Raw genomic sequence first — 110,793 nt, 5'->3', positions numbered from 1 at the left:
AATAAAACCAAAAAAAAAAAAGAAAAAGTTTAGTGCTCACTTCAGTTCACTTAGCTAGACTTTCAACAAACATCTGTTAAGTATTCCTTTGGGGCCGGATAGTACATTGGATTCCAACGTGACAAATAATATCCCTACCCTTACAGACTTAGATGAAGGAAGAAACCAAAACCTAAATTCCCAGGAATAGGTTGTTGACATGGACAAGGCTAACTGGTCTTTCCAAACCCCAGAAAGGCACCATGGTACCTAGGTACTTTGGAAGGCAGTTGATCAATGAATTGAAAATGAAGGGTTGTCGGGGGGATGCGTCTGGCTGGCTCAGTCGATAGAACATGTGACTCTTGATCTTGGGGGTCATGAGTTCGAGCCCCACATTATATGTAGAGCTTACTTTAAAAAATAATAAAAAATTTTTAAAAAGCAAGGGGTTTGGCTCAAAGTCTACATAAGAAGCCCCAAACAATGCAACTAGGTGATTAATCCTTGTTCCACCCTATAAGACTGGAGAGATTGAACCAGAGGGATTTCCAGTTCAGGAACACAAGTTGATAAACTGAAAATGAGGAACAAGTTGAAGTCTATAGATTTAAGGATGAGAACATAAAGCCCCTTCCCCTGTCCCTTTCCCAAAATACTGGCAGTCAGGCTTGTACCTTCAGGCAAGAGATTAAAATATCCTTTGTGGGAGCACAACTCCAGAATAAAGTCCTACAGATATATTTGGAGGGTCCACCAACAAAAAAATTCTCCCCCGACAACCCTGTTAATTAAAGCCAAGTCAGCAACTCCTACAGCATAAGCCTCCACCCCTTCCCCAAGAAACTACACACATCCATCCTCCCACCAACACATTGTATATATAGACAATTACATCTCATTTTAACAGCTAATGATCAGCAGACATTTGAGGAAAGATTCCAATGTGAATAAAAAAGAGAACAAACAGGAAAAAAAATTGAGGAAACAATTTGGGAAATAACTTCAGAAAAAAATAAATCTTCAGACCAGAGCAGATGATCTTACTTACTTCTATGAAACATGAGCAAAATGCTATCTTTTTTTAAAAAAAGATTTTATTTTATTTACTTTTATTTAAAGTAGGTTCCACACCCAGCGTGGAGCCCAGTGCGGGGCTTGAACTCACAACCATGAGATCAAGGCCTGAGCTGAGATCAAGAATTGGATGCTTAACCACTGAGCCACCCAGGCACCCCTCAAAATACTATCTTTAAAATGGACTGTTCAACGGCGGGAAGCCTGCTTCTCCCTCTCCCACTCTCTCTGCTTGTGTTCTCTCTGTCAAATAAATAAATAAAATCTTAAAAAAAAATAAAATAAAATAAAATAAAATAAAATGGACTGTTCAGGAAATAAGAACAGGTCTTGGAAATTAAAAATATGATAGTTCAAATTAATCACTCAATAGAAGTTCTAGAAGATAAGAAAAAGCTCTTGACAAATAGAAAAGGACAAAAGATGGACAATAGAAGAGAAATATGAAAATTAGAGCAATACAGGAAGTCTAACATACAGCTAGTGACTAGGATTCAAGGAATTAAAAAGCAGTGGAAGGAAAAATAGTGAAAAATACATACATATATATGTAGAAGTTTCCCAGACTGGATAACATGAATCAAAATGAAAATGCCATGAATATCTTACACAGTAAGGGAAAAATAAAAGCCCAGGGGCGTCTGATTGACTCAGTTGGTAGAGCAGGCGACTCTTGATCTCAAGGTTGTGAGTTCAAGTCCCATGTTGGGCATGGAGCCTACTGGGGGGGAACAAAAGGGCCAAACCAAAGCACATCATTATGGAATTTCTTAACACTAAGGATAAAGAGAAGATTCTAAAAACAATAGCATCAGCCTTCTCAACATCACTGAAAGCTAAAAAGCAAAAGGGAAATACCTCCAATTTTGCCTAGAATTTTATCCCCAGCCAAAAGACGAATCTGACAGGCAATTTTAAAACAATTTTGTCCTAGCTGTTCCTTTTCTGGAAGCTATTAAAAGCACATGCTCCAGCAACACGTCAGAGAAGAGAGAAAGGCAGGAATTGGAAAAGATACGAAACCAAGAAAAACAGCCTCCAACAGAAGAAAGAGTCAAAGAGAGGCATCCACTTTACAATATCTGGGTAGTCTCCCAGGAACTAGCTCCTCCAACACCTGTTTTATGTGTGGACAACACCGACTTTAGCAAGTTCTTTGTACCAAAATCTGTCCCCATTCTAATGGAGTTCCTATAAGATGAGAATGTTTTCCCTTGCATATAGCAATACTAAATATCTTTGAATATCAGTTCTCCCAATTGTCCTGTTCTGAGGTTACTCAGCTGTGCTTCCATATGGTGGGTCTCCATCTTATGATCAGTTTCCCGAGAATATACCATGTATCAATGTTATGTGGACTACTCAGAAAGGGCCAGAATATTGCAAGTGGAGTCTTGTTTTAGAAACTATATGTCTTTTTTTTTTCTTTTTAACAGCTTTGTTATTGTGCAATGTACTTAAACTACACATTTTTAAGTATACAATTTTATAAGTTTTGATATGTGTGTAGTCCCATGAAACATCACCACTATCATGATAATGAGAATATTTATCATTTTCAAGAGTCTGCTCTTGCCTCTTTGTAATCTCTCCTTCCCACCTTCCCCTCTCTCTATTCCTGTCCCATACCCAGGGAATATTGGTGCCATAATAATTACATAAGCTGATGACTTAAAACAACAGAAGTTTATTCTCTCACAGTTCTGGGGGCCAGAAGTCTGAAATCGAGGTGTCAGCATGGTCATGCTCTCTAGAGGCTCTAGGGGATAATAATCCATTCTTTGCTTCTTCCAGCTTCTGGTATCTTTTGGCATTCTTTGATTTGTGGCCAGTTACTCCAATCTCTGCCTCTGTGGTCACATTTTGTCCTCTTCTCAGGGTCTGCCTCTCTTCTGTCTCAAATCTTCCTCTGCCTTCCTCTTACGAGGACACTTGGCTTAAATTTAAATCCCACCTGGATAATCCAGAATGATCTCCTCATCTCAAGATCCTTAATTATATCCGCAAAGACCCTTTTTCCAAGCAAATAACATCCATGTCTTCTGGGAATTGGGATGTGGACGTATCTTTTGGAGGCCACCATCATTCAATCCACTCCACCACTAATCTGCTTTATGTCATTTGTTTGCATTCTCTAGAATAAAGGGAATCAAACAGTATGGTCCGTTTTGACTTATTTCATTTAGCATAATTATTTTGCTTCTTATTCATGTGGTTTCATGTATGAGTAGTTCATTCCTTTCTATTGCTGGATAGTCATTCATTGTTTGGATTATACCACCATTTGTTTATTCACTTACCAGTTGATAGACATTTGGGTCGTTTTCAGTTTGGGGCTAGTACACATACAGCTGCTGTGAAATGCTTGTACAAGTCTTTGTATGGACATATGCTTTCATTTACCTTGGGTAAATATGTAGGAATGGAATGGTAAACATATGTTTTTAACTTTTTAAGAAATTGCAAGTGGGTTTTTCAAAATGGTTGTACCACTTGACACTCCCACCAGCAATGCCTGTGAGTTCCAGGTGTGTCCCGTCCCTGGCAACACTTGATATGGGCAGTCTTTCTGATTTTTGCTATTCTAATAGGTGTATCATGGTAGTTCCTTATGGTGTTAATTTGTACAAGCCTAATGGTTAGTGATGCAGAATATCTTTTCATGTGCTTATATGCCACCTGTATACCTTCTTTGGTGACATGTTTGTTCAGATCTTTTGCCCATATTTTCATTAGGTTGTTTTCTTATTGAGGTTTGAGATTTCTTTATATATTCTGGATACAAGCCTTTTACATTTGGTTTGTAATTTCTCCTGTCTGTGGCTTCATTCTTTGTTTTTTTTTTTTTTTTTAAGATTTATTTATTTATTTGAGAGAACGAGAATGAGAGAGAGAGAGAGCACATGAGAGGGGGGAGGGTCAGAGGGAGAAGCAGACTCCCTGCCGAGCAGGGAGCCCGATGCGGGACTCGATCCAGGGACTCCAGGATCATGACCTGAGCCGAAGGCAGTCGCTTAACCAACTGAGCCACCCAGGCGCCCCTGTGGCTTCATTCTTTGAACAGTGTCTTTCAAATAGCAGATGTTCTTAATTTTGATAAAGTCCAGTTTATCAATTTTTTTTTTTATGGATCATGGTTTTGGTGTCATCTCTAAGATCTGTCTAACACAAGGTCGCAAATATTTTCTCCTATATTTTCTCAGAAATTTCATAGTTTAAGCACCTACATTTAGGCATATAGTCCATTTTGAGTTAGTTTTTTATTGAATATGTGCAAAATATGTCTCAAAAATTTTTTGGTTTTGTTTTTCTACAGTGGATAGCCAGTTCTTTCCAGCACCATTTATTTAAAAGACTATCCTTTACACTAAAGAGATACATGCACCCCTATGTTCACTGTAGCATTATTTACAATAGCGAAAATATGGAAGAAACCTAAATGTCCATCTCTAGTTGAATGTATAAAGGTTAGACAGAAAAAGACAAATATCATATGATTTCACTTATATCTCAGAAACAAAACAAATGAACAAATGAAACAGAAACAGACTCATAGACACGGGAAACAAACTGATGGTTGCCAGAAGGAGAAAAGGTTGGGAGGTGGGTGAAGTAGGTGAAGGGGATTAAGAGATATAAACTTCCAGTTATCAAATAAATAAGTCATGGGGATGAAATGCACAGCATAGGGAATATAGTCAGTAATATTATAATACCTTTGTATGCAGACAGATGGTAACTAGACTTATTGTGGGGATAATTTCATAATGTATAAAAATAATGAATCAGTAAATTAAAAGATTTATAAAACACAACTTATTTGCAAAATTATTAAAGTAATGACAATACAAAGCTTAATTAAATAACTTCAATAACAAAAAAAATAATAAATCAGGGGATGCCTGGGTGGCTCAGTCACTTAAGCATCTGCCTTCAGCTCAGGTCATGATCCCAGGGTCCTGAGATCAAGTCCCACATCGGGCTCCCTGCTCAGTAGGGAGCCTATTTCTCCCTCTGCTTGCCACTCCCCCTGCTTGTTCTCTCTCTCTCTCTCTCTGACAAATAAATAAATAAAAATTAAAATAATGAATCAGTATGATGAACACCTGAAACTAATAGGATATTGTATATCAATTATACTTCAATAAAAAATAAAAATAAAAAACTAGCCTTTGTCTATTGAATTGCCTCTACACCTTTGTCTAAAATCAACTGATCATAAATGTATGGGTCAAGTATGGACCCTATTTTGTTATATCAAATTGGTTTGTCTCTCTTTATATCAACACTGCATTGTCTTGATTACTGTAACTTCATAATCTTAGAATCAGATAGTGTAACTCTTCCAACTTTGTTCTTTTTCAAAGTTGTTTTGGCTATTCTAGTTTGCTTTTCCATATAAATCTTAGGATAAGCTTGTCAATTTCTTTTTTTTTTTTTTTTTTAAAGATTTTATTTATTTATTTGATAGACACAGCGAGAGAGGGAACACAAGCAGGGGGAGTGGGACAGGGAGAAGCAGGCTTCCCGCGGAGCAGGAAGCCCGATGTGGGGCTCGATCCCAGAACCCCAGGATCATGACCTGAGCTGAAGGCAGACGCTTAACAACTGAGCCACCCAGGCGCCCCTAAGCTTGTCAATTTCTACAAAAAAAAGCCTGCTGGGATTTTGTTGCAATTTAATTGAATCCATAGGTCAATTGGGGAGAATGATGTCTTACCAATATTGTGTCTTCTGAACCATGAACACAGCTCTGCTTATTTCAGTCTTCTTTAATTTCTCTTAGCAATATCTTGTGGTTTTTATTATACAGGTTTACATATCTTATATCAGAGTTATCTCTAAGTGTTTCATATTTTTTATTTTATAAATGACATTTTAAAACATTTTCAGTTTTTAATTGTTTGTTGCTAATATATACAAGAAGTACAATTTATTTTTGTATACTGAGCTTGTATCCTACAGCCTAGCTTAACTCATTACCCCTAGTTTTTCTGTAGATTCCTTATGATTTTCTACATAGAAGTTCTTAACATCTTTGAATAAAGACAGTTTTATTCTTCTTTTCTAATCTGAATGCCTTATTTATTTTTTTTGCTTTATTGCATTGGTTAGAACCTCCAGTACAAAATGAAGTAGAAGTGGAAAGAGCAGACATCTTGCCTTGTTTCTGATCTTAGGGCAAAGCAGTCTTTAATAAGTATGATGTTAGCTGTAGATTTTTTGTAGAAACTCTATCAATTTGAGGAAGGTCCTTTCAATTCCTACTTTGCTGAGAGTTTTTAATCAGGTTGGATGGTTATCGTTGCCTAAGTTTGCATCTGAATTTGGAAGCCATTTGGTCAATTGTTTATTAAATGTATAATCAATTAAAAACCTCATGGTCTTAATCCTCCTTATGGCTAAATCACAAAGCATTATTGAAGAGTAGGCTTAGTAGAATTTGAAGCCTAAAGACCCCTTCTTAATTTTTGGTTCTGCTATTTACTGTTTGTGAGACAATAGTCAAGTCATCTGACCTAGCTCTAAGACTCAGTTTCCTTATATTTAAATTAGTAATAACAAGGTAATGTTAACAACCATGCAGGATTGGCACTTGCCTGAACCTGAGAGAGCATCTTCTTAAATTGTGTGCCCTAAGTACTTTGCTTGCCTTATCCTAGTTCTGGCCCTACATTATGATGTTCAATTCACTGTGTTCCTGGAAGTCACAGTATTCTCCAGTACTGTCATTCTGAACCAAGTTCTCACTCTGAGAGACCTGGATTTTTCTGAAATGACATAGTGGAAAAAATTCTACATATATAATTTCAAATTCCTTGAACCTGAATTGACATTTCAACTCTTTTAATAGCTGTGGAAAAGAAAACAAACAAACAGTATTTTGAATTAAAAAAAATAGCTATGGGATCTTGGGCAAATTATTTAACTTTTCTGAACCTTACTTTCACAAACTGTAAAATGAATAATAATACCTATTTTACTTACCTTATATAAGGTGTTTTGAAGCTCAGCATGATGATGGATGGATAAACGCTTTAACTGCAAATCATCTCTCAAATATATAAAGTATTAGCATGCCAACTGTGAGAGCAGATCACTGGTAAAAGCTTGATGAATTCCTGCAAAGCCCAGACATGCAGAAGAAATGACACAGAAATGTTCCAAGTCTCCAAATTTATTGAGCCCTTTCCTTCCTTTGGTGCATAATGAATCACTGGTGAATCACTCAGTCAATCACAAACATATTCAAAGGACTAAAGTAGAGGACTGGTTGGCTCTGCCTTAGGCCAAAAATTGCATCTCAGAGTGAGCAACTTTCACTTAATTTTCAAAGGAATTTCATTTCATTCAAATTCTCTTTGATCAAAGTTTAATTTATCAACAATAAAGTATATGTACCTTCAGTGTACAATTCAGTGAGTTTTGACAATCATATATACCCATGTAATACCCACATCAAATCAAGATATAGAACTTTTCCCTTAACTCAGAAAGTTCCCTCAGGCCCCTCTGTAGTTAAATCTTCCACCATCCCAGAGGTAACTGTTCTCATTTCTATCATAGAATGTTAGTTTTGCTTATCTTGGACTTCATACAATGGAATCATACAGAATGTACTCTTTGAAAAACTTTATTTTTGTTATATTAAGATTCTAGTTAAACAGGGCTCAGAGCTAGGGTATTCATGTTCCCTTGGCTATTTAAAAGCAGAGGTAACTTGAGATTTTTATTTCCATTCACAGTTGTTATAACAGTTACTCTCTCTCTTTTTTTTTTTTTTTTTTTTTTTAAGATTCACTTATTTATTTTAGAGAGAGCACTGGAGAGCTGGGGTAGGGACAAAGGAAGAGGAGAGAAGCAGACTCCCTACTGAGCACGGAGCCTGAGGGCTTGATCTCACAGCCCTGAGATGACCTGAGCCCTGAGCCAAAATCAAGAGTGGAACATTTAACCAACTGAGCCACCCAGGTACCTCACAGTTACTTTCCGATTGTCCTGGTTTTTGGAATTACTCTGAAGTACAATAAAAGAGTGAGTACTTAAGCAGGGAGTCAGGAATCTTGGGTTTCAATCTTTGCTTCATTACTTTAGGCAAGCTCTTAGCTGTGAGGTCTGACCCATAAGAATTTTTAACATTTTATCTTTTTTTTTTTTTTATTTGAGAGAGAATGAGAGACAGAGCATGAGAGGGAGGAGGGTCAGAGGGAGAAGCAGACTCCCTGCCGAGCAGGGAGCCCGATGTGGGACTCGATCCCGGGACTCCAGGAGCATGACCTGAGCCGAAGGCAGTCGCTTAACCAACTGAGCCACCCAGGCGCCCCAACATTTTATCATTTTATTTTATTTTAAGATTTTATTTATTTATTTGACAGAGACAGAGATAGCGAGAGCAGGAACACAAGCAGGGGGAGTGGGAAAGGGAGAAGCAGGCTTCCTGCTGAGCCGGGAGCCCGATGTGGCACTCGATCCCAGGATCCTGGGATCATGACCCGAGCCGAAGGCAGACGCTTAACGACTGAGCCACCCAGGCGCCCACATTTTATCATTTTAATCAAGTTTACTGTTAAAAATAAGCATATTTCTCTTAAACATTTGAAACTAAATTTTCTGTTTAGGTGAGCTTTGGGGAAAGTTATACTTATTCCCTTTAGACCCATTCTGCTGAGCTCAAGACATTTAGATAGCCTACGTTGTATGTAGCTTATTCCAAATTGGGATGATACGGTGCAGCCCAGATATTAGGCTGAAACACTTCTAAAAACAAGTAATTACAATTCTGGAAAAATCCTATCATGGCTGATTCAAGGTAGGAAAGCAAGGGACTGGAGATGAGAAGCTGAAGGCTGACTTATTTTTTACTGTATACCTGTTTGTGCTGCTTAATTTCTGTACTAAGTACATGTATTAATTTTTCAATCTTTGGGGGGGGGAGGGTCAAAAGGAGAGGGAGAGAGAGAATCTTAAGCAGGCTCTGCACCAGCACCCGAAGTAGGGCTCCATCTCACGAACCTGAGATCATGACCTGAGCCCAAATCAAGAGTCAGACACTCAGCTGACTGAACCACTCAGGCGCCCATAATTTTTCAAAAATTTTATTTATTTTTATTATTTTTTAAAGATTTTATTTGTCAGAGAGAGAGGGAGAAAGCGTACAAGCACAGGGAGTGGCAGGCAGAGAGAGAAGCAGGCTCCCTGCTGAGCAGAGAGCCGGATGTGGGACTTGATCCCATGACCCTGGGATCATGACCTGAGCCGAAGGCAGACACTTAACCGACTGAGCCACCCAGGTGTCCCAAAATTTTTAAATAAAATTAAGAAGTGGAGGTGAATTGAAGTGTACAGCTGAATATGAATTCCGAGGCCAAAAGGAGAGATGTGTCCTATATAATTCAGTTATTATAACTGATAACCAGCGAGCCTGGACCATGCCTGATGGCTGAGCTTAAATGGATCATTTCCTGCCATTCCTTTTCTGCCCCTACCCACCTCTCCACCATTTTCCAGTATGACTCACCCTCGTACATGATAATGTCATGTTTGCCCAAAATATATCTGTTTCATGCCTTAGTGCTTCTCTCCACAGTGCTTCTGTGGCCTTTAACCCCCCACGCATTCCACCTCTTGACCCAGGTAAATTCTTCCCTCTTCCTTCTCTCACCACCATCCCTGTTTGGATGAGGGCTCCTCCTCTGTGTTTCTATGCTTATTACATAGTATCGTAATTGCTTTTTTCTTTCAAATCGCTAGTTTTTTTCATTGTAAAAGTAACTGATGCTCATTGTAACATTTCAAATGATAGGGATGTGTATATCTAAAAAGAACTTTCCTCCCGCTGACCCCCATTCCACTTGGAAGGGTACCAAAGGGTGACTTTCCATACTTTAGTAAAAATTATTGAAGCAGTACTTGAATTTATTTCCCTTTGTAAGATTCAAATCACAGGAGTTTATAAAGGAGCGCTCCCCTTGGATTTTTGCCTTCACTTTCCTTACCCAAATCATTAATGGTGTGCTGGGTAGCCTTCCAGTCCCTCTTTCTATCCATTTCATATAATTGCACATGCGTATGTGTGGCAGATACTAAAACACCAAAACTCAAAGTGCTCTCACTACTAGATCTTCCCTTCCTTTTCCTCTGTGCCCTGCTTTAAGGGGGGTTCTTTGTTGTTCAGAGCAAGGTTATGAGCAGAGATGTCGATTAAAGAAGATGAGAGAAGCAAAAGATTTCTCTGCATAAGAAAGATCTTGGAGCCATCCTGAGAAGGAAAGAAAAGATCTGGAGGTGGGGAGTAAAGGGGGAAACCTGAGAGCAGGGAGTTTTGAGGGAAGGGGGCAAGGGGAAACAAAGGGGAGCAGTTGCTTCAAGGAGTAGGACACTGGGGAGATGTAGGTATGTAAAGAGAATTTTTAGCAAGTTTTAATATAATTTAACATAATTCCTCATTTACTAGACTTTCGGTAAGAGTCACTGTTAGGTTTTAAGGCTTTGGGGAGTCATATGTGTGTTTCTCATGAAAGTATCTATAGGTCCACACCGGATCTGGGGGTGGAGTGAATCTCCCCTGAAGCACCTGGGCTGCACAGAGGAAGTTTGTGTAAAATCAAGGAACAAATTCAGGACACTGTAAGGAAGGGACGGAGAAGTAGGAATGAAAGCTGGTCCCTCCCGAGTAATATCTAACTCCCATCATCTCAGCCTTAACAAAGTGTGCCGGTTGACAGAGCTTGCCCACATGTACAGAGCTTTTTCAAAATCCTAAATTTAAGTGGTGCCTGGGAGGCTCAGTCAGTTGAGTGTCTGACTCTTGATTTTGGCTCAGGTCACGGTCTCAGGGTTGTAAAATCGAGCCCCACGTCAGGCGATGCACTCAGTGCAGAGTCTGCTTGAGATTCTCTCTCCCTCTGCTTCTCTCCCAGCTCACCCACACACACACTCTCTCTCTCTCAAAATAAATAAATAAAAATATTAAGGAAAAAAAAACCCACCAAAATTCTAGATTTAAATTACTGAAATATTAATGAATAACTAAGGATCATCAGACAGTTTCAGAAGGCTCCAAAGAGAAAGCAACAAACTTAAAAACAATGACCTAGGAGGAAACAGGAATAACAAACAGGGGAAAAAAGCAAAGAGGTAAAAGGTTCTGGCTGGTTACCTTGGAGATTCAAAACGATATTGCGTACATAAAACGTGAACAGGTATCTATGGGTATCTATGAAAAAGAAACCATCAGAGAATAAGAACTTTTGCTCAAGCCAGAGGCCTGCAAATCTCTGAGACTCCTTCTTTCTTACCTCTAGTGTCCAATGTGACAAGTCCTACCAACTCTGCCTGAGGAATGGCCCTCATCAGTTCTTGTCCAAACTACTGTTCTATCCTCTACAGTACAATCCTAGTAATCTGTAAAAATCTCTCCCCTCCTTAAAAACCTCTGGTGGATGGGGCGCCTGGGTGGCTCAGATGGTTGGGCATCTGCCTTCGGCTCGGTTCATGATCTCAGGGTTCTGGGATCGAGCCCCACATCGGGCTCCCTGCTCAGCAGGGAGTCTGCTTCTCCCTCTCCCTCTGCCTCTCCCCCTGCTTGTGCTCTCTCTCTCTCAAATGAATGAATAAAATCTTAAAACAAAAAAACAAAAAAAAACCTCTGGTGGCTCCTGATTTCCCATGGGATAAAATCCAGACTCCATAGTCAGGTTCACAAAACTCATTATATCCAGTCTCCCCATCTAGACTTACCACCCCATCCTCTTCTCCCAGAAGCCTGCGTTTCTCCACACTGAACTCCTCCCAGTTCTCTGAACAAGACTTGCCCTTTCCAGCCCCTAGAGCCGTAGTAGAAAGCTCTTCTGGCTTCCCTGCCAGGCAATCTCCTGCCCAGCAGTCAACACCCAGCCCAGTTTTCCCTGTAATCCCAAACAGGATTCTGCACCCACCCTCGGGGCCCTCATTAGCACTCTCCTTGAGCCTCTGTTCAGGGACTGGGTAGGTGCTCCATGCCATCACTCAGGATGATCGAATATGGCAGCAGGCTGCTTGGCCATGTCCCCAGCCACCTCACCCCTACTCAAGTGGAAAAGAAAAATTCCTCCTTCCACATTTCCTCCAGAAGGAAATGCCTTCTTTGATGAGCTCCGCTAGCCTTCAGAAGAAGCTGAGTCAGGTACTCTGGGCCTCTTATTAAAAAACAGGCACCCCTTGGACGCCTGGGGGTCTCAGTCAGTTAAGCGCCTGCCTTCAGCTCAGGTCATGATCCCAGGGTCCTGGGATCGAGCCCCGCATCGGGCTCCCTGCTCAGTGGGGAGCCTGCTTCTCCTCCTCCTCTGCCTGCCACTCTGCCTGCTTGTGTTCTCTCTTTCTCTCTTAAAGAAAGAAGTAATATCTAATAATAGATATTACTAATAATCTAGTAATATTTAATAAATATTACTAGATTAAATAGTAAATAAATAAATAAAATCTTAAAAAAAAAAAAAAAAACAGGCCCCAAATGGAGTCACTTGTCCTAAGCCCGTATCAGCAAACCAAGACTTTGTACCTAACCTAATTGCAGTTTAGTCTCTCCCAGGAATGTGACCTTTAACCAGTCAAACTGGAATTTTCCGGTCAGCAGTAGTAGGTAATCTGCCTGAAAGACCCCACCTTTCCCCGAAAGGGAGGTGACCGGGCCTGAAATAATACACCTGTCTTCCTCTTTCTGCCTCTAGAAGCTTTCCATTTTGTGTAGCTCTTTGGAGCTCCTTTCTGTTTGCTAGATGGGATGCTGCCCGATTCATGAATCATTGAATAAAGCCAATTTGATCTTTAGATTTACTCAGCTGAGTTTTGTTTTTAACACCCTCAGTCCAAGTTTGGGGCAAGAGCTCTGTCCTGACCACTGCTCTGCTACTAACCAGTTGTTGGTAGTAACTGTGGGCAAGTTAACTAACTTCGCTGGGCTTCACTGTCCTTATCAGGAAAATGAGGGCATTGGACGAGAGGACCTCTGAGGTAATACCTCACTTGTGATCTCCAGTTTTGGGTTATTTACAAAGGGAAAATCCCAAGAGTGGAAAAAAGCCCTCCATTCCCCTCCCCATTCACCTCAGGGCCGGTGGCTGAAGTTGGTGGTTTCTGGAGTTAATCAGCTGACTCAGACCTTTGCGGCTTCCGCACTTTCCCTACCTAACCAAGGGGAGGGGCGAGGAGGGGGAGGTGGCTCAGAGCCGCCTGCTCTGACCCATCAGCTAGGAGTGGCTGCAGAAAGGGACACGGTGACTGCCTGCGGCTGGCCTCTCCCAAGGGCTGCCTCCTCTCTCTGGAGGAATTGATTGGCACACAGGGACCAAGCTGGGTCCTCACGGTACCGAGCCCACCGAGGAGGGGGGAGGAGAGAAGGGCCCATGCTGGCTTTGTGGAAGGGATGCTGAGGAGGCAGCACTGGCCACAGTCCCACTGCACCCATTCTCCCCTGCCCTCTCCCCTGCAGTTTTGAGGAGAATTCAGGTATGAGGAGGTGTCTGCAGAGGCTGGAGGGGGAGCTACAGTGGGCAGGAGGCCAGGAGCCTGACTGGCTTTAATAAGTAAAAATGCAGCTGGTTATTATGTGTTTGCTTGTTTTCTTCTGTACGCAGCATTTTAGGCAGCCCTAGTTTTCAAAGATCAGGTGGTCTGATAGCTTATGAATATCAAAGAAAACCTTCCATTTCTAGAGTCATTTGCCAGGCTCTTCTGAGCTTGCGAAATATCCTATTTACCCTGTAGATAGGCTGTTACTCATATGTAGGATATTAGCTGATGGGCACCATAAGACTCACGCCAAAATGCCTTGGCCAATGACCTGCCACAGGGCTCCCTCCCAGCCTATCTGGTTTCCGTTTGCTACTTGTAAACAATTACTTGCTTCAGAAGACCTTTATCAAAGTGCATTTAAATTATCTGAGAGGGGAGAAGTATTTTTTTTTTCAAGATTTTGTTTTTGAGTAATCTCTACATCCAATGTGGGACTCGAATTTACAACCCCGAAATCAAGAGTCACATGCTCTACTGACTGAGCCAGTCTGGTGCCATGGGGAGAAATATTTTCATGATTTTTAGCTGTGGAAGATTCTAGTGCCCCATTTGCTGTAGAATTTTCTGGAAGTTTCTCAAGCCATAGTGGTTTAGGGTATGGTTCTACAGGTTTTGCATGTATATTCCAGTCTTCTCCATGGGCATACAGCCATGAATCAGTTTAGATGATCACCTTGGCAGACAATGAGATTGCCTGGGCAGGTGTCTAATAAATATTTATTGCATGTTTAGTTGAATAGATTGGAGCTTCGCTAGGTCAGTCACGGCTCTGTGCTGCATAGAACAGAAACCAACACTAGTCACATCGAGCAAATAGAGAAAATCCTGGAAGGATATCCGAAACTCACAGAATTAAGGCAGGTGATCTGGGTGTAGAAAGTTGTAGAATCAGGGTAGCTCTGGGTCTCGGCACAGAGCCTACAGGAAATTCACAGCTTGGGGGCCATACTGGCCCGATGATGGCTCTAATCTCCAACATCTCCTCTGACCCAAGATTCAAAGTTCTGGGACTTTCAGGGTCTGAATGGCTGAATTGAAATAATTTGCCCATGGGTAATAAAAGAAGGATCTGAGCTCTTCAGTTGCAGTGAGAGGCTGCAATTAAAGGAATATACTAAGACTTGGTTGCCAAAGGAGGCCTCACACGATGGGGAATTTGCCAGAAAGGAAGAAGGTAATATTAGTGGGAAGGGGGCAAATTAGATATTACACTGTGAACAAGGACACATGTCATCTACACTGACACTAAAACGAGAGATGAGGTGGGGCTGGGGCTGGTTGCTGGTCAAGGTTGAAGGAGAAGAAGGTTGTAGTTTTGGAGGAAGGAGAAGAACATGACTTTCAGAGACCATGGGTGGCCAGCAAGATAGCAGTAGAATCCTGGGGAGGGGATAACAGAACCTGGATGGTGAGGTGCAGAGAACAGGTGTTTCGTGGTGTTCTCAGGCTAACACAGGAGCTCAATACATACTTGTTAAATTCATAACAAAGTGGAAATGTACATCATGCTATTCAGATATGAGACTGAAGTTACTCTGGCTGGATGAGGTGGGGAGTATGTCCCCACAGAGGTTGACTCATCCTTAAAGCCAGCCTGGCTAGTCATCCCTCCTCCTGAGAACTTTCCCATTCACTCTGGAGCAAATAACCTCAAGCCCTCCCTCAGTAAGGGGTGTGTATGTGGGGGGGGTGGTGGTGGATATCCTTACTCTATCTGAATCTGAAAAATAGGGAGGATCTGTATCCAAAATGTCTATAGAGTTAGCATTGGATTTTCCCAGACTTTAGCCGGACTAGAGTGACTTTGCCTTTATCTTCCAAGGAAATATACTTCTACCTCTAGGTTATCAGGTGAGGACTCCAACCTCAATTTCTGCCAATTATTTTCCTCCTTTTCCGGAAGAGTCTCTCTTCTTCCTCTCCTTCATGCAAAGCAGCATGGCCCAAATGCATGGATTCTGATGTTCTATAAATTTGGGTTTGAATCTCAGCTCTTCCCTTTATTTGATGGCTGTGTGACCTTGTCAGATGTTACCAAACCTGCTTCATCCTCTGTGAAATGGGGAAAGTAATGCTTGTCTTGCAAGAGGCATCATGAAAATGTATGTTGAAGTGCCACATATATAAAAAAACTGCAGGGTGGGGGGTGCCTGGCTGGCTCAGTCGGTAGAACATGTGACTCTGGATCTCAGGGTCATAAGTTCAAGCCCTATGTTGGGCAAAGAGCTTACTTAAAAATAAAATAAAATAAGATAAAAATTAAAAAATGCTTGAATTAAAAAAAACTACAACAACACTACATGGCAGGTTGTCCAAAAGATGGACAAGAAGTTGCAGATACCACCTCTTCTCCTACCCTGGGCTATTTATTTATTTATTTATTTATTAAAGATTTTATTCATTTGACAGAGAGAGACACAGTGAGAGAGGGAACACAAGCAGAGGGCATGGGAGAGGGAGAAGCAGGCTCTCCGCCGAGCAGGGAGCCCTATGTGGGGCTTGCTGTGGGGCTTGATGTGGGGCTCAATGTGGGGCTCGATCCCAGGACCCTGGGACGTGACCGAAGCCGAAGGTAGAAGCTTAACGACTGAGCCACCCAGGCGCCCCTACCCTGGGCTTTTTAAAGACTAGTTATTGTCTCTTTATCAAAAAGAGTGTTAGCTTTTGGCAGGCCCAAGGGTGAGACATATTATCTAGTGGATACAAATAATAATTTTTGAGAAATATGGTATTATATAACAGAGCAGAAATAATTCCTCAGGCATTATCAAAGCTTAGATAAAAATCTCTTAAAATCTCCCAATTCCTATTTAGCTTAAGGAACTAACAGGTCAGGTACACAAAGATGTTATGTAGAGGGATGGTCGTTGCAGTTTTGTTTCTAAAAGTAAAGTTTGAGAACAACTTAAATTGTAACTATAGAAGGATGCCTGGCTGGCTCAGTCAGTGGAGCATGCAACTCTTGATCTCAGGGTTGCAAGTTTGAGGCCCATGCTGGGTGTAGAGATTACTTAAAAATAAAATCTTGGGGTGCTTGGGTGGCTCAGTTGGTTAAGCGTCTGCCTTCAGCTCAGCTCATGATCCAGGGGTCTTGTGATAGAGCCCTGCCCCTCGTCAGGCTCCTGCTCAGTGGGGAGTCTGCTTCTCCCTCTTCCTCTCCCTCTGCCCCTCTCCCCCTGCTCATGTTCTCTCTCTCTCTCTGTCTCAAATAAATAAAATCTTTTAAAAAAGTAAAATCTTAAAAAATTATAACCATAGAGGATTATGAGATTAAATAAATTATAGTAATTTTCTTAGTTTATTTATTTTTTTAGTAATCTCTACACCTGACATGGGGCTCAAACTTAACAGCCCTAAGATCAAGAGTTGCATGCTCTTCCAAATGAGCCACACAGATGTCCCAAATTATAGTAATTTTTTACAATAAAACTGTATAGTCTTTAAGAAGATTCTGTAGAAATATATTTAATCACATGGAAAGGTGTTCTTGCTGTATTAAGTGAATAAATTATTATAACACTATAATATGATTCTATTTTTATTATATATGTATAATATTTGAAGGGATATATGTTAAATGTTAGTGCTTATCTTTGGGTGTGGAAGTATGGAGATTTTATATTATTTTTATTCATAACTATTTTCTAATTTTCCCACAATGAACATGTATTATAGGTATACATAAGAAGGGGAAATGATCATCTAATCCTTTTTGCCCTGATTTTAGACTCTTCAAGCACCCTTTTGTTTTTCCAAATTTGGTTTCTTCAAGGCTATCTCTTAAGAAAATATAGGGACAAAGTTATATCTAGCTAACTTATAATTAATATCAAAGGCAGTCTTGAATTTTTTTTTTCCACAAAAAAGGAGCTGTGAATTGTAAAAGGTGGGGGGCAACTTTCCCTTTATCCTTCTAGATTCTTTTGGCTGGTCTGTTAATTAAATTGACATAAGACAGATTAACAGGAGAAAAATAAATTATGTAGGTATGGGAGCCCGATAATATGAGACGGACGAAAATGTCAGGCAATTGAAGCTTTTACGCCATCCTGAGCTAAGAAATGGGATAGGGGCCCTGGCCTCAAAGGAGAGGAGGGTACTTCCCAGGACAATAAAAACAGATGTTTGATAATTAGATGTTTGCCTTGCCATACACATGGGTCACTCAGATGAAAAGTTATTTCTGGTAGTAGTAGTCTTTCTGGGCCAGGCCTCCCTAAACTCTTTTAGGTAGTTAAGGGAGAGGTAAAAGTAATTTTCTTGAATCTTCTGGGTTTTGATTGCTTTCAGCTCAAAATAATGCACATGCCAAAGTGGCCTATTTTGGGGTCATGTATTCTGCTCCCCCTCAGAATGAAGAGGAAACAGATGTTCCTACTCTGTTTTAGTTTTCTTCTCCTTCTTTTTTTTTTTTTTCTTTTCAGAAATAGCATGTAGCACTATGGCCTCTCCTCAGTGAATGCTTTGTCAAAACTTGAGCTCCTTTCCTTGTTCTTACTGCAGGATGAGACACCGAAGTCACCAGCCCAGAGTGAATATCCTAAAGGCTCTAGGACCTAGTTTTTTCAGTATCTCAAAACTGGGAAAAGGGCAGACGATAATGATTACAAATCTGTCCCTGGGAAGGTATCTATCCATCCCTCTTGTGATGAATTAATAAAATAGTCTTCTGATTTAAAAATATGTTTCCTGGGCGCCTGGGTGGCTCAGATGGTTAAGCGTCTGCCTTCGGCTCAGGTCATGATCTCAGGGTCCTGGGATCGAGCCCCACATCAGGCTCCCTGCTCAGCGGGGAGCCTGCTTCTCCCTCTGCCTCTCTCTCTCTGTGTCTCTTATGAATAAATAAATAAAATCTTAAAAAATAAAAAAAAATATAAAAATATGTTTCCTTAGAATTTGCTTAGCATGAACAATCCTTGATAAACTGATAAAATGCCTTTTGAAATTTGAGTAAATGTCCTAGGTTTGGTCAGAGGGGGAAAAAAAGGGACCTTGCCTTAAAAAAGTCCAAAGTCCAATTGGGGCAGCTAGACATATAAATAAATAATTGTAAAGTAATACGAGAAAGGTCTTAACTGATTTATTAACAAAGCGATATTAGCATTTGGACATTATAACTTGTGATTTTAGGGATGAATGGGAAGTACGCCAAGTGGGGGCGGGGCAGAGAAGGCACTGCAGGAAGAGCACATTGTGTGTCACAGCCTCAAAGTATTTCGGCAGAAACATTAGTTTCTCTCCTTGAAAAACTGATGACCAGACTTTGTATAGAAGGAACCCCAACTTCCACACAGCCTGCTACACCCAGTGAGCATTTCCCGTTAGGTTACCATAGTGAATTCTTGTCAAGGAAGCGGGTTCCGAAAGTTCGGTAAGAGATGTTCATGTTCGTAGAAAATGATAGAGATCTCCAGGGCTTTATGAAACGCAAGAGATCTCAAGCACCGCTTCGGCCAAACGCTTCACTTCTTCACTTCTCTCAAAAACTTGCACCTGCTACCTTTTGCCGAATGTGTTACTCGAACTGCTGAAAGTTTTTAATTTATGGCGCTCTGATCTTTCCGGGGGAAAAATGGAACCGACAAGGTAGGAGAGACAGGGGCCGAGGGCGAGAAGGTCAGACCGCGGCCTCGGATTTCTTTTTGAGACTCAATTTTTCTCTAGGTGATCGCCAACCGGAATGGTTCCAGGGTCTACTCTGTTCTTCACCTTCCCCTTGCCTTTCTCCCCTTCTCTCCTCCATCCGTTCTCCCGGGTTTCTGGGTCTCCCAGCTTAGCAGCTGACCACTTCCTAAGTCCCCGCCGGGCACTCCGTGGGTCTCAGCCCCCGCGGACCGCGGACCGCAGCCGGGCCGGGCCGAGAAGCAGGGGGCGGGGCGCGCTGCGCGGCGGCGCAGGCGCACTGGAGCCGCCGCGCCAAACCGCAGCCATGGAGCAGGCACCTCGGGATCCCGAGCGGCAGTTGCAGCCGGCGCCCCTAGAGCCGCTGGGCCACCCCGACGCGGGCCTGCAGGCCGCGGTCGGTGAGGAAGCGGAAGGGCCCCAAGACGAGGGCTCCGGGGAGGGCACGGTGAGGAGAAGGGGCGGCAGAGGCCACGGGGCCTGGTGTCGGGGCCTAGCGGGCCGAGCTGGGCTGGGCTGGCGGGGCCCGGTGGGCTCGGCCGGGAAGGCCCGGCGGTGAGGGGACAGCAGGGTGGAAGGGCCGGGCCACAGGTGCAAAGAAGGGGAGGCTCGGTGGAAAAAGTGGGTTTTGGGGAGGGGCGAGCGCCTGGCGCTGCGGGACCAAGGGAAGGGCCGAGAGTGCGGCGGCGCGGGGAGCGGAGGGGATGTGTGGGTGCGGTCCCGCGGGCGTGGAGGTCGGAGCCCGGGACCCGCCGGGCTGGAGCAGGTGCGGTGTTCAGAGGTCGGGGGACCTGGAGGTTTGGACCAGAAGAGCAACACTGTTGTTCCTGGCATTCTGGTGAAGGGTTGTGCAGAGGCGATGGCCGAGCCGAGGCATCGTGGAGAGTGGGCAGCGGTGCTGGAGAAGGAGGGGAATGGGGGCCTTGAACAAGTTGGGGGTTAAAAAGGGTGGTTGGCTTGGTGCCACCATCAGGAAATTGAAGAAAGTGTCGGATTCAAGAAGAGGTACAAATAAAAAAAAACTAAACTCCGTATTTGTCTGCAGTTTCTTCACTTGGAGGCAGTGCCGTATTTCCCAGTTGAGTGAGGTTTGTTATCTATATCCCATGGACCTGCTTTGTGAAGCCCCTGCTTTGTGAAGCCCCCTAGTGATTTTCATTGCTTGAGGAGAGGAGAAAATGCATCATTTTATATTAGTAATTGCTTTCATTCCAAAGTGTTTTCACGCATAATGCAAGATAGGTAGACCGGGTTAAATCGAAGCATTTCAGAAACCAGCACTCCACATGACACCATTCTCTCCAAGAGTGTGCGTTGATCATCCATTTTGCTTCCTTTTTTCTGGAACAGGTGTTAGTGCTAATATAAAACTGCCCATTCTTATGGTATACGGGTAAAGAAAAGTTAAAGTTGTTTGCTGGATGTAACTAGAAAGCCTTTATTTAAAGTTTAGAGACCAGATAACCAGGAACTTCATACACAGTAGTTGAAGGTTTTGCCTTAGGGAAATGTGGAGATACATAGGGTAGCATAAAGACTTTTTGGGGTGAGTTTTAAGTTTTTCATTTAATTTTTTTCAAAATGTAGAATTATTTGTGGAAAGGTCAGGATCTCATATTAAATGTGAAGAAGTGTGTGTATTTTTAGTTCATAAATTTGGCTCTTATGATTTGCTCTTTATGCAGGTTTCCATCTGTGACTTAGTTTTTGTGTTCCCCTTTTTAAAAAAAACTTATTGTGAAGTATGTCATCACTAAAGAATAAATAATTATCTCACAAAATAATTGAAGCGCTCATATGTTCTCCTGGGTTACAGCTCACTCCCTCCACCACAGAGGTAACCTGTATTCTGCATTTTGTATTAACAGTTCTTTTGCTTTTCTTATAATTTTACCATATGTATCCCTAAACAACGTGTTGTTTTACTTGATTTTGAAATTTACGTAGGGGATATAATTTTACTTCCTCTCTTAACTCAGTATGTTTTTGGGATTCAGCCAAGCTGTGGCTTAATTCATTTATATTCACGACTGTTATAGGCTACCATTTTATAGATGTTCTACAGTTAATTTCTTCTTGTGTTTACAGACATTGGGGTTATTACAAGATTCTTGCTTATTTCTAAAAAAATTACTATCATTAACTTCTTCCGTATCTCTTGGTGCAAATGTCTAATACAAATTTAGGTGTGGGGTTGCTGGATTGTAGGGTATTAGCACATTGAATCCTAGTAGGTGGTGCCAAATTGCTTTCCAAAGTGATTTTACCAACTTTTTTTCCCGTCAGCAGTGCCCGATGCTTTCTGTATCAACACTTAATGTTTTCAGACCTTAAAATATTTGCCAATCTCTTGGGTATATGTTAAAGCAATTTTAGATTGTTTCAAAAGGCAAGGATCGTATCTTTTGTTGACAACATCATGAGTTTAATTTTGATTTGATTATGATGATAAAAATTTTCATGGGGCACCTGGTTGGCTCATCGGTAGATCGTGCGACTCTTGATCTCATGAGTGTAAGTTTGAGCCCCATGTTGGATGTAGAGATTACTTCAAAAAAAAAAAAAAATCTTTTAAAAAAATTTGTTTTTTGGTAATTTTTTTGTGAAGATAATTAACTAATATGAAGTCACAACTATAGTATAAACTCCATTTATCTTAATTTAAAAGTAATTATAAGTACCTCATTAAAAAACCTATATATATTCAGTTTAAGATATTTGAAATCCCAAAGATGCTATCATATAGTAAAAGTTGTATTACCTGACATTTTAGGAAAATGTTTGTAAATGTACCATTCACCAGTGACCAAACTTATGGGGTTTCCTAAAGCAGCTCCTTAATTTTGTGATTCTAGAGACACAAGCCATTTGGACAATTATTTTTAGTATCGATTATTTCAGAATCAGTAGTTTAAATATATACATTCACATGTACTCTGTACATTGTCCCCTCCCTGCCAAAAGCCCCAAGCCCGCCCTTTGAGGGCCACCTACTCCCTTTCCCTCTTTTTTCTTTTAAATCTTTATTTATTTATTTATTTATTTTTAAAGATTTTATTTTATTTTATTTATTTGACAGAGAGAGAGAGACACAGCTAGAGAGGGAACACAAGCAGGTGGAGTGGGAGAGGGAGAAGCAGGCTCCTGGCCGAGCAGGGAGCCCGATGCGGGGCTCGATCCCAGGACCCTGGGATCATGACCTGAGCCGAAGGCAGACGCTTAACGACTGAGCCACCCAGGCGCCCCTTAAATCTTTTTTTTAAGTAATCTCCACACCCAACGTGGGGCTCGAACTCATGACCCCGAGATCAAGAGTCATCGTATGCTGTACCAACTGAGCCAGTCAGGCACCCCTACCTTTCCCTCTTTCTATCCCCTCTTCTTCTCCAGTCCATTTTCAATTGAGAACTATTGCAGTAACGATAACCACTTGTTACTGTTATTGATAGGAATGTGGTCTGACCAGAAAGGTAAGTTAGATTTGTTGTTTGTGGGTGCTATGCACAGTAAGCTCTGCTTTTCATTTAATTCTGTAAATTACCCCCAAAAGACAGATAAAGATGGGGTTCGGAGAGAAGTAATTTCGCCAAGGTCACAAGCTAGTCAGTGGTATGGCTAGGATTTGAGCCCAGGTCCTCCTGGCTTTGAAATCAGTGCTCTTTCCAGTAAGCCATGCTGCTTCATTAAAAAAAAAAAAAAAAAAAGTTAAGGGTGCCTGGGTGGCTCAGTTGGTTGGGCAGCTGCCTTCAGCTCAGGTCATGATCCTGGAGTCCCTGGATCGAGTCCCGCATCGGGCTCCCTGCTCGGCGGGGAGTCTGCTTCTCCCTCTGACCCTCCTGACCCTCCCCCCTCTCATGCTCTCTCTCTCTCAGTCTCTCTCTCTCAAATAAAAAAAAAAAAAAAATCTTTAAAAAAAAAAAGTTAAAAATAGACTTGTTAATTGTGCCAATACTGTATTTAAGTTTTTTAGTTTAAGTTGCAATTTTAAGAAGAAAAGAAAGTGTTAAAAATGTGTTGATTTATCAAGTAGCTTTTCACCACAAAAATATCTATGCAGATGGAGTGTAGAGATGCAGAAATCTTGCCTCCTCATCCTTATTTTTGACTGCAGATTTGGGCTGAGAGTAATTTGTACCATTTGCCCTACACCTAGGGGTAATAGAAGCGAGCACTGACTGAGTCTCAAATCTCCTTTGGTTTTATTTTTTTATTTTTATTTTTTTTAAAGATTTTATTTATTTATTTGAGAGAAAGAGAGAGAGACAGAGAAACAGCATGAGAGGGGAAAGGGTCAGAGGGAGAAGCAGGCTCCCCGCTGAGCCGGGAGCCCGATGTGGGACTCGATCCCAGGACTCCGGGATCATGACCTGAGCCGAAGGCAGTTGCTTAACCAACTGAGCCACCCAGGCGCCCTCCCCTTTGGTTTTAAACATCATTAATCAGGATTCTTTAAATTCTGCTATCAGCTCTTCTGTGGTCTCTTATTTTTCTTTCTGTGAGTCTTTAATTCTTTTCCATTGTTTGTTGAGAAGTCTTTTTTTTTTCTTTCATACTTCTTCCCCAGTAGGGAAGAGTGCATTCTTCTTCTTCTTTTTTTTTAAAGTAGTGTCAGTTCTATTTAAAATAATTTAGAAAATGGAAAAAATGAGAGAGGAATCCAATCTCCAAGAAAGTAGCAATTAGTCCCGGCATAAGAGAGATGAAATAGCAAGGGAATGGAAGCAAGATAACTTTTTAGGCTGGAAAATTCCATTGAGTTGATGGTTAAGTGTTTGTCCAGAGAAAAATCATTGCCTGAGGGAGTCATGAGTGATTTTTCAGGGAGCGCACTCTAGGCCTGGGGAGTACTGGTGGGGGCAAAGAGTTCTTGTGCAACTGGTGCTTACTGGTTAGCAATCGGTGTGCCCCGTGACACCTTTACTGATTGGCAGCAGAGAACTGAGTGGAGTAGGCTGGCGCTGTGGGCAAGGTTTGAGGCTTGTGGGGGTGAGTAACATGAAAAAGGAAAAGAAAATGTAAAGAATGTATCAGTTTAGTAGCAGGTGATTAAATCACATTCAAGAACTTTTTCCTCATTTTTCTACCTCAGCAGCTCTCAAGAGTTTTTCAAAGGTGACTCACAGTACAAAATACATTTTCTACAACCTAATCAGCATACATATCCTTTCATACATAAGTGTTGTTCCAAGAGGCAATACTTAATCATTACTTCATTCAGTACTCTCTGACAGTCTTCTTCTATTTATTATTAAAAAGAAATAATTGATCACAAACCACCAAATTGATTTCATGAACCATGAATGTGTTGTCACTCAGTCTGAAAAACTGTTCAAACTTATATATTTTATTTTAAATAAAAATTAATTTTTCTGGGGCACCTGGTGGCTCAGTCTTTAAGTGTCTGCCTTCGGCTCAGGTCGTGATCTCTGGGTCCTGGGATCGAGCCCCGTGTCGGGCTCCCTGCTTGGTGGGAAGCCTGCTTCTCCCTCTCCCACTCCACCTGCTTGTGTCCCCTCTCTGGCTGTGTCTCTCTCTGTCAAATAAATAAAATCTTTAAAAAAAACTTGATGTTTTCTGAATCACTATTTTTAAAATACATATTTTTATAGATAAAAAGCACAAGAAAACAGGTCATATAACTATTTTTCTTATTTATAACTGAAGTAAGCTTCACTCATAGGCCTAAGTAAATACATTATTATTTTTTTTTTTTTTTTAGATTTTATTTTTATTTATTTGACAGAGACAGCGAGAGAGGAAACACAAGCAGGGGGAGTGGGTGAGGGAGAAGTGGGCTTCCCGCCGAGCAGGGAGCCCGATGCGGGGCTCGATCCCAGGGCCCCGGGATCATGACCTGAGCCAAAGGCAGACGCTTAACGACTGAGCCACCCAGGCACCCCATAAATACATTATTTTTAACATAATACCTGCTACTTTTGGCCATTGTAGACGTATCTCCTAAGGAAAGTAAATTCTTTGGGTAGTTCTTAAACTTCAGACCTTGACCTATTTCAGTAACACAGAAGCATCAAACGTAGAAAAAAAAGATTGTAAGGAAATACACCAACAGTAGTATATTAACAGTGGTTAGTGCTGGGTTGTGGGATACAGGTGACTTATATTTACTTAATTTTACTTCTATTTTTCAATTTTTACACATCAAGCTTGTGTTATTTTCATAATTAAAAAAAAACTTAAAATTACAAGTAATAGGGAATACTTGAGCTCCTGCTATACACCAGGCAACTTTTAGAACTCTACCTGCATTAACTCATTAAATGTTCTGATGATAACATTATGAGGTTAAGTACTGTAATCCCCATTTTACAGATGAGGAAACTGAGGCAGAGAGATTAAAAAATTTGCCCAGAGTTAACACAGCTAATCTGTGGCAGAGATGGGATTCAGATTCTGGCAAACTGGTTTTTAATCTGAGAGTGAATTGATCCTTGGCTCTTCTAATTACAAACTTTTATTTTTTCCTGATTTCCAGTTATTTTATATTTTCCTGCTTACCTGCTTGGCCTCATGTTAAACTGATCACTGATTTCTTTTGACTTCAGTTTATTTGTATTTGTGTTTGTTCCATGTTATAATTTTTATGCCTTGTGTTATGTTTTAAGTCTTTCTCTTGTTTACCATAGGGAATTTAAAACATTTGCATTATCCTAACTGGCTTTATTTTTAGTTGATTTTCTTCTGTGAGGTTTTATACTTTCTTATTCTGGTTTCTATTTTTGTGTTTTCCTTTGTGGGCGATAATTTCTTTGGTTTTATCCTCTAATGATTTGGAAGACATGTATCTTTCTTGTTTTCTTCCCCCAAACATAACTGACACAAAAATTATTTATGTAATTATGACTATTTAAGAATTTTTTGAAATAATCTCATTTATAGAAATGATATCAAATTTATAAGCAAGGGCAATATGAAGATACTTTTTCCCATGAACTATTTGAGAATTGAACTGCCAGCATGATATTCCCTCATCTCATTCCCAGAACTTTCAGTGTGAGGGGTTCCTGGCTGGCTCAGTCAGTGGAGCCTGCAACTCTTGATTTTGGGGTCATGAGTTTGAACCCCACGTTGGGCATAGAGATTACTTAAAAACTTTTCAGTGTTTAGGGGCAAACAAGGACATTGTCCTATGTAGCCACAGTACTACCATCAAAATCAGGAAAATAACATTGATAAATGACTATCTCATCCTCAAACTTTGTTTAGATTTTGCCAGTTGCACCAATAGTGTTCTTCAGAGCAAAATGATCCAGTCCAGATGCATGTATTGCATTTAATTGTATCGTCTCTTTAGTCTCCTTCAATCTGGCAGTTTCTCAGTCTTTACTTTGGTAACTTTGACCCTTTGAAGATTAGAAACCAGTTATTTTGTAGAATGCCCCTCAATTTGGGTTTGCTTATGTTTCCTTATGATTAAATTCAGGTTATGCATCTTTGGCAGAAATTGCCACTAAAGTGATGCTATGTTCTAGTTGCATCTTAGCAGTTCACATGTGATTTGTATTTGCCCAATACTTGGGAATCATATTTTCTGCCAGTCTTCAATATCAAGTAACTCTTTTCCCTTTTGTAATTAATATTTTGTGGGACATACTTTGAAATTGAAAGTATCTTGCTCCTCATCAGACTTTCTATTTGTCTTTTCAGTATGGACTCATGGATTTTATTTTATTTTGTTTTTTAAAGATTTTATTTATTTATTTGACAGAGAGACACAGCGAGAGAGGGAACACAAGCAGGGGGAGTGGGAGAGGGAGAAGCAGGCTTCCCGCGGAGCAGGGAGCCCGATGCGGGGCTCGATCCCAGGACCCTGGGATCATGACCTGAGCTGAAGGCAGATGCCCAGCGACTGAGCCACCCATGCGCCTCACTCATGGATTTTATTTTAAACTTTATTTTTTTTTCTTTTCCCCCCTTTTTTTATTATTAACATATAATGTATTATTTGTTTCAGGGGTACAGGTCTGTGATTCATTAGTCTTACACAATACACAGCACTCACCCCAACACATATCCTGCCAATGTCCACTCAGCCACACCATCCCTCCTACCCCCCCTCCACTCCAGCAACCCTCAGTTTGTTTCCTGAGATTGAGTCTCTTATGGTTTGTCTCCCTCTCTGGTTTCGTCTTGTTTCATGTTTTCCTCTCTTCCCCTATGATCCTCTGCCTTGTTTCTCAAATTCTACATGTCAGTGAGATCATATGATAATTGTCTTTCTCTAACTGACTTATTTCGCTTAGCATAATACTCTCTAGTTCTATCCACATCATTGCAAATGGCAAGATTTCATTTTTTTCTGATGGCTGCATAATATTCCATTGTATATATATACCACATCTTCTTTATCCATTCATCTGTTGATGGACATCTGGGCTTTTTCTATAGTTTGGCTATTGTGGACACTGTTGCTGTAAACATCGGGGTGCAGGTGCCCCTTCGGATCACTACATTTGTATCTTTGGGGTACATAACCAGTAGTGCAATTGCTGGGTTGCAGGGTAGCTCTATTTTCACCTTTTTGAGGAACCTCCATACTGTTTTCCAGAGTGGCTGCACCAGCTTGCATTCCCACCAACAGTGTACGAGGGTTCCCCTTTCTCCACATCCTTACCAACATCTGTTGTTTCCTGACTTGTTAAGGTTAGCCGTTCTGACTGGTGTGAGGTGGTATCTCATTGTGGTTTTGATTTGTATGTGACCCTGATGTCGAGTATGTTGAGCATTTTTTCATGTGTCTTTTGGCCATTTGTGTATCTTCTTTGGAGAAATGTCTGTTCATGTCTTCTGCCCGTTTCTTTTTTTTTTTAAAAATTTTATTTATTTATTTGACAGAGAGAGACACAGCGAAAGAGGGAACACAAGCAGGGGGAGTGGGAGAGAGAGAAGCAGGCTTCCCGCGGAGCAGGGAGCTCGATGTGGGGCTCGATCCCAGGACCCTGGGATCATGACCTGAGCTGAAGGCCGACACTTAGCCATCTGAGCCACCCAGGCACCCCTTCTGCCCGTTTCTTGATTGGATTATTTGTTCTTTGGGTGTTGAGTTTGATAAGTTCTTTATAGATTTTGGATACTAGCCCTTTATCTGATATGTCATTTGCAAATATCTTCTCCCATTCTGTTAGTTGTCTTTTGGTTTGGTAGACTGTATCCTTTCCTTGCTTATCTTGATGAAGTCCCAGTAGTTCATTTTTTGCTCTTGCTTCCCTTGCCTTTGGCAGTTTGTCTACGAAGAAGTTGCTGAGGTCGAAGAGGTTGCTGCCTGTGTTCTCTTTAAGGATTTTGATGGATTCCTGTCTCACATTTAGGTCTTTCATCCATGTGGAGTCTGTTTTTGTGTATGGTGTAAGGAAATAGTCCAGTTTCATTCTTCTGCGTGTGGCTGTCCAATTTTCCCAACATCATTTGTTGAAGAGACTGTCTTTTTTCCATTGGATATTCTTTCCTGCTTGGTCGAAGATTAGTTGACCATAGAGTTGAGGGTCCATTTCTGAGTTCTCTATTTTGTTCCACTGATCTATGTGCCTGTTTTTGTGCCAGTACCATACTGTCTTGATGATTACAGCTTTGTAATAGAACTTGAAGTACGGGATTGTGATGTCACCAGCTTTGGTTTTCCTTTTCAACATTCCTCTGGCTATTCGGGGTCTTTTCTGGTTCCATACAAATTTTAGGATTATTTGTTCCATTTCTTTGAAAAAAGTGGATGGTATTTTGATAGGGATTGCATTAAATATGTAGATTGCTCTAGGTAGCGTAGACATTTTCACAGTATTTGTTCTTCCAATCCATGAGCATGGAACGTTTTTCCATTTCTTTGTGTCTTCCTCAGTTTTGTTCATGAGTCTTCTATAGTTTTCTGAGTATGGATTCTTTGCCTCTTTGGTTAGGTTTGTTCCTAGGTATCTAATGGTTTTGGGTGCAGTTGTAAACGGGATTGACTTCTTAATTTCTCTTTCTTCTGTCTCATTTTTGGTGTATAGAAATGCAACTGATTTCTGTGCATCGATTTTTATATCCTGCCACTTTACTGAATTCCTGTATGAGTTCTAGCAGTTTTGGAGTGGAGTCTTTTGGGTTTTCCACATAAAGTATCATATCATCTGCAAAGAGTGAGAGTTTGACTTCTTCTTTGCCATTTCTGATGCCTTTTGTTGTCTGATTGCCCTGGCTAGGACTTCTAGTACTGTATTGAACAGCATTGGAGATGGTGGACATTCCTTCTGTATTCCTGATCTTAGGGGGAAGAGATCTCAGTTTTTCCCCATTGAGAATGATATTCTCTGTGGGTTTTTCATAGATGGCTTTTATGATATTGAGGTATCCCTACACTGTGAAGAGTTTTAATCAAGAAAGGATGCTGTACTTTGTCAAATGCTTTTTCTGCATCTATTGAGAGGATCATATGGTTCTTGTCCTTTCTTTTATTAATGGAGTGTATCACATTGATTGATTTGCAGATGTTGAACCAACCTTGCAGCCCAGGAATAAATCCCAGTTGGTCGTGGTGAATAATCCTTTTAATGTACTGTTGGATCCTATTGGCTAGTATTTTGGTGAGAATTTTTGCATCTATGCTCATCAGGGATATTGGTCTGTAATTCTTTTAGGTGGAGTCTTTGGCCTCATAAAATGAGTTTGGAAGTTTTCCTTCCATTTCTATTTTTTGGAACAGTTTCAGAATAGGTATTAATTCTTCTTTAAATATTTGGTAGAATTCTCCTGGGAAGCCATCTGGCCCTGGGCTCTTGTTTGTTGGGAGATATTTGATTATTGCTTCAATTTCCTTGCTTGTTACGGGTCTGTTCAGGTTTTCCAAGTTCTTCCTGGTTCAGTTTTCGTAGTTTATACATCTCTAGGAATGCATCCATTTCTTCCATATTGTCTAATTTGTTGGCATAAACAACTTTATTTATTTATTTTTTTTAAGATTTTTATTTATTTAACAGAGATAGAGAGAGAGCACAAGTAGGCAGAGTGGCAGACAGAGGGAGAGGGAGAAGCAGGCTCTCCGCCGAGCAGGGAACCCGATGCGGGGCTCGATCCCAGTACCCTGGGATCATGACCTGAGCCGAAGGCAGCTGCTTGACCGACTGAGCCACCCAGGCGCCCCCATAAACAACTTTATTAAGGTATAATTTATATATCATAAAATTCAATCTAATTCAATAATTTTTAGTAAAATTACAGAGTTATGCAACCATCACCACAATCCAGTTTTAGAACATTCCTGTCATCCCCCCAAATTCCTGCTGAGCGGGGAGCCCAATTCAGTCCCAGAACCCCGAGATCATGACCTGAGCTGAAGTCATGTTTAACCGACTGAGCCACGCAGGAGCCCCAGGTGCCTCTCTCTCTTTTTTTTTTTTTTAAAGATTTTATTTATTTATTTGACAGAGAGACATAGGGAGAGAGGGAACACCAAGCAGGGGGAGTAGGAGAGGGAGAAACAGACTTCCCCACGGAGCAGAGAGCCCAATGTGGGGCTCGATCCCAGGACCCTGGGATCACGACCTGAGCAGAAGGCAGATGCTTAACGACTGAGCCACCCAGGCACCCCTCTTTTTATGGTGTCTTTTGAATAGTAAAAGGTTTTAATTTTGTTGAGGTCTGGTATATCACTTTTCTCTTTTATGGATTGTGCTTTTGGTATTATATCTAAGAACTCTTTGCATATCCTAAGATCACAAAGATTTTTCTCCTATGTTTTTTTCTAGAAATTTCAGTCTTAGCTCTATATCTAGGCCATTTTGAGTTAATTTCTGTCTGTGGTGTGAGTAAAGGGTCTGAATCTTTTTTTTGCGGGGGGTGTGAACATTTAGTGGTTTCAGCACCATATGTTGAAAAGACTTGCCTTGGTGTGTTTTTTAAAATCACTTGACCTAAAAAAAAAAAAAAATCAGTTGACCTTAAATGTAAGGGTTTATCCCTGGATTCTCAGTTCTCTTCCATTGATCTTTCTTCCTTCTGCCAATACAACACTCTCTTGATTACTTTCACTTTTTAGTAAGTTTTGAAACTGGATCCTACAGCTTGTTCAAAATCCTTTTGGCTATTCTAGGCCCTTTGTATTTCCATATAAAATTTAGGAATAGTTTATCAGTTTCTGTAAAAAATTGTGCTGGGACTAAGTATTTTTGAAGGGACAGTATGTTAATATGTTTAAATATTTTCAAGCATGCCCTATGCATAATGCTCCTTTGTCATTTGGAATTTATTGTGGAGTCTAAGGCAGATTTGATATTTATTCTTTTGTAGGGGTCTTAGTTCTTATTTTCCTGCCTTAATCTTGTTGGGATGTTAAAATGTTCCAGTTCATTATACACAGACCACATGCCTTTTAGTTTGAAGGCTTAGAACTTTTTTCCAGTCCAGGAAAGATTTGTTTGCTTATTTCTTTTTCTTTTAAATTATACAGATAGTTATTATTTCTGTTTCTTCTAATTTCTTCTTTGAGGACTAACATTGTTTAGATGTTGGTTCTTTGGGTTTTTTAAGATCATATTTCATCATTTTTACCCTTTTTTGGTCTTTTTTTCCTCAGCCTTCTGCGGAAGCTTTGCAACTATCTCATGTTCTTACTGATTTGAATTCTTGCAATGTCAGTTTTACTGCCCAAATATATTTTATTTTTCTTTCTTTGCATTGTTTCTTTTCCAATTAGCTCCGCGTTCATCTTAATTGGCCTGTTTTTTTTTTGTTGTTGTTGTTGTTGTTGGCCTGTTTTATCTTTTTCCTATAATTTTCAGTGTAACAATAAATGTAATATATTTTCTTTAGTATGTGATTTAAATAAGATTAACTAAATAAGTCAAATGCCATAAACACTAACTCTTTTCATCTGTAATCCTAAAAGTTATATTAAGGTTAGCTTTCATTTTGTTTTTAGTCTTAAAGAACGTCAGTATGCAGGCTGAGAATTCTTCATGCAAGCAGTGAACTCCTGAAGTGTCAGGCACCATGTTTCTTTTTCTTTTTTTTTTTAGGCACCATGTGTCATCTGTCTTTCCATCCCTAATGACTGGCAAGGTAGATACCCAAGACATATTTATTGAATTAATAGTTTCTTATTGTTCCTTTTATCACTTTTATCTGCTTTTATGCTTTTGCTATTTCTTAGTGGTTTGCAACATTTTTGAAACTTGAAACATTATATTCATTTTCATTTTTTGAGTTGGAAATAATTTCATTAGCCTTTTAAATATGTCTATCTTCTACATTTATTTAATCTTAGGGAGTTAGTCTTAAGTCAGGTAGAAAGTAGTGATTCACACATCAAACATCTACATTCAGGATGTTATTCCCTGGGTTTGAGTATAGCATCACTCTTTAATGATATTCTTTACTCTGATGAGAAGTCGGCTTTGAATACACCTGAACTATCCTGTCTCTCTTTGAAACATGTCCCTGGGCTCATCTTCCAGTCAAGTCAGTCCATCTCTAGTTTGTTCAATGTATCCTTTTAACAATTGTGCTTCCAGTTGAGTTATTCTTGGCACTCTTTGTGTTTTACTGAGAGGATAAGCAATTTTATATCATTTTCCAAGTCCTTCTGGTGTTATTGTTGTGTTCCTGTTTTCATTCTTTAGTTTTTATGGTAGCTGATTTTATTCTTTTATTTATTTTTTCCTTCTGTGTAATTGGATGGTATGAGGGTAAATTCATGACTCAGATGCATTATCTTTTTGGCTGGGGAGCTAATTTGTTTTACTAGTCATGTGTTTCCAGTATTGGAGGTATTTTTCACTGGAGTAGATGCTGATAAATCAAAGTGTTTGACTATGGGCCCAAATTAGGAACTATATATATATATATGTATGTATGTATGTATGTATGTATGTGTGTGTGTGTATCTCAACCAATGAGGGTTTCATAATCCTGATGTTGGGTGGTTTGTGCTTATGTAATTTCTTTTTTTTTTTTCCTTTTTTAAAATTTTATTATGTTATGTTAATCACCATACATTACATCATTAGTTTTTTCTGTAGTGTTCCATGATTCATTGTTTGCGTATAATACCCAGTGCTCCATTCAATACGTGCCCTCTTAAATACCCATCACCAGGCTAACCCATCCCCCCACCCCCCTCCCCTCTAGAACCCTCAGTTTGTTTCTCAGAGTCCATAGTCTCTCATGGTTCGTCTTCCCCTCCGATTTCCCCCCCGTCACTTTTCCCTTCCTACTATCTTCTTTTTTTTAACATATAATGTATGATTTGTTTCAGAGGTACAGGTCTGTGATTCATCTGTCTTACACAATTCACAGTGCTCACCATAGCACATACCCTCCCCAGTGTCTATCACCCAGCCACCCCATCCCTCCCACCCCCCCACCACTCCAGCAACCCTCAGTTTGTTTCCTGAGATTAAGAATTCCTCATATCAGTGAGATCATATGATACATGTCTTTCTCTGATTGACTTATTTTGCTCAGCATAATACCCTATGTAATTTCTTGAACTTACTTTTGGTTGGAGTATTTCCTTATTTTTTCTCTCAGTAGCTAAACATACAACTTAATACTTGATAAAAATGTCTTATTTGACAACTGAGTGATTTCTGTTTTTGTTGACTAATAATTTTATTCCTTTGGGTTAGCTTCTTAGTTCTCTGCCTTTTTATCATCTTTTAGCATTTTTATCTTCTCAGTTTTTCTTCAGCATTTTGGGGGCACTTCCTAAATTTATTCATCATTTAATTTTTTGCCATACCACATAGCTTTTTCTGTCCTCATAGCACATAGGTTTAATTTTCTTTTTTTTTTTAAGATTTTTAAAAAAATGTATTTATTTGTGTGAGAGAGAGAGAGAGAGAGAGCGAGCACAAGCGGGGGCGGGGAGCAGCCAGAAGAAGGAGAAGCAGGCTCCCTGCAGGGAGTCTGATGCGGGACTCGATCCCAGCACTCTGGGATCATGGCCTGAGCCGAAGGCAGACGCTTAACTGACTGAGCCACCCAGGCATCCCTAATTTTCTGTATACATCATCACCAGTGGGTTTTACTGTAGTTTTTTCTTTTATTTCTTGGTGCAACCATCTTTCTACTTCTGTCTCTTGTTAACCTGAAAACAAAGGGCCACAGTGAGAGGCAAACAAGTGTATTTGGCATTAAAGAACTGCAATTTGGGGAATACAAATTCAGTAGAAACCCAAATAGAATCCTGCTTCTAGGGTGAAAGTAAGGGGTTTTTATAAGGAAAAAGAAGGGGCGGAGCAGGTACACGAGTTAAGAGAAAAAAAGGCTAAACCCTTAGTTATACGTTGTTTTACTATAGATTCTGTCTTCAGAAAGTCCATAACCTGTGGACTTGTGGGCAGGTTGTTTGTTCTGCTGACTTCTCAAGCAGTTACTTAAAACATTTGCTGTTTTGTCTAGTCCAAAGGTTTTGGTCTGGTCCGAACAGAAACGGATAAGGCAGCTTCTCTGCAGTGGTTGCTTGGCTCCCTTTTAAAATGGCTCCATTCCTGTCAGTTTTTCACACCTTTCTTCACAAACTGCCCTCAGTTATAATGTAGTGCAGTATTTTTAATTAAAACCTACCTCTGAACTTTGAGACAGAGCAAGGGGAAAAAACCCAAAGCACAGCAGTTACCACATGGTCTCACTTTGTCTTCCTCTTTTAGACTTGGAGTTACTTTGGTATTTTTAATGGCACACTTGCCACACATACAGGCTTTGAACCACCAGTGGTGTGTTTTTTGTTCTTTCTGGTTTTTTAGCATAGACCTGGGGATGTGTTAGCAGGAGCAGAGAGGAGCCTGCTCCTAGACCTTGCTGCTGTCTCACAAGTGGAGCCTGTTAACCACTGCCAAGGCGTTCAGGCAGATTTCAAGTTGGATATAATAAAAAAATAAATAAAAATCAAGTTGAATATAAGACGACGACTCCTTTTTTTTTTTTTTTTTAATTTAACCTATCTGCTGAAAATCTTGCCTTTTGGCATATGTATAGTATTTTCTTTCTGAAAGACTGAGATTTGACTTTGTTAAAACCAAAAATTAGATTTTAATATTGAGGATTATTCAGCTTTGTATAATATGCTTTTAGATTTTTTTCTTAGGTATTTTATATTGATTTATTCTTGGTCACTTACACAAAACGTCTATTTTTTTTTTTAATTTTTTTATTGTTATGTTAATCCCCATACATTACATCATTAGTTTTAGATATAGTGTTCCATGATTCATTGTTTGTGCATAACACCCAGTGCTCCATGCAGAACGTGCCCTCCTCAATACCCATCACCAGGCTAACCCATCCTCCCAACCCCCTCCCCTCTAGAACCCTCAGTTTGGTTTTCAGAGTCCATTGTCTCTCATAGTTCTTCTCCCCCTCCGATTTCCCCCCCTTCATTCTTCCCCTCCTGCTACATTCTTCTTCTTCTTTTTTTCTTTCTTAACATATATTGCATTATTTGTTTCAGAGGTACAGATCTGAGATTCAACAGTCTTGCACAATTCACAGCGCTTACCAGAACACATACCCTCCCCAGTGTCCATCACCCAGTCACCCCATCCCTCCCACCCCACCCCCCACTCCAGCAACCCTCAGTTTGTTTCCTGAGATTAAGAATTCCTCATATCAGTGAGGTCATATGATACATGTCTTTCTCTGTTTGACTTATTTCACTCAGCATAACAAAACGTCTATGTTTTAATAATTAAATGTGTGATACATGTTAAAATAGCTTTTGGAAAAGTTTGATGTGCTACAAAATGCTGCTGAGACGTATTTCATTTGCTGCTGTCATTTAGCAACCCCTAACAACTCAAGGAATAGAAGAAATTTGCTTGTAATATGTACTAACAATGGATAAAAATAGCTGTTTTTTTTTGAATACTGTCTTAAAAGTTTTGTTGTTGTCATTCTTCTTCCATTTGTTTTTGTCCAGATGACTGAAAGTAATTTTTGGTTGAAGAAGATCGAAATTAGTGTTTCAGAAGCAGAAAAGCGAACTGGAAGAAATGCCATGAACATGCAAGAAACATATACTGCTTACCTCATTGAAACAAGGTGGGCGATGAGAATTAGATAGAAAAAGCTTTGTCTGGTAGCTGTTGATGCAAGTTATGTTGCTTAATGGAATTGTTTGCAAGTCATTGTCTTTTTAGGTATTGGGTTTTTTTTTTTCTTTTAGAGAGAGAGAGAGAGAGAGAGAGAGTGTGCACATGTGTGAGTGGGGAGGGGCAGGGGAGGAGAGAGAGAATCCCAAGCAGGCTCCACACTCAGCGTGGAGCCCAACATGGGGCTCAGTCTCAACCCTGAGATCATGACCTGAGCCAAAATCAAGAGTCAGATGCCCAACTGACTGAGCCACCCAGGCGCCCCTGTTTCTTTACTTTTTAACAGATAAACAGGTGTGTCTTTTACTGTAGTACTCTTGGTAGCTATATTTTAATGCACTTGTGTTGGAAGTAGAAGGTTAGTGGAATACTTTTGGGATCTGAAATGTTACTTGACAAATGCTTTGGTGGAGATTTTGGAGTTAGGTATAATAATCCCTATGCGATTTTGGGAAAGGAGATCAATTCCCAGGTGTGTATGAAGTGGACTTAGGTAGTAAGATGGTTAGCAGGGAAGTATAGGAGGAGAGGATGCCAGTCTAAATCCTTTCTTTCACAGGAAAGAATTGATTGAGACTAGAACTTTAGACTGGGATAAAATTGAAAAGAGTAAATCGTGGAGTAAGAAATTAAAACTCATCAGAAAAATTGTCTTTTACCTCATAAGGAAAAAGTTAAAGGAATTAGACTGTTTTGTCTAGAGAAAGGCAAGGCAAGATTCTATTTCGCCAGTTATAAACAGTTTATATAAAGGCTATATACCAACTAGTTCTTTTCTCTCTGCGAGACTGAGCAGAAATGCTTTGAGTTAAAGACATGAGATTTTTTGATAGCCAGTAAAATAAAATAAATAGAACTACCAGATCTAGTTGGTAGTTATAACCATGTTTTAATGTGAATACATTTTTAAGGAAAGAAAATTTTAAATCCTGAATTTTCATAGGTTTACCAAAGTCACTGAGCTTGTCTTAAGGCTACACCCTGTGACTTTTCAAGGCTTTCTCCAGGTCTGTGTTTCTACCCAAAATAAAAGTTAAAATCTTGGAAAATGTTGTTTATCTACAGGCAATTCTGAAAGTTCTCTTTGTAAGTATAATTTTCCTTCCTCCACCAAAAAGAAAAAAAAAGGAATCTTCCCAAAACGAGAGAAAATTTATGTACAATAGGAACTTTAGGAACAGAGGGAGGTAAGGTCGGTCTTTTAAAAATTAGGTCATTTTGGGTTTTTTGTATTTTTTTTTTTTAAGTTTTTATTTTAATTCTTGTTACTTAACATATAGTGTTATATTAGTTTCAGGTGTACAGTGTAGTAATTCAGCAGTTCCATACATCACCCTGTGCTCATCATGACAAGTACACTCCTTAATCACCTGTTTAATCCATCCCCCCACCAGAATTAGGTCATTTTGTGACATATGTATCTACATATGTGTATCACAGAGATTTTTAAAAAATGTATTTATTTTTTTTATTAAGTAGGCCCTTCACCCAGTATGGGGCTTTACTCACAACCTTGAGATCAAGAGTCACATGCTCTGCTGACTGAGCCAGCCAGACCCCCCTCATAGAGATTGTTTTTTTGGTTTTCAGATTGTTTGTTTGTTTGTTTTGATGTAGTGTTCCATGATTCATTGTTTGCATATAACACCCAGTGCTCCATTCAATATGTGCCCTCTTTAATACCTATCACTAGGCTAACCCATCCCCCCACCCCCCTCACAGAGATTTTTAAAGTGATTAAAAAAAATATGGTCCCAGTAGAGGGTTTTGTTTCTGTTTGTTTGTTTTTTTTTTAAGATTTTATTTATTTATTTGACAGAGAGAGATAGCGAGAGCAAGAACCACAAGCAGGGGGAGTGGGAGAGGGAGAAGCAGGCCTCCCACTGAGCAGGGAGCCCAATGTGGGGCCTGATCCCAGGACCCTGGGATCATGACCCGAGCCAAAGGCAGACACTTAACAACTGAGCCACCAAGGCACCCCTCTTTTTTTAAGTTAAATTAGCTACTTAAAAAAAAAAAATCATACTTTAGAGATTAGTGTTAACTTTAGCTTTCTAAGTAAATTATTTTTTCCTGGTTTTTTTTACTATGAGGTATAATTGACATATAACATCATAATAGTTTCAGATACACAGCATTACCTTGCAGTATTTATACAGATTGTAAAGTGATCACAAGTCTTTTTTTTTTTTTTTTAATTAATTTATTTATTTGACAGAGAGAGAGCACAAGCAGGGGGAGTGGCAGGCAGAGGGAGAGGGAGAAGCAGGCTCCCCGAGGAGCAAGGAGCCCGATACGGGGCTCGATCCCAGGACCCCGGGATCATGACCTGAGCGGAAGGCAGTTGCTTAACCAACTGAGCCACCCAGGTGCTCCAAGTGATCACAAGTCTAATTAACTAGCATCTGTCACCATACAGTTATAAAATTCTTTTCTTATAATGAGAACTTTTAAGATTTACTCTCTTAGCAACTTTCAAATATGCAATAGAGTATTATTAACTATAGCTTACCGTGCTGCAAGTTCTTTAATATAAAACTAAAAAGGATATTTTCATTTTTAGTATGTGAGTATTTTATCACCCAAATGAGCAGTGAAATTTGCTGTTGATTACTTTTACTGCTGGAAGAGAATCTTGATTTGAATAATTAGAATAATTTATAGTTGTTTACTTTTGCTTTTGAACTGAATAGAGCATCATAATTTATAACTGGGAGTTAGGAGTGACCATACTTGAGTAATGTAGCTATATTCTGAATAAATATTTAAGTGGATCATCAGTAAATGTGTGGTACACAAAATGATTATTGGGTTGACTTTCACAATTATATTTCATTATTTTTTTTAAAGATTTTATTTATTAGAGCATGAGCCGGGGCAGGGGCTGAGGGTCAGGGAGAAGCAGACTTCCCACTGAGCAGGGAGCCTGACATGGGGCTTGATCCCAGGACCCCAAGATCATAACTTGAGCCAAAGGCAGACACTTAACTGAGTCACCCAGGTGCCCCCACAATTGTATTTCATTATAAGTGTATATTTATTTATCTTCCACAATATTTTTCATGTAATTCTAAATTAAGACAGTGATTCCTAAACTTTAAAGTAATAGGAATCACTTGAGGAATTTGCTAAGCTGCAGGTTTTTGTTTTTTTTTTTTTTTTTGAGGGAAAGTCTTGGAGGACTTTGGGCAAAGGAATGATATGGTCTGACATTTTTTTTTTTTAAGTCAAAGGTTTTTGAAGATTTTTATTTATACATTTGAAAGGGAGAGAGAAAGAGCACAAGTTGGGGGGGTGGGGGAGAGGCAGAGGGAGAAGCAGACTCCCTACTGAGCAGGGAGCCCCACACAGGGCTTGATTGCAGGACCCTGGGATCATGACCCGAGCCGAAGGCAGACACTTAACAACTGAGCCACCCAGGCGCCCCAAGTCACTGGTTTTTAATTTCTCCTGAGACTTTTGTTTTTTTGTTCATAGAATATGAAACCTTTTAAAGTAGATAAGAATATGCCTCTTTTAGAGTAGGTAAGAATGCCTTGATGGTTTGGGAGAAGTGTGATGTCATTACTTAAGTCTTCTGATTTGTAAAATGGGGCTAATGATACAGTCTATTATGAGCATTAAATGTTGCATGTAAAACTAGTTATATGCTATTAAATATTTGGCGAATGATTGGATAAATGTGTTAGTTTTAGGGTCCAATGTAAATATCCTCTATGTGTTTAGTCAGTCTCCAATGGCTAGACTTTGCCTTAAATGGCCTTTAAGAAAAAAAAAAACAAAAACTTAAGCAGGTCTTCTAACAGCCTTGTAGGTGTACTTCTTATAGGCTATATTAATCTATATCAATCTGATTATTAGCAAGATGTGGGTTCTGTTGGTAATGATTTTGAATAATTTGAAACTTGATATTAATCCAGATATTTTTTGAGCTAAAGTTTGAGAATCTGAATTGGAATAGTATTAGTCACAGCTAATGTTTGGGTTAACTCTTTAAAATGAATTCTGATTTGATAATTTATGTTTTTGCCATGGGAGCCATTTGTACAGTTTGAATTTCATGTTTTGTTTCTTTTTAACTGATAGGCAATGAGTAAATTTAGCGGCAAACCTAATACATAATGATAAAAACACTGAGCATCTATTGTGCTGAGCATGGCATGATGTATATACTTTCTTAAGACTACTTTATTCCAAGACTGATTTAGCTTCTGGGCCTTTATGCCCTAGGATGCAAATGCACATTGTGGTGATATGTGCATTTCTTGGAGGGCTTGAAAGCTATTGTCAATCAACCAATGAGAAAGTAGGAAGGTCCCGATAATGTTTAGGGACTGATTGATGCCTTTTAAGAATGATTATGCTAGTAGAAATCTTAAGTAGTCAAAATAACTTCAAATATCCTTGGTGTGGTTTTAGCCAAACTTTCCCCCAACTGTAAGTTGAACTTTTATATGACATAGCCTGCAGCCCTTTTTTTAAAAAAATTTTTTTATTGTTATGTTAATCCCCATACATTACATCATTAGTTTTAGATATAGTGTTCCATGATTCATTGTTTGTGCATAACATCCAGTGCTCCATGCAGAACGTGCCCTCCTCAATACCCATCACCAGGCTAACCCATCCTCCCACCCCCTCCCCTCTAGAACCCTCAGTTTGTTTTTCAGAGTCCATCGTCTCTCATGGTTCTTCTCCCCCTCCGATTTCCCCCCCTTCATTCTTCCCCTCCTGCTACATTCTTCTTCTTCTTTTTTTCTTTCTTAACATATATTGCATTATTTGTTTCAGAGGTACAGATCTGAGATTCAACAGTCTTTTTTTTTTTTTTTTAAAGATTTTATTTATTTATTTGAGAGAGAATGAGAGACAGCATGAGAGGGAGGAGGGTCAGAGGGAGAAGCAGACTCCCTGCCGAGCAGGGAGCCCAATGCGGGACTCGATCCCGGGACTCCAGGATCATGACCTGAGCCGAAGGCAGTTGCTTAACCAACTGAGCCACCCAGGCGCCCTGAGATTCAACAGTCTTGCACAATTCACAGTGCTTACCAGAACACATACCCTCCCCAGTGTCCATCACCCAGTCACCCCATCCCTCCCACCCCACCCCCCGCTCCAGCAACCCTCAGTTTGTTTCCTGAGATTAAGAATTCCTCATATCAGTGAGGTCATATGATACATGTCTTTCTCTGTTTGACTTATTTCGCTCAGCATAATACCCTCCAGTTAGCCTGCAGCTCTTTATGGTAAAGATAAGACTAGAAATGAATTTTTACATCTTTTTTCCCCTACCCTTTCAGGGTTAACATTTTGCCTTTGAGGAGATGTCCTGGTACGTGGATGCATCTGCTTCCTTTATAGCTTTTAATCCAGGTCTTTGCAGTGTCTTGGTGTTTGGCATGAATGGTGGTGTCTCATTGTGGCTGAAGTATAGTTAAAAATACTTTTTGTTTAATGGAACAGTAGCTGAGCCAGATTTTCCTGTATTGTAAAATCAATTATTATACGTTAACTGAATTATTATACATTGAGGTTTTTAGAATGTGCCTAAAATGATTATTTCTCTGGAGTTCAAATAGATTTTCTGTAACAGAAGGAAAAGTGATTAGGAGTGAGGGCTTTGGAATCAGAGAGGTTTGAGTGCTTTATCCAGAGAGCTTTGTGATTGTAGGAGGGGGTAGCTGCTTCCTCATCTGCACAATGGGCATAATCCTGCTTCACAGGGTGGTTAGGAGGATTAAAAAAGATAATACACGGAAAGTTCTTTACTGAGTGCCTGGTTCATAAGCATTTAGTAAATGGAGTTAAATTTTTTTTTTTAATGATTTTATTTATTTATTTGACAGAGAGAGACACAGCGAGAGAGGGAACACAAGCAGGGGGAGTGGGAGAGGGAGAAGCAGGCTCCCGCGGAGCAGGGAGCCCGATGTGGGGCTCGATCCCAGGACCCTGGGATCATGACCTGAGCCGAAGGCAGACGCTTAATGACTGAACTACCCAGGCGCCCGTGGAGTTAACAAATTTTAATGGTGGGTGTGTGCATGTATCTGTATTTTTAAAAAAGTAATGGAGATCTTATTCTGTTCCTTTTCAGGTCAGTTGAACATACTGATGGTCAAAGTGTCCTAACAGACTCACTATGGAGGCGGTATAGTGAATTTGAATTGTTGAGAAACTACCTTTTAGTTTACTATCCACATATTGTTGTGCCACCTCTACCAGAAAAAAGGGTAAGAAATGAAACAGCAGTGTAGTTCAGAAGTATTGAGCATTGAGACTATTCTTCATGATTGTTTTGTTCACCTAGGCAGAATTTGTTTGGCATAAACTTTCTGCTGACAACATGGACCCGGATTTTGTGGAAAGACGACGGATTGGCTTAGAAAACTTTCTCTTGAGAGTTGCCTCACATCCCATCCTTTGTAGAGACAAAATCTTCTATTTGTTTTTAACACAGGTATTTTTCTCTTATTTATTAGTCTTAAAAAAAAATTCATTTGATTTTTTTTTTCTTTTAAACTGTAGAATGCTTATGCTTAAGTATCTCTTTGCAGCAGCTTTGTTACTATATATGCATTTAATTGTGTTTTTCAGTTTGTTTTGATTTTCAAAAATATTAGGTTACATCACTCAGCTAACATTTTTATACTTAAAGATACTAAAGACAGTACTTTCTGGCATCACTTAAATGATATCAAAGTTAGTCTTAATTTTTTGAAGCCCAGATCTATAAAATCTTGGGTCTGTCTTTTGGTAATCTTTTGGAATCTGGATTGTATGCTTAATTTTGAAATGAATTCTTTTTTTTAACCTTTCTCCCATCTTCCCTGAAAGAATAACAGAATAATAGATACGTAATTTATTTAATTTGGAGTATTCCTTATAGGTTGTTTTATTTTGCAATGATTTCTAAAATTAACTTTAATTTTTAGGAAGGTAACTGGAAGGAGACCGTGAATGAAACTGGGTTTCAACTGAAGGTAAGAATATCTTTATGAAATAATTTGACAGGTTCCTTTACAATTCCTAGCACAGTGCCATGCATTTAGTGGATACTTGGTATTTACTGAATGAATGAATGTTGGAAATAGACCTCGCTTTTGCAAATATCATTGCTAATACCATTGGTAAGGTTTTCAAAGAAACACTCTGAATTCACTTTGGATTCCCCTAATTTTAGTTACTAATGAGACTAGAGTGGGCATATTTATGAATTTCATTCTGTAGGGAAAGAACATTTTGAAGCAGTAATTTAGACATAAGCTATAGATTTTTCCTGCAATATGTGCATATACTTTGCATCTTTTTTTTTTTAACCTCCTCTGCCTTTACCACTGCCACTCACATTCTTGCCCACATACTTACTCATTTTTTATGAGATATGAAAGACACTTCTGAATTGAGCTTGGTGTTCCCAATCATAGCAGACTAAAAGATGAGCTATGTGTCATGCTTCTTCTGTCTACTGGGACATGGTGGTCAGCTTTGAGTGGACATATGAGTCATTTTTAATTAGTGTCTGTTAGTGATATAGCTTTTCAAATTTAGTCATTATAATTTGTGTTTGGGAATGAAGCCATTATCTAAAAATTGAAAAGCAAGGTATGGTGTGATGGCCACCCTAACTCCTATCTGCTCTCCCTGTTGGCCCCAAAAGTAATGTAAACACAGGTTGTTGGCAAATTTTTGAAAGTTTTTCTCTCTTGTGTATACTGAACAGGTAAGTAGAAAAATGTAATGTAAATTGATAGGATATATAAATTGATGAGCAATTGATATGATAATTAAGTAACAGAAGTTTAATAGGTCTAGATAACGAGAATGGAATGTCTTTACAGTAGTTTTGAAAACACCCCCTAGAGATTTATGTATTGACACTTAGGGATTTGAAATTTAGCACAAAAAAACTTGGAAGAGAAAAATTTGTTTCTGCATGGAAAATATAATCAAGCATCTAATTCTGTCATAAGCTGATTCTCATATATAAAAATTTTATTGACCGGTTGCATGAAAAAATTAGAATTTTGTTGGCTATAATTCACTACTTTATGGTACTCCGAATATTGGAATTTTAATTTAGAGTTGGATTTGAAATAACTAAAAACTTTAAAAAATGTTTTTATTTTGATAGGTTTTCTGAGAACTAGTCTAAGATGTTAGGAGCTAATATTAAGGAAAAGAGAAAAATAAAACATAATTGTTTTGGTGACTTCTCTTTATTTAATAGTCATAGATTTAGTCATTAGTTTAGTAACTAGTTCACAGTTCTTTGTCCTTGAACCCAGTATTTGGCCATGACTTTGGTGACCTTGAGAGACCTCTCGAGTTTCTTCATCTATATAGACTCTGCTGTTTACTGAGTGGATTGAATCTTGCGTATAGGTGCTATTTAAGAGTTAAAATGTTTCATATTTGGGTTGCCTTATGGTAAAACCTCAGTTTCACTTTTCTAAGGTCTTTGAAAGGTAATACTTATTGCGCAGTATTAATAATTTGAAAAGTCAGACTCTTAATGAAATAGAACAGAAATAAGATGTATAAAGAGAGCTTGGAAATCCTTGTGTCCTGCTGTATTCCTTATTTTGTTGTGGCTGGTTCTTGTTTTAAGTCCTTTCATCAGTGAAATGGAATCTTTTAGATCACCTTGCACATATGTGCATGCACGCATGCATGTATGTAAGGTTCATGTACATACATGTTACCATCCCATATTACCTCTCTTTGGTTATAAATTGTATGTAAAAATGGTTGGTAAAGGAAGTATTGGAAACTATTTCTGTGAAAATGAGATTGTTCTGAATCAGCCAAATATTTATATTTCTAAAATATTATATTTTATAAGGATATTTGACATTGGGGGGCACTTGGGTGGCCGATTCTGGATCTCAGCTCAGGTCTTCATCTTAGGGTTGTAGGTTCAGGTTCAGGCCCTGCATTGGGCTCTGTGCTGGGTGTGGAGCCTACTTAAAAAAAAAAGAGAATATTTGACTTTGGCCTTTGGCTTTTGGATTGTCACCCTCAAATTGAAATGTCAGCTTACTTTAATTTTCCTTTTTTTTTTTTTTTAAGATTTTATTTATTTGAGAGAGAGAGAGCAGAGGAGGGGCAGAGGGAGAAGGAAAAGCAGACTCCCTGTGGAATAGGAAGCCCGACACGGGGCTTAATCCCCGGACCCTGAGACCATGACCTGAGCCAAAGGCAGACACTTAACTGACTGAGCCACCCAGCCGCCCCTGATTTTCCTTTTTTCACATGTTTGTTTAATTTAATACATAGTTTTGGCCTACTAGATTAATATTTTCTTGAGTCTTTTTAGAGTAATTATTATACCCAGCAAGATAATTATACAAATCTAGTTTCTTTTTTTTTTAAGATTTTATTTATTTATTTGAGAGAGAGAGAGCAGGAGTGGGGCAGAGAGAAAGGGAGAGAATCTCAAGCAGACTCCATGCTGAGTGTGGAGTCCGATGTGGGGCTCAGTCTCAGGACCCTGAGATGATGACCTGAGTCAAAACCAAGAGTCCGACACTTAACTGACTGAGCCACCCAGGCGCCACGCAGGCGCCCCAAAAATCTAGTTTCTTTTTTATCAGTGCTCTACTTAATATAAACATGAGCAACAACTCTTTTCATCACTGCTTTATATTGGCGTTTTTTGTCTTGAATATTTATATAAATATTCATGTTAACCAATTTAGTGAAAGAGCAAAGAGTTTATCTAGAGTAATGAACATATCAACTAGTTACTTTAGTATAAAGTAATACTGTTTTAACTCCCATTAACTCAGTTCCTTACATGAAAGTATCATCCATATACCCAAACCTTAAATGAATTTACGCTAACTCAGAGGAATCCAGAACCCTGTTTGTTGCTTGGAGTAGAGACTGCTCGTGTCCCCAGTCTGGACTTTTAAAATCTCTGCTAATCTGTGTATTACACAGAAACGCGGAGAGAGCCATTGTGATTCCAAATGCCGGGCGCCTGCAGAGTATCAGGTGCTCTTGTAGGTGCTGTGGAGACAGTAGTGGATGAGCTGAAAATCTTCATAAACTCCCATGTTCTTATGGAGCTTATATTTTAGTAGTTGGAGACATTAAGTTAACATTTAAATAAGATACTTGAAAATAGGTATGTCATCTTTGTTAAAAGAGTATGACAGCAGAGATTTTTTGTCCAGAGATTATTTTGAGATAGGTGACCATAAAACTTATTGTCCAAATGGGGACACTTTCAGGAGTAAAAAGGGGCACTATTAATAATGAGTCTAGGACAACAAGCATAAACCAGGACTGGCCTGGGTAAATTGAGTCACATGGTTGAAGAGATAACATTAGAGCTGAGACAGGAATAGGAAGCCTGCAGTGGAATCAGGCTGGGAACCAGAGAAGAGGAACATTAGAGAGAGGCCCAAGCTGGGTGGTGGTTTACTAGGCAACATTTGGGGGAAGAGAAGAATCAGAAGATGAAATAACCAAGGGAAGACAAGATCCAGGACGAGGAAAGTAAAATGTGGAATAAGAGCTGGGAAAGAGGAGGAAGTGGGGACTAAAGGAGAACATGGGAAGTAAGGTAGTAAGTTGGGGCTAGAGAATAGTTGGGGTTATTTTTCCTTACGCACGTTTGTCTTGTGCCAGGCTTTGTGAGGCACTGGGGGTACAGCAGAGAACAAAGGAGATGAAAGTATTGCCAGGGCCACCGTTGTGCAGCTCCCAGGGGCACCATGTGCATTGTGCCTTTTTATGGCTCTTATATTCTAGTGGACAGCTAAGGCACAAGGGAACAAGTAATGATGTCAAGTTGTGCTGTTTTCAAGGAGATGAAAGAAGGTGCTATGAAACAGTAATGGGTCAAGGGTCTTCTTTAGATATCTGATGGGGAATCTGAAAGAGGGTTGGTAAACTGTCAGGTTTGGAATAGTCCAGGTGCTTTTTTCAAGATCTGGCTTTGGGGACATTTTAGGCAACTTTTCTGTTTATGGAATCTCATGAAATGGTGAGCATGGTGAATTGGGTGTTCTGATGGACCTGACTTGACTGGATATTGGGTAAGCAAAGGTTAAGATGGTAATGTTTAACATTTTTTTTTTTTAAAGATTCTATTTATTTATTTGACAGAGAGAGAGATAGCGAGAGAGGGAACACAAGCAGGGGGAGTGGGAGAGGGAGAAGCAGGCTTCCCACAGAGCAGGGAGCCCGACGCGGGGCTTGATCCCAGGACCCGGGATCATGACCTGAGCTGAAGGCAGACGCCCAACGACTGAGCCACCCAGGCGCCCCAACGTTTAACATTTTATATGACTTTTAAATTGGTAAATTGTTGATATTAAAAGTAAAAAATAAATTGGCGTTGTTAAGAATTTGAGATTCCAGAAAAGGTACAAATGAAAATATCCTTCTTTACTCATAGTTTTTATGTAATTTCATCCTCATTTAAAGAATCGCGTTTGTATGTGAATATAGAGTCTTTAACACTTTGGTGTTTAGTTATTTTAATTAATTAAAAGAACATAAGGGAGTAATATATGCCTTAAATTCATAGGTATGTTTATATGTAAGGACTTTCATGTGCACTAGCTTGTTTGCCCCTGAGAAGTGAGAAAGGTCAAGAATTGGTGAAATACTGATTTTAGAAATAAGAGGATCCCCAGAAATCAGTGATAAATTAAGTTTCTATAGATGTTCTTGATAGCTTTTTGAATTTCTTGTGGTCTGAAGTTCTAAGAGCCTGAGTTTGTGGAGTAACATATTTGTTGCATTTGTTTTTATTTTCTTAGCCAAGTAATTTGGGGAGCCCCAGGATTGTTTTGTCTTGTTTTGTTAATTTGGGAGTATATGTAATTATGGGCTGGAAATTGGAGTAATGTACAATTTTCAAGCTGATTGCGAGTTTCAGACTACATTATAAAATTAATTCCTGATTTAGCCACCTTTTTTTTTTTTAAGATTTTATTTATTTATTTGAGAGAGAGAATGAGAGAGAGAGAGAGAGAGAGAGCACATGAGAGGGGGGAGGGTCAGAGGGAGAAGCAGACTCCCCACTGAGCAGGGAGCCCGATGCGGGACTCGATCCTGGGACTCCAGGATCATGACCTGAGCCGAAGGCAGTCGCATAACCAACTGAGCCACCCAGGCGCCCATGATTTAGCCACCTTTTATGAACTCTGTAGTTTCTGTGCCTGGTCAGAAATAATTCAGTGTTTTGTTTTGTTTTTGTTGTTTTTTTTTTTTTTTTTGTGAGAACTTAGGATAGGATTTGGATATATTGAAGTATAAATTTTATAGAATTCAGTTATTGTTCAGTGCTGATCCCTCTGTTCCTCCTTTGAGAGCAATTATTTAGAATGAGTAAAAATAGTTAAAAAGTTAAAAAAAAAGGTAGTTAAAAAGTTGTAACATTTTCTGTCAGCTAGATAGAAACTAATTTAATGTCATTTCGTTTTACTTTAGTGTATAGTATTTAGTACAGGTATTTCCATACTTCTTTTTTAAAATACTGATCATGACAGTGAAAAAAACAGTGTACATTTGGTTTGGATTCCATCTGGGAACCACCTGCGTATGCAGTAATGCATATGCTTCAGAGTGGTCGTTTTATTTAGTTTATCATTGTTTTTCTTGATTTAGAGAAAGGTAAACTACTTTTTTCCCATGACCTATTCTGACTTGTGATAATGCAGAGCTATGTATATATATCTATTAGTGTGTTGATGTTTATAATTGTTTTACTTTGGTACCATTGAATGCCATGTATTCAGTTTAATTTATTAAAATATTGTTTTTGTAGTGTTTTCAAAAATAATTACTAAGCTTTCTTTTTTTTAGATATGTTTATGTGTTTGACACAAATGATATGACGAAAACTGTACTTGAGCATCTTAATTCTAAAGGGAAAGTAAAACTGTTTGGATTTATACCCTGAAATGTAATTGTATTAAGTGAACAAATTATTTTTTCCAGGCAGACTCCAGGTTAAAAGCGCTTAATGCAACATTCAGAGTGAAAAACCCAGACAAGTAAGGTTTTGTTTTAATAACAGTTACAATGTTGTTTTGAATGGTGCCTATCAATTTATTTAATTTTTCATTTCTGAATGTATGCACTTTATTTGCTAACTATTTTAAATAGTAATTCACATTTAGTGAAATCCTCTTACAGTTAAAACTGATTTTGAGATTTGGTAACTTAATTGGGTTTAAGGTTGCAAGTAACTGAAGTTTTAGAAAATTAAACCACTGCTTTTTCCTACAAGTATTTATTAAAGTGTTGTTGAAGATAATCAGAAAAATAAGAGAAGTAATTTTTAATTTCATATGAAATCATTTTTCTTATATGACTTTGCTTGTCAAATATGTATAAATCTCAAGATAAGATTATTATATATTGTGTATATATTTAATAATAAACTACTTTGTATGCCAAGAAAACTTGATAAATGCGTACTAGTATAATAATTTCATGGAGATGTATTTATATGACACTTACTTCATTAACATCAGTTTGGTGTTTGTGAGACCATTTCTATAATAAAGGAAGCCTGTGCATTCAGAAAAAAATTTCCTTAGGCTGGGACCTAGGCATTTCTTAATATTTTGGTTTTACTCATTCTCTGAATTGGGTGGATAATTCAGGTTTTTCATTATATGGACCTTTACCTGGCCTTTGATTCAGCTAAATTTTTCAAATAGGAAGGTGCTCAGGCAGATGAGGCTTTTCCATTTTTGCCTTCGAAGCTCATGAGATGTGTTAGAATTTCTCTAGTTAAGCCTTCAGCATTAATTTCTATGTGGTATAAATTCTTACCAAATGCCAGGTTTGCATAGTTTGATAACGTATTATGCCTGACTTTATAAATCATAACACATTAACATAATGCCTTTGATTTTTAATAATACATTTTGAATATAAAATATAAATAAATATTTAAAATTTTGGTAATCAGGAAATTGTGATGGTAACCATTGAGGGCTTTTTTTTTTTAATAGTCTTATTTATTTATTTATTTATTTATTTAATTTTTTTCTTAAAAGATTTTAATTTATTTAACAGAGAGATAGCACAAGTAGGCAGAGCGGCAGGCAGAGGGAGAGGGACAAGCAGGCTCTCCACTGAGCAGGGAGCCCGATGCGGGGCTCGATCCCAGGACTCTGGGATCATGACCTGAGCCTGAGGCAGCCGCTTAACCAACTGAGCCACCCAGGCGCCCCAGCCTTATTTATTTATTTAAAAAATATTTTATTTATTTATTTGAGAGAGCAAGAGCATGAGCAGGGGTAGGGGCAGAGGGAGAGGGCGAGGGAGACCAGACTCCCTGCTGAGCAGGGAGCCTGATGTGGGACTTGATCCCAGGACCCTGAGATCATGACCCAAGCCGAAGACAGATGCTTAACCAACTGAGCCACCCAGGTGCCCCTTAATAGACTTTTGAGAGGAGTTTTAGTTTTACAGAAAAATGGAATGGATAGCACAGAGGTCCCATATATACCCTCTGCCCCCACACATGCACAGTCACCCCCACTATTAACATCCCCCACCAGAATGGTACATTTGTTACAATTGATTAACGTATATTGACCACACTATTATCACCCAAAGACATTACATTAGGGTTCTCTCTTGGTGTTGCATATTGTATGGGTTTTGACGAATTTATAATGACACGTATTCATCATTATAGTATCATACAAAATATTTTCACTGTCCTGGGGCGCCTGGCTGGCTCAGTCCATAGAGCACATGACTCTTAATCTCAGGGTCGTGAGTTCAAGCCCCACTTTGGGCGTGGAGCCTACTTAAAATTAAAAAAATAAATAAAAATAAACAACAAAAAACCCCAAGTATTTTCACTGTTCTAAAAATCCTTTGTGGTCTGCCTATTTATCCCTCCCTCCCAGCCCCTGGCAACCAGTGATCTCCATAGTTTTGCCTTTTCTAGAATGTCATAGACAGTATGTAGCCTTCTCAGATTGGTGTTTTTCACTTAGTAATATGCATTTAAGGTTTTACTGAGGTTTCATTATAAAGGTTATAATGACACATGGTATATAAGAGATGTTCTCTAGGTAAAGAACTAAAATTTTAAGTCACCCTCCAAAAAAAGCTTTGAGAAACCTAGTAGGCTAGCTAGCTTTATGACTTTGGTGGATGTACATTCATTTGAGGAACATGTAGATGAGACTGTTTTTAAATTAATATTTTAATATGTGTTCAATTGAATGTTTTTCAGTTTAATGAAAAATTTTATCAGTTGAATGTTGTCTTCCCTTTTCTGGCCTAACCAGGTTCCTGGACTGTAAAATTTTATTTAATATCCATATTATTATAGAATTTTAAATTTGATATGACCAATAACATAACCAAGCAGTTTTTTGCTTCTCTTCTTATGAAGTGTATAATTAATGTATAATTAGTAATAGAATTTATTTGCCTTAAGTTCTAGATAAGAGGATTGTCTATGTCATTCATTGGGTTTTTTTTTTTAAAGATTTATTTATTTATTTATTTTAAAGTAATCTCTACACCAAACATGGGATTCGATCTCATGACCCCAAGGTCAAGAGTCACATGCTCCTCCGACTGAGCCAGTCAGGCACTCCTATATCATTCATTGTTAAAACAGATTCTTCACGTACAGAATCTCTGTTCTAGCTATGTCATATATATATTTTATATACTGGGTCTAGCTGGCCCAATATATAATTATTATTCATACCATTACTAAAATAGTTTACATCATTAAGATACTTTTATTCTGTCCTTTCTTAAAATGTAGAAAACCAGAAAGATTGTTTTAGAGGGATTACCAAAATGATACTAGCTTCACGCATGTTTATGTTTCTTCAAACTGGGGTGCCTGGCTGGCTCAGTTGGAAGAGCATGTGACTCTCGATCTTGTGGTCGTGAGTTCGAGCCCCACGTTCCGTGTAGAGATTACTAAAAATAAATAAATAAATAAAATAAGTTATGTTTCTTCAAACTAGACTGTTAAAGAGCAGTTTGGAGATGGACCTCGAGTCTTCTACTTTTATGTGGCAATATTTAGACAATATTTGGGCAATATTTAGGAGGTAGACCAAGAGATTAGTAGAATGAATGGGGGTGAAAGAGGGGGGCAGAAAATACAGGTGGCACCCAGGTTTCATTCTTTAGAGTGCTAGGGAATACAGGGAAGAGAGATTTGGGAGGGATAGGGGAAGATAAGTTGAGCTTTGGGTATGGAAGCAAGTAGAAATGTCTGCTAGTCAGTTGGTGTTACAGATCTGGTGTTTATTAGGAGAGAGATTTGGGCAGGAGGTGGAAATTTGGAATTCAGTAGCATGTACATTATAATTGTGAAGCTTTGTGAATGATAAGTCACATAGAGTGTTTAGATTGAAAGATTGATTATTAAGATGGCTGAGGACCCAGGATTGGACCCCAAGGAGTGCCAACACTTTGAGGGTGTTTTCCAAAGTGTAATCAGAGGATTAGTAGCATCTGAATCCTGTGGGTTGGGCTTGTTAAACCTTCAGCTTTCTGAGTCCCACTAAGGCCTCTGTGTACAGTTTTGCTTGTTCACAGCCCTCTCCTACCGAGGGGCCCTTGGTAGCGTTTCTAACAAACACTTTAGAGGTTCTTTGCGCGCTAAAGTTGGAGGTGTAACAGGTGGGTAAAGGAAATGTATACTGCAAGAGAGACTTCAGGCATAACCAGAGAGTAAAAGGAAAATCATGAGAAAATGAAACTGGTGTCAAGGGAACAAATTTTTGAGGAGGGTGAGGTCAGCTGTTACACTGCTGAAAGGACCAAGAAAGATGAGGACTAAAGGATGTCGTTGGATTTTAGCAACATGAGAATAGTTAGTGTGTTTGTCAGGAGTATTTCTATACTCTGGTGCTGGAGGCAAAACTAGATGGCAGGGGGCTGCACGGTGAATGGGAGGTGGTGGTTGCTTGAGAGAATGCCTTGTCAAAGTGTGCCCGTGAGAGGCGTGGGTATGAGGGTGTGTTAGCAGTTCCCGTGAGAGGCGTGGGTATGAGGGTGTGTTAGCAGTTGGGTGTGTTGTCAAGGGAATGTGTGTATGTATTTTAGTATAGGAGAGGTAATTGATATGCTAATGAGAAGGAGCTTGCAGAGAGTGGAAGTTAGAAAATAGGAATATGGGGTATAGCTGGGGTAGAATCTAGAGTATTGATGGGAAGAAGGGTCCTCGAGGGAAGGAAGAAATAATAGTGGTAGATGTGTTTACTGGCAGGAGATCCTACTAATGGCTGTGTTTAATGTGTGAAGGTTGGTTGGAGAGCGACAGGTGGTGGTATCAGAAGCTTCACATCTTTACGCAGAATGGTGGTTATTAGATTAGGGAAACAAAGATTACTGAGCAGCATGAAGATTGAGGTTCAAGACCATGAGTTGAGCGCCAGGAATTTTTTCAAGGAACTTTTCAGACAAACAAATTTTATCTCTATCTCAGTTTCACAGTAAAAATTATGAAGTATGACATCTTTCCTTATCCTTAAAAAGATCAAAAGAAAATATGGTGGTTTTATTTTAAAGTTTTTTGAATTTGTATTGGTGTGTACATAAAGCCAGCATATAGTTAAATAGAATCAGTTTTGTTGTTCTCAGGAACTGCTGTTTTGTCTTTCAGTTTTTGACTTGCTTTCATGAGAAAACAATGATGTTTTCTTTCTGTCCTGTTTCAGGAGATTTACTGAACTGAAACACTACAGTGATGAGCTGCAGTCTGTCATCTCACATCTTCTTCGAGTCAGAGCTGTAAGTGGTCCCCAGGGCTTTGTGACACACATTCGTAAGGAAGTGCTTCTCGCCTAATCACGTTTTTAAATAATGGATGGTGTTTATGATGAATAGCTGGTTTTTGCATTCAGATTTGGCCTGTTCCTCATCCAAACTGCATTTTTTAAAAAAAAAGTGAAATGTTTTCTGGCATAAACATCTTGAAGGTTTTTAGCCTGTTGTTTTCTCTGTAGTTTGTATATGGTTGTTTTGACATCTTGTCAAAGGCCTATCCTTTCAGTGTTGGAATATAATTAAGTAAGTGTGGGAGTTTAGATCGACATGCAGTGATATCCTTGTACTTTCAAGGTTTTTTTTTTTAAATAGTGAAATAGTTTATATATGTTAGGCTATCCTGTGCCTGTGCTCTTAAATTCTCCTAAATAAACTTGTTTGGGGTAATGGTCTGCCATGACAAAAGAAATTAGAAATTGAGGCATAATCACTGAACTTAGCCATATGGTTGGGCTCTGGTAGACATGGAGCCCTTAGAACTTGGCTGTGCTAGAGACTTTGAAAGGGGCACCTGGGTGGCTCCGTCGGTTAAGAGTCTGCCTTCAGCTCGGGTGATGATCCTGGAGTCCTGGGGTTGAGCCCTGCATTGGCTTCCTGCTCAGTGGGGAGTCTGTTTCTCCCTTTCCCTCTGCTCCTCCCCCAGCTCATGTTCTCTGTCTCTCTAATAAATAAATAAAATCTTTAAAAAAAAAAAAAAAGACTGAAAGATACTGGGATACCAGGTCTAGGATCACAACTTACAGTGATTGGAATCCTCTTGAAATACATTATCTGGGATTTGTTTTAATGAGAGCATCTACTGGTGAGGAGTGGAAAGTGGGGGCAGTTTTAGATGAAACTAGATTGGCCATATAATAATTGTTGAAGGTAGGTGTTGGGAAATGGAAGTATGTTCTACTGTTCTCTACTTTTTGTATGACTGAAGATTTCTATGATAAAAAGTATAAAAAAATAAAATAAGAGAAAAAAATCCTTTTGAGTATCTTTATATTGGCCCAGTCTTCTGTTTAACCATTCAGAGTACCATTAGACTCCCTAAATAAATTATGAGATACTTTCTAATAAAAGAAAAGGTACCTGTGAGAATTAGTAGGCTAGAGTCAAGAACTGGGTATTGGGAAGCTGTGGATTGATAAGATAATTAGACAACAGTTCTTGTGGAAAGTTGGGGGTAGGGGGGACAGAGACACCCCAGAAGACTGGAAGAATAATTCATATAGCTTTGTCTTTTATGCTAGAAACCTTGGAGAATCGATTTAAATTAGAGGTCTGGCTGATTGTGAAAGCTGTATCCTTTTTAAAGGCCTTCAACCAAAGGGAAGGGTGGGGAACGCTGTAGAAAGCCTTGTTTAGCAGGAAGGTTAACAGTTCTGGGAGTTCGAGTAGGCAGAGGGACATAATTGTACACTCACATGACTAACCCCAGGTATTGAGAAGTTCTCAAACAGTCTTTCAGACCCAGAAGAAAACTAAAGAACAAAGCAGAAAAACCAGCTAGAATCAGATTTATCAGAAATCTCCGAGATGAGTGTGAATTGAACAGAATGTAATGGTTAAACACTCAGAAAATCTGTGAAGTATAGGTAGTAAATTTAAGTGAGACCTAAAGGAGGGAGACGTAATTGTCATTGCTGTGAGACTATTACAGATCATTTAGCCTGAAGGAAGGTATACATGATGCTTTCATAAAAAACAAGTAAAATTGTCACAAGGCAAGATAACCATAGTGATTATGTGTTGTTTTCTGCTGAAAGTGTATTTTTAAATGTGATTAATATTTAATAACCTTTAAAGATTATGGCAAAATTTAACCATATCAAATTTGTTTCTGCCCTAGGACTTTTATTTGCTCTTCCTCATGCCCGTATCACTTTTCCCACATGCCCCACCTTCAAGAACCTCTCTTGGCCTATTCTCTTTTGTCATTCATTTCTTATCTCAAATGCCTCCCTCAGAGAAATCTTTCCTGGGCATCTTATATAAAATAAGATGCAATTTTCTATCATTTTCTGTCATTTCTCTGTCATACTCTGTCATTGCCGTTGTCTTTATAGCAACACCGTCTGACATCGTGTTCTAATTTGTTACTGAGCTCCCCTACTAGGACATGTGAGCTCCACAAGAGCAGGTTTGTTTTCTCGCTGCTAAATCCCTGGAATAACGTCCAACTCATAGACACTCACTATATATTATAATACATTGAATGAAGGAACAAATGAATGTATATGCTGACATTTTTATGTTTAAGAAGAATCTGAAAAAACAGAAATTGCTTCTTTTATTTTATTTATTTTTTTTTTTATTTTATTTTATTTTTTTTTTATTTTTAAAGATTTTATTTATTTTTTTTGACAGAGAGAGACATAGCGAGAGCAGGAACACAAGCAGGGGGGTGGGAGAGGGAGAAGCAGGCTTCCCGCCGAGCAGGGAGCCCGATGTGGGACTCGATCCCAGGACCCTGGGATCATGACCTGAGCCGAAGGCAGACGCTTAACGACTGAGCCACCCAGGCGCCCAGAAATTGCTTCTTTTATTTTAAATTCCAGTATAGTTAACCTACAGTGTCATGTTAGTTTCAGGTGTATAATATAGTGATTCAACAATTCCCAGTGCTCATCACAACAAATGCTTTCCTTAATCCGCATCTCCTGTTTCACCCATACCCCACCCACCTCCCCTCTGGTAACCATCAGTTTGTTCTCTATAGTTAAGATAAATTGCTTCTTGAATTTAATCATAACCAACCAGGGAGAACTGGTTAGTAATGTATATGTGAAAAGAACCTTTAAAGAAAACAACCTCGTCATCAAAGAATTTGTAATACATAAGTAAGAGAATTCTGGGTATAGATATTTATCCCAAGCTTTTTGTTTGTTTGTTTTTTGCTCAAGATTCTATTTATTTATTTATTTAAAGATTTTATTTTTTTATTAGAAAGAGCACACACGAGGGGGGAGAGGGGCAGAGGGAGAAGCAGACTCCCCGCTGAGCAGGGAGCCTGACGCGCGGCTCGATCCCAGGATCCTGAGATCATGACCTGAGCCGAAGGCAGACACTTAACCGACTGACCCAGGCATCCCTACGATTTTATTTTAAGTAATCTCTACACCCAATGTGGCATCAAGACTCAAATGCTCTACCGACTGAGCCAGCCAGGCACCCCATCCTTAACTTTATGAAAACAGGCTTCAGAAACTTTAATGACATTAAAGATAGCTTGAGCTCTTGAAAGGAAAGGCAGCACTTGATCTGTGAATCAAATTGAAATTCTGAGTGAATAAATGAGAGAAAAGCCAGTGAACAATACAGGATGCTTTCTGATTAGCTAAAATTTTGATTTTTCTAAAATTGGGAGAAAGGCTATTTAATCATGGACAGTAACAGAAAAGTAAAAATGAAAGCTTAAAGTCCCAACGCACCACAGGAAGGGCCTTTTGTAACAGACAGAATGTCAAGAGAAGAAGGCTTAGACACTGTTTGAGACAGAGGATGAATTCTTTTATTTAATTATTGTATTTTATTTTTGAGACAGAGGATTAATTTTTTTTTTTTTTTTAAGATTTTTATTTATTTAACAGAGATAGAGAGCACAAGTAGGCAGAGCGGCAGACAGAGGGAGAGAGAGAAGTAGGCTCTCCACCGAGCAGGGAGCCCGATGTGGGACTCGATCCCAGTACCCTGGGATCATGACCTGAGCCGAAGGCAGCCGCTTAACTGACTGAGCCACCCAGGCGCCCCCAGAGGATGAATTCTTAACAGATGAAGGAAAACAGAATTATTTGACTATCTTTTCTATCAAGGAGAATTCTTTTGAAAGTAGAAAAGGCAAAAAATAAGTTTTAGATTGGTTAAAGAGTTAAATATTTATCAAAATAGAACAACCAGAAAGAGTGGGTGGCCTTGGACTGAGAGGAGCTGGCTTTGGACTGTGTCTCTGCCATTTATTGGGTCCTTCAGACAAATCGAGCTAAAAAAATGGGAATATCTGCCTGGCACATAGTAGGTACTGAATAAATATTTGTTATATGAAGGTGCCTTATTCATAGAATTATGAGACTCAGATGAAATAATTTCTGTCTTGTAAATAACAACGGAAAGGGGGCACCTGGGTGGCCCAGTCGTTAAGTGTCTGCCTTCAGCTCAGGTCATGATCCCAGGGTCCTGGGATCGAGCCCCGCATCGGGCTCCCTGCTCGGCGGGAAGCCTGCTTCTCCCTCTCCCACTCCCCCTGCTTGTGTTTCCTCTCTCGCTGTCTCTCTCTCTGTCAGGTAAATAAATAAATAAATCTTTAAAAAGAAAAACAAATAACAATGGAAAAATAATATTGATCTGTATATCAACCAGTGCTCAAGCGTATTATATAATATTCTTATCAAGTTCCCACAATAGCCCTTTAAAGATAGTACTGTTACTGTCCTCATTTGTAGATTAGGAACAGAGGCAAAGGAAATGTACTAAATGAAATTAAAAATAATTTGTCTGATACCACACTATAATAGATGTGTGGAGCCAGAATTTCCACTTTTGCCTGACTCGAGAGCCCATGCTCTTAACTACCTACAAATGGTATATTGACAGAGGACATGAATTCAAGTAGATTGAGCAAGAAGAAAACTGATTTTCATTGAGTCATCCTCCTTATTGCCAGGACCCTTAACAAATGTCATCTCATCTAATCCTCACAAAGTTATATGATGAAGGTCATTTCCATATTGAAAGATATAATAACAAGGCTTGAAGTGGCTTAATAAATCTCCAAAGTCAAACCCTAAAGTAAGAAGGAGCTGGAATTTGAACTCACATTTGTCTGACTGCAGATCCCATATTTCCTACTACAGTATATGCTGCCTCTTTAGGGAGAAATCAAATTTAAAAGGGAGGGGGGAGGTGCACCTGGGTGGCTCAGTTGTTAAGCGTCTGCCTTCGGCTGGAGCTGCATCAGGTTCCCTGCTCCATGGGAAGCCTGTTTCTCCCTCTCCCTCTGCCCCTCCCCCTGCTTGTGCTCTCTCTCTCTCTCTCTCTCTCGCTCTCTCGCTGTGTCTCTCTCTGTCAAATAAATAAAATCTTAAAAAAAAAAATAGAGGAAGGGGGTCTCTTCTAAAAAAATAAAAAAATAAAAAATAAAAGGGAGGGGGGAACGTTTAACTTTGCAGATACTATAAATTATAATTATTAAGATACTACTTGACATGTTTGTCCTAAGGATGGTAATCTCTGGCGTTCTGAAATATTTAGTGATGGTGACAGTATAAAGTATTACATGCAGCTCGTTTGGGAACCACTGTGGCAGTAAGTATCAATAGTTAAATCTCATAATCTTTGAATCCTTAGGAAGTAGTTCAAAAGAAAAGAAAAACTATGCATGTCTAGATTTTCAAAATAAGATCATCTAATAGAATGTCCTGAAACTGTCCTTTTTAGCATTAAATCAGCTACTACTTCAGTGAGGATAGAAAAGGCATTCTTTTTTTAAAAAATTTGTTTATTGTTTTGTTAATCACCATATATTACATCATTAGTTTTTGATGTAGTGTTCCATGATTCATTGTTTGTGCATAACACCCAGTGCTCCATGCAGAATGTGCCCTCTTTAATACCCATCACCAGGCTAACCCATCCTCCCACCCCTCTCCCCTCTAGAACCCTCAGTTTGTTTTTCAGAGTCCATCGTCTCTCATGGTTCATCTCCCCCTCCGATTTCCCCCCCTTCATTCTTCCCCTCCTGCTATCTTCTTCTTTTTTTTTTTCTTAACGTATATTGCATTATTTGTTAGAAAAGGCATTCTTACAGTTCCAAATGATTCTGAGCTGTGTAGAATGATTGGATGAGTCTGTCACATTTCTTCTGCTGTCATAGAATTTGCTAGGTATCACTCTTTCCCTGTCAGTTGTCAGATGATCAGTTTTCAAAAAGAAAGACTTCTCAATAGAAAGGAAATTGAATAGCAGTCGGAACTAAATCATTGGGTACAGCCCCTTTTCCCTGGCACCAGTATTCTTGATTACCAATGACCAATGAATTAATTTGGTTTTAGGTTTTATCATTTCTGTTTTATTTCTCTGCCATTTTTGCTTTTCCTTTTCTCTAGAAATGATAATTTTTGGTTATAGTTTTTCTTTGCCTCATCTTCTTTTTCACTGCTTAATGATCTAGGTACAAGTCATTTTGTGTTTTAGTTGGCTAGATCCATTTGTTTCCATGAATAGTTGATACCAGAAACACTGGTCTCATAACGAGTGCTGAGTGTCTGTGGTCTAGTTCATGGGTAGGTAGTTCCTCCTGTGGTTGCTCACTTTTTTGGTATAGGAAGACTCTTACCTCTTTTGGGCATGCTCTGTGGGTCAAATTATTTTTCAGAGTTCTAATTATTATGGTAGAAGATCCTTTTGTACCAGCTGCCAGGAGTGATATACTTTAAAGAAATAAGCTTTTAAGTCCTTGGGATTTACAAACTTTATCTTTTTCTTTTTTAAGATTTTATTTATTTGAGAGAGAGCGAGCATGAGCAGGGGGGGAAGGGTAGGAGGAGAGGGAGAAGCAGACTCCCCGCTGAGTGGGGAGCCCAGCTCAGGACTCGATCCCAGGACCCTGAGATCATGACCTGAGCCGAAGGCAGATGCTTAACTGACTGAGCCACCCAGGCACCCCCAAACTTTGTCTTTGAACATTTATTTTGGATCTGCATTTTGTACTTAAGTTGCTTGTAGTTTCTGTTCTTATGTGGTTAAAAAGTGTTCTCCCTCTCTTTCATACTTAATATCTTAGTGGGTGATAAAATGCTCAGCTTTCAAGAGGAGGTTTGATGTTTAAAGTACAAAGATCTAGGAAAGTTAGTGGTCTAGAATGGCATTTTCCATTTTACATTCTCTGGAATGCCAGTTCTGTATGATGTTTTCTAGTGCAAACCATATCTCTCTTAAATAGTCATGATTCGTATATGTTGTTAAAGGTCTAAAAAGTCCTGTGGAAAAGAAAAGTGTTAAATTTTATTATCTCTCAAACTTACTTGAAGATGGAACAACTTTAAAAAAAGCAAACAACTGGGACGCCTAGGTGGCTCAGTCGGTTAAGTGTCTGCCTTTGGCTCAGGTCATGATCCCAGGGTCCTGGGATTGAGTCCCACATCGGGCTCCCTGCTCAGTGAGGAGCCTGCTTCTCCCTCTCCCTCTGCCTGCCACTCTGCCTACTTGTGCTCTCTCTCTCTGTCAAATAAATAAATAAAATCTTTAAAAAAAAAAAGCAAACAACCTTTGACACTCTCTGTAGGACTCAAAAGATAATTGGGAAATAACATCCTTAGAGAAATTAGTTGAGAGGTCTGGGGACAACTCTGGAATGTTTCAAGCAGAATGAAGACTATGAGCTTTGTCCTGAGTCTAGTGCAGGGATGGGCAGACTTTTACTGAAGGCCAGATAGTAAATATTTTCAGCCTTTTGGGCCATATGATCCCTATAAAATCTATTCAGCTCTGCTATGAAAGCAGCCATAGACAATGCTGACATGAGTGTTCTAATAAGACTTTACAGAAACAAGCTGCAGTCCTGTGGGTGCTGCTCCCTAGTCTAGTGGGCAAGCCAAGGAGAGATGGAAAACATTTTATGTTCCTCTTACACCTGCTCCAAGTATTTAGTGCTGGTTCATTCACTTTAAGCTGAAAGTATTGAAAGGGTTAGGATTTGTTGTATGGTTAACGCCTAATTCTTCAGATTATTCGCATTTGAGTAAGGAATTAGGGACATAATTTATCCTCAGGGTTTACATTTAGAAACTGTACCAAGAATTTTTTTGTGAAATTTTTTAGGGTTTAGGGTTTTATGTGGGATTACTTTTGGTCTTCAGTTCATGTTCTAACACTTTGGAGGAGAGTTTATGTAGTGTTTTGTCTTCTGTAAAATTTGTGTGAATAGCTAGGCAGTATATATTTCATCTCGATCTAAATTATAATTCTATTTTTATTAAAATATCTAACGTGTTGGTTAGAAGGAGTTATCGTGATAAAGTAGCAATGAAGTATGTTGTATGTATTCAGCATTTATGTATAAAACAATCAATAAAATTGAAAGTGTTTATTTTTCCCCCTGATAAATGCCACTTTGAGGACTTTATCATAAGGAAACAATCTGAAATTTAGCAAAAACTTTATTCTCAGACATGTTTATTAAAACATTATGTGTAATACTAAAAAACTTAAGGATAGCTAAATATCCAACAAGGAGTGCTTATGTATTTTATACACTGCTAGATGGAATTTTATGCAACTAATTAAAGTGGTATTTATTAAAAGGAATATTAACCTGCTGGATAAAAATATTACCACTTTTTAAAAAAACATTTATTTATTTATTTATTTGAGAGAGAGAGAGAGAGAGAGAGAGAGAGCATGAGAGGGGAGAGCATCAGAGGGAGAAGCAGACTCCCCGCTGAGTGGGGAGCCTGATGCGGGAGTTGATCCTGGGACTCTGGGATCATGACCTGAGCTGAAGGCAGACATTGAACCAACTGAGCCACCCAGGTGCCCCTAGCACTTTTAATATAGGAAATTTTAAAACAATAATTAAAACATGTTTATATATGTTCTTTATTTTTATGTGTGTGTGTGTGTGTGTGTGTGTGTGTGTATGTGTATAAAAGCAATTACATACATATGATGACAGCAGGTTTTTTTCCCCCCATGATGAGACTTTGGGAAATTTAAGTTTTTTCTTTTTCATATTTTCCAAGTTTATTGTACTAAGCATTTTTTTAATGAGGATAAAATTTCTCTTTTTTTAAAGAGTAAACTATATATAACTTTGATCTAATAGTAATTTCTTTTAAAAATTTATTCCAGAGAGTAGCAGATCGACTCTATGGTGTATATAAAGTGCATGGGAATTATGGGAGAGTTTTCAGGTAAGCATTATATAAACTTTTAAAATAAATGATTAGCTCTAATTAGCTTTTTGCCTGAGAACTATAATTCTTGAAAATTTATGGGTCTGAAATGTAGTTTAGTTTTTATTTATTTGTTTTTTATGTTATGGCATAATTAATTAATTTTTTATTCAAGTGTACTTAACATACAGTGTTAAATTAGTTTCAGTTGTACAATGTAATGATTCAACAATTCTATACATTTCTCAGTGCTAATCAAGATAACTGTACTCTTAATCCCCTTCACCTATTTCACCCATTTCCCACTCCTCCCACGTCCCGCACCCCCTTTTGGCAACTACCAGTTTGTTCTTTGTATTTAAGAGTCTGGGGTTTTTTTTGTCTGTCTCTCTTTTTTTGTTTTGTTTCTTAAATTCCACATATGAGTGAAATCATATGGTATTTGTTTTCCTCTGTCTGACATATTTCACTTAATGTTATACTCTCTAGGTCCATTCATGTTGTTGCAAATGGCAAGATTTCATTCTTTTTTATTCTTTTTTATTTTTTTTTTAAGATTTTATTTATTTGACAGAGAGACACAGTGAGAGAGGGAACACAAGCAGGGAAGTGGGAGAGGGAGAAGCAGGCTTCCCGCTGAGCAGGGAGCCCGACGTGGGGCTCGATCCCAGGAACCTGGGATCATGACCTGAGCCGAAGGCAGACGTTTAACGACTGAGCCACCCAGGCGCCCCTCATTCTTTTTTATGGTTGAGTAATATTCCATTGTGTATGTGTATACACACACAATGGATAAGGAAGAGGAGAGCTAGATATATATTTATATATTTATATTTTTACATATCTAGCTCACCTCTTCCTTATCCATTCACCTATGGATGGACACATGGGTTGCTTCCATATCTTGGCTATTATACATAATGTTGCAACATTCATAGGGGTGCATATATCTTTCCGAATTAGTGTTTTTGTTTTCTTTGGGTAAAGAAAATTTGGGTAAATTCCTAGTAGTGGAATTACTGGATCATATGGTAATACTGTTTTTAATTTTTGAGGAACTTCAGTGCTGTTTTCCGTAGGGGTTGCACCCCCACCGACAGTGCAGGAGGATTCCTTTTTCTCCACATCCTCACCAACACTTGTTACCTCTTGTCGTTTTGATTCTAGCCATTTTGACAGATGTGAGGTAATACCTCATTGTGGTTTCGATTTGCATTTCCCTGATGATTAGTGATGTTGAGAATCTTCTCATGTGTCTGTTGTCCATCTGTATGTCTTCTTTGGAAAAAATGTCTATTTGCTTCTTTTGCCTATTTTTAGTTGGATTATTTGTGGGGTTTTGCTGTTGGTTTGTATAGGTTCTTTATATATTTTGGATATTAACCCCTTATCAGATATATCATTTGCAAATATCTTCTTTCATTCAGTAGGTTGTGTGTTCATTTTGTTGATTGTTTCCTTCACTGTACAAATGCTTTTTATTTTGGTGTAGTCCCAATAGTTTATTTTAGCTTTTGTTTCTCTTACCTGAGGACACGTATCTAGAAAAATGTTTCCTTTGGCTGATGTCAAAGAGGTTACTGCCTATATTTTCTTCTAAGAGTTAATGGTTTCAGGTCTCGCATTTATGTCCTTAATCCATTTTGAGTTTATTTTTGTGGGTGGTGAAAAAAAGTGGTCCATTTTCATTCTTTTGCATGTAGCTGTCCAGTTTTCCCAGCACCATTTGTTGAACAAACTCTCTTTTTTTCATTGTATATTCTTGCCTCCTTTATTGTAGATTGACCATATAAGTGTGTGTTTATATCTGGGCTTCTATTCTGTTCCATTGATCTGTGTATCTGTTTTTGTGCCAATACCATATTGTTTTGATTACTACAGCTTTGTAGTATATCTTGAAATCTGGGGTGGTGATACCTCCAGCTTTGTTCTTCTTTCTTAAGATTGCTTTGGCTATTCGGGGTCTTTTGTGGTTCCATACAGATTTTAGGATTATTTGTTCTAGTTCCATGAAAACCGCTGTTTGGTATTTTGTTAGGGATTGCATTTAAATCTCTAGATTGCTTTGGGTGGTTTGGCACATTTTAACAATATTGGTTCTTTCAGTCCATGAATATGGAATGTCTTTTTATTTGTGTCCTCTTCAGTTGCTTTCATTAATGTCTTATAGTTTTCAGAGATGACAGGTCTTTCATCTCCTTGGTATTTTATTATTTTTAGTGCAGTTATAAATGGTTCTTAATTTTTCTTTCTGCTGCATTATTAGTGTACAGAAATGTAGTAGTTTTCTGTATATCAATTTTGTGTTCTGCAACTTTACTGAATTCATTTATCAGTTCTAGTGGTTTTATGGTGGAGTCTTTAGGGTTATCTATATGGAGTATCATGTCATTTGCAAATAGTGAAAGTTTTACTTCTTCCTTACCAATTTGGATGACTTTTATTTCTTTTTCTTGTCTGCTTGGCTGTGGCTAGAACTTCCAGTCCTGTAACAGTGGTGAGAATTGACATCCTTGTTCCTTTACTGATCTTAGAGGAAAATGTTTCAGTTTTTCAGCATTGAGTATGATGTTAACTGTGGGTTTTTCATGTATGGCCTTTTATTAATGTTGAGGTATGTTCCTTCTAAACCCACTCTGTTGAAAGTTTTTATCAAGAATGGGTGTTATACTTCATCATATGCTTTTTCTGCATTTAAGGAGATGATTGTATGGTTTTTATTCTTTCTCTTGTTAATGTGATGTATCATGTTGATTGATTTGTGAGTGTTGAACCACCCTTGCATTGCTAGAATAAACCCCACTTGACTGTCGGGAAAGATCCTTTTAATGTATTTATTGTTGGATTTGGTTTGCTAATATTTTATTGAGAGCTTTTGCATTTATGTTCATCAGAGATATCGGCCTGTAGTTTTGTTTTGTTTTGGTAGTATCTGTCTGGTTTTGGTATCAGGACAGTGCTGGCCTCGTAGAATGAACTTGGAAGTTTTCCCTCTTCTTCTGTTTTTTGGGATAGTTTGAGAATACATATTAACTCTTTCTTAAATGTTTGGTAGAATTCACTTGTGCAGCCATCTGATCCTGGACTTTTGTTTGTTGGCAGTTTTTTAAATTACTGTTTCATTTTCATTGCTAGTAATCAGTCTGTTCAAATTTTCTATTTCTTCCTGATTCAGTTTTGGAGGGCTCTGTTTCTAGGAATTTAACCCATTTCCTCTAGGTTGTTCAATTGTTGGCATATATAATTTTTCATAATGTTCTCTTGTAATTTCTTTCTATATCTGTGGTGTTGGGTTTTTTTGTTGTTATTTCTTATGTCTTTTATTTTAGCCATTCTGACAAGCGTAAGGTGATACTTCATTGTGGTTTTGATTTACACTAATTTATTCTTACTGATTTCTTTTTGTGTGTGTGGTGTTGGTTTTTATTTCTCCTCCTTAATTTCTGATTTTGAGTCTCTTTTTTTCTTGAGTCTGGCTAAAGGTTTACCAATTTTATCTTTTCAAATGACTAGCTCCTAATGATATCAATATCAAAGAGTTTTGTTTTGAAATGATGTCCTATAATAGTAGTTTTCATAGTTTTTTTTAAAAGTATTTCTTTCAATAAAAAATAAGAAATCCAATATATTGAGCAGATAAAAATGAAACTACTCTGAAGCGGTGACCACTGCCCTTTGCTTTGTTGGCAGAATGCCTAAGAAGATTCCATTAGAAATCACTGTTTTATAGAATTAGTGATATTCTTTTTTTTCTTTCTTGGTGTTACTTTATAATTTCTGAAGGATTTTACAAGATGAGTTTTTCAGTCTTGGAGTAATTTTAGTGTTAATTAATTTAGAATATCTGCTTGTGTATAGTGCTTGCATATTGTGGTTATTTTTGAATAATGTGATTTTTTTCTGTGTATTATTTTGGTTGTGACATCTTAGAAGTTGTTATCCAAATCTTTTTATAAGAAAATGTCCTTGCTAATGTTCCATTATAAGTCCTTTTGATTGGATTAATTTAAAAATGATTCATTTTACATTTTTAAATAGGTAATCCAATCATATGGCACAAAATTCAATAGGAATAAATGCTTTTACACTGAAATGTCTCCCTTCTCTGTTAACCATCCAGGTCTCCTTCTCTGAGACAGTTAATACTAGTTTTCTTGGTTTCTTATGTATCCCTCTTGTAAAATGTAATACTATAAATATATTAACATACAAACACATGCATTTTTCCCTCTTTTTTTTTTTTTTAACATGGAAAGGGAGCATGTTGTATACATTGCTATGTTGCCTTGTTTTATACCTTGCTTTTTTTTTACTTAAGAACTGCTCTCCAAGATAGATTGTTATCATTAAATAACTGTATTGAGTTTTATCAAGGAGGAGGAGGATCATAGTTTATTTAACCAATTTCTTCTTGTTAATGATTTCTAGTCTTCTGTTATTTCACTAACTGCTGCAATAAATATTCTCGTTCATGTCATTTCACATGTGTATGAGTATGTTTGTAGGATAAAATTCTACAGGTTCTCCAAGTGTTGTTACTGACTCTTGAGGATAATAGATAGCATTTGTAGTTTTGGTAGATATTGCCAAATTGCCCTACATAGAAGCTATTAACCTCTCACCAGCAAAGTATTAGTATCTGTCTTCTTACACCATTATTCAACAGTATGTTAGTAAGGTTTTGTCTTTGCCAGACTGATGATGAGGAATGGTTTCTCACTGTAGTTGTAATTTGCATTTCTTTAATTATGAATGAAGTCAAACATTTTTTTATGTTAACAGACTTTTTTTTTCCTATTTCATAATCTATCTACATATCTTTTGCCCCTTTTTTTTTCTGTTGGGCTGATTAGTTTCTTTTTTTAAAATAAATTTTTGAGAGAGCGCACGAGTGGGGGAAGGAGAAGAGGGGGAGGGAGAGGGACAAGCAGTGGGTTGATTGGTTTCAATTTTCTTAATTGATATACAGGAGTTCTTTATCTTTTGGGAGAATTAGGGCTTTGCGAAATGATTTGCAATTTTTTTTCCACTTTTGTTATGTATTTTGACTTTTCTTATGGTGGCTTTTGATATACAGAAATATTCTATTTATTAAACTCAGTTACATATAAATTATTAATTTTTCTCCTTTCAAAAACAATAGCCTCTGACCTTTGTGTATATCTTAATGACGTTTTATTCACTATGGAGTATAAAAAATACTTCTCGTTCCTTCTATATTTTTGTGGTTTTATAAATTTTTGATTCATCTGCAATTTATTTGAATGTCAGGTGTAAGATACGGAGCCAAATATATTTAATTAACTGGTGAGAGTAGCATATTATCCATAAGCCTTTGGTTGATCAATACATTGAAACTAAATGCAGGTTGGGATGATATCAGGATTATATGACATTTTTAATTTTTTTATTTTTTTCATCATGATAAATGTACTCTTTAATCCCCATCATCTGTTTAACTCATCCCCCCACCAGTTGCCCCTCTGGTAACCATCAGTTTGTTCTCTATAGTTAAGAGCCTGTTTCTTGGTTTGTCTCTTGTCTTTTTTGTTTTCTTTTGCTCATTTGTTTTGTTTCTTAAATTCCACATATGAGTGAGATCATATGGTATTTGTCTTTCTTTGACTGACTTATTTAGCATTGTACTCTGTAGCTCTATCCATGTTGTTGCAAATGGCAAGATTTCATTCTTTTTTATGGCCAAATAATACTCCATTGTATACATATACCACATCTTCTTTATCCATTCTTCAGTTGACGTACACTTGGGCTGCTTCCATAGTTTTGCTATTGTAAATAATGTTTCAGTACATGGGGGTGCATGTATCCCTTTGATTTAGTGTTTTTGTATTTTTGGGGGGTAAATACTCAAGTAGTATGATTGCTGGATCATAGGGTATTTCTATTTTTTTTTCTTTAAAGATTTTATTTATTTATTTGAGATAGAGAAACACAGTGAGAGAGGGAACACAAGCAGGGGGAGTGGGAGAGGGAGAAGCAGGCTTCCCGCGGAGCAGGGAGCCCGATGCGGGGCTCAATCCCAGGACCCTGGGATCATGACCTGAGCCGAAGGCAGACACTTAACGACTGAGCCACCCAGGCGCCCCAGGGTATTTCTATTTTTAATTTTTTGAGGAACCTCCGTAGTTTTCCAGAGTGGCTGTACCAGTTTGTATTCCCACCAACAGTGCCAGAGGGTTTTGCTTTCTCCACATCCTCAGCCAACACTTGCTGTTTCTTGTGTTTTTGATTTTAGCCATTCTGACTCGTGTGAGGTGATATCTCATTTTAGTTTTGATTTGTGTTTCTCTGATGATGCGTGTTGTTGAACATCTTTTCATATGTCTGCCAGCCATCTGTATGTCTTCTTTGGAGAAATATCTATTCATGTCTTCTGCCCATTTTTAAATTGGATTATTTGTTTTTTGTGTATTGAGTTGTATCAGTTCTTTATTTAGATACTAACCCTTTATCAGATATGTCATTTGCAAATATCTTCTCCCATTCTGAAGGTTGCCTTTTAGTTTTGCTGATTGTTTCCTTTGCTGTGCAGAAACTTTTTATTGTGATGTAGTCCCAATAGTTTATTTTTGCTTTTATTTCCTTGCCTCTGGAAACATATAGAAAAAATGTTGCTATGGCAATATCAGATTACTGCCGGTGCTCTCTTCAAGGATTTTTATGGTTTCAGGTCTCACATTTAGGTCTTTAATCCTTTTTTTTTTTTTTTTAAAGATTTTATTTATTTATTTGACAGAGAGATAGAGAGCACAAGTAGGCAGAGCAGCAGGCAGAGGGAGAAGGAGAAGCAGGCCCTCTGCTGAGCAGGGAGCCAGATGCAGGGCTTGATCCCAGGACCCTGGGATCGTGACCTGAGCCGAAGGCAGCCGCTTAACCGACTGAGCCACCCGGGTGCCCCTAATCCATTTTGAGTTTATTTTTGTGTGTGGTGAAAGAAAGTGGTCTGTCCAGTTTTCCCAACACATTTGTTGAAGAGACATTTTTTCATGAAGAGAAGTATATTGATATTGTAAGAATGTAAACAGGAATATATGGCTAAACATGAAGGAATAGTATAATGGGAATAAAGGCAAATAGTAATCACCTTTCTGAAGTCTCTTTCGTTACGTTTGACTTATCTACAGTTGCATTTAGATTTATTCACATGCATCAGCCCTGATTTTTAAAATATTCCCAGAGTTGAACTCGAGTTAAGCTTGGGAATATCCTCATTTGAAAATTAACACCAGGGTGCCTGGCTGGCTCGGTCAGTAGAGCATGTGGTTCTTGATCTTGGGGTTGTAAGTTCAAGCCCTGTGTTTGGTGTAGAGATTACTTAAAAATAAAACCTTAAGGGACATCTGGGTGGCTCAGTCGGTTAAGCGACTGCCTTCAGCTCAGGTCATGATCCCAGGGTCCTGGGATCGAGCCCCACATCAGGCTCCCTGCTCAGCGGGGAGCCTGCTTCTCCCTGTCCCACTGCCACCCCCCCTGCCTGTGGTCTCCTGCTCTCTCTGTCAAATAAATAAAATGTTTAAAAAAAAAAGAAAGAAAATTAACATAAATCAGACACTCCTGAAGGTAGCACATTTATTATAATAAGTAAATGGACTTGTATTAATTTGAGAAACATGTAGATAAAAGGTCACTTGGTTGAATCAAATTTCAAGAAAATTATTTGCATTAATTTCTTGTGATGAAATATTCTAAAGTTTGGTCTTTTTGCCAACTCAATAAATTAATAGAAAACCACTTTACATCTAAAATATTTTTTTTTAAAGATTTTATTTATTTATACATGAGAGACAGAGGCAGAGGGAGAAGCAGGCTCCCCACGGAGCAGAGAGCCCGATGTGGGACTTCATCGCAGGGCCTAGGACATGACCTGAGCCGAAGGCAGGCACTTAACCGACTGAGTCACCCAGGCGTTCCTAAAATATTTTATGAAAAGTGAGCCAGGGAGACCAGAGGTGGTTGAGGTAATTTAAGCAGGTGATGAAGAACCTGAACCAGAGTGGTTGCTAATAGGTACATTTGCTGAACTTCTGCTACCATGGTAGGTGCTAGGTTACCAAGATTTAACTTGTAAGCAGTTGAATGACTAGAAAGGTTGCGATAGACAATGTAGGAGAAATAGCAGGTTTGAGGGATGAGTGAAAGGGTTCTGTTTTGGATAGATTGCACTTGAATTAAAGATTTCTGTTAAGCAATTGGAAATTTGGATCAGCAGTTTAAGAGGCTGGTGAGAATATGATTTGTGTATAAAGGATGAATCCTAATAGAGTGATTTTTGAAAATGTAGGGTTAGGTGATAATGTCAAAGGGTTAGAGTAAGTCTGTGAGAGACTCAGGGCCAAACCTTGGGAAATACCTCCTGTGTTCAAGGATCAGGCAAAGGGGCCCCTGGCTGACTCAGTTGGTAGAACATGCAACTTTTGATCTCGGGGTTGTGAGTTTGAGCCCCACATTGGGTGTAAAATTTATTTTTAAAAAATCTTTAAAAAGGGGATCAGGCAAAGAAAAAGAACCAGTGAGGGAGATACTAGAAAATTGGTGAAGAACTGGGAGTGTACAATGTCAAGCAAGTGAAGGGAACACTTCAAGAAGTTGGAGTTACACTGTAGGGGAATTGAGTCTGATGAAAAGGGGAAACGGGTAAGTAAATCTTTGGTGGTAGTTTGGAGAGCAGTTTGGTTTGAGTGGTATGATGTTATTGCAGTAGTCCTAGGAATGAGAAGAAAATATTAAGGAAGGGAAGACAGCAAGTTACTGGTTAGCCTTTTAAGGAAGTCCCTGAGGTTATTCTTGAAGGGGAGAAACAGAGTCTGTTTTGTTTTGTGTAGGGGAACAGGGATGAAAGGGTGGATGGGAGAGAAGACAGAGAAGATACAGAGCTGTCTTAAAGCAGAGGAGTGGTAAATTGTAGGAGGCAACGTTAGTCAGTCTCTGTCTCAGTGAAGCAAGTGTCTCTGCTGAGAACAAGTCAGGTGATTTCTTTGGTTAGGAAGCTTGAGGGGAGTGATATAGGGCAGTCTATCTCAAATGCAGGGAAGTCTTGAACTTGGTGGCACAAGTTACAGGGCACCCGCCTTTACTTCCCCTTAGCAGCTCCACCGGGGATTGGCTGGAAGGCGCTGTGGCAAGTGCAGTCTCTTTGAAAGCTTGAGTTCTTGATGTACATGCAAAATTTGCATTTTATTCTGTAAAACATCTACGGTTGTTTAAATATATATATATAAAACTTTCTTCCCCCTCAAATGTAAAAGTAAAAGTCATTCTTCAGAAGAAGTGTGCCGTGTTTATCATATGGCTTCAAATATCCGTTACGAAGTATCCCAGTTTGAGAGGCACTGTTAAGGGTATTAATTAGGAATGTGAGTGAGGATCGCTGAGTAGTGCCAGTTGGTGGGGGAGTGTTTTTTTATCTTTTGAGTACTGCTGACCTAAAAGAGTAATGAAAAAATTCAAGATGAGTGCCACTTAATTGGAAAAAAGCTTACTTTGTTTTTATTTTTGGTTTGAAATTTGAGAGGGGAAGAAATACAAAGCTGCTTCATCAGCTTTTTTTTTTTTTTTTTTTTTTAAGTGGAGCCCAGTGTGGGGCTTGAACTCACGACCCTGAGATCAAGACCTGAGCTGATATCACGAGTTGGGTGCTTAACTGACTGAGCCACCCCTTAAAAATATTAAATAATCTCTACACCCAATGTGGGGCTCGGACTAGAACCCTGAGATCAAGAGTTACGTGCTCTACTGACTGAACCAGCCACGTGCCCCTGTAGTTCATAGATGGACTTCAGGTTGTCAGAACTTTCTGAAATTACATGCCAAATTTTGTTTGTGATTTTTTTTCCTTCTTAGGGAAAAGGTCCATAGTTTTCCTCAGATTCTACAAAGGATCCAAGACCCTTTTTGATCTGTTTCATCTGTGACAATTTACCCACCCATTAAGTACTTTAAGATTCAATTATTCCTCTTACAATGTTGATGTTAAGTCAACTACCCTTTAATAGTTCCTTGTATGTTAATGGTTCCTCCTCTCCCCTATAAACTGGTTAGCATTTTCTATTTCCAATCCTAGACATATCCTTGGACCCCAGGTTAGAACCTTTTGTTTAGTAGTGCTGCTTGCATTTTAATGGGCATACAGATCTCCTGGAGAACTCTATATATTGAATTTGAGGTGACAGAGGTGTGTAAAATGAATATTTTGATACAGTAGATCTGGAATGGGTTCTGTGATCCTGTATTTCTTTCTTTCTTTTTAAGATTTTATTTATTTATTTGTCAGAGAGAGAGCACAAGCAGGGGGAGCACAGGCAGAGGGAGAAGCAGGCTCCCCGCTGAGCAAGGAGCCTGATGTGGGACTTGATCCCAGGATTCTGAGATCATGGCCTGAGCCAAAGGCAGACAACTGGCTGAGCCACCCAGGCGTCCCTGTGGTCCTGCATTTCTAATGAAATTCTAGGTGATGCTGTTGGTAGACCACAATTTGAGTAGCAGAAGGCTAAGACTATAGGTCTTGAGGTCTTGTGCTGGTACATAGAATCCAGTACCTGTTTCCCTCCTCACATTTATTAATTCACTTATTGGTTCATTTTTTCATTTTACCTGCAAGCTATAAATACCATGTGTTTATCAGGCTCTAAACTGCTTAATAGGCATACATAGGTGATAAAGTGTGAGTCCTACCTTCCTTGACCTAGTTTTTAGTCTTGTTTGGTAAACAAAGGAATTAAATTTGGTTATGTTGGCCTTGAGTTGGTGGCACATAGTAAGGTGCTCAAAGATTAATGAGATGGATGAAGTATTTTTGGGATATCCAATAGACAGTTGATCTGGACTATCCATTAATTCTTTTTTTTTTTTTTTTCTTAGAAGGGGGGAGAGGCTGGGGCAAGGAGAGGGGCAGAGGAAAAGGAAGAGAGAGAATCTTAAGCAGGCTCCATGCCCAGCATGGAGTCCCACACAAGGCTCAATCTCACAACCCTGAGATCATGACCTGAGCCAAAATCAAGAGTCAGATGCTTAACTGACTGAGCCACCCAGATGCCCCGTGGCGTAAATTCTGGTAACATGACCTACAGTTACATTAACTGTGATTGCTGCATTTCATTTTTGGCTAGTTATATTTGTCATCTGCCAAAACCCTTAGGTTCCTTTTTCATGTGAAGAACAGGGCTTTGGATATATTGAATATGAGGTGACTGAGGTATGTAAAAGCAGAATTGTCCTGTAGGCATTATAAATGTGGCTTTAGTAAAAAAAAGGTTAACTTGCTATTACTATCTTGAGAGTAGTTACAAACATATAAGGAAGGAAAATTATTAGAGGGAGCCTTACCTGTTTTGTTATTTAATCATAACCATAGTGTTGCATAGGTGATTTATATGTTTGTTTTGCTTTGACAATATTAAAAATCATGTGAGATTTTCTTTCTTCTAATACTATAAGCATATAATCTGGTATTTCAACAACATAAAAATATGTATAGAAACTACATATTAACAAAATAATAGTGTTTTAAAATTTTTTCTTTTATGATATGGTGCAGTTGAAGAGGCTTATGCATTCTTTACGTAGGAGAAAAATTACAAATAACCTGAATGGCCAGGAAAATGGTTTAAAAACAACTGAGTTGCCATATGAAACAATGCTTAGAATAAATTGTTTTAATAACACGGGAAAACACTGGAAAAAAAGCATGATACAAAATTGCGTATACCATATGATCTCAGCCACGTTAAAATGAGTAAATAAAAAGACTGGAAGGAAATGTATCAAATTATGTCATCTCTTGGTATTTGGGATTGCAGATTTATTTTTTCAGTTTACTATAATATACATAATTAACTGCCATAAAAAGGAATTTCTATGAGAAGCATTTTGTAGAAATGACAACAAAGGGCGCCTGGCTGGCTCAGTCAGTAGATTATGTGACTCTTGATCGCGGGTTCTGAGTTCAAGCCCCATGTTTGGTATAGAGATTACTTAAAAATAATAAAATAAATCTTTTTTTAAAAAAAAAGAAATGACAAAACAGTGATCTGCGGTTCTATAGACTTTCTCATCAACTTTAGTGCAATTATTGAAGCTTTACTGTGTACCTAATGTTTCTGTACAGTTGTCTTTTTTTGTTAGCTTAAATGTGTTCATCAGAATCATCCATGGAGCTTTAGAAAGTATACATATCTCAGCTCTACCCCAGAGATTCTGAATAAGTAGATCAAGAGCAGGGCTAGCATCCGTAGTTTCTAAAGCTCCACAATTGACTTAAATAGCAGCATAGCTGAGAAAGTTGTCTGTAAGCAGAAGCTGTTTTGTGTGATACTTACTTTGCACTTAGCAGTGTCAGGTAGCAACTTTTGAACTAACAATTTAAAGCTTTCACTTGCATTTAGTTGTTAAACTTAAGGGGAAAGCAGCATATTTGAGTCACAGAAAATAAATCCAAATACAGATACTACATTGTTTAAAAGGTAGCTGGAAAGAAAACCTTATAAAATATCCCATTTGAAAATATTCCATATCTAGGGGCGCCTGGGTGGCTCAGTCGGTTAAGTGTCTGCCTTCGGCTCAGGTCATGATCCCGGGGTTCTAGGATCGAGCCCCGCATTGGGCTCCCTGCTCAGTGGGAAGCCTGCTTCTCCCTCTCCCACTCCCCCCCGCTTGTGTTCCTTTTCTTGCTGTGTCTCTCTCTGTCAAATAAATAAATAAAATCTTTAAAAAAAATTCTATATCTAATTCATGGTGTGTTTGGTTTTATCTTTTTCTCCCTAGTGAGTGGAGTGCCATAGAGAAAGAAATGGGGGACGGACTGCAGAGTGCTGGTCACCATATGGACGTGTAAGTACCTAGAGCAGTTAAGGTAAAACCCAGGGTGAAGTCTAGTGGTGAAATGTTAGTGATTCTTCTGTTTTTATCAAGTTTGCTGGCTTTTATATTATATACTCTGGATCCAGATCTGACTTACACAAGTTTATTTCAGGAATGAAGGTTAATTTAAAACATTGAAAAATCAATCAGTCCAATTCATATATTAGTAGAATAAAGAAGAAAACCTGCATGTTAATTTCTGTACATGTAGAAAAACCTTTCAACATCCACTCAAAATAAAAATTCTCATCAAACTAGAATTAAAAGAAATTTCTTCAATTTAAAACTTAAAACTAGTATTGTACCTAATACTGAAATACTGAAAACTTATAGATAATATTGTACTTAATAGTGAAGTATTGATGCTTTTCCCTAAGATCAAGCAATAAGGCAAGGTTGTATGCTATTACCACTTCTAGTAAACATTGTACCAGAAGTCCTAGTCAGGCAAGAAAATCAAATAAGAGGCATCACTCTTAGAAAGGAAGAATTAAAACTATCTTTTTCTGTAGTTAACAGGATCTTTTACATGGAAAATCATAAAGAATCAGCCAAAAATATTACAGAACTAATAGCTGAATTTAACAAGGATGCGGAATATAAGATAAATATATAAAAAAGAAAGTGTTTTTATATACTAGCAACAATTGGAAAATAAAAATCGAAAAACAATACTTTTTATAATAGCATCAAAACAAAATATTACAGATTAATTTAATGAAAAATGTGAAATACTTCTACACTGAAGACTTTATATACTGAGAGAAAACTTTGAAGACCTAAATAAATGGGGAGAATAAATGTATGTGCTCGTGGATTGGAAGACTCAGTAGTGTTAATATGTCCATTCCTCCCAAACTGCAGTCCCAATCAAAATTCTGGTAACTTTTTAATAGAAATTGGTATACTAATTCTAAAACTTATATGGAAATTCAAAGGACCTAGCCAAAACAGTCTTGAGAAAGAACAAACCTGGAATATATTACCTGATTTCAAGACTTACTATAAAGATACAGTTATCAAGATAGGTATTGACATAATGGTAAACAGATCAGTGGAACAGAATAAAGCTCAGAAATAGACCAGCATTTATTTATTTATTTTTTAATTTTATTTTAATTTTATTATGTTATGTTAGTCACCATACAATACATCATTAGTTTTTGATGTAGTGATCCACGATCCATTGTTTTTGTATAACATCCAGTGCTCCATGCAATACGTGCCCTCCTTAATACCCATCACCAGGCTAACCCATCCTCCCACCCCCCTCTTCTCTAGAACCCTCAGTTTGTTTCTCAGAGTCCATAGTCTCTCATGGTTCATCTCCCCCTCCAATTCCCCACCCCCTTTTTCCCTTCCTTCTCCTAATGTCCTCCATGTTATTCCTTATGTTCCACAAATAAGTGAAACCATATGATAATTGACTTTCTCTGCTTGACTTATTTCACTTAGCATAATCTCCTCCAGTCCCATCCATGTTGATGTAAAAGTTGGGTATTCATCTTTTCTGATGGCTGAGTAATATTCCATTGTATATATGGACCACATCTTCTTTATCCATTCATCTGTTGAAGGGCATCTCGGCTCTTTCCACAGTTTGGCTATTGCGGACATTGCTGCTATGAACATTGGGGTGCATATGGCCCTTCTTTTCACTACATCTATGTCTTTGGGGTAAATACCCAGTAGTGCAATTGCTGGGTCATAGGGTAGCTCTATTTTTAAATTTTTGAGGAACCTCCACACTGTTTTCCAAAGTGGCTGTACCAACTTGCATTCCCACCAACAGTGTAAGAGGGTTCCCCTTTCTCCACAACCTCTCCAACATTTGTTGTTTCTTTCCCTGTCCATTTTTGCCATTCTAACTGGTGTAAGGTGGTATCTCATTGTGGTTTTGATTTGAATTTCCCTGATGGCTAATGATGATGAACATTTTTTCATGTGTCTGTTAGCCATTTGTATGTCTTCTTCAGAGAAGTGTCTTTTCATATCTTCTGCCCACTTTTTGACTTGATTATTTGTTTTTTGGGTGTTGAGTTTGAGAAGTTCTTTATAGATCTTGGATACCAGCCCTTTATCTGTGGTGATAGACCAGCATTTAAATAGTACATCTCAAGAAATGGTTCTGGAATAACTGGTTACCTACAAGGAAAAAAATTAACCTTGAGCTATTTCTCATACCTTACATAAAAACTAATGCAATTTGGATCATATACTTAAGTATAAAAGCTAAAATTATAGCTTTTAGTAGAAAACACATGAGAATATCGTTGCAACCTTCAAATTAGCAAAGATTTCTTAAAGAGAACATGAAAAGAAAAAAGAAATTTTTAAATGGTAAATTGTTCTTTATCAAAATTAAACATTTTGCTTATCAGAAGATACTGTTGGAGGTGGGGAGGAATGTGGGGAGTTAGTGTTAGAGAAGATGAAGACATTCTGGTGATGGATAGTGGTTAATGGTTGCACAACACTGTGAATGTACTTAATGCCACTTAACTGTACACTTAAAAATTATTAAAAGGTAAATTTTATGTTATGTTTATTTACCCCCCCACACACACACAAAAGACACCATTAAAATAATGAAGAGGCAAGCCACTGACTGGGAGTAAACGTTTCCAACCACAATATATAAAGAACTCTTAAAACTCAGTAATAAAAAGACAAAAAATATTTATTTTATCTAAATATTTCTTTGGGCCATTTTCAAGCTAACTGGCTACTTTTCAACCAATTTGCTTAACCCTAAGCCGTTTTCCTGTATTCTGTTGATTTAGCATTTTCAGGAATTTAAGATTATCCCTTCAGTTGATTTATTTAAAGCATTAAATAAAATTAATTTCAGTACTGATATCTAAAAATCGTCACCACTTACATTTTTCTACCCAAGGATGTGCCTTTTATCTGTTCACTGTTTCCTGTCTTCAGGCCACCAGCCCTGTGGTTCCTCTTTTTTTTTTTTTTAAGATTTTATTTATTTATTTGACAGAGAATGACACAGCAAGAGAGGGAACACAAGCAGGGGGAGTGGGAAAGGGAGAAGCAGGCTTCCTGCGGAGCAGGGAGACGGATGTGGGGGCTCGATCCCAGGACCCTGGGATCATGACCTGAGCCAAAGGCAGATGCTTAATGACTGAGCCACCCAGACACCCCACCTATGGCTCCTCTTTTTTGTTTCCTTAACATTAACTCTTTCAGAATCATAGATTTATGAATTAAAGGCAGTTTTTCCTACTCTTAACAGTGATTCTCAAGACTTTTTTCGGTCACATAGAAGAAATTCCATGCAAATATGAGTTTGTAATTACAGAATATGGACTTTGCCTGTTTTGTAAATCCTATAAGCACATAGCTTTTCAGTGAATCTTAATGTAGGTTTATTTATTTATTTTTACAACTTCAGTACTTTTGTTTACTTGCCTACATAAAGCAGGTCTGGAGACATAGAATATATTTTTCTTTTTTTCCCATGCCAAGAAGTTAGAATTAATTTGAAAAAAGGATGCCTGTTATACCATACAGAAATAGTACATGACATAACCCATGTCCTTATGGAATTTATAATGTGGTTGAAGAAATAAAACCAACACATGAGACATTTGATAAAATGTAAGTTGTGAATTGTTGATAAAAGATCAGAAGTGGGGGCGCCTGGGTAGTAGCTCAGTCGGTTAAGTGGCTGACTTTGGCTCAGGTAATGATCTCAGGGTCCTGGGATTGAGCCCCGTGTCCTCCCTGCTCAGCAGGGAATCTGCTTCTCCCCCTGCCCCTCCCCTGCTCATGCACTCTCTCCCTCTCTCTTGAATAAATAAATAAAATCTTAAAAAAAAAAAAAAAAAAGATCAAAAGTAGAGTGATGACTAAGGACTAAAGTAGTCTGGGAAGATTTCCTAGAGGTGCTGAGATATGTGTTTGTAGGATTTGGAGAAGCAGTGTAGAGAGTGGTCACATTTCTGTACAAGGAAGGACTGAGGTGCAGGAATGAGAATGACAACACAATGAGGGGCTTGTCCAGATCAAAGCACAGGTTGCTATTGAGAATTAGTATGAAATAAGGCTTCTAAAGTTTTTTGTAATCTTATTTACGCTGTTTTTCCTTTTGTAGCTTTTAAGCATTACTGTATGGAGTTGTTGCCAGGAACATTTGAGCACCAATTATACTAAACTCTTATTTTTTCTACAGATTTTGTAGCCCTTTCATAGAGTATCTTTGAACAAAATATATTATAGTCTTACGGGGCTTCTTAAGCTACCTGTAAGAAGGACCTTTTTTTGTTTGTTTTTTATTTCCAAGCCATTGCTGATTGAAACATTTTGGTAAAGTTCAATAAAATTTTCCTGGTAATTAAAAATTGCTATAAGTGTTTCTGAATGCTTATTCTCAACTTTGTGTATTTACTTTTGTTATTGACGGGTAACAAATAGCACTTCTTTTGATCATTAATACTTTGTATCGTGATAAAAGTTTGTGTGCAATGTTTTTTAAACAGGTATGCATCTTCTATTGATGATATTTTAGAAGATGAAGAACATTATGCAGATCAGTTAAAGGAATATCTGTTTTATGCAGAAGCATTGCGGTAAGTATAATAAGTGTTCCAGATGCAGCCCTGTGGCTGGTCACCACTCTCCTCATACGTTTCCAGAAAGTAAAGACAGTAAGGTGATTTTTAAATGAATTCATCCCCCAGGTATTGAATGAGGTCTCGTTGTAATCCTCTGTGTTGCAGAGTGCTAGGCATAGACATTTAAGACAAGTCCTGTTCTTGAAACATAATATTGATAAAACTCATCAGTCTCTAACCTCAGATCTGTTTGTATGTTATTCTTTCTACTTTTTTCAGTTTGAAGATTGGATGCAAAATACAGATTGAGTGTATGTAGACCTGTCACTAGGCAATATGTTGCCATTTTTATTCTGTAATTCTTTACACATCTGCTTATCTTCTTAGTAAGGTTGTATAAGTTCTTAATATCAGCACTTTGTCTTCTGTTTTTATGGTATCTCCTACAGAGCCGAACAGAATTCTCTGGTATATAGTTCTATTTAATTAAGAAGAAATTAGTATACTTTTTCTGTCCAATTTTAAAAAATGAATCATTTTCCTGGAATAGGTGTCTTTTGGTCATAGCCACTTTTGGTTATTTTCCTGTCACTTTTAAAAGCAGTATAAGACTTCTGTTAGTAAACACAGCACCAATTTTCCTTTAGTTGTTCAGTAACTGGTATGAAAACATCCGCACATTGTTAGCCTTGTTCCTTTTAAGACTTTGAGTAGGCAGGAGTTTCACCAAGGTCACGTTACAAAGTAAAAGAAAGTTGCTGAATACAGTGGAATTCTGTATAGTTCTTTTTTTTTTTTTTTTTTTAAGATTTTATTTATTTATTCATTAGAGACAGAGAGAGAGAGGCAGAGGGAGAAGCAGGCTCCCAAGGAGCAGGGAGCCCGATGCGGGACTCGATCCCAGGACCCTGAGATCATGACCCGAGCCGAAGGCAGACGCTTAACCATCTGAGCCACCCAGGCGCCCCGAATTCTGTATAGTTCTTAAACACTGTAGAAAAGATTAATGTATATTGGTATGTCCATGGTATATAGTTAAGTAAGATGAGATGTAGAATCACTTGAGGCATGTGCATATGTGTATTTGTAAGTGCCTAGCTAAGGTCTGGCCGAATATGCACCATCTATTAATATGGATTGTGTCTGGATAGTGGAGTTAGGCAAAAGAAAGAATTCATGAAACTTTTTTTATTTTGTGCATTCCTGTATTAGCATTTTTTTTTTTTTTTTACACTAAGTGTGGATTACTTTTATGATAAAAACTAAGACATTTCTTTTTTTTTTTTAAGATTTATTTGAGAGAGAGCGCGTGTGTGCAAGCGGGGTGGGGGGGGTGCGGGCAGAGGAAGGAGAGAATCTAAAGCAGGCTCCCCGCTGAGCACAGAGCCCAACATGGGGCTCAGTCTCACGACCCTGAGATCATGACCTGAGCCAAAATCAAGAGTTGGATGCTTAACCAACTGAGCCACCTAGGCACCTCAAAACTAAGACATTTCTGTATAAAAAAAGAAAATTTTGAGAAATCTTTTTAAAGAATATTCAGTTGCTTTGTGAGATTCCACCATTAGTTTCTATGTTATACAAAAGATTTTGTTGTTAATGTATGTGATAATGGTGTGTTTATTGAAAAAAATGTTGCAGATATCTAAAAAACGACCTTTTTTGTTAAGTATATGTAAAATTTTTATGCTTATGTTCTGCTAGATTTAATTTTTAATATTGGGCTACTACATTTTAAACTTGAAAATTCTGTGTACACAAGTTCTGAGCCTAGTAAGACATTGTGAATGCTTCCCCTCGTCCCCTGAAAAATTTTTTTGATATGTTAAAAGAAGGCACAAAAATTAAATGGCAGCACTTTTTTCATCCCTAGGGCTGTATGCAGGAAACATGAACTTATGCAATATGACTTGGAGATGGCTGCTCAGGACTTAGCATCCAAAAAGCAGCAATGTGAGGAACTGGCAACTGGGGTGAGTGTTCCATTTAGGTCTCGGTATCATTGCAGCAAGCCATATAAGGAGGGAGCTGCAGCTCTCATACTCAGGATGCCTGTAGCTTTTATAGGGGAGTAATTTATGGGCAACATTATAATTCTTTGGGTTGTGATCTTGATATTAAAAGACGTAAGCCATTAAAACACTGTATTATATAGCATTGGAAGAAATTCTGCCAGGGCACCTGGCTGGCTCAGTCAGTGGAGCATGCAGCTCTTGACCTCAGGGTTGTGAGGTCGAGCCCCACGTTGGGTGTACAGATTACTTGAAAATAAAATCTTTAAAAAAAAAAATTCTGCCAACATTGCTCTGTGTAGTAAGTGTCTTCTAGTTTATGTTAAGTCCAAATGAAAAAACATTATTCTTTGTGGTTGAAATAATGACCTTTGTCAGGTTTAATTTTACAAAGTATATTATAGAAATTTTAGTTTACTTTGAAAAGCCTTACCTAGTTAGAATCAGTGCATCTCTCCTAGGAAGGAGCTTTTGGTACACAGTGAATACTTGTGAAGAAAATTCCATATCTTATTGTATGAATCTTAGATCATTTTTATAGTCAGCTTTCCACTGTCCAACCATTTTATTGGAATAGAATAGCTGTTGTAGTGAGAATACACAATCTGGAAATAATGAAACCGTGACAGTACCACCATTTATCCGTCACTTCATAGTTAACAAGTACTTTGGTATGTCTGAAAAGTCACAGATATATGTGGGAAAAGACCGTTGGCCACAAAACATGTATACACTGGGCTTGATTTATTTTTAAAACTCAGGGGAAATTCCCAGGCCATTTTCAGGGAGCAGGGTTCTCTACTCCTCCATGTGAAGGGAAAAGTGTTTCTCTCAGTAAATTCCGGAGAGTGAGGAAGTGTTAAAGCAGTGATGCTTCAGGCTTCCCTGCAAGGGAAGGCATCCTATTTTATTGATAGATACCCAAGTTCCAGTGTGTGTTATGCAGATTTTAAATGTTGTTTGTTTGTTTTAGTGTGGTCTATTTCCTTTGTTGCCTGTTGAATTTTATCTATTTTTTATGTCAGAGAGAAATTTAAAGAAATATGACTTATGATCTAAAGAAATAATTTGCCTAATACTTCACCTAGAAGTTTTCCATTTGATTAAGAAGTTCAGTTAGAAATTTTTTCTTTTTGACTATTCCATATTATTCCAGTGTTAGCAATCATATTAGGACCCCCTGGTTATAAGACTTATGAGGTATGGGGAAAATGGCAAAAGTTTTATTTCCCTTTTTTAAAAAAAATGTTTAATTGTGGTTTAAATATACATAACAGAATTTGTCATCTTAACCATTTTTTTAACCTGGTTTTTCTCTTTTTCTTCTTCTATATATGTATGTATAGATCTGTCTATCTTGAAAGATTTTATTTTTTTATTTTTTATTTTTTTAAAGATTTTATTATTTGACAGAGAGAGAGACAGCAAGAGAGGGAACACAAACAGGGGGAGTGGGAGAAGGAGAAGCAGGCGCTCCGCTGAGCAGGGAGCCCAACGTAGGGCTCGATCCCAGAACCCTGGGATCATGACCTGAGCCGAAGGCAGACGCTTAACAACTGAGCCACTGAGGCGCCCGGAAAGATTTTATTTTTAAGTAATCTCTACACCCAACATGGGGCTCAAACTCACAACCCTGAGGATCAAGAGTCACATGCTCTACCCACTGAGCCAGCCAGGCATCTGTATTTTTCTTTTTAAAAAATAATTTTTACTCTTGGGGCGACTGGGTGGCTCAGTCGGTTAAGCGGCTGCCTTTGGCTCAGGTCATGATCCCAGGGTCCTGGGATCGAGCCCCGCATCTGGCTCCCTGCTCAGCCAGGAGCCTGCTTCTCCGTCTTCCTCTGCCTCTCCCCCTGCTTGTGAACTCTCTCTTTCTCTGTCAAATAAATAAATAAAATCTTTAAAAAATAATAATAATAGTTTTTATACTCTTATGATTTCGAGCTTACAAAATAGTGGAAAAGAATTAGTACAACTATTATTGAATTTACACTGATATAAATTAAAAGCAATTTTATGAGAGCATAGATTAATGAATGGTTATACTAGGGATTGTCTTAGCTATTTTGAAGTGTATAGTTCAGTAGTAGTAAGTACATTGATATTGTTGTGCAGCCAACCTCCAGAACTCTCTTCATCTTGAAAATTGAAACTCTATACCACTAAACATCAACTGTCGATTTCCCTTCCCTCCAGCCCTTGGCGGTCACCATTCTACTTTCTGTCTCTATGACTTTGACTACTCTAGATACCTTACATTAAGAAGAATCATACAGTATTTGTCTTTTTGTGACTTGTTTATTTCCACTTAGCATAATGTTCTCAAATGCATCCATGTTGTAGCATGTGTCAGAATTCCCTTTCTTTTTCAGGCTGAATAATATTTCTTTGTACATATGTGCCACATTTTGTTTATCCACTCACCTGTTTATGTTTCCTTTTAGACCGTGAGAACATTTTCTTTGAAGGGAATGACTACCAAGCTCTTTGGTCAAGAAACTCCAGAGCAGAGAGAAGCCAGAATAAAGGTGCTAGAAGAACAAATAAATGAAGGAGAACAACAGTTAAAGTCTAAAAATCTGGAAGGCAGGTAAAAATGCTGAGATGTTGAACAAAACTAGACATATGTACTACATGGCAGATTGTTTTTTTATACTGTTTCCCATCTTCATTAACATTCCTACATTATAGCCTGTTCTTCTAGGGCATTTTTTTTTTTAAGATTTTATTTTTAAGTAATCTCTACACCCAATGTGGGGCTTGAACTTACAACCCTGAGATCAAGAATCACAGGCTCCACAGACTAAGCCAGCCAGGTGCCCCTATACTGGTTCTCCTAAACTGTAGTGATTGAGGGGCACCTGGGTGGCGCAGTTAAGTGTCCGACTCTTGGTTCTGGCTCAGGTCATGATATTGCAGTTGTGGGATCAAGCCCCGCATCAGGCTCTGCGCTAAGCGTGGATTCTGCTTCAAATTCTCTCTCCCTCTCTCTTCCCCTCCCCCTGCTCCTGTGCTCTTTCTCTCCCTCTCTCTCTCTCTCAAATAAATAAATAAACAACTCTTTTAAAAAAAATAAAATAAAATGTAGTGATTGAATTCCTAAGAAATTTGAATTATCAAAAATCATGTTATAAAAACAGTTTTAGTATGGGGGAAAGAGTAAGAAGAGTTTCAACTTTATAATATTATTTTCCTGCACTTTTCCTGATTTCTGTCCTTTGCACACTCCCTTTGCCCTTTCTTCTCCATCACTTGACAAAAGCCTGATCGTTCTTCATTGCCCAGCTCTAGCGCTGCTTCCTTTGTGAGGCTTACTTCTAGCCTCGCTGGCTCTCGTAGCGCTTGGTTCATGCCATGGTAACATGGCAGTTTTGTTTTGGGTGGTCAGTTGTTCTCTGTGATTGTCCCTGGCTAGATTAAGTGCCCTTCAAAGTCAATGACTGTGTCTTTCATCTTTATGTTTCAACATCCTGCATTGGGCTTGGCATGTAATTATTCCATAAATATTTCTGGAAATGCAACTATCAAAGGTCTGCCATTGCAGTTTGGCTTATTTTCCTTATTGTTGTTTTTCATCTGATAATAAGTAGATCAAGGCCGACCAAGAGTCTATCATTGGTGTTGAGGTATTTTTGTTCATTTTTAGGACTGCTGGCACCAAATAAGTAAAAGTAAACTTTTATGAATGGGATTTAGAAAGACAAATGCCTCTCAGAATTTTTAAAACTCTGGTTGTCATTGAAAGCAAGTGTATAAGGGGCGCCTGGGTGGCTCAGTCAGTTGGGCCTCTGCCTTTGGCTCGGGTCATGATCCCAGGATGGCGAGTCCCTCTCCCTCTCCCACTCCCTGTGCTTGTACTCTCTCTGTGTCTGTCAAATAAATAAATAAAATCTTGAAAAAAAATAACTTCATGTGTTATAATAATAATAATTGTGATACATAATATATCTTGTCAAAAGAGTATATGTTTTCCAGTGACCCCAGGAGGGCAACTTCACATGGCCTCTGTTAGGCTTGTGAGCTGGTTCATAAAACCATCTAATGGCTGCTTTATAGGAATAATTTGAAGCTGGGATTCTTGTGGCAAAAATATTGATTATTAAAATGTAGATGAATGTATGACTGTTTCTCTGCTTCTTCTCCTAGTATAATTTTTAGGAAGAGAAAAATAGAACTATCTTATACAGACAGTAGCGTTTTCCTCCATATAGATAAATAAAAACCAACGCAAACGAGAACTGGTTATTAGAATTTATAATATAGTTAACTTAATTTGAGTAAGAGTGATGATGACTACACATTTTATTTCAGAGAATTTGTGAAAAATGCTTGGGCCGATATTGAACGCTTCAAAGAACAAAAGAACCATGATTTAAAGGAGGCCCTCATAAGCTATGCAGTCATGCAGATCAGTATGTGCAAAAAGGTAGGTGAGGGCACAAATATATTCAGAAGTGCTTACAAATTTCTTTAAAACTGATTTCTCTTATGTGGACCAGAGTGTTTCTTTTCATTTTTTAAAGCCCATTTCCCCCCCCTTTCCAGAATGTTTTCCGGTTTCTTCACTTAACGTTGAAAGAGTATTGTAACCAGAATGTTAATTATTGAGTCTTCACTCACCCAAAGTTCCACATTTGTATGCCCTGTTTATATCTAGTATCTGAAAATATATACCAACACCATTACTTGGCTTATATGATGTTCTTGGACAGGGGGTAAGATACTGTTCCTAACAGTGATGTATAGTACTTGGATTGGGAGATAGCTTAACCATGGTTTGGGGGAAATGTGGTTATGATACGGTTTGTTGTCATAGTAAGTCTGTCATGTGACTGATATCCATAGAAGAAGATAAGAACACGGAAGCTTATTCTGGTTCAAGTAAGTGTTTGGACAGTGCTGAAATCTTTAAAATGCTATTGTAAGAACGAAATATAAAACATTCCTTCTTTTTTAACCCACGATCTGCCTGTGTGTGTGTCAGTTAGTACCAATGGTTTACATATGTCTAGCGCTTCACAGTTTACCGACGTGCATTATCTCAGTAAATCATATAGCAAGATGATTTCTCACAGTTATGAAGACCTTCTTAGAGGGAAAAATCATACTCATATAAACAACTTGGGCTTTAATTCATCCAAAATGTGTATTTTCTGGCTAGACACCATCCCTTCCCTAGCCCTTTCCGCTTGGTATCACCAGCAGTGCACAGAGAGCAAAGATACTTTGAGATGTAAACACCAGACTCTAGAATTAGTCACATGGGCTCCTTTTGTATTGGCCAAATTCATATTTATGCCTCAGTTAAAGTGTAAGTTACTTCACATAGTGGATCTTTGAGGTCATTTAAGAGACGTTAAAATCATGAGTGATCCATCTGCACATGCCAATGGGTGAGTATGACTGTAGCTTGATAGTGTGTGTTTTTTTTAAGACTTTATTTACTAATACATTTATTTATTAGAGAGAGAGCAAGCAAGCGTGTGAGCGGGGAGGGGAGGAGCAGAGGAAGAGAGAGAATCCCAAGCCTACTCCGTACTGAGCGCAGAGCCTGATATGGGACTCGATCCCATGACCCTGAGATCATGATCTGAGCCTAAATCAGGAGTCGGGGCATCCAACTGCCTGAGCCACCCGGGTGCCCCACAGCTTGAGAGTGTTTTTATCCGTTGCTCTCTTCCTGCTAACTCTACTGCCTCCCTGCTCCACAGATTGCTTCACATTTAGTCTTTTTTTCTAACCTTTCTTTTTTTAATCTCGGGAGGTCTGAAAGATCAGATAACACAAATGTTTTAGAGTTGGTTTGGTTTTGTTTTCATAAAAGACTTATTAATAAGCTCCTTGTGATCTTCTGTTTTCTGCTTTTCCAAGTAAAAGGCAGACTGTATAATGGCTCAAAGGACTTTTCTCCCCACTTTACCTAGGGTGGGGTGGTTGAGGGTGCTGGAAATTAATCTCTGAATAAAGAAGATATCACTGTAGGTGTATTTGGATATGCTGTTGGATATCTTGTGTGTCTGCTCATGTGTCCTATGATTAACTATAGTAAACAAGTATACCCACATGAGATTAAAAAGATGTGTATTCACCTTATTGCCCAAGAACAGTACTATAAAGTTTCATCATGTATTTTTTTCCTTAAGTGGAATAGATTTTTATATGTGAAAATCTGCAGTATTCTTTTTTTTATGAACTTAAAATTAAGTACGAGAAGATAAGATTAATATTAGTTTTTCTTGGGTAAATATGGGTATCTATGTTTTGCTTATTTTACTTGTGTATTAACTTTTCAAATATACCATACTTTGTTATAAGGTCAGCTATCCAAAGTGGTAATTGAATATAATCAAATGACTAAATTGTAGTAGTAGTAAACCAAAACAAAAAACTTTTACAAGGATGCCTAGGTGGCTCAGTTGCTTACGCGTCTGCCTTCCGCTCAGGTCATGATCCCAGGGTCCTGGCATCGAACCTCATGTCGGGCTCCCTGCTCCGCCGGAAGCCTGCTTCTCCCTCTGTCCCTCCCCCTGCTTGTGTTCTCTCTCTCTCTGACAAATAAATAAAATCTTTTAAAAAATTTACTTCTAAGTGTTTTTTTGGTCAACCTTTTTGATAGTGAATTTTCTAATTTGTTGAATCAAGAAATACTTGATTGATTTTTAAGCTACTTTATCTTTTTTTTTAGTAAGAGGCTTTCTGTTTATTTATTTATTTTTTAAGATTTTATTTATTTGACAGAGAGATAGCGAGGGCAGGAACACAAGCAGGGGGAGTGGGAGAGGGAGAAGCAGGCTTCCCACCGAGCAGGGAGCCCGATGTGGGGCTCGATCCCAGAACCCTGGGATCATGACCTGAGCCGAAGGCAGACGCTTAACAACTGAGCCACCCAGGCACCCTACTTTATCTTTTTAAATTTTAAGAATTATCGTATGGAAAAAGATATTCCATGCAAATGGAAATGGGAAAAAAAAAAGCCAGGGTGGCAATACTTACATCAGACAAAGTAGACAAAATCGACTTTAAAACAAAGACTGTAACGAGACAAGGAAGGGCATTACATAATGATAAAGGGGCCAACCCAGCAAGAGGCTATAACATCTGTAAATATTTACCCAACACTGGAATACCGAAATACATAAAGTAATATTAACAGATATAAAGGGAGAAATTGATGGTAATACAGTAATGGTAGGGGATTTTAACACCCCACTTACATCAATGGATAGATCATCAAGACAGAAAATTAATAAGGAAACAGTATCTTTGAGTGACACTTTAGCCCACATGGCCTTAACAGATATGTGTAGAATATAACATCCAAAAACAACAGAATATATATTCTTTTCAAGTGTACATGGAACATTCTCCAGGATAATCACACATTTGGTCACAAAACAAGTCTCAATAAAATTAAAGAAGACTGGGATGCCTGGGTGGCTCAGTAGGTTAAGCCTTTGGTTCAGGTCATGATCCCGGGATCCAGGGATCAAGCCCCACATCAGGCTCCTTGCTTGGTGGGGAGCCTGCTTCTTCCTCTTCCTCTGCTCCTCCCCCTAGCTTGTGCTCTCTCTCTCTCTCTGACAAATAAATAAATAAAATCTTAAAAAAAAAATTTAAGAAGACTGAGATAATATCATCGTCTTTCCTGACCACAATTGTATAAACTGGAAATCAATCACAAGAAAAAAACTGGAAAAATACAAACATGTGGAGGCTAAAGAGCATGCAACCAAACCTCCAGTGAGTCAGTGAGGAAATCAAAGAGGTAATAAAAAAATACATGGATACAAATGAAAATGAAAACACAATGGTCCAAAATCTTTGGAACGCAGCAAAAGCAGTTCATTTTTAGTATATGTGCTGCCGAAGCGAGCACAGCAAAAGCAGTTCATTTTTAGTATATGTGCTGCCGAAGCGAGCACAGCGAAAGCAGTTCAAAGAGGGAAATTATAGGGCGCCTGGGTGGCTCAGTTGGTTAAGCAACTGCCTTCGGCTCAGGTCATGATCCTGGAGTCCCGGGATCGAGTCCCGCATCGGGCTTCCTGCTCAGCAGAGAGTCTGCTTCTCCCTCTCCCCGCTCTTGTGCTCTCTCTCTCTCAAATAAATAAATAAAATCTTTAAAAAAAAAAAAAAAAGAGGGAAATTATAGCGATACAGGCCGACCTCAAGAAACAAGAAAAATCTCAATCTAACCTTACATCTAAAGGGATTAGAAAAAGAACAAAGCCCAAAATTAGTAGAAGGTAGGAATTTAATAAAGATCAGAGCAGAAATATTACCATAAAGATAACATACTCTCATTGCAAAAATTATAAAAATCCAGAAGCATATTAGGTAAAAATTCTTCCCTTACTCCAGCAAATCCCTTTTGAAACCTCACCACTGTTAGAAACTTCGCGTGTGTCCTTCCAGACATTCTTGTACATTTACAGTAATTTAGAAAATAATTCCCCACAAAAAACAGGACTGCGTTACATGTGCTGGGGGTTGTTTTCATTTGCTCATTTGACGTCTCATGGACACGTTCCTATGCGAGTGCACAAGATCTCTTATCCTTTCTGACAACAAATACTTTTACTAGATACTACTTTATCCAGCCAATCTGAGACATTTTAAAGGATTTTTTTAAAAAAATTTGCTTTTTATATTTCATCAGGAGGAGAAAAATCAAAAGATTGATTTTTTTTTCTAGTGTTTGGAGCCTTGGTAACTTGATAAATATTGACCTACTTTAATGTTTAAGTATTAAAATATTGCTTCTTCATGAATTAGCAGTTATTCAAGAATATGTATCTTGTTTGTTAAAAAAAACCCCTTTGTTTCTACCAGTTGGTTAGATTTTACTATTTTATTTTTATATACATGCATTTTTGTTTAAGCATATTAGGTATGTATGTCATATTAACTTTGTGCTGAACGGCCTGCTAGAACCACTGGGGAGGCTTTGGTAATTTAGCCTGTTACTGGTTTTTATCACATTAGTTGTTAGACTAATAATTTAATAAGCCATTTTTAAAAAAAAAATCATTAATTTTTATTTAATTGTTAAATTAATAAGGTTTTTTTTCTTTTGTTTTAAGTATTACATAGAAAAACTGCCTGAGAACTTGTTTGGTTTACAAATAGAAATGATGCAAACATGTGATCTGAGTAAATGAGTTTATGTTATGAACCTTGAAAACTCAGTTTGCTAAAAAAAGAAGTTGTAGGAGCTCTTTTCCGCTCTTGAAGATAGGCTATGCAAATCTCTTTCTTTTTTCAGAAGCATTAGACATTCACTTCTATTAGCCATTGCCAGAAATAGTGTCATATTTGCTGGACTTGTTAGTTATTCCAGAAAGTGAAATTTAGCATACCAGTAAGCCAAAAACTTCGGCTTTCAGAATCCTTCCAAAATCACATTTTAAAGTTTTCTTTTCTTTTTTTGTTTTTTTGTTTGGTTGTTTGTTTTGTGTTGTCTTAGGGAATTCAAGTTTGGACCAATGCTAAGGAATGCTTTAGCAAGATGTAATCTTGTGAAATGAATTTCTCTTCAATCAAAGTGCCCCAGAACAGAAGCACAAGTAAATGAAAAAAACTTAAGTCGCTACCCAGTATACACAAAAATATGTATAAGTTGAGTCAATTCAACTTTCTTTAATTTGATTGTAGTTGTGTTCATATAGCACAAGAAGGATGTATTTTAATGAATATTAAATATTATAATTTGAGGTTTTGGGGACTGGTGCTGATTCCAAAAAGTTAATTTGATAATACATTATCAATAGATGGTTTGTCAGGCTTCTGAACCAATGACTGAATGTTAAGATGTTAGGTAATTTGTTTGTTTCAATGCCAGTTGTCTCCAATCTGTTTATGTAGGGAGTTTTTTCCTAAGATTGAATTCCTATCTTCACTTGCTAAGACCCACTAAGCTGTTATAGGGGGTTATTTTTTCTTGCCTTAGAGTTGAGCTGTTTGGTTTGACAAAGCTCAGCAGAAACTTAGTGTGAAATCTAAGATTTTCTCCCACATTCATTGATGCCCCCTATAACATTTGCATACACTAGAAAATGCCTTCAATTTGTGTTTTACCAGAATTTTGATACTGGTCAGAAATTTTATACCGTCAACAAAGAAGATTCAGCTTCTCAGATATATAGTGGAACACATTGTTATGATCTAGAAATTGCTATATAGAAAGTTTTAATTGAATATGTTACATATAAGCACTAAATTCTTCTCAAATAATTCTTAACCTCAGTGATGAGCCTAAATTTACTCTGCTTGGCTCTCTACACATGGCATTTCAGGGTACAAGATGTAGCATTTCAATGTGTAAGATACATGTAGTGAACATATGTGTTAGTATCTTCATTATTAACATCCTTCTTTTCTATTGCTTGGCTGTAATTTTTGTAAAGATAAATTATATTGTTTTTGTGCGTGTGTGTGTTTGTGTGTGTTTGTGGTATATGTTCAGAAGCCAAGCACCCTCATTTTGCTAGCTTTGCAGTATTTTAAATGTGTTCTCATTATTACTAATTATGTAAAAAAAAAATCCCCAGTACTGTTCAGCATTTGACTTTTTTACATGTTTAAAATGTTGCTGGATTTTTGTGCTGTTTGCCAAACTTATACAATAAATAAATGAAGTATTGTGCTGATTTTCATATGATTTTTGTTATTTTAACAAAGTTATCTATACATATTAGTATCGGATGCCTTGTGAGAAAATAATACATGCTATATTATGTTTTGAAGTGTTTAATTGTGTAAATTTATCTGAGGCCAAAATGTTGGGTTTTTCAAAAAATAAGATGCTAAAATGAGATACAATTTTTAAAAATTTACTGCTTTTTAAAAAAAGAAAATTGCTGGAGGCAAAGATCATCAAATAAAATAGCTTTACATTTGGCATTTAAAAATCAAAAGGCTTCTTCCCAAAACTAACCTTAAGCTAAATGTAAAATGTAGTAGATTTTTTTCTACTAGCTGATTTAGTTTGAGAAGGCCATTGTTACCTATGTTTTAAAAAGATGAATTAGGAAAAATATTTTTCTAAAACATGCAAATATTCACTTGATTGTATGTATATTTAGGAATATCTTGACTTGGGTTGACTTTTTAAAAAGTTTCATTTGATAGCACAAATCATTCCTTTAAAAAAAAAACAACAAACTCTTGAACTTGTTTTCTGTTTTGTTTAAGTAGGCTCCACGCCCAACGTGGGGCTTGAACTCATGATGTTGAGATTAAGAGTTGCGTGCTGTACGGACTGAGCCAGGCAGGCGCCCCCCTCAAAAACAAACAAACAAACAAGAAACTCTTAAAGAAGTTTTATGATGGGAATTATTTTTGGTACTATCCAGAATAAGTATAAAGAAAATAATCTGTGCAATAACCCTTTTCAAAACTATTTAAAAATCAGAATGCTAAAATGAATTATTAAAGAGGAGTGGGGTTTAAATCTTCAAAGCTAAATATAAAAATATAAAGAATGACTGAAGAAAAATGACTCATTACATTAATGTAAATAGTAACAGAGGAAGATCTCGTCCTGACGGTGTCCTAGTGATGCGGTTGGTATAGTCAAAGCATTAAAATTAACTGAAGTCATACGTAACCTTCATTTACACCCAAAACTTGAGTATGCCTGAGTGAGTCACTGGTAATTACAACATAGCATCCAAAACAGGAACTGCGGGTTCTTAAAATTCAAGCATCTTTAGAATAAACACACCCAGCTTGGAATGGAATGAAAAACCAAGAGTTATGTAACAGGAATGCTAGGCTTTTTATATCCTTATAATCCTTCTTTAGATTTATATGCATACTCTCCCCCTGCGTAGAATTTACTGATTTCTCATAAAAAGTTTTCCCTAAAAAAAAGATTTGGGAATTTCTTTCAAGGGTGAGTAACCCAGAGAAATAAATAATAAAAGGTCAGATCAGTAGAATTATACTTGCTTCCTAAATTATATAGCTTTAAATACCTATATATTTGAAAGGAAGGAATAAGCTATTGAAGAAAAGAGCAAATTAAATCCAAAGTAAGTGGAAGAAAGGAAGAGGAAAATTAATGGTATTAAAAATAGAGTTATAAAGCCAAAAGTTGGTTCTTTGAAAAGATTAATAAAATTAAACTTCTAGCAAACCTGGATGGAAAATGAAAAAGTACAAATTATTTCTATCAAGAATGAGATGGGAGATGTTACTATAGATCTTACAGACATTAAAAGGATAATAAGGAATATTATGGGCAACTTTAAACCAATAAATTAGATGAAGTCAGCAAATTCCTTTAAAAATATAGCTTACTAAAACTGATACTAGATGAAATAGAAAATCTGAGTAACCTTGTACCAAAGAAATTTATTATCAAAATTATTCCTACAAAAGAAAACTTCAGGTCTCGATGGCTTTATTGATGAGTTGTATCAAACAGTTAAGTAAGAAAAACCTTTAGTTCTACACAGACTTTCAGAAAATAGGGAAAAGGGAATACTTCCTTCCCATTTTTTTCATTTTTTTTTTTCTTAATGGGAACAGTATTACCACAGTACCAAAACTGGCCAAAGACCTTTTCAAGAAAAAAAAGTGACATATCAATATACATCATAGCCATAGACGCAGAAATTGTTAAACCATTAACTAATTGGACCCAGCAATATGTAAAGAGCATAGTATGTCGTGATTCAAGCAGAGTTTATCTCGGAATGCAAGGTTGATTTAACATTAAAAGTCAATTACTATAATCCCATCATATTAACACAGTAAAGAGTAGTACCTTATGATCATTTTGATACATGTAAAAAAAAAGATTCAACACTGATTTATGATTTAAAACTCAGCAAACTAGGAATAGAGGGAAACGTACTCTGATAAAGGGCATCTGTGGACAAGCTACAGCTAACATACATAATGTTGGGAAAGTCAAGTCTGTCACAGGACAGCTGCCTACTAGATAGTATGTGTCCCCATTTCTCCTCCCACCGTTGCTGACATTTGGCTGGCTTTCACCCCAACCTTCCTGCAACTATGCCCATCCCCTGTTGCTTCCTGTGCTCATTGCTGAGCCTTTTTCTCAATAATCATTGAACTCTGAAGCTCATGGATGCTCCATAGTTGAAGATCAGAGAGTATGTTCACGAGGTGAGCAGTCCCAAGTCTAGAATGTTTAGGGAATCTATTGATTCAGCAGATAGTTATAAAATCCATCCCCAGATGAAGGTGAAAGTAGTTGATTCAGCAGCTAAAAGCCCAAATGAATAAAACATTCCTTTTATGTAACTAGGTGATAGAAGCACCATTCAGCAGAAGACAAGGAGAAATTCCTAAATATTCAGTTGCTAAGGTCTTGATTTCAGAGGATATAGATTAACATGCATCAGATGCTTACTACTGGAGCCGAAACTGAGGCACAGTGCAGTGACGTGACTTGCCCGAGGTCCCACAGCTAGTAACTGTTAGAGCCAGAGTTTGAACCCAAGTAGCATGGATCCAGAGCCTATACTTTTTGAGGCTTTTTTTTTTTCCCTTTTGGAGGAGCAGGGGACTTCAGGTGTTAAGATACCTAGAGGAGACAGACTCATGATGGTGGGAGAGGGATGGGAAAGGTAACTTTCATGATGCTCAAACTGCAAGATATTTGACAAGAAAATGCCTTAGGTACTACTAGGAATGGGAGAGGAGGAGGAAACAGAATGAGGTGGTCTGTGGGGAAATAACAGACTAGATCTCCAACTTGAATTGTGTGCTTGTGACTCGCTTGGGGATCTAGTTAAAATGCAGACTCCTGATTCAGTAGTTTGGAGTGGAACCTCAGTCTGCATTTCTAACAAGCTCCTAGCTAATGTCAGTGCTACTGGTCAGACTTTGAGAAATGTGAAATACCACTAGCTGTCAAACCAAGACCCATCTAGGTACAATCATTTAGCAAATACAGAAAAATTTAGTAGTTATATAAAAGAAAAAAAAATTAGGCAACTCTGATTTCTTAGTTCAGTTCCAAGTTTACAAGTTTATAGTTTTTTTTAGATATTTTACATTTTTTTTTTTTTTAAGATTTTGAGAGAGAGAATGCGTGAGAGAGCACAAGCAGGGGGAGGGGCAAAGGGAGAGGAAGAAGCAGACTCCACACTGAGCAGGGAGCCCGATGCGGGGCTCCATCCCAGGACCCCGGGACCATGACCTGAGCCAAAGGCAGATGCTTAACCAACTGAGCCACCCAGGTGCCCCCAAGTTTACAAGTTTATATCAAAAGCTAAATTTAAAACGTGAATCCTTAATGATAAAGGTGAGTAGATGGGTAATAATGATAAAAAATTAAGACTAAATAATATGGTAATAGCAAAAATAGTATTAATGAGGCTTTCATCAAATATTGTGGAAGACATTAAATACAGTCATTTAGACATGAGTTTATCTTCGTGCCTTCTCAAAATTCCTCTAAAATGACAGGAGTTTTTGTTCTTATTTTTTTGTTTTAAAGTACCATTCAGGGCAATGGAAGAAAATACAACTGTGTACAATAAATGTTCACAAAATTTTATAAGATAAAAAGATGGAGGAGGTGCTAATTGACTTAGCAAAATGGTGGCCACTGAAACTTACATGCCAGTGGCCAGGGCTACTAATGAGAAGCAAGCTGCTTTATACCACCGAATTCCAGAAGGACTCAGGAATTAGAGGAAACAGGCATACTGGTAAGAAGGAATAGGTGTGAAGTTAAAAAGGGTGGGGAAAGGATTGGTTGAAAGTTTGTACCAGGAGCAATTCGATTATATGTGGAATCTAAAAAAACAAAGCAAATGAATAAACAAAAAGCAGAAACAGACCCGTATATACAGCCAACTGATGGTTGTCAGAGGAGAAGTGAGTGGGGTGATGGGCAAGATGGGGGAAGGGGAGTGGAGATACGGGCTTCCAGTTATAGAATAAAACAACAACAGTTATATGCCCAGGTCCCAGCCCTTTCTGCATATGCTTAAGAGACAGCCACTGCATTACCACGAAATTTCACATTAGTAAAATGTTCTAGGAAAAGTTAATATACAAAGAATTACCATCAGAATGGCATTAAGCTTCTCGAAAGAAAAATCTCTTGGTCACCAGAAAAGAATAGAGTGATGCCTTCAGAGTTTTGAAGAAAAATGATAGCCAAGCTAATGGCCAAACTGTCAATCAAGTGTGAGGCAGAACAAAGACATTTTTGAATATGCAGTCTCAAAAAATTCCTTTCCTATTCACCCTTTCTCAAGAAGCTCCTGGAGGATGTGCTTCACTAAAACAGGAACATAGACCAAAAATCAGGAAGCCATGGGATACAGAAAACAGGAGATCTAACATAAAAGAGAGATGAAAGGTATGCCCAGGGTATGGTGAAAAGGAATCCCAGAAAGGCACTGTCCAGAGTGGAGTCCGAGTTGGGGGACTCCAGGAGGAAGATCACTTGGAAAAAAGTTGGAATTGTAGGTTTAGGTATAGATTTCACAAATGTGGAATACTGAATTTGGAGGCCGTTGGAGTGGGATGATGTAGCCATAGAAAGAAAACAAAGCAATAAAAACACAAGGCTATTATAATACTCAGGAGAAAAGATGTTTTGCACGAAGAGAATCAGAAGGTACTACATGGCTCTGCAGTTAAAAATGTATACATAACTGGGGCGCCTCGGTGGCTCAGTCGTTAAGCGTCTGCCTTCGGCTGGGTCATGATCCCAGGGCCCTGGAATCGAGCCCCACATCGGGCTCCCTGCTCGGAGGGGAGCCTGCTTCTTCCTCTCCAACTCCCTAGGCTTGTGTTCCCTCTCTCGCTGTCTCTCTCTCTCTCTGTCAAATAAATAAAAAAATCTTTAAAAAAAAAAAATGTATACATAACTATAGGAGCGCCCGGATGGCGCAGTTGGTGAAGCATCCCACTCTTGATTTCAGCTCAGGTCATGATCTCAGGGTCGTGAGATGGAGCTCCATGTTGGCCTCTGCGCTGAGCAGGGAGCCTGCTTAAGAATCTCTCTCTCGCTCTACCCTACCTCCCCCCTTGCACGCACTCTCTCTCTAAAAAAATAAATGACATTTATTTTTTTAAAAGATTTTATTTATTTATTTGACAGAGAGACATAGCGAGAGAGGGAACACAAGCAGGGGGTGTGGGAGAGGGAGAAGCAGGCTTCCCGCCGAGCAGGGAGCCCGATGCAGGGCTCGATCCCAGGACCCTGGGACCATGACCTGAGCCGAAGGCAGATGCCCAACAACTGAGCAACCCAGGTGCCCCTAAATAAATGAAATTTAAAAATTTATTTACACAACTATAACAATGGAAACGTGACACTCAGCTCATCCAACCATGGTAACAATAGTGAGAGGGCTGGTCAGGAGAAGTTAGGAGCCAAATTCCCTCCTACCATGTTCTTTTCTTTTTGAGGTTCAATTGACACACGATGTTCTATTAGTTTTGGGTGTACATCATAATGCTTCAGTATGTGTAATCACCTCAAGACATAGCACTAGAAACACTGTTTGGAAATATGAAGATAAATAAGACAAATGTCGAAAGAAAGCAAAAAGAGGGACTGGGGAATTAGTAGAAGTAGGGCAAGGGGCTGTCATTTGTTATCCTAAACCTTTAAGTACTATTTAATTTTTAAATTATATGATAGGGGCGCCTGGGTGGCTCAGTCAGTTAAGTGTCTGCCTTCGGCTCAGGTCATGATCTCAGGGTCCTGGGATCGAGCCCCGCATCGGGCTCCCTGCTCAGCGGGAAGCCTGCTTCTCCCTCTCCTGCTCCCCCTGCTTGTACGCTCTTTCTCTCTCTGTCAAATAAATAAATAAATAATCAAAAAAATATGTGATAGACAACTGATTAAAAAATAAAAGTAATTTAAAACCGAAATGAATTGACATTAAAAGATGTTCCCAACAGAGAAAGCAAATAACACAAATAACAGAACAGTCCGTATAGCATGAGCCAGTTTTTACTTTTTAATAAGCAGGAGCTTGATTATGTCTGGGTGTGTGTGTGTTTGCATATGCTTGGGAAATCTGTGGTAAGATTCTAAATGGGGCACCATGGTTATGTTTCATGTGTAGGTCAGCAGTTGGTGGGAATAGCAGCCTTCTACTTTTTACTTCGTTCCAGTACTGTTGAAATTTTTGCACCATTATGTATTGCTTACATAATGAAAATCTAATTTTTTAGAAGTGTGGATAAGAAATAATTACCTACAGAAAACCGTCCATCAAAAGAATATCTCAATACGTGCTGCTGATAGGAGTGATATTTGTAATGAGATACCACTGTATGCCAAACTGCTTTGCAACCATAAAGAGAAAGAACAGTGCTCACTACCTCAGACACGATGGCCCAACGGGAACTTCATCAAAACTGGTACGTGTACTAGACAGTGGGACACAGTGGACACAAATGGAGGCCTGGGTAAGAAAAGTGCCAAAGGGCACACATCTCCTCTCCAAAAGTGGATCCCAAGGATATTGCAACTAAAGAAAGTCAGAAGATTTAACAAGTATTAGGAATTAGGTTATCAGCAAAACGTGGCTCCAGCAGGCCAGAATGAAAGGACAGTGTCCACACCTGCCCCACTCCACTTACCAGTAGGTAATTATGTACACCTCTGGTTTTTCCTAACCACAGTGAGGTACGCTGCCTGCCTGTCAGGAACACTGTGCCTTCCAGTGCCAGGTGCAGGCAGGAGAAGCGGGGGAGGCAACAACTCATTCAAAAAGTGTCCTAAAAATGTAAAACGAATCCCTTCTTTCCCCTACTACTTATAAGAAGCAGAGAAAAAGGTAGAGAATAGGTTTTTTAAAAGAAGGTGTATTTATTTATTTTAGAGAGAGAGCAAGAGCAAGCCGGGGGAGAGACAGAGGGAGAAGGAGTGAGAGAATCTTAAGCAGACGCCCTGCTGAGCGTGGAGTCTGATGTGGGGCTCAATCCCATGACCCTGAGATCATGACTTGAACCAAAATCAAGAGTCAGATGCTTAACCAACTGAGCCACCCAGGTTCCCCAAGGTAGAGAATAGTTTTGTTTTGTTTTGTTTTGTTTTTAAAGATTTTATTTATTTATTTGACAGAGAGAGACACAGCGAAAGAGGGAACACAAGTAGGGGGAGTGGGAGAGGGAGAAGCAGGCTTCCCACTGAGCAGGGAGCCCGATGCGGGGCTCGATCACAGGACCCTGGGATCATGACCTGAGCCGAAGGCAGATGCTTAACGACTGAGCCACCCAGGCGCCCCAGTTTTGTTTTGTTTTTATAATTTTTTTTATTATGTTAGTCACCATACATGACATCATTAGTTTTTGATGTAGTGTTCCATGATTCATTATTTGTGCATAACACCCAGTGCTCCATGCAGTACGTGCCCTCCTTAATACCCATCACCAGGCTCACCCATCCCCCCACCCCCCTCCCCTCTAAAACCCTCAGTTTGTTTCTTGGAGTCCATAGTCTCTCATGGTTCATTTCCCCCTCCAATTTCCCCCCTTCATTTTTCCCTTCCTTCTCCTAATGTCCTCCATGCTATTCCTTATGTTCCACAGATAAGTGAAACCATATGATAATTGTCTTTCTCTGTTTGACTTATTTCACTTAGCATAATCTCCTCCAGTCCCATCCATGTTGATGCAAATGGTGGGTCTTCATCCTTTCTGATGGCTGAGTAATATTCCATTGTATATATGGACCATCTTTTTTTTTTTTTTTTTAAGATTTTATTTATTTATTTGACAGAGAGAGACACAGCGAGAGAGGGATCACAAGCAGGGGGAGTGGGAGAGGGAGAAGCAGGCTTCCCATGGAGCAGGGAGCCCGATGCGGGGCTCGATCCCAGGACTCTGGGATCATGACCTGAGCCGAAGGCAGACGCCCAACGACTGAGCCACCCACGCGCCCCTGGACCATCTTCTTTATCCATTTGTCTGTTAAAGAGCATCTCAGCTCCTTCCACAGTTTGGCTATTGTGGACATTGCTGCTATAAACATTGGGGTGCATGTGCCCCTTCTTTTCACTACATCTGTATCTTTGGGGTAAATACCCAGTAGTGCAATTGCTGGGTCATAGGGTAGCTCTATTTTTAACTTTTTGAGGAACCTCCACACTGTTTTCCAAAGTGGCTGTACCAACTTGCATTCCCACCAACAGTGTAAGAGGGTTCCCCTTTCACCACAACCTCTCCAACATTTGTTGTTTCTTGTCTTGTCAATTTTTGCCATTCTAACTCATGTAAGGTGGTATCTCAGTGTAGTTTTGATTTGAATTTCCCTGATGGCTAATGATGATGAACATTTTTTCATGTGTCTGTTAGCCATTTGTATGTCTTCTTTGGAGAAGTGTCTGTTCATGTCTTCTGCCCATTTTTTGACTTGATTATTTGTTTTTTGGGTGTTGAGTTTGAGAAGTTCTTTATAGATCTTGGATACCAGCCCTTTATCTGTAGTGTCATTTGCAAATATCTTCTCCCATTCCGTGAGTGTCTCTTTTGTTTTGTTGACTGTTTTCTTTGCTGTGCAGAAGTCTTTTATCTTGATGAATTTATCTTGATTGTTTTAAAAAATAAGCACATAAAGGCAAAGGAAAGCCAAATAGTGTTCCCTCTTCCTCACTGAGGGAAGTAAAAGAGGTCAAATTAAAGGGGTCACAGTATTGAAATCAAAGACTCCATAGTATTATAAATGTTTATGATAAAGGACATATCAGAGCCTCTTTTACATTGTGAAATCCATACTTGACATTTCCATAGAGTGTTAAAATTTTTTTTAATTAATATATGAAGATGGTAGGGACGCCCAGGTGGTTGAGTAGGTTAAGCATCTGCCTTCGGCTCAGGTCATGATCCCAGGGTCCTGGAATCAAGTCCCACATCGGCAGGGAGCCTGCATCTCCTTCTGCCTGCCACTCCCCCTGCTTGTGCTTGTGCTCTCTCTCTCTGACAAATAAATAAATAAATAAATAAATAAATAAATAAATAAATAAATAAAATATATGAAGGTGGTAAAAAAAAAAAATCCAAACAGTGCTGAAGGCCTATACACGGAAAGTTGTGTCCTTCCGGAACCTCTCATTTCCCACCCCTCTGTCTCCCTGTTTTTCTCCACAGAGGTAACCACTGCTGTGGTTTCCTGTGTGTCCTTCTAGAACTAGCCTTTTACATGTGTATACATCTCTCCACACACACAAACGAGAGCTTACTGTGCATCCTTAACATCTTGAAGATTGCCCCATGTCAATACATGTGCCTCCGTCTCTTTTTGGCCATGTGGTATTCCATACAGACCATAGTTTTATGGTTTGAAGGATCCTTCTGAAAACTGAGCACCCAGAACTAAGTATGGCCCTCCAGAGGTCAGCCCCACATCAGCAGGGCCCAGGCAGACTGCTCATTGTCCGTGATTAGGCACCACTCCCTTCCCATCAGCAAACTAAAGACCCCTGTGTGAACCAGAGATCTTCACCACTTCCCTTACACCCCTAAAAAGTCCCCAGAACCAAATCTACATTTTATCACATAATTTGCTTTTTCTTGATTCACTATATATATATATATATATATATATATATATGTAAAAGATACATATATGTATACACACATATTCATATGAAGAGAGAGCTCACAGTGTTCCGTCTCTGTAGGTAGATCTATTACAGACACGCATGCACGCGCACAGAGGACTGGCTCCTCAGTAGGACTTTACTAGCATATCTAAAATGTTGGTCCAGCCTGAGGGCAACACCGGTGCCCCCCTCATGCTGCTGTGTGGCTTACGGGGGTGACTGAAGAACTGCCCTATCGCCCCAGGTCCTGGCCGCAGCCCCTTGTGACGTCTCATTCTTGGTCCGCAGCTCAGCAAAGGCTCAGGGCTTCCCACCTCTGCTTCCTTCCACCTCACAGCAGCCCAAAGTCAATGGAAGGGATAATGTCCTCTGATTGAAAATGTGCTTGATTGACCCTTAAAATAGACCCAGTTCTTTCCATGACTGGATCCCAGAATCTTCAGTTAGAAATGAGCTTGGAAGAACAAAAAAAAAAAAAAAAAAAGGAAATGAGCTTAGAGATGATTTCCTCTCCTTTTAAAAAATGAGGAAACAGGACCCGAAGAGGGGAAGTGACTTGCTCACAGTAACACAGCCAATGAGTGCAGGTTCCCGACTGCTGGACAGGGCTTCTTCCTTTGAGTATTCTCTTTCCGTATCTGTCTCCTGAGCTAACGGGCCTGTGTGGCTTCCCAGGCCGGTCTGGCCGTCCCATGTCATCACCTGGTCAGTAGCCAGGGAGGGGGACTGAAAGGGGGATAAAGGGCGTCCTCGCACCAGAACAAGGGGTAGGATGAGAGTGGTTTTGGGGGAAGGACCCAGGAAAGCAGTTGTCTGAAATGAAGGTTTGGGATAAACACTGCATTTCAACCATCCAGGGACTTTGGACAGTTACTGTCACAAACACCTCTAGAGTTCCCTCCTGAACATGAGCCTGTGTACGTGACACCTTGGACAGCAAGCAGGAAGCCAGTGGTACTTGTGTTTGACAGGTGGCCGGAGCCCCAGGGAACACGGCGTGGACTAGGCCAGGCCTGCGAGGCCTGGATCCCACTTGGCTCGGCCCAACTTCCAGAGAGGTCCCCAGCGGCTTGTTAGGGGTACCCACGGAGGATGGGCAGAGGGTATCTTTAGTTGTTGCAGAGCCTCGGGAGTCCTGTGACCTTCCCACCTGCTGTGAGCTCACCAAGCCTGGCCTGACACCTGAGCTCCAGATGGCTTCTTTTCGGGCCCAGCTCATGTTCCTCTCTGGGGGACATGCCCCAGCTTGGAGGTAACTGAAGACCCCTGTCTCCTATTAGAGAAGGAAACTGACCCATAGCTTTTGGTGAGGCCCCTGGGTATTCATGACAGGGCCACTGCTTGGAAGCAGGCGAAGAGAACTTGGTATTATGGACAGTAAGGGATGTTCTTTGCAGTTCTCTAAACTCAATTGCTTTCGTTTGCCTCAGGGCCCTTGGACCTGCTGCTGCTTCTGCCTGAGGTGGGCTCAGCCCCCAGCCCCATCTCCTTTATCTGGAGAACTATCCTCACAAACTCATCTTAGCCATAACCTCCTCTGAGAGATCTTCTCTGAGCTTCTAACCAAAGAGCCTCTGGCTCCTAAAACTGCCTGTTCCTCCCCGTCTTAGAATTTAGCGCCAGGTACTGAAATTACTGGTTTCTATCTGTATGTGGTCAAGTTTTATAAATGGCCCATGTGTTTTTGAAAACATGCTAGGACGCCTGGGTGGCTCAGTTGTTTAAGCGTCTGCCTTTGGCTCAGGTCATGAACTCAGGGTCCTGGGATCGAGCCCTGCGTCGGGCTCCAGCTCAGAGAGGGAGCCTTCTCCCTCTCCCACTGCCTCTCCCCTGGCTTCTGCTCTCTCACTCTCTTCAAATAAATAAATAAAAGATATATATATAAAAAAGAAAAGAACATGCCTTCTTCAGCTGTAGTGTGCAACATACCATGTAGGACCATTATATTAAACTTTTATTTATTTATTTTAAAGATTTTATTTACTTATTTGACAGAGAGAGGGAGAGAGAACACAAGCAGGGGAAGCAGCAGAGAGAGAAGCAGGCTCCCCGCTGAGCAGGGAGCCCGATGTGGGGCTCGATCCCAGGACCCTGGGATCATGACCTGAGCCGAAGGCAGACGCTTAACCGACTGAACCTCCCAGGTGCCCCTATATTAAGCTTTTAAATTGTGGGCTTCAAACCTTTTTCCTTACTGATTTTTTTTTTTTTTTTGGTCGGCTTGATCTATTAATTACTGAGAAAGGTGTATTAAAATCTTCTACTTCAATGTTGGACTTGCCAATTTATCCTTATAGTTTTGTCAATTTGCATATTACACAAGTTGAAAGCCAACTTATTGGGTGTAGGCAGGCTTTTAATTTTTTATTTTATTTAACTGAAACTTTTATTAATACGTTATGATCCTCTATTTTTAATTATATCCTGATTTACCCCTCCCCCTCAATTTATATAATCAGCATTTTCCCTTAGAAACTTTGAAGGACACATACAGATACTACATATGGATCAATCACAATTTAATGAACTTGTCCTCTATTATTAGACATTTACAGTTTCCAATTTTTCACTTTTATAAATCACACTGTAATTAGCATCTTTGTATACAGTTATTTCTGATTATTTCCCCTGGGTAGATTCCGAGTAGTGGAATTACAAAGTCATGGCATATGAACATTTTAATAGCTTGTCATGTATGTTGCTTCTTCATAGCTGTCAGTCAAATTAGAATTTTCAGTTCAGGGTCACCCAATTGACTCTCATTGAACTATCTTTTCCTAAAATCCCTGTGTCTTTGGCTTGGTCTTTTTTGTCAACGAGGCATCCCCCATATTTGTACGCTTGGCGGACAATATATGTAATTTAGAACTTACATTATCTCTGCTAAACATCACCTGTTAGACTTGGCCCATCCCCTCCCACTCACCAATATCTCCCGGCCTCTGATTTGGTGGTGACTGCCACTGATGTGGGGTCCGTGTCTTCTGTAGATTCACTCAAGTCAGGATGGGAGTGATGAAAAGAAAACCGTATGGGGATATGGAGTTCTTTTCCAATAAGACTAATAGTTACAATTTATTAAACATTTACTACGCACTAGGCACTCCACATTTGTTAACTCATTGAATCATCACAAACCGTACCACCCCCCCCACCAAAGTAGGTATTATAGTCTTTGTTTTAAGATGTGGATATTGAAATTCAGAGAGGGGAACTCTAACTGGTCATCCTGCTCTGAGTGAGCAGAGCCAGGGTTCCAACCCGGGACTCGGGTTCCGGCTGCCACCAAACCGCCGCAGCCGGGTCTGGAGGGACCTACCACCAGGTGGCGGTGTAGGCAACGAGCCCAGGGCCCTCGCCTCGGATCTGAAATTAGCCGCAAAACTGCATTTTTCCCCCCGGTAAAAGCAGCACTGACTCTTATTGACATGTCTAAAACTAGATTATTCAATAGAATAAACATTAACCCAGCAGGCACATTCCTCAGGGTAAAAAGATAATAAAATAAACAGACCTTTGAACTTGGACCTTTCTAGCCTAGATTTCATCAATATAATTCCTTAGGGAAAGTGTCTCTTCCTAACTCATCTGCACTTAGATGATTCTCCCTGATTTTCTGCCCACTCTTTCCTGTCTTTCTCAACCCCCTCCCCCGCACTAGTGCACCCCAGCAGTCCTCCATGGGGAGAGCCTATCACAGTCTGGGGCAAGGGTTTAGAGAGGGGGGCCTTCTGGTTGAATCCTAGGAGGGTTGGGATAGTCCCAGTTTGGGAGAAAATCCCTGACTCACCGCTATCCAACCACCCACCCTTCCTTCCACCCAGCTTGTGAGGAAGGACGTGCCTCTTTCTGACCTCAGAGTCCACAAACCCCTCTCATTTCTTCAATCTTCCAGTTACAGCTGGAGATTTTTGGGCTTCCTTAAAAAAAAAAAAAAAAAAGATTTTTGTTTTTTCTTTTTAGAGTTCCTGAACAAGTGTGAAGGTTTTGCTCTCCTTTTTCCCCCTCTTGATCAGCAGCATATTTTTCAAACCCTTTGAACACAAACACATGCTCGTATTGTCAAACTGTACTATATTTCAACAGAAATAGAACATAACAAGGACGTTGTTAACATTCCAGTACACACTGGTTCTGCCTGGATGGTCCAGAGTTGAGCTCCAAGCTGCTCCCAGCAGAGTCCCTGGTTGTGAGCTGACCAGCTCCTCATGCTTGGGCAGGGTCTCCCTGCTCCGCAGGCAGAGGTGACTTCCTGACCCACACAGGAGTTTGGAGACATCGGGGCAGGGGCTGGACCTGGAGAAGCAGCCGGGCAGCGGGGCAGGAGGGGGGCCCCTAGGCTGTAGTCCAGGGGTTCCAGGGCCCGACGCCTGGCTCCACCTTTTACAGGTTCTGTGATTTCAGGTAAGCTATTTAAGTTTGCTGAGCCTCGCTATCCCAGTGCAAAGTGTGGATGAGTATAACACCTACTGCGTAGAAATGTTGCATTAGAGGGGCGCCTGGGTGGCTCAGTCATTGAGTCTTTGCCTTTGGCTAGGGTCATGAACTCAGGGTCCTGGGATCGAGCCCCACATCCGGCTCCCTGCTCCGCGGGAAGCCTGCTTCTCTCTCTCCCACTCCCCCTGCTTGTGTTCCCTCTCTCGCTGTGTCTCTCTCGGTCAAATAAATAAGTAAAATCTTTAAAAAAGAAACGTTGCATTAGATGCAGTCATGCACATCAAGTGGTTAGCACAGCGCCCAGCACGTTGGCCTAAGCGCTCGGTGACGGTCACTGTTGTACAGTTAAGTGAGGAATCAGGGACAGCGCGTGAAATCACGGACCGCTGCTGCTCCTGGGCCCATAGTGATCATCACAGTCTGTGCTATGGTCTGAATGTTTATGTCCCACCGAATTTATATGTCGAAGCCCTAATGCCCAATGGGCTGAAATTAGGAGGTGAGGCCTTTGGTCCTGAAGATGGGGCCCTCATGCATGGGATTAGTGTTCTTATAAAAGAGACCCCAGAGACCTCCCTCGCCCCCTTCTGCCAGGCAAGGACGCAGCAAGAAGCTGAGAGTCGGCAGCCCTGAAGGAAGAGGGTCTGGCCCAGAATCCCGCCATGCCAGCACCCAGAACTGTAAGAAAGTTCTGTGATTTATAAGCCACCTAGTCTGTGGTATTTTGTGATACCAGCTCAGAAGGAAGAAGAGTCTAATCTCAAATAACTAGATGTCTTGCTTTACCAGCTTGAGTGAAAATTAGGAGCTATTTTTTAAGGTCCAAAGAAGTGATTCCAAGCAGCCAACTTATTAAGAGTGTCTTCCCATTATTTGTCAAATATGCTTCAACCAAGCTTTTAAAAAATAAGTTTTTTAATTGGAAAAACAGAGTATCCTACCAATAGTCCATCTGGAGACCCCTGGGTGCTTCCCAGTCATGGCCGCTTGACCTCTGAGAAGAAATGAATAGGTCAAAAGGGCCACTCCTCATGTAGCTGCTGCTGAGACAGCACGGAGCCTAGCGGTGTGAGGCCCTGTCCGCCCGGGCAGCTCCTAGGCCACTGAGGCCGGCCTCCGGCGCCGCGGGTGTTTCTCAGGGCTCAGGACTGGGACAAAGACTCCTCTCTCTGCAGGCTCATGGTCAGCCTGGGGCCAGCCTGGGCTCCCACGGAGATGGTGTTTTAGAGACTGAGCTCTTTGAACTTCTCCACATATAGGCTCTGGTCAGTCTGTGCTAGCTTCCCCCATAGCTCAGGAAGAGCAGCTCAACCTTGAAGCGGGAGGCTGTCCCTCGCTGCACCTGCTAGCAAAAAAAAAAAAAAAAAAAAAGGCAGCTCAGTGATGCTATGAACCTCCTTCCTCCTAGCCAGGATCAACTGACCCTCATCATCAGAGCTGCTCCCTGCCCTCCGAATACCCAAGTCCGCTTCCTAAAGCTCCAGAGAAAGTCCTTTCTCTCCCAGTCCCAAGGGTCACCATCATTCCTGCCCATTTCCTTCAGGAGAAACTATGATCCTGTTGCCTCTGTCTCAGTGAGGGAGCTGAAGCCTGAGAGAGGTGAGTGGCTGCCCGCTACGCGCCGCTGGTCAGTGCGCTGAGCCCACAGGTCCTGACCCCGCTTAGAACCCTTTCCCCAAATCAGAACCCAGGCCAGAATGGTGAAATTGCGAGGAGGAGGGAAGGGCCACGGGTCAGGGGCCAGGGGCAGGTCAGTTGAGTCAGAGTACTGCAGAGCGTTGTGTGGGCAGTTAAGATCACCATTGGTGAGGGTGGAAGTCATGAGGGGCCCACTGGAAGCTGGTTTTCATTTTTAGTAGGAACTTCCCTCAAGAGTTGTGCAATTAGGTGTTTAATGAATCAGAAACACTTTTTTAAGGATTAGAAGGAAATACCCAGTGCTGGTTTGTGTGTTGTAGGGCTGTTTAAAAAAACCAAAACCAAAACCAAAACCATGAAGTCTGGGGACTGTGAATTCCGCTCATTTGCATGTGAGCTGCCATTAATTTGTAGATTGAATTTGGGGCCCTAACAAGGCGCACATAAAATTAAATTAACTAATTAGTGCAAATGTCTGCAACTGCTCTCAGGACAGTTACTCAATGAGGGAGCAGTGAGAACGTGAGAGTTAAAATCAGGCTCTTTTCCCCCCAGGCAGCTGCGTAAGTGCGGAGTTGCAGAAGGCCCAGACCCAGAAGCCCGCACGCCGTTGGGCGGGGTCAACCCAGAGAGCACACCTGTCCGGCCCTGGTAAGGCCCGACCTCTCCACGCTGGACCCCCTCCCTAGGAGACTCTTCTTTGTTGAAACTGGGAGCAGCTTAGGATGCCTGGCATCAAGGTGCTTGGGTGCGAGTTAACAAGAACATTAACTCCAGGTTGGAGCTGCTTGGGGTCAAAGTGTAAGGTATCTCAGCTCCTCGGAGCGCTTCCTTACAGCCCCGTGGAGAAGAAATCTAGAGAAGGGGGTTGTTGCTCCGGGTGCTGGCTTCTCCTCCTGCCTTCAGGCCGCGGATCTCTGTGTGGTGCCGGGGCTGGTCCCTTCCAAGTGGCTGAGCTATGTTTGAGGTAAGAGGCTTGGCCCTAAGATTTCCCGGGATGGTACTAGCTTTGCGGCTGAGCGTGTGGGCTTTCCACAGACCGGCCTGCGTCCCGGCTCTGGCTTTGGGTGGGTGGTCCAGGGTGAGGTCAGAGGGCGCCTCTTGTAAGGCATAGATTTAAGAAGGTCCCGCTTCAGGTGCCTGGGTGGCTCAGTCATTAAGCGTCTGCCTTCGGCTCAGGTCATGATCCCAGGGTCCTGGGATCGAGCCCCGCATCGGGCTCCCTGCTCTGCGGGAAGCCTGCTTCTCCCTCTCCCACTCCCCCTGCTTGTGTTCCCTCTCTCGCTGTGTCTCTGTCAAATAAATAAATAAAATCTTAAAAAAAAAAAAAAAAGAAGAAGGTCCTGCTTCTCTGGGCCTTGAGAGCAGTTCAGTACCTGAGAAAGAGGGGCCCCATGGCCCTAGTCCCAGCCCTGTCTTCCTGCTGGATGTGTGTGCAACTTGGGACCCTACAGAGCTGAGTTCTGGTTCTGTTGGTCTGAGGCGGAGCCTGGGAATATGCATTTCTGTCCTTTTGGAGTTGAGTTATTCTGATAGTCAGCTAGACTTGGAGATTCCTGGCTTCACGTCTCTGCACGTCAGTTTTCTAGCCTGTAGAACAGGGTAAGAGTATCTTTTCCATGGGGATCTGGTGGGGATCACGCAGGAGAACGCATGTCGAGCACTTCACCCCCGTCTAGCATGCAGTAAGCACCCAACAGTGGTGGTGAGGGAGGAGTCCCCTGGGTTGCCAG

General features: G+C 39.2%; 1 protein-coding gene, 2 long non-coding RNA genes and 1 other non-coding gene across 7 annotated transcripts; 3 read left to right on the top strand and 1 right to left on the bottom strand.

Moving 5' to 3' along the window:
* Positions 1-3,068: 3,068 nt before the first annotated feature.
* On the bottom strand, positions 3,069-13,175 carry LOC118549311 (uncharacterized). Its single transcript, XR_013445687.1, has 3 exons — positions 13,141-13,175; positions 7,045-7,178; positions 3,069-3,190 (listed from the first exon to the last, which is right to left on the bottom strand). It is a non-coding gene; the product is annotated as an uncharacterized LOC118549311 (long non-coding RNA).
* A 2,581-nt stretch (positions 13,176-15,756) lies between these two features.
* On the top strand, positions 15,757-15,829 carry TRNAQ-CUG (transfer RNA glutamine (anticodon CUG)). The gene has a single exon. It is a non-coding gene; the product is annotated as a tRNA-Gln (tRNA).
* Positions 15,830-19,493: 3,664 nt separating this feature from the next.
* Positions 19,494-93,079, top strand: SNX4 (sorting nexin 4). 4 transcript variants are annotated; one of them, XM_078067011.1, is made up of 14 exons: positions 19,494-19,678; positions 36,137-36,258; positions 42,403-42,538; positions 42,616-42,765; positions 43,241-43,288; positions 49,266-49,321; positions 53,990-54,062; positions 62,931-62,992; positions 75,755-75,820; positions 80,347-80,436; positions 82,295-82,394; positions 84,878-85,023; positions 86,745-86,859; positions 91,897-93,079. In XM_078067011.1, the coding sequence occupies exons 1-14, from the start codon at positions 19,538-19,540 to the stop codon at positions 91,942-91,944; spliced, it is 1,353 nt and encodes a 450-aa protein (XP_077923137.1). In that variant the 5' UTR covers positions 19,494-19,537; the 3' UTR covers positions 91,945-93,079. The 4 variants fall into 4 exon arrangements, with proteins under 4 accessions (XP_077923137.1, XP_077923164.1, XP_077923142.1 ...); XM_078067038.1 differs by having other exon boundaries at positions 19,520-19,631; XM_078067016.1 differs by lacking the exon at positions 19,494-19,678 and adding an exon at positions 30,198-30,380.
* A 6,416-nt stretch (positions 93,080-99,495) lies between these two features.
* Positions 99,496-110,303, top strand: LOC144379847 (uncharacterized). Its single transcript, XR_013443320.1, has 3 exons — positions 99,496-99,800; positions 108,831-109,021; positions 109,616-110,303. It is a non-coding gene; the product is annotated as an uncharacterized LOC144379847 (long non-coding RNA).
* The last annotated feature ends 490 nt before the right edge of the window (positions 110,304-110,793 follow it).

The sequence above is a fragment of the Halichoerus grypus genome, chromosome 1 (genome assembly GCF_964656455.1).
Source record: "Halichoerus grypus chromosome 1, mHalGry1.hap1.1, whole genome shotgun sequence".
NCBI lineage: Eukaryota > Metazoa > Chordata > Mammalia > Carnivora > Phocidae > Halichoerus > Halichoerus grypus.
This window is presented reverse-complemented; position numbering and strand designations above follow the sequence as displayed.

Bases quoted from the DNA above. Each gene is read 5' to 3' on its own strand.
- SNX4 (XM_078067011.1), top strand. From the start codon at position 19,538: ATGGAGCAGGCACCTCGGGATCCCGAGCGGCAGTTGCAGCCGGCGCCC. The intron at 49,322-53,989 runs GTAAGGTTTTGT...GTCCTGTTTCAG, and splicing joins AGAGTGAAAAACCCAGACAA to GAGATTTACTGAACTGAAAC. The intron at 62,993-75,754 runs GTAAGCATTATA...TTTTCTCCCTAG, and splicing joins AATTATGGGAGAGTTTTCAG to TGAGTGGAGTGCCATAGAGA.